Source organism: Leptodactylus fuscus, chromosome 2 (genome assembly GCF_031893055.1).
Source record: "Leptodactylus fuscus isolate aLepFus1 chromosome 2, aLepFus1.hap2, whole genome shotgun sequence".
Taxonomy (NCBI): Eukaryota; Metazoa; Chordata; class Amphibia; order Anura; family Leptodactylidae; genus Leptodactylus; species Leptodactylus fuscus.
In genome coordinates, this window is record NC_134266.1 from 100,586,402 (window position 1) to 100,730,580 (window position 144,179).

Here is a 144,179-nt window from a genome sequence, read left to right on the forward strand (position 1 = left end):
GCCAATCATGAGGACAAATCAGGAAAGTGAATGTCCAGGCCAGTAATCAGTTCAGGAGACAAGCAGTTTCTGGTGTGAAGCCAAGGGTCAGTTCCTAGCGATCATGTCAGGATCAGGAAACAAGCAGTATTTCAGTATCAAGCCAAGGGTCAGTTCCTAGAGGTCAGCATGAAGCTATGTAGAATAAAAAATTAGGAAATAAAGTAAGATAAGGTACAACCAATTGTAGGCACCCGGTTGAGGAGGAAGGGAGTGTTCCCCAGACTGCAAACTGGATAAGCCCCTGAAAACTCTGACACACTGCCGACCTGCAGAAGCTTCACAGGTCGGCAGGATAACATTAAAGCAGTTGTAACTGAACTGTGATTCCTGACATTGCTTTTTTTTCCCAAGTTCACCACATTCCATTTTTTTTTTTCCGCTTCCCATGACATTGTACAGAATAGTAAATGGTGCCATTAGGAATCACAATTTGTCCCAGAAAAAATCAGCCATTACTTAACTCTGTGGTTGGAAAAATAAAAAATATATGGCTTTTGGAAGGAAGGAAGTAAAAGATGAAAACAAAAGAATTAAAAATTTCTTAACCAGTTAATCTACCCAATCAATATTTTTTGAGAACGTGAATCTTTGATCGATTTTCATGAAAACTATATTTCCATTAGATGCCTCATTCATTAGAGTTAGGGGGATATCGTCACTCCATAGGGAGAGACCACCATTTAGGTGTGTGGAGTCTTATTAAGCCATTAGCGCTCCACTGTGCAAGGGAACATGGGAAGAATATGCAAATCTGTCTTCTATGATGTAATTAGGAAGTCAGTGCCTCAGTCATGCAGTCCAATAGAGGGCGCTCCCTGAGGATGTGCAAGTCTGTCTTCCATGATGTAATTAGGAAGACAGAGCCTCAGTCATGCAGCCCAATAGAGGGCGCTCCCTTTAACATCATGCCGACCTTCCCAGAGGCCTTTGCTTGCAATGATGTGGGATTTTACCAGGTACAGTCTTTCAGCCAAGGACAGCTGTTTTGATGTTATTGCATCTCTTCAGCCCGGCGTAGAGAAGACTGACCTGGCAGAGGTGAGAGGCTTCTAGACAGGGTTAGGGGGATATCGTCACTCCATAGGGAGAGACCACCATTTAGGTGTGTGGAGCCATTAGCGTTCCACTGTACAAGGGAACATGGGAAGAATATGCAAATCTTTCTTCTATGATGTAATTAGGAAGTCAGTGCCTCAGTCATGCAGTCCAATAGAGGGCGCTCCCTGAGGATGTGCAAGTCTGTCTTCCCTGATGTAATTAGGAAGACAGAGCCTCAGTCATGCAGCCCAATAGAGGGCGCTCCCTTTAACATCATGCCCAACCTTCCCAGAGGCTTTTGTTTGCATGAAGACAGATTTGCATATTCGTCCCATGTTCCCTTGCACAGTGGAGCGCTAATGGCTTAATAAGACTCCACACACCTAAATGGTGGTCTCTCCCTATGGAGTGATGATAGTGTCTCTGAAAAGCTTGCAACACAGACATCATTGGCTCCTTTTCCAATAACAAAAAAACCCTGAAACTCTGGACCCCCACAGATCAGCTGTTTGAAGGGAACCACAGGACTTGTGTAATGCAATGACCCCTTCTCTGTTTATATTGTATCTTCTTTGTATAGAGGCCATTTAATATAACTACAACCTCGTCCCATACACTTCTGTATCACAAAGCTTTAAATAACTTCACACGGTTACTATAAAACGTGTGTGATTAAAATAAAGAAGGGGTCACTTTGTCTGCACATGCGCCATGGTCTCCTTCAAACAGCTGATCAGTAGAAGTCCAAGTGTCATAACCCCACTGATTTCTTATGCCTGTCTTTGATCTGCCAGCATGCTGCAGATCAAAGACAGCAAGCAAAACAAGGTACCTATAGTCCAAAACCATTCTGATTAGTAGAGTCTAAGAAAGCCCACCCCCTCCCCTGGAGGTTTTCAACCCATCACACCAAAGGCAACTTTGGACATTGCAGATCGGGACCCAAGTTAAACTCCAAAACTGGTGTCAGAGAAGACCAGATCAGCAAACTTACAGCAGAATATAACATACACAAGGGACAAATTGACAAAACAATAGCCAAAGAATAACAGGGTTCAAGCCATGGTTGTGTCAAGGAACTCACATATAAAGCCAAATCAGCAAGAAATCAGATAACCAGGAAAGTAAGCCAAAATAAGTGATCAGGAATTAAACAGAAAATCAAATAAATTCAGAAACCAGCCTATTACAATATGATCAAAGACATCTGAGAAGTCTCAATGCTAGGTCAAAACACCCCACCATAGGTCAGAATTAGACAAATTATTTCTCATTGAGGAAATGTGTGTGAAGCAGCAATCCGATTGGCTCTGTGTCTTAAAGTTCTGACTGTCTGCAGACTCAGCCAGACTTGGAGGCATAGCAACTTTAAAGCTATATGTTAGGGAATTGCTAGATGACAATTCCCCAGTAGCTGCTGGAGAACCCTGGAGGAAGGGGCACAAGAGACAGTGAGCCCTAAGCTGAAGCCCCGCACTGTCCCTTCCTCTTGCCAGGCCCTATCCTATGTAATAGGCGGCAACTTGGAGACGATCCCTTCCTATATATGTGACACACAAAACGCAGACATGACAAACAACAACAAAGGGAGGTCAGCTAGCCAGGGTTCGGTAACAGTCGAGCAATGCAGTGCCAAATTGAAGTCCAAAAGAATAGTCAATAGGAAAAGCCAAGATCAGGATAAAGAATACAAGTAACAAAACAGCAAGAGAAAAGCCAGCAAGCACGAGGCAATAACAGGCACCAGTGTGAATGTGAGCCAAGACTAAATAGGGGAGGATGAACCTGCCCTGGACCTGACAGGAAGACAGGCTGTCAATCACAGGGCAAGACCAAATTTAACTACTTCATGGACAAAGGCAGACAAGGACAGAAGATGGATGTGGTGCAAATTCAATTAAAGAACTAGAGTTCCGTGTTCACACAGTGCAACCAAAAACTCAAAGCAAGGAACTAAACTGCACACGCCTCCTGCACCGCCGCATGTAAGCAGAGGGTGGCGCAGTGACCTGAACAGGCAGAGATGTTACACTATGGCTGTGAGCGTTACTGCACTGAAAGTATAATGAATACAAGTAGGAGTAGAGATACTGAGATTGCCAACTTTGCTTCTAACACTGGGCTTATGTGCAGCCTAAATTATATATTTGCTTCTTTCACCGAGCCTACAGAAGAAGCTGTAATGTATTCTACAGTTCATGCATGACTAACAGAGCCTCACTAGAATGACATCTGCAAACATATACATTTTGAACATCAGCAGGAGCTACAATTGTGACATTTCTGCAAGGAAACAATACAAAGTTTCCATTTATATAATGCCATCTGTATTGATGGTAAAGCCCCTTTATTAGGATTCTGGATAGGTATGCTAAGCTCGGAATAGACTAGAAATTCTAGATGGCCAAAGAGGTCTATTTAGACCATTTGCTTATGTGTGTCAGTAACCTTTCATGACTTACAAGAATGGCAGATGCCAAACAAGCATGTGTGGTAATGTTGGTCAGCTGTGCGGGATGCCATAAGCAATTCTTTCAAGAAAGTTATTATGTCAAGACAAATGTGCCACCCATCAAAAATTGTCTCAACTTTTCATTTTAAGGTGTCATTGTTTTACAGACTAACTGGCAACAAATAGTTTTTTAGGATAAATATATGGCCAGCTAAAACAGCAGAGAATCTAGGTTGTAAAACAGCTAACTTGTTACATCAGATGTATAGTGTCGTGTTAATATGTCACTTCCCAAAATGCAAAGAATGCAAGGCATTGACTCAACAAGGAATTGCCGCCTGTAGCCCTGGACTACAATATAAGCTGGAAAAGTACAACATAAGTAACGTATGTGCAGCTGAACATATGTGTAAGAATAATGAATATGGTATATTAAAATCCAACATTACCAAACCTTTCCCAACATTATATGTTCGGAGGAATGCTAAACAGGCATTAAAAAGTTTGATTTTTTTTACTTTAAATTTTTTACTTTAAATAAATATTATGAATAAATATTATTATTCATATTATGAGGTTCCCTCATCAATATTATGAACATATTGATGAGGGAACCTCTTTTCCTATACACATATGTAATGTGTCTTAGTTGCACAGTTCTTGAAGCGAATATCTTGTGTCTTCACTTCTTGTATTATATATGCATATAATACTATTTTTTATTTAAATAATGATAAATAGACTCAATTACACTGTGTAGTTATAAGGACTATGATGAAATAAAACCACTTGTTTTTATAATTGAACTTATTTTTTTCTACACAGCCAAACTTTTTCATCTATGAAGGGGTTAAACAGTCTAGGACCCATGCTGATCTCCTTTGTTGGTTGCAGGTTCAGACAGGATTATTTTGTCTTTTGAAAAAGATCCAAGTGCCCTTTTTCATACACCCCCTCCTAAAACCACAACTCAGCCTAACTGGATAATACAAGGGCCTTGGGTCGTTAAGTTCTATTGTAAGGGGTCTTCTGACAGCTGCAACAATAAACCAGATTGGTAGCTCTCAAAATTCCTGCCCCTTTCCACACTCCCCAGCACATACTCTAATAAGCCCCTGTTCAGTGTGTGCTTTAACCAGATCTGCTGATCAATTTTTCACAGAGGTAAGGCATTTTGCTTCCATGGGGCGTAATACAAAACATCAAAGATAAAAAATGACTTGTCATGGTATAGCATTAGACGTCAAGTATGTCTACTTCTGTATTATATTACTGTGTATTATCCTGTACCTGTATTACTATGCTGCTGTAACATACTAAAATTTCCCCACTGTGGGACTATTAAAGGATTATCTTATCTTATCTTATTAGATGTAAGATAAAACAAAGGTTATGTGACCTTACTACTATGTTTTAATCACATCTAGTATTGTAAATTACTGAATCTTATAACCTATATGCCAGATATATATTGTTTTATTAAGCAGTCAAAACAGACATAAAATATAACGTAACATAATATAGTATAGTATAAATCAACTGTAAATACCCATTCTAATTTAAACCGAAACAATACAAGCTTGAGTTTCAAGCCGTCTCAATTACATTTTATAAAAAAAGGTACATAACTGTGTCTCATGTTAAATAATTAGTTCGCTATGCTTTTATACTAAATCAATATCTACTTTAATGTAAGCACACGTATAGTAGAATTAGACCGCCCCGGGGAAATTCTCTGCAGTGTTGTATCTGATGAAAATGTATTTAGAACCACTTGTTACTTTATTATAGGCATAGCTGACTCTGACAATCATAATAGACTTTGCTTTACCTTTTTAATTGGGACATTATTATTATTATTACTATTATTCTGCACATAAATTTGTCTTCAAAACTGAAGTATCAGATTGTGGTGAATGTCCTTACAGCAAGTATAAGGTGGCTATATTCTCTTTCGTTGTTAAATAAGATGTCTCTGAGAACTGTGATTTGTAGCATCTTTTCTTCTCATTGGCATTTGCCATCTAATTCCTGTGTTAGTAATACGTAATATTTTTATTAGCAAAATTCCAATTAAACGTGTCAACTGTTTTAATGAAGATTCACATACGGAACCAGCCACAACACGTGAAAAAACTACACATGAATAATTCATAATTATAAATTTTATTAAAGAATCAACAGCACTAAATAAATACATGCCCCCAAATCAGACCTCTAAATAAATATATATCCCAGGAAAAGAATAAACCATAGGGCCGAAACCAAACCTGGGAAGACCCCACACCAAATCTAAATCACCTAAGAACAGATCCCTTATTAGACTTAAAAAAAAATTGCAACTGTCTAGAATAAAAGCAAGACAAATACATATCCCAGAACAGACCCATAATAACAAAGACCCATATCACCCGCCCACCACAACCACCAAACTAATACAAACCCCAGATCAGATCCCAAAATAAAAACAGACCACAGACTAAATTCAGAACTACCAGGTATAAGATACAGACTCCATGCTATATATGAACAAAGACTGAGATTTCAACCAGCATATAGAACAAGAGCGGTTCAGCTCAGTTTGCTACAGTGTTCTCCATATGGGAAAAATATTTTTAGAACAATGTAGACCAGATTTTTTGTCCAGGCAGGTGTTTACTATTTTTTTACTTTTATATTTCTTCTAGGGAAATGGAGGTGATTCAAATGTTTTATTTATTTTCTTTCTTACTGTAATTATAGGGGTATTCAACCCAGGGGTCTGATCACTTATACAATGCATTGTAAAATTGTGGCACTTGTATATACTGTAGCAGCCTGTAATACAAGTCTATGCCTAGACAAGCCTGGGAGCTTTTAATAGGCTCCTAGCTGTCATGGCAACAGCTAACCCTGGATCTCAATCTATAGGCCGGCGATACACCCCAAAATGGTTCCACTTTATTGGCATTTTAGGAGATTTGCAACAGTGTCATGATGTCCAAAAACAAAACAGTCTAAATCTGTCCTCCAAAAATCACATGACGCTCCTTCTCTTGTGGAGCACAGTTCGGATTGGTTTTTGGACACCATGAAACTTTTGAAAATTGTGCCTGGGATACCCGATTACCAGTTTTTGTAGTGTGTGCCTCTGCTGACACAAGTGGGGTTCAACACAGGCACTGAAATGGTGTATTTCTGGAAAATTTTCCACTTTCACTTTTCATTGTCAGTTGCGCATTAATTTCAGAAAATTAAATTAATTCAACACTCAAGGCTTAAAAATACTCTCTACAACACTTGATAAATCCCTTGAAGCGGTGTAGTTTCCAAAGTGGGGTCACATGTCTGCAGATTCCATTTTACAGGCAATTCAAGAGCTCTGCAAAATTGGCATGTTGTCCAAAAAAACAAACTGTGCTCCCAAAACCAAAATAGCGCTCCTTCCCCTCTGTGCCTTTGGCTATGCCCAAACAGAAGATTATATCTACATATCACATTAAGCATGTTATCCTGGGTAAAACAGTCTCATACATGTGGCATACACTGTTGTTTGAGCACACAGCAGGGCACAGATGTGAAAGAGCACGATATGACTTTTGGAATGCAGATTTAGATGTTTGGTATCTGGACGCCATGTTATGTTTGCAGAGCCTCTAAGGTACCAGTAAAGTGGATTCACCTAGGGAGTGACCCCATTTTGAAAACTGTATCCCTCAAATAATTGATCGTGTGTAATTAGTATCCCAAATGTGAATGCACAACGGATGGTGCAAATTGAATATGTAAGCTGTGTGGAGTACATTGAGTATGCCCAATTCACTACTATATTCCCAGTAGCCCCCATGATTCGCGGGCTCCCTCTGGGGGTCACTTCTGGTGTTTTTTCCCTCATAATCTATAAATCTGGGGTGCTCCCTGATATATGTTCATACAGCTTATACATTCCCTTCTTGCCATTCTAATGATTTGGCGATTTGGATTTTTTTTGTCTTCACACTGTACAAGCTACACTCACCGGCCACTTTATTAGGTACACCTGTCCAACTGCTCGTTAACACTTAATTTCTAATCAGCCAATCACATGGCGGCAACTCAGTGCATTTAGGCATGTAGACATGGTCAAGACAATCTTCTGCAGTTCAAACCGAGCATCAGTATGGGGAAGAAAGGTGATTTGAGTGCCTTTGAACGTGGCATGGTTGTTGGTGCCAGAAGGGCTGGTCTGAGTATTTCAGAAACTGCTGATCTACTGGGATTTTCACGCACAACCATCTCTAGGGTTTACAGAGAATGGTCCGAAAAAGAAAAAACATCCAGTGAGCGGCAGTTCTGTGGGCGGAAATGCGTTGTTGATGCCAGAGGTCAGAGGAGAATGGCCAGACTGGTTCGAGCTGATAGAAAGGCAACAGTGACTCAAATAGCCACCAGTTACAACCAAGGTAGCCAGAAGAGCATCTCTGAACGCACAGTACGTCGAACTTTGAGGCAGATGGGCTACAGCAGCAGAAGACCACACCGGGTGCCACTCCTTTCAGCTAAGAACAGGAAACTGAGGCTACAATTTGCACAAGCTCATCGAAATTGGACAATTGAAGATTGGAAAAACGTTGCCTGGTCTGATGAGTCTCGATTTCTGCTGCGACATTCGGATGGTAGGGTCAGAATTTGGCGTCAACAACATGAAAGCATGGATCCATCCTGCCTTGTATCAACGGTTCAGGCTGGTGGTGGTGTCATGGTGTGGGGAATATTTTCTTGGCACTCTTTGGGCCCCTTGGTACCAATTGAGCATCGTTGCAACGCCAAAGCCTACCTGAGTATTGTTGCTGACCATGTCCATCCCTTTATGACCACAATGTACCCAACATCTGATGGCTACTTTCAGCAGGATAATGCGCCATGTCCAGGGGTGAACCTGCCCCTCTCGCCGCCCGAAGCGAACGACAAAAAGCGCCCCCCCCCCGGGAGAAGGGGGCGTGGCGGAGCGGAGGGGCGGGGATTAGCGAAGGGGGCGGGGCTTAGCGCCGTTCGCCGGCAGAGAGTAGGCCCGGAGACTGCCTGCTCTCTGCCTGAGCGTGAGGGGAGGCTGCCGGAGCAGCGCTGCTTCAGCGGCCTCCCCAATCCACCGCTCCGTGCTAAGCCAGTCCAGGACAGCTTGTCCTGGACTGGCTTAGGTAAGAAAAAATGCCGCCCTCCCTGGGGCCCTGCCATAGCGCCGCCTGAAGCGCTCGCTTCAGGTCGCCTCATGGGAGGTGCGGCGCTGGCCATGTCATAAAGCTGGAATCATCTCAGACTGGTTTCTTGAACATGACAATGAGTTCACTGTACTCCAATGGCCTCCACAGTCACCAGATCTCAATCCAATAGAGCATCTTTGGGATGTGGTGGAACGGGAGATTCGCATCATGGATGTGCAGCCAACAAATCTGCGGCAACTGTGTGATGCCATCATGTCAATATGGACCAAAATCTCTGAGGAATGCTTCCAGCACCTTGTTGAATCTATGCCACGAAGAATTGAGGCAGTTCTGAAGGCAAAAGGGGGTCCAACCCGTTACTAGCATGGTGTACCTAATAAAGTGGCCGGTGAGTGTATATGTTTTTTATTTTTCCAGTGATGTAGCCATATGAGGGCTTGTTGTTATGCAGAAGATATATTTTGTAATTACCTCATTTTTAGGTGCCTATAACTTATTGAATAAATGTTATTAACTCCTTTTTTTGGGGGATAAAAACAAAACAAAACATCAATTCAGGCATTTACCGTTTGCATCTTTTTTTCATGCAACACACAGCATAAGTAACAGGTTACTCTTATTCTGTGGGTTGGTACAATTACAGAGATACCTCATTTATATATTTTTTTTAATGTGTTACTAATTCTGCAGAACAAATACCCAATTTAGAGACATAAATCAATTATTTTTGCGCTGCCATCTTCTGAGAGGCAAAACATTTTTATTTTTCTGTTGACTGAGTTGGTTATAGGCTTTCTTCTATAGGATGATCTGTGCTTTTTATAGTTATTGTTTTGGTTAGAAAAATTATTACTTCTGTCATTTTTTTTTTCTAACGTTCACGGCGTAAGTTAAATAATGTTTCAGTATTATTTTACAGGTTTTTACAAATGTAGTAATACCAAATATGTATTGTTTTTATACATTTTATATAGTAAAGGGGCATTTTTGGGACTTTATTCATTAAATTTTTTTAGCACACTTTACTTTTTTTAGGTCCCTCTAGGGAACCTGAACCAGTGTTGCTCTGATCGCTGATTCAATAGTATACACTGCTATACATGTATGTTGCAGTGTATACAGGAAGTCAGCCTTTAAAAATACATGGACTGACCATCTATCAGAGCAGCAGGATCAACCAGGTATGTGGTGTCCTGGCACCCTGGAGTACTGATAAGTCCTTGGGCTGCTAAAAATACATAATGGCACCTCCGAACTCGCTGTGAGGTGGCTGGGCTGGTGGGGGACATTACCGCAGTGGAACCCTGCAGTCATGCAGTTTGCCTCAGATGCTGCAGTCATGTTTGAGTGAATTAAGGGGTTAAAACCCCACATCAGAGCTCAGTTTCAACCGGGGGTAATGGAGCAGGTTTGTTACGTCTCAGTTATAGCTAACACTTGCTCCATATGCCACCCGCTCATTATCAGCACAGGGAGCCATAGTAAGTCCTTGGTTGTTAAAGGGGCTCTATCAGCAAAATTATGCTGTATGAGCCCCACATATGCATGAATAGCCTTTAAAAAGGCTATTCAGGCACCGCAAATGTTATTTTAAACCTCCCCCCTGTTTTAAAATAAAACCATAAAAACATATTTGTAAATCATACCTTATCGTGCACGGTGGGCGGTCCTCCACGGTCTGATGTCATCTTGCTGTCACGCCTTCCTTTTCTTTCTTCTTCCAGTGACGCCCTCCTGTCCTCGCTCTTCCCCACCCTCATGTTCTTTTCTTCCGGAATGAAGACGTTCATGAGCGTACTGCGCATGTGCAGTATGCTGGAGTAGTTCTAAGGGGTATTTAGAACTACAACAAAAATGGTGCCAACGTGTGCGCAGTAGCGCTCCAGAGGGAGCAATACTACGCAGGCGCGGGATTTGAGCACAACCTGCCAGAGGAACAGAAGATGAAGGCAGGGAAGAGCCAGGACAGGAGGACGTCGCTGGAAGAAGAAAGAAGAGGAAGGCATGACAGCAAGATTACGTTGGACCTTGGAGGACCGCCCACCGTGCACGATAAGGTATGGTTTACAAATATGTTTTTATGGTTTTATTTTAAAACGGGGGGAGGTTTAAAATAACATTAGCGGTGCCTGAATAGCCTTTTTAAAGGCTATTCATGCATATGTGGGGCTGTTACAGCATCCTTTTGCTGATAGCGCCCCTTTAAGAAACTGACAGTCACAACGTACTATTACATCCTGTGTCACTAAAGGGGTTGACATACAGATCAAGCTAAATCTAACAGTGTTTTAATAGTGAAGATCTTTTATGTAGAAGTGCTTTGATTTCATACATGAATCTTTTATGCTAGGGCTACACAACGATTGTGGGCACAACAATCGTCACTTGACCAAAGATCACTGTGTCGCTCATTGACTTTTTCACTGATGTTAGTGAATGGAGTTGCATTGCGACCTGGAGAAAGATGCAACCATGACTGAAGTTGTAAATCGTTCTGTTGCTAGAAGTTGCTGTGCCCTCAGCAAGCATGGAATAAAAAAATAGCAGATGAGGGATCTTTAATTCTTTGGCAAACCAAAAAATTGCAAAGGAAATCTGAAGACAAAACTGATAATACGGTTTCCTGTGGAGTCAGTTTTGTGTCTGCTGCTGGCATTAGTTGTATCCCTAGACATTTTCCCCAACATATAATTTTTGGTCTCATGAGTAGAACAACAAACCTTTTTTTATTAGTTAATAGACAAATGCTAGAAGTTATACATGAAAGGCTCTTCAGTATACATAAAGTGTTTTTTTTTACCAGCTTCCTAATCCCTATTATTATTCAAACATCTACATACTTAACCCATTAACTGCCAAAATTGTTTTGAATAATATGGGAACTGCACTATTAAAATGTCCTCATGTGCGCAAGGCAATACATGCACGTGATCAGTTTAGGTTTCCTATCACAGGCGACATCCTGCTGGAGCACGTAAATGTCCTGTTTCTATTCCTCAATGACAGATGACGTTCATAGGCGGGTTAAAGTACCCAATCCCCAATTGAGGATCATGGCAGTTAATGAGTTAAAGAAGTATCCCTATTAATTACATTTAGCTCCTATCCACAGGATATGGAATTCGTGTCAGATACTGGATTTCCCATAGCTCCCAACCATCCCAGATCTGGCAGCACAGTACTGATTTTACACTGCTGTCCCACCGTCCCAGAAGGCTTACAGCTTGTCCTGCTATGCCCCTGACGTGTTTTGTTCGTTAACAAACTTTGCCCCAATCCAACAGCTCTTATCCTAGGGTAAAGGCTAAATATTATACTTGGTACGGACCTTCTGACGTCAGATGGTCACATTGTATTCTCTAGGCACATGATTGGGTAGATGTGTCTTTGCTTGTAAGAAGATCCTTCCACATGAAGAAAAGTTGCACCCCTTGCAGTGGAGGAATGTGAAAAGTTGTGGGGTGCAGGGAGTACTATGTGTGTGGGGGGAGATGTGGGGTACAGGGTGTACTGTATGGGAGAAAGCGATGTAGGTTGCATGGGTGTACTTTATTGGGAGAGATGTGGGGTGCATGGGTATACTATGTGGGGTGCAGGGTGTACTGTGTGGGGGGAGAGATGTGGGGTGCAGGGTATACAGCGTAGGGAGAGAGATGTGGGATGCAGGTTGTAGTGTATGGGGGAGAGATGTGGGGTGCAGGGTTAACAGTGGGGGGGGAGTGATGTGTGGTGCAGAGTGTAGCGTAAGAAGGAGTTATGGGGTGTAAGGTGTGACAGGAGTTTTTTCAGGTTCTTGAAAAATATAAACAGTGCACCTAAAAAATAACATGGAGCTGCTCTCACCTGATGTCCAAAGGAATAGCTTATACCAGGACAGATTAGGCTAACTTCACAAGGGCATATTGGTATTCATCTGTAATATGGATCTAAAATCTGAATTTATAATAAAACAGGATGCTTCAGTATTTCATCAGGGTTTCATAACGTATATTATATAGCGTTCAATGTCATAATACATTGTAAAGAGCTTTTATCGAATTTATGCATTTTATGACTGAAAATCCTGTGTTGAAGAGGATGCTACAGACCTATAACAGAAAGTGTAGGTCTACACAGGACTGAAACACTACAGAATGTTGGTGCACAAACTCTGCCGCATTGTACAAGAGCTGAAGTGGAGAAGATACTAAGAAATCTCATCCACACATTGTAGAAAATATCTGCATAGAATGACCTGTGGTAGATACATTATAGATTGTAAGCCCTTGAGGGCATGATCCTCTATCCCACTGTGCCAGTTGGTCACTGTTAGTATTTTATTTGTTTTGTATATTTTGTGTACCATATGTAAAGCAAAATTGATTTAATGGTGCTCTATAAATAAACCCGGACCATAAGACACGCCTAGGAGAAAAATAGAAAAAAAAACAAAAACGTGGGAATTTGCTGATGACACTGTTATAGCAGAGATCTGCTGTTGGAGGGCCACTTTTTGTGCAACAATCTTGTATGTGGACAGCAGTTTTCTACTGCCTCTAATTGAGGTCACATACCCTAGACGCCACTGCTGGGGCCTGTTATTGGGCTTCAGCGGTCATGTGGATTACTCCTTTTACTCTCATGCACATAATTTATACAGCATATTGGTTTACTTCTTTCTCCCACACAGTCTTTTGACACCAGTGACTAAAGCCAAACTAGGCAGCGCCATTCTCTCTGATCACTCCCCAGTAACTTGCTCTGTCAAACTCTTATATCCCCATTCACGACTCCTGGAGACTTAACAAATCACTCTTGCTTGATGCTCAGTGCATGTTTGACCTCCAACAATCCATCACCAATTTTGATTGAGACCACTCTCACAACACCAATACCTCTCCTGTTCAATGGGGGGGGGGGGGCCTTGAAATATGTCCTGAATGGAATCCTAATAAAAAATGAGTTAAGAGGGAGGAAGATGCAAAACTCAAAACTCTTTTACAATCTTTAGCGACTCTGGAGGCCAAACATAAACAATCTCTCCACTCTTGTCGCCTTGACTGCCACTCACCACTTGAGCATAATCAACAGCGACTTCGCCAATTGGGACAACGTTCCTTTTACGAATGGAGTAACAAGGCAGGCCGTTTCCTAGTGCATGCTGTTTGAGAGCGTCACTTGGCCTCCCATGTCCTGCCCATCAACCAACCCTCTGGCAAAATCTCTCATCCTACTCCTAACATTGTCTCGGCCTTCTGTGACTGTTATGATTTCCTTTATAACCTACCCATGCCCCACACCTCAAACCAAAAACCTGACCCACTGCTCCCCCTATCACAATGTATGACCAATACAGCTCTTCCTTCCCTTCCTCTAGACAAGCTATCCCACCTAGACTTCACCCTACAGGAACTGAAACAGTGAATTTCTAGCCTAGCAAAAGCCCATTGGATGGTTACATGGCTTAATCCTACAAATCCCTTAAGTCTGAACTTTCCCCTTTTATGCTGAATTCCTTCAATGAGGTGTCACCTGATATACTATTTCCCTTATGTTTCCTTCATGCTCACATTACCGTTACATTTAAGGAGGATAAAGACCCTCGCTTATGCCATAATTATAGGCCAATCTCACTAATGAAAACAAATGCAAAACGATTTGTTAAACTAATAACTAGAGATGAGCGAGTGCTATTCGAAACTCCAGGAATGAATGGACATAGCAAAGTCTGCATCCTGGCTGCTTCCATTCATTCCTATGGGTGCGTGCTATTCGAAACGACCGTTTCGAATAGTATTCACTCATCTCTACTAATAACCAATAATTAGGACCCCCCATGACTGACTTAGTACACCCTGACCATGTTGGCTTCATCCCACAGAATGAGGCTAGGGACACACCATGAAGGCTTTCTCTGCTATTCATCATGCCCAGCACTCAAAGAAGCCAATGATGCTACTCTCTCTGGATGTCGAGAAGGCCTTCGATAGGGTGTTTCCTTAAAGCACCCCTAGCTCAAATAGGCATCGACCTAGTCATACTATCTCATATTCACTTTTTTTTAAAAATGTAGATTGTGAGCCCCATATAGGGCTCACAATCTACATTTTTCCCTATCAGTATGTCTTTGGAGTATGGGAGGAAATCCACACAAACATGGGGAGAACATACAAACTCCTTGCAGATGTTGTCCTTTGGCAGGATTCAAACCCAGAACTCCAGCGCTGCAAGGCTGCAGTGCTAACCAGAGAGCCACCATGTTGCCCCTCCGTATTCACGTCCTGTACTGCTCTCCTCAGGCCCAAATATAGATGAATGGTACACTGTCTCCACCCTTGTTTATCCAGAATAGCGCCCACCAATGATGCTCTCCATCTGCATTCCTTTACACTCTTGTAATGGAGCATCTCTTGGTTGCCATTAGGCACAATTCAAACCACAGTGTCTATGCGTCAGCTTTCACCTCAGAATTCCAGCATTTGCCTATGACATCCTGCTCTTCATAACCCAGCCTCTAACAACGCTCCCTTCCCTCCTCTGTGAAATTACTACATACAACTTTTCTTAGTAATTATAAAACTAACCTTTCCAAAATTATTTAGCTTCGGTCACTGCAAGCATCTTAGATTGACACCACTCAACCCATTCTAAACTCTGGGTTGCCTGGAAAAGTCCCTGGCTCTTCTTCTCCTACCTCCCTCCTGTAGCTCCATAGATGTCACTGGTCAGTCAAGGATTCACATGAGCTTACCTAGGATACTCACCAAGTTCTCAAGATGTGTACACTGCATTGCTATGTCAACTACCTGTTCACAAACGATGGCCCATTGACCCCTTTCATGAGCAACCCAGATTTCCCGTCAGCACTTCACTCCCCTTTACTCACTCACCCTCCTAATTGGCCAACCCTAGATTTTGCCAAGTAACTTTCTCAACCTCCTTGATCTCCTAAACTGATTTGATTCCGAATGAGCTGCTTCACTGTATTCGGCAGTTAGTATCCTGCTGAATGCAGCAACAATGGCAATTGTTCCTGTGCTGCAGTTAGGATGAATAACACATCCCTGTATGATGCATTCCCTTAATCTGGTGGGTCACCGCTTTATCCACCTTTATAGAGGCTTAATAGAGGGGCTCTTCATGGCCAGAAAAGTCTCTGTGCATTTCAATCATTCTAAGGTTGCAAAAAAACACCCTGCTCGATTTGCAGGAACAAAACAGTCTGCTTTTGTCTCCACCTTATCTGTGACATATCAACTCGGTGCCACTGACGCTAGGTTCACACCTGCATTCAGGGTCTCCGTTCTATGGTTTCCGTCTTCTGCATGCCAGAAGACGGAAACCATAGACCGGGTCCGGCCGTGAGCGGCGGTGAGCGTTTTAGGCTCTCCGCCGCGAAACCGTTTTTTTTAATCCGGGCACAGAGTACTGCATGTCTGACTCTGTGTCCGGATTATAAAACTCGGTTTCGCGGCGGAGAGCATAAAACGCTCACCGCCGCTCACGGCCGGACAGCTTTCTCACCCATTCAAATGAATGGGTGAGAAAGCCTCCTGCAGGTTTCCGTCTCCTGCCTCTGTTTTGTGCAGGAAACGGAAACCTGAAGTACGGAGTGCCGGCGCAGATGTGAACGAGCCCTATGGGGTTTTCCAGGCAAAAAAAAAAAAAACGTTTTTCAACAAAGGTCAGTTATTTCTATTAATAGGTTCCAAATACCTCATATGTTTCCATAATGAGCTTTCTAGTTGTAGGGCTATAGAGTTAGATCCTCCACCCTGAGTGCAGGGGAGCATTTGTGTCAGAAAGAAGTAGAAATAAATTGTGATGGTGAATCACTAATAGGGTTAAAAGCTAGAAACCTTTATTATCAACAAAAGTTAAAAAGGGGGTATAGTTCCCATGTTAACAACCAAACAAATCGTACAAAAATTGCACCTTAAGTTTGGTATATATACATTTGTGTCAGCAGTGGTCCTGTAACTGAACCAGGGTCACTGTTTCACTCATGTTAAATATAAAAAGCCTCTCTTCAACTGGCGTGTCCACCAGGGTGCAAAGACAAATCACCCCTGGAAACGTCAGGAGAGAGGCTTGTCTCACCATTCTGACTGAATAAACGGCGGACCTGCATCCCCAAACCTTGCCTTGATGTCCGTGGAGAGGCGTGTGTACCCAGTCCAATTAAAGTGGAGGGGCTAGATTGCTAGTAGAGTTCTGTTCCGTTCTTAGGTATGGAGTTAACACCTAGAAAATAAAATGATGAGCTTTACAGTAGGTAGATGGTTATAGTCAAGCACCTTCATTCTGGCGATTCTATATAAGACAGAGAAGTAAGATGTGTATATGTAATGTGACGAAGTCATCCACAGGCTCCAACTGCAAATCCAACCACAATACTAGTAGTATATGGGGTAAATACATTGATATTGTAAACAGTGTTCGGGAAAATACTTTCGGAAAGTATTTTAAATCCAAAATACTTATGACTGAAGTATTTTAAATACAAATACTAAATACTTTCATCCCAAATAGAGATGAGCGAGTACTGTTCTGATCAGCCGATCCGAACAGCACGCTCGCATAGAAATGAATGGACGTAGCCGGCACGCGGGCGGTGAAGCGGCCGGCCGCTGTCAAAGCGGAAGTACCAGGTGCATCCATTCAATTCTATGGAGTGTGCTGTTCGGATCGTTCAAAAATACTAAAATACTTGAAAATGTAAACAAAAAATTTAAAAAATGGAACAATTGAACACAGGCTAAAAGAAGCGAATTTACTGTATTTCATGACAATCATGCAGTAATATATTCCTGATCGGATACTTTTAAAAAATAAACAAGTAAATAACATGTTAAAAACGTAGAAATTGTTTATGGTAGCAGTAGCAGCCTGTTGCCATACAGGCCCAAAGCTTGTGCTAGCAGTAACAGGCTATTACTACTACCACAGGCTTTGGGCCTATATGGTAATATCCCAGACCACGTGACGTCTGGGATATTATCATATAGGCCTGAAGCCGGCTAGGATTAACATGAACACAAACAGAATGTCATGCATTTTCCCCCCTCGGCTTATACTCGAGTCAATAAGTTTTCCTTGTTTTTTTGCGAAGATTGCCGAACGTACTGCGCATGCGCGAAATTGCGGTGCCCGCACTATGGCTGGGACCGCAATTTCGCGGTCCCATGCGAAGTACGTTCGGCAATCTTCGCCGAACAGAGAGCATACTGCGCAGGCGTCCGACAGACGTTGAAGAAGCAAGGGGAGGATACAGAAGACCAGAGAGGCGGCGCTGCGGTCGGTTTTCGAGCTGCAATGGGGACGCCCCCATCGCTGCGAGAGAACTAATTAGCATACCGGTACAAACCGGTATTTTGAACGAACGGCGCGGCGGAGAGCACTTCCACAGGTAAGAGACAAATAGCCTTTTTAAAGGCTATTCCGACGTGGTAACTAGAAAAAAAAGTGTTTTAGTGGTAGAATCCCTTTAAATACTCCCGAACACTGATTGTAAACTACACCAATTATGCCACCCATATTCAATGCATATATCCCATCACACATACTCTTGCAGTCCACTAAAAGGGATAGGCAGCCCTAGTGGATAATTGTGGTCTCATAGACATGGTGCTCAGATATATGCATAGAATAATCAGTCACAAACTGTTAGAGCAAAGTTAACATAGAGAGCATAAAGAGAGACAACGATGGATGCTAACTAAAACATCCAAAATACAGATGGATACATAGTCTGGAGTTCAAACATCCACCTTGTCTTCCTCTGCAAGACTTTTCTATCACAGTCGCCGTCTCAAAGAGGGAAAGAGACATGGTCGATTCCCATGAACTTAACTATAGTTCAATCTCCTCCATGTATTTCATTCACATGTTTGGCTACTGGTGTCTCCTTTTTATGTAGGATATCGCCATGATGATCACCTATTTGACTACGGAGCTCCCGTCATGTTTTACTTACATATTCTTTGCCACATGCACATGTCATCTTATACGAGGGGGGACCGAAAAGTTTCCAGAATGAGGCTGCTGCGCGCGCAGTTTTCGTAGTACACGGTTCTGCAATTAGTTATTTGTTCAACCACGCCTTCTCAGTCATTATGCCAAGCGGTATTGATTCCGGAAGGTTTTGTCTACCCGCAGTGAATTTTCTTGCAAGAGCTGTTTTGTCCAGCCGTCGTTTTTCTTCATGGAGAAGTTTTATGAGCAGCGCGCGGCTGTGAAGTTTTGCTTTCTGCTCGGGAAAAAAGCATCGGAAACCATTCAAATGTTGAAGACTGGGGGCCACACGGTGGCTCAGTGGTTAGCACTGCAGCCTTGCAGTGCTGGAGTCCTGGTGTTCAAATCCCACCAAGGGCCAAAAACCATCTGCAAGGAGTTTGTATGTTCTCCCCGTGTTTGCATGGATTTCCATCCCATATTCCAAAAAAGACATACTGATGGGGAAAAATGTACATTGTGAGCTCTATATGGGGCTCACAATCTACATTTAAAAAAAAAAATGGTGAAATGTCAATTGATGATCAACTGCGTTCTGGACATCCATCAACTTCCTGAACGGACGAAAATGTCCAAAAAATCAACGAGCTCGTGCGTGAAGAATGACGACGAACCATTGGGGAACTCGAAGAGTTGTCTGGAGTGAGTTGGAGCTTGATTCAGCGCATTTTACTGGAGGATTTGGGCATGTCACGGGTCGCTGCAAAGTTTGTGCCGCGGCTCTTGACTGATCAACAGAAAGAGTGTCGCATCGAAACATGCCGTGCCATGAAAGAACATGCCGAAACCGACCCAGAATTTTTTTCTAAAATTATTACTGGAGATGAGTCTTGGTGACCCGGAAACCAAACAACAATCAAGCCACTGGAAGACGCCATCCTTGCCCCGTGCCAAAAAGGCTTGTCAAGTGAAGTCCAATGTGAAGACAATGATCATTTGTTTTTTCGATGCAAAAGGGATTGTGCACTCGGAATTCGTTTCAACAGGTCAGACCGTCAACCAGGTTTTCTACTTGGGGGTTCTCAAGAGGTTGCACAACAGTGTGCGGCGAAAAAGGCCCAAAATGTTTCAGTCTGGTGATTGGTTTTTCCACCACGACAATGCCCCATCTCATATCGCCATCTCGGTGACCACTTTCATGGCAAGAAACGGCATGGCTGTCTTGCCCCACCCACTCTATTCACCCGATATGGCTCCCAGTGACTTTTTTTATTCCCACGAATGAAGAGGAACCTCAAGGGGAAGCATTTCGCTGACGTGGAGAAGATGAAGAGGAAAACGACGGAAGCGCTTGCACACATCAAAGTAGATGAGTTTAAAAAATGTTTTGAACAATGGCAGATGAGATTTGACAAGTGTATTGCTGCTACAGGAGAGTACTTTGAAGGAGATTGAAAGAATTTTGTACAAAGAAATAAATACAGGCTTCAAAAACATACTTTTCTGGAAACTTTTGGGTACCCCCTCGTAGTTAACACCTGTTGTTCTATAATTGATTAGATGTTTGATATTATAGGTTTTACCTTTTACGTGAGATAGGAACAGGCCACACAGCTGCTACATCCAGTAATTTTTCTATCCAACCGTGTGATAGCTTTCTGTTCGACATAGTAGCTGTGGACAATTTATTCTCAGATGTATCTCCCTCTTTCATAGGTGATAGAGGGCTGAGGACCCACTATTTTTGCCACATCGGGGTCCATTAGAAGAATGTTCCAATGTTCTGTCGAACCCATGCGGCTCCATTGTTTAATGTTGTAACACGTCTTGTGACCTTTGTATTGTCCTCTGTGGAATTATCCACTGTCAGTAATTCACTCCGATTCCTACCAAAGGCATTCTGATATGCCTCTCTTAGGACTGAGTCAGGGTACCATCGTTCATGGAATCTCTGTCTTAATTCCCCAGATCTCCTGACAAAATCAACCATCTCGGAGCAGTTTCTCCTTAACCTCAGATATTGTCCCCTGGGTATTCCTGTCCTGAGTGGGTGGCTACTCTCCCACCTCAGGTGGGAATTGCTAGCAGTAGTTTTTCTGTATATGTCTGTCATCACCTCACCATTCTCATTTCTGCTGATACAGACATCCAGAAATGGAAGGGGCTTTCTGTCACATTCAAACGTAAACCCAAGACTGATACTCTTCATATTGAGCCATACAAAACTCCTGAAAGCATTCTCAGTACCCCTCCAGATAACGAGGATTTCATCTATGTATCTAGCCCACATTTCAATTTTTTCCACATTCTCTGGGCCTCTCTCACCAAAGATCATGGTGGCCTCCCACCAGCCCAGGAGCAAATTAGCATAGGTGGGCGCGTATGCATTAGTACAAAGTTGAGTAAATTAATAGTAAAATAAGACCCTCTCATCTGGAGGTAGTGCCACTCTCAGTCTAGACTTCTGCTGAATGAACAAGTTAAGGGCTTCAAGTCAATGCTAGCCAATAGACAGTTCTCATCCATAATGATGCCTTCCAATCATTTAAGCAGGTCCGTGGTGTCCCTAGTGTATGAAGGCAATGCCACCACAAATGGTCTAAGAACTTGGTCAATGTATCTCCCCACTCTCAACTCACATTGCCAATGCCGCAAACAATGAGCCTGCCTTTGAGGTGGAAAGCCCTTTGTGAATTTTTGGAAGACCATAGTACTTAGCCATTATAGGATGTTTAGGGAGTAAATACTCAAACTCAACCATATCAGCCAATGCCCCCTCTTTGGCTTCCATGAGTAGTTGTCTCAATCCCACCATATATTCCCTGGTGGGATTACTTGATATTACTTCATAGACAACCCCTTTAAACAAGATGGAGTGTCTGTGTGAACAGCAAAAGACGGTGAACAATATTGCATGCAGCACACCACAGGGACAATGTGTTACATCTGGATACATCATTGGAGGCTCATGAGGGTAGTGTGTCAGCTTCTCTAGCCTTTTGAATAAGCCACCAAATTTGTCAACAGAGATAATAGTGGCATCAGCGATGTGATCCTTCTATTGTATATCTTACAGGAAACTCACTGAATTCAAGAAGGGACGAAAGAAGGAAGGTTCCACTTGTTAGTTAACGTCTTTGGCCTGCGTTGATGAAGGAAAGGGATCTAGGTTAGGATCTTTATGGTGGAGGAACTAGGTTTCTTAGCCTGGAAGAGGAGAAGGAATAAGACTCTTCCATGCATGCAGAGTGGGGCCCTTGATATGTCACACCCCTATTTGTGACTCTTATTTCTTCCAAGATGATGATGACCATGCTGGCCAAGAACATCAACCATGGCAGGTCCCAGGATCCGCTTATAAACTAGCAAGCATGGCAGGCTATATGCTCCTCTGCTTACACAGTGACAAGCATACAGTGTCTCGCAAAAGTATTCATGTTCTTTGAACTTTTTTTGTTAAATGTAGATTGTGAGCCCCATATAGGGATCACAATGTACATTTTTCCCTATCAGTATGTCTTTTTTTTTTGGAATATGGGCTGGAAATCCATGCAAACACGGGGAGAACATACAAACTCCTTGCAGATGGTTTTTTTGCCCTTGGTGGGATTTGAACACCAGGACTCCAGCGCTGCAGGGCTGCAGTGCTAACCACTGAGCCACCGTGTGGCCCCCCTGTTCCTTGAACTTTTTGACATTTTATCACCATACAACTACAAACTTCAATTTATTTTATTGAGATTTTAAATTTTATCGGTGATCTGCAGGGGACCCAGTCGTATAACTCCTTTAACTCTAGTAGAGGGGCTGCAGTTGTCAGTTGATCTTCCTGACTACAGTGGGATCATTTGGATCCACACTTTATACCTGGGCAATGCTGGATACTTTTACTAGGCTTTAAAAAAAATTATTGACAAGAAAATCCTGAAGCATGCAGCTTATTACCTGTAAATAGTTTTCACATACAACGCAATGTATTGAGGTCTTTCTACTCATAATATTGTGAATGAGCATTTCGCTTTTGTGAGTTTTCTATTTAATGTACTTAATTTTTTTGTAATAATTTTTGTACACTAGCCAGAAATTGCTGAGGAAAACAATCCCTGTCCAAATAGTAAAAAAGTGGGGGGTTTTGAATTATTTTCCGAATATTTATAGTCTATTATTTTTCTCTATATCAATAGTCTTATTTTTCTTTTTTTTATTTATCTTTTTTTATTTATTTAATAGTCTTAATTTTGACCATCTTAAAAGTTTTATTTCTTTACTTATTCCAGTACTACAGGCTTTCTACCACAATGTACCTGTTAGTGGCTATTTCTCTTTCGTTGGTGGCCCTAAGCATGGCTCCTCCACCACCTGAAACTAGAAGACATAGCTCTGAAAGGTTCCAACCTATTGAGAGCATCTCCTATGAAAACTTTGACCTGGATAATTATGACCCCAGTCTGGATAACTATGGAGAGTCTATTGACCTAAACAACTATGAAGACATATACTATTCTGAGCCTGAGCCTGAGGTAAGCAAAACTTCCACATAAATACAATTCATGAATATTAGTTTTACTATGGATATCTTATATTTCATTCAACAGTCAACTAAAAGCATAGTACTAGGAAAAACAAGTAGAGGTGTATGTACTGTATAGATGATGAATTGTGATAGATAAATGTATAGTGCAAGAAAGATAGATGTTCAGCAGATAACTAAAGGCTGACAACTAAAGATGGATCATTAGATGAAGAAATGGGAGGAGGGATAAAATCTTTGCTTGAGAAGTCTCAGATCTTGCATCTTGCAGCAGGTTTGTCAGAATACTTATTTCTCAGAGGTTGATGAGAGAAGGAGTGTGGAGGAAGGGTGGTGGGGAAGGGGGGGGTTGAAACGATCTCTCAGGGCTGAGCTTTCATCAGAGCTTGTTTGTGAGCATCTGCCATGACAGACGGATCAGGGCAAGAAGCTACAAGCCAGAGAGAGCAGAAACCTGTCACAGGCAAATGAATCCAGGGAATACGGAAATGCACATGAAAGAAACAGAAAAAAACAATGGACAGGGAAGAAAGGGAAAACAAAGTGTTAGATGAGTATGCTACAGTAGAGGTGTATGCAACAGCGATGTACGAAAGGACAAAGTGTGTTAATTGCCTCATTTTTTATATATATTTACCTGTGGTAAAGGGTTGTCTACAAAGAAACTTGATTCAAAGCATCCATACTTTCTGCTGCATGCGGCCTCCCCAGAATGGAACTCTAAATAGATATATGGTAATCTGTCTATATTGTTTGTGGAAAACACGGCACAGGGGGAAAAAAAGGCCCCTTACGTGTTTCAGCTGTCATGCAAGAGATTACTAAAGCCCAATTTGTCCATTTCAGTAGATGAAAGGTCATAAATCTGATATGCAGATGCTGTGAAGAGTAGTTAATTGACAACAGATCGGCCATGATGGAAATTTCTAGCTAGGTGCTAGCCAAAAATACTGATGTTTGATATAATTCGCTGTTTTGGCCAGTCATCATTAATTGTGCTTTTTTGTTTGTTTGTTTACCATACAAACCACCCCCCAATGAGACAGTTTTAATCTCAATGGTGAGATTGGTAGTATGAACAATTCCATCTTTAATCATGACGCAGGGAATAGGAATATAGTTCCCCTCCATTTACCATAATGGGAGACCATCCTACAAATATATAATGTCGCACACCCAACTCAAAGGCCATGACCACATGATGGATTTAAAATTGTCCTATCTGGTCGATTTATTTAGCATCATAAATATATATCACAGTAAACAGACGAATAACATTCCTCCATAAAATGGGCGGTATATTAATATACTATTAAATAAATAAGTGTAAACCTAAACAATTATAAAAAGTGCAATAAAATTATTTCCACATAGGCAAGAGGTACCCCACAATTATCAAGGAGCAAAACCCCACCTCAGACCGGGGAACTTCCCAGGACTTATCACTCAACCTCCAGATCCTCATACCTCAGATGAGATCCTACAAACCACCACTAAGCCTCTCACCCATACCAACCCCAGCCAACAACCACAAATTAATAAACAACAGTAAAAATGGGTGGGTGGACGGGCTGCTGCTTCTTCTAACTAAGACTATAACTTTTAGTGACCCCTGTCACTTCTGACCCTTCACCTAATTTTCCCACACAAACTCCTCTTCTCTTTCATCCCTTTGTTCCCTAATCCTATCCCCTATCATACAGGCCCCATCCCTTAGTGTCTGGGGCCTTTTCTTGGCAGCTGTTTGAAATTAATTTGTATGGCCATCTTAAGGCCAAGTGATTTGATGTACAGTCATTATTATATTTTGCTATTAATTGCAATGCTGTGATGTACTATATTAAGATTACTTTTGTGTTGTACCTCAGGACCCAAGGAATTAATGGGAATGGAGGAAAAGCATATCCCATCTCCCACTCCTGAGACAATGCACTTATCCCCGCTGTTTGTTCTTGAAAATTTAGAGAGAAAAATGTTTTGGTTTGTGCATTTTAGAGTGCCCCATCTCTTTGTGAGATCTTAAAAGATCTCTCAGTTTAGAACTAGAGATGAGCGAGTAGTGTTCGATCGAATACTACGGTATTCGAAATACTCGTACTCGATCGAACACTACTAGCTGTTCGAAGTTTAAGGTTCGATGCAGAACGAGCGTTGATTGGCAGAATGCTATACATTCTGCCAATCAACGCTGGTTCTTCTCTTACCTTTAGAAGTCTTCTCCGTGCAGCGTCCCCGCGGCGTCTTCCGGCTGGAATTCACTTTGCCTAGGCATCCAGTCTAGGCAGAGCCGACTGCGCATGCGCGGGCATGCCCTTGCATGCGCAGTCGGCTCTGCCTAGGCCCCGATGCCCAGGCAGAGTGAATTCCAGCCGGAAGACGCCGTGGGGGCGCTGTGCCGGGCGAAGACTTCAAGGGGAATCCAGCCCGACCGTCACTCGTGGACTTGGTAAGTATAATTTCATCGAATTTTGTGTACCCCTGAAACGAGCATTTCCCCCCCTAGACTATAATGGGGTTCGAAATCCGTTCGAACAGCCGAACAGTGTGCGGCTGTTCGAATCGGATTTCGAACCTCGGACATTTTAGTGTTCGCTCATCTCTATTTAGAACCCAATTCCCTGGGTCCACTCTACAGTGGCTCAAGAAATCTGCTTGGAAATTCTATTCTCCTCTTAGATGAATTGCTGAGAGGGAACACACATTCTTCTCTGACCAACAAAAAATCTTCATTGACAGATGTTGGAGGTGAGGATACCTTGTACCCCCTTGATGTTGCAGGAATGTTATATCATTATAGTGCTGTCTGATAATATTCTCAGATTACAGTCTTTTAGTCAGTTGACCAAAACCTGTAGGGTTTCTCAGAACGCCCTTAATTCGTGGTTATTCGTTGATCCTCTTCTAATGTAAAGAGGCCATTTCCCTTGGACAAAGTCTCCCTAAACTACCGCACCCCATGTCCACTGACTTGAGTCTGTGGAAATAAGGGTCCCAGCTGACTCTTTAAGTTTGAAGATTTTGTCCACCACTGGAGAGGTACTCTAGCTTCTGACAAGATTATAATTTTCTTGTCTAGTGAAGAATGCCTTTTTATCCCAAGAGGAGAGGACTAGCTGCTGCAAATATTTAAAATGAAACTGACTCCATGGCATTAATTTTATTAGCGCCAGTATTTTTATGGCATCTCTTAAGGAGCAATTTTGTCTTCTTGAGAGCAATTGTAATTTATGGAATGACGTTTAAATGACGTCTAAAGGGAAAAAATCTTGGAGGACTCTTAGCAATATTATCCAATTCTGGGGCATTAGATTGAATTTGTCACTGTTTAGAATGCAAACCAGGTCTTGTAGCAGAGTTTGGACACATTCTAGGTGGTTTATTAATGTTATCTGATAGTCTGCTATCGGAAGGTTTTCCTCTTCAAAATATGACATAATTTCAAAAACTAGTATCGTGAAGACTCTCGGGGCAGAAGACAGCGAAACTGAAAGTGAAGTAAGGCTATTTCTGTCTGAACCAAAAATCTCAAATATCTGTGATATTTTGGATGGACCAGATGTGATAATGTGCATCCTTTAGGTCAAATGAGGACAGAAAAAAACACTAGTACGGGAGTGGAAGGGGGGACTTTTAACTGCCCTGTGTTCCTGTACCTACAGAGGTCAAGAGGCAAGAACCTCTTGTAACAGCAAAGGGACCATGCTTGAGTACATTAGTGAAGCCAGCAATTGACGGCTTTACTACTGTCAATAGGTGGACTGTGGAGGAAGTACTTCAGGTGCTCCCCTGCAGAACACTGGGTACTGCCATATCCATCTTCACTCAACGCACTGCAGGAATTTTAAGGTAGCCAACTGGAAAAATTCTGCAGGTAGCATTTTTTCATTAGCCTGAGGCTCAAATCCGGCACTATATGGTGCCAGGACTGATGCCTCTTGTGGCACAACCATTCCAATAGACAACTATGGAATCCATTCTGGCATTAGTTTCACAAACTGATAGTAACACTGTGCATATATGAATACATCCTTAGACTAACTGGCCTATAATTTAATGGGTCCCTTTTTAACTCCTTACTACTGTATATATGGGTACCACATTTGCTCTTTATTGGTCTTGTGAGAAACAGCCTGTTTCTATAGATTATTTAGACAGACCCCTATATCTAATATTTATCATATAGTTTTATTCAGAACTCAGGGTGAACACCACCAGGACCCAATAAATTGTCTATTTGAGTGCATTATGGGTTAAGTAGGTGACCTTTCATGGAGAATTGACAATATGTGTAACTACAAAAAATAAGAAAGAATTTAATAGATTAGACATTTCCATATCCTCCTTTACCATTACGCCCAAATTAGTTTTGAGAGGGTGCACAGCCAGTTTTACATTTTTTCTTATTTATGTAACTGAAAAATATTGTGGAATTCTTTATATTTTCCCTTTATTACTTTTTTTTTTTTTCAAACCCAGCCGCCCAAAAGTCAAAACTTTTTTTTATCTTTCTGTTCTCGGAGTGAATGAGGGTTTGCTTTTCCAGGACAAATTGTACTTCTCATTGGTCCAATTTAATAATATTTATCATGTACATGGAAACTGGAAAAATTCAAAAACATGGAATTAAACAAAAACTGCAAATGCGCAACATTCTTAAGTACTTTGTTTTTACATCTTATTCTGTGCAACCAAAATAACATGTTAGGGGCAGTTCACACTTGCGTCTGGTGTCCAGTTTGTGCATTCTGTTGGGTTTCCATCTTCAGCCCTGGTGAAACTGGACAGAGGACGGAAACCCGGCAGTCAGTTTTAAAACCTATTCACTTGAATGGGTTTGTAAAGGTGCAGCCTGCAGTCTGATTCCCACTCCGGAGACGCTGCAGAGGACTCTGACTTAGACACTATCCCAAGTACTGACAGAACAGACTCAATCTCAAGCAACATCACCAAGTCCTTCCTTCGTAAAGCCTTAGCTCAAGCCATAGCACCTATGCTTTCAGAGCTATCGGACCTGCACTCTGACATACAAGGCATGGGGAAGCGCGTAGATTTTCTCGAGTCAGCATGTTCAGCCCTCTCTCTCCACTAAACCTCCATGAACACATCACTTTGCATCACACGCATCTTAATAGGACCTATGAGCTGTTCGAGGACTTGGAAAACCGAACAGGAGGAGAAATCTGCGTCTGAAAGGTCTGCCCGAGTCCTATGTCCCAGAGGGCCTGATAAGAGGTTCTGTCAACCTTGTTTGTTACGCTCCTTGGTCCGGATAGAGCGGCCTCCATACAGATAGAGAGGGTGCACAGAGCAATGCGACCTAAACCTCCTGCCACCAATCCACTGAGAGATATTATCTGTTGCCTGTTGTCGTCGGTGGACACACTAGTGGTCCTTAGTGCTGCCAGAGAGAAAAGTCTACTTTATAATGACCTGTTAGAGGTCCAAATGTACCAGGACCTTGTCCCATCAGCCTTTACAAAGTGCAGAACCCTCTGTCTGTTGCTAGAGATCTTTCAGGAAAAGGGCTTGCAATATACGTGGCTTTTTCCATTCGGGCTGGCTCTCTCTAAACAGGGCCACAGGATCGTGATACATTCCTCAGAGGAGCTATCTGCTACATGGTCTCAGCTGGAGATACCTCTGATAAACATCCCTTCGTGGCTCTCCCTTCCAGTGGGCATACATTCATAGCCATCACTGCCTTACCTAGACTAGAGTGGTCTGACTCAGTGGCTTAAGAGAGTCTCCTTGAGAGCAAGAAAATCTGCAATTAGACAGAGCTTACGAGATTCCAGTTGACCAGTGGGTTTTGGAGTTACTGCTGCGGTGCAAAGATCCCCTCTTGCCATGCCTTTCAACATTCCACCGTGTTGCATATGTGAGCTGGAGGATCGTCGCTGGACAGTACACCAGGACTAATTCATGAGACCCGCAGCCCTGCTCAAGTGCCTCACAAACTCTCTACATAGAAGCTCTGTCTCCCTCCTACTCCTAATTATGAGTGAATAAAGGTACCCCTATTTCGGGACCCCCCAATTCCCCACTTAAGCTATATACAAATGTGGCATTCCTTCAGGAAATACATTTTAAATCTGGGAAAATCCTTCGTCTTCCCATCAATGCTTTCCCCCTCTGTTTCTATTCCACAAATCTAATAAAGTACTCCAAGGGCATTTCTATTTTCATCACTCAGTACCCTTCCAGTGCTCTTAAAGATATGAAGACTCTGAGGGAAGAATTTTGTTACTCAAAGGGCTCCATTGCCTCCTGCAAATACACCTTTGCTAATTTCTACGCACCCAACCAAAGTCACGTTGATTGGCTCATCAAAGCTTTGCGATCATTGGAGCTTTTTGCGGAAGGTCCAGTTATACTTGCTGGAGATTTCAACCTCACCCTAAACCCCTCCCTTGATTCCTCCTCTGGCACTTACACTACTCTTCAATAAGCACTTGGCAGACTTCTCCAAGCTCTTCATGATCTACATCTAGTTGATCTATGGTGTATGCATAATCCATCAGTGAATGACTACTCATTTTTTTTCTAATCCACGACAATCCTATCAGAGACTGAATTACATCTTCGCCTCAAGGAATCTGGTGTAGTTCTCTTTGGATTCTCGCATTGCATCTATTTCTGTATCTGACCACCCTCCGGTGTGGGCCACTTTGACACTCTCTCAGCTCCCCCAGAAGGGATTGGAACTGGAGATTGAATGAAGCTTTACTAGGTTGCACTGAGCTTGTCCAGACTGTCAGGCAACATTTTGAATCATATTCGCCATCAACGGCAATTCTGACACTTGTCCTACCATCACCCGAGAGGCAAATAAAACAGTAATCAGAGGGCTCTTTACATCTCTCACCTCAAAAGTCAAAAAATAGTCTCAAGCGAAATTAGATGCACTTCTTTCTGACATAGCAGCCATCGAACACATTTGAGAGGTGAGCAGGCAACTCTCCGTGCACAGTGAGATCCAAAATCTGCATGAGCGACTGAGGGATCTGATTAATGCATGAACAGCTAAGCAATTTCTCCACTACCAACAGAGCCTATATGGACATAATAATAATAATAATAAATTTTATTTATATAGCGCCAACATATTCCGCAGCGCTGTACAATTTGTAGGGTTCAAATACAGACAGATACATAACAAAGAACGTCATTTCACACAATGGGACTGAGGGCCCTGCTCGCAAGAGCTTACAATCTATGAGGTAGAGGGGGTGACACAAGAGGTAGCAGGGGCGGCATTGCTTATACAGTATTCAGACAATTTTGTAATAGAGGTTACTGTCATTACACAAACAAAACTTTATGAGCCATCACTAGTGGTGTCCTGTAACATCTGGATGGAGCTTGGACGAATAAAGTTGGCCTGAAAAGACATCATATCATGTGAGGTAATGTGGGAGTGGAGACAGAGGAGGGTTAAATTTTGGGGATTCTAATTATAGTACGGAAGGGTTTACATTAGAAATTGTAATAGGCCTGTCTGAAAAGATGTGTCTTTAGTTTGCGTTTGAAACTGTAGAAATTGGGAGTTAATCTGATTGTCTGGGGTAGAGCATTCCAAAGAAGTGGTGCAACTCGGGAGAAATCTTGTATACGAGCATGGGAAGTTCTGATAATAGAGGATGTAAGTGTTAGGTCATTGAGTGAGTGGAGAGCATGGGGACAAGGGAGGAAAACTGATGACTTCCATGATCCAGAAACGGAAAGCTATAGGTTTCATCACTACTATTAAGGATCAGCATTATGGTACTCACAAATCCACTCAGAGTATTACCTCAGCCTCTCTCATTTTACTCCAGATTATATAATCTGAACAACTGCTGGCAAAGTTGCCAAAATGGAACAGTTCCTTGCCTCTCTCTGCCCTCCCTATCTGACGAGGACACCTTGGCACTCACGAACCCAATCTCTCTGAAGGAAGTGAAGAAGGTGCTAAATAGCTTTCCTAAAGGTAAAAGCCCAGGACCAAATGGTTTCCCTTTACAATACTATAAAGTGTTTGAAGCAGAGCTCCTCCCCCATCTCTCCCTTTCATGTAATACCCTAATGTCTGGAAAGTCTCTCCCCTCCCACCCCACCCCACCCCATCAAGTCCAAGAAGCTCACATCACTCTACTCCCTAAAGAAGGAAAGGACCCTCTATCCTGTGGTAGTTACAGGCCTATATCGCTTTTTAATCTTGATCTTAAATCGTGGGTAAAAATTTTGGCCACTAGAATTAGACACCTCCTTCCCTCATTGTTTTACCTAAATCATGGGTAAAAAATATGCAAATCTAGTCTCCTGGATGGAATTAGAAGAACAGAGTGCACTCTGTACACCACCCTATAGAGGGCAGCATCCTTAACATCATGAACGACTCAGTTATAAAGTCTTTTAATCATAATGTGGATTTAATTGCTAAATCAGTATTTCTGTCCCAAAAGGAACAGATTCCCAACTATGGACAGCGCTGTTTCGGCCTACTGGGCCATCCTCAGCATAGTGTAGGGATACTGATTTAGCATGGTGAGAGACTATAGACCAGGGTATGGGGGCACTCGTCCACATTAGGGAGAGTGTTCGCCTACATAGGCAGTACGGAGACTTACAAGTCATTCCTGCTCCGCTAGGGATTATGGGTAAAAAATATGCAAATCTAGTCTCCTGGATGGAATTAGGAGAACAGAGTGCACTCTGTACACCACCCTATAGAGGGCAGCATCCTTAACATCATGAACGACTCAGTTATAAAGTCTTTTAATCATAATGTGGATTTAATTGCTAAATCAGCATTTCTGTCCCAAAAGAAACAGATTCCCAACTATGGACAGCGCTGTTTCGGCCTATTGGGCCATCCTCAGCATAGTGTAGGGATACTGATTTAGCATGGTGAGAGACTATAGACCAGGGTATGGGGGCACTCGTCCACATTAGGGAGAGTGTTCGCCTACATAGGCAGTACGGAGACTTACAAGTCATTCCTGCTCCGCTAGGGATTATGACCCATAATCCCTAGGGTCATAATCCCTAGCGGAGCAGGAATGACTTGTAAATCTCCGTACTGCCTATGTAGGCGAACACTCTCCCTAATGTGGACGAGTGCTCCTTATGACACTTCTCCTAAAGATTAATGATACCCTTTCACTGAGCTTCAATATTAAGAGCTGGACCAGACAGGGTCCCAGATATTTCAGGCTTACAAATAGGTTCACACACTCTGCATTAGTCAATTTAGATAAATCAGAAGTGTTAAACATCACAATCCCTCCCTTATTGGCTTCAAAAATTTCCTCTTCTACACCTTTCTCAAAGTCAATTAAATATCTTGGTATTCATCTGACGGTGGATCCCTCCCACCTATATGCAGAAGATTTCCAACCCTGTTCCTGATTTGACAGAAGGAACCTGTTATAGATGTATGCACTACCCAAGATCCTATATCGACTGCATACGCTGCCTATATGCCTTCCGCCGCTCTTCTTCAAATCGATCAAAAATCTCTTCTCTTTTGTCTGGCGAGGCAAGCAACCGTGATTTCCCATTAAGCTCCTAATAAAGAAAAAGTTGGCAGGGCCATAGGCCTTCCAGATTATTCTGACTACTACAAGGTGTTCAAGTGAAACAATGGATAGAACTCACCTCTCCAGGGTCATCATAACTACTGTCTATTATCTCCTACGACACTTTCGGATCTACCTCTTAAATGAAGCTGTGGATGTATGGCTCACCGGGCCACTGTTCTAAGTCAATTGACCAACTCCTGTTGAGCGCCTGTGAAACCTGGAGTGATTCGAAAGACAGTTTGGTACCCTCTCTTTCTCCTCTACTCTCAATTTGCGTTCTCCCTGACTGTCTGATATGTGGCACTGCTTAGTTTCTCACAGGTTGCTAGATGATCTTGACAGGAGAATAGTAGTGAACCTTGTCTCTGATAAACCCCTATCTTTTCTTCAAAACCACCATCTGTCTAAGTATGTCCAGGACTGGACTGCACTTAACAAGACACGCACTGAACTTACACTTTTTGAGTGCATTCTTCTGGCACGTAACAAACTTCTTTCTACGACTTTCTGTTCTAGCTCATTTCGTTAGTCCAATCTGGATTTACAAATCTGCCTTTCTCTCATCCTGGGAGATGGAACTAAACTTCACTCTCTAAGACGAACAACTCAAGCAAGTAATCGGTAACTCTCACAGATTCTCTCCTTGCGAACACCTTCAGGAGACACACAAGTTGCTGGCCAGATGGTACCACACTCCTCTCTGGCTCCACAGAATGAATTTAATGGATACTGACATGTGTTGGAGATGTAAGGCTCAGCACAGATCTCTGTCACATATATGGTGGTTCTGCCTGGGTATTAGTCAATTTTGGAAGGATGTCCAATCTTTAATTAGACTGCTCTCTTCTCCATCATTTGAGATTACTGTGGCCATGGTCCCTACCATCCACTCACTATCATCCATGTAGGTCTAATCTAATCTCACTCCTATTATCTGCTGCCAACTCCCTAATTCCTGCAGATGATTGAGCACTTATCCTCCTTCAAAAGCTGAATGGATTGAAAAAGAAAACCAAATATCTTGTTTTGAGGAGTTATCCAGCTGGAAAGCAAGGATGTACGCTCCATTTCTCCAGACTTAGTCACCGTGGAGAAATTTGAAACCCTTATCGTACTCCTCTTCTTTCCTTGTCCTTCCGCTTCCTTTCTTTTCCCCTTCTCCGACACCCAAATCTTCGTCCCTTCCTTCCTTGTCCCTACAAATTCCCCCTCTCCCTCCCTTCCTTCCTTCCTATCATCCCGTTCCTTCCTCCTCCCCCCCCCCACTCTCTCTCTCCCTTTTTCTTGTCTTCTTCTTTTTCATTTTTCCTCTTTTTCTTCCTTTCTTCCTCTTTTTCTTCCTCTTCGTCCTCTTCTTTATCTTCATCCTCTTCTTTATTTTCATCTACTTCTTCCTCTTTTTTACTCTCTCTCTTTCTCCCTCTCCTCTTTTCTCTTGCCCATTATCTCTGCCTCTTTTCCCCCATTTTACCCTTTTTCTTTTCTTTCTTTCTACATTTTTTGTGCCATTTACTCATCAGTACCAACAGTACTGCTAGAGCAGCTTCATTCTCAATTTTCAATTTTCACTTTCATTTGACCCCATCTCACTTTTCAAACTGTTCACATTTTTCCATTTCAACCTTCAAACTGCTTACATTTTTGTGGGCATAGCACAGGTTATTGTACCTGTATATTATAAAATTGTTTAATATGGATGTAAAAGTTTTATATGACACTTCCTTTTCAGTATTTGTATTTTTATTACTATGTGAACACTGTTAATAAAAATATTATTAAGAAAAAAAAATGTTTAAACCCCCTGCTTTAAACTTAATGCCCAATTCATCAAAAATAATTTTTGTACTTTCCATCTACCTCTCAGTTCCCCCAGTAAACACACAGAAGGCAACAAATTGCTCAGATCTTTGTGACAGATTGAGTCTGCCACTACCGGCATATCTGGCCTTTCCTATGCTCCAATTCCGTTTTTACTAAAGCAGAGATTCCCCTGACTGCTAGTGAAAGCAGTCTGCTGCAACTGTTAGAAATTATTCCTGAGCTCACATCCCTCCTCATCCATCAACTTGGCTGGGGTGTTCCAGGCAGGGAAGAATCTAGCCTCTGTGCTGCCTAAGGCGAACTATAGAAAGGTTCCCTACTAGAGATGAGCGAGTACTGTTCGGATCAGCCGATCCGAACAGCACCCACCATAGAAATGAATGGATGCACCTGGTACTTCCGCTTTGACGGCAGCCGGCTGCTTAACCCCCCGCGTGCCGGCTACGTCCATTCATTTCTATGCGAGCGTGCTGTTCGGATCGGCTGATCCGTACAGTACTCGCTCATCTCTATTCCCTACCAGAAAAAATATATCCAATCTGGCTATCTTTGATTGGAAATCAAAAAATTATTTGGCCCCCACATAGTATAACATTTTTTTGGCCCCCACACAATAAACATCTCCCTTTTTTTTTTTACCTTCACACATTATACAATTCCCTCTTTTTTTAACCCAATACATGGTATATGACCCTCTTTTTGTAGCCCAACAATATATTACCCTGATTTTTATGGCCCCTCATACTATATGACCTCTTTGTTATGACCCCCCTCAGAATATGACCCCTTTCTTATATCCCCCTCCACAGTATATATTCCCTTTCTTATGTCTCCCCCACCAGTATATGACCTCCTTTTTTAACCCCTTACAGAGTTTAGGGCCCACTTTTTCATTACCCCCCACCCATATAGAGTATATCACCTCCCTAATACATGATAGGCCACTACCTATTGTATTATTGCAATAGATAGCAGCCGATTTTTACTCATTTGTCCATGCTCCTGTCCAGGCCAGATCTGCTGCCACCTCCGAAGCATAACGTCCTGGTGCAGTGCCACCTAGAAGCAACAGTGGAGAGTGGCGTGGACAGGTGAGTAGAAATTATCGGCAGCTACATTTTTTAATAACAAAATAAGTAGCTGCCAATTACAAGCATGCTGCCCCTTGTTTATTCCATGAGGTGCTGTCAGGTCGCCTCATGAAAGATACCCCCTGGTTCCGCATCAGGTCTAGCCTCTCTATCACTTTATCGTCTACCTCTTGTCTTAATAATTACCCAGCTCTCTTGCTATCCTCCTGAGCCTCCATGCTTCCCTCCCTCCCCCCATCTCCATCCCCATCCCCATCTGCTTCAGTTAACAGCAAACTTCTCTTCATGATGTTTGTATGCAGTGTTGAGAGCTGTTCATATCCGACCACTTAAAAAAAGAAAAAAAATGTATAGGCCCAAAATGATTCCAAATGGTTACACAGTGGATACCCGAATCTGTCTTTTTAGGGCCACTTCACACGGCGTAAGCGCTCGACTCATTCTGAATGCTTCTAAACACTTCCTATTCACTTCAATGGGAGTGCGCTTAAAGCCGGGTTTACAAGTGCTCCCATTGAAGTGAATGGGAAGTGTTTAGAAGCGCGTGTATGGCTCGGAATGAGCCGAGCGCTTACGCCGTGTGAAAGGGCCCTCAGAAGGATTAGTCATAAGGGTGTCCATCAAAAAACTGACCATTTGTGTTTGTTTTGACAAATCTGTTTTCAGATTCATAGGGTTGGTACACATCTGCTTTTGTATTCCGTCCGGGGACAGTCCACATGGGAACCCCCCCGAACTGAATACAAACGCAATTGCAAGAGCTGTGTAGTAAAAGCACACGGACCCCATAGACTATAATGGGGTCCGTGTGCTTGCCGCGCGCTGCCCGCACAAATCAAGCGGACACAAAAGTAGATGGTGAACTACTTTCCTGTCCACACAATCCCTGCAGAGATCTGGCAGTAAGCATAAGGACCCCATTATAGTCTATGGGGTCCTTGTGCTTTTACTGCACCAGCGCTTGCACTTACGTTTGGTATTCCGTTTGGGGGGGTCCTCATGCAGACTGTCCCCGGACGGAACACAAAAGCAGATGTGAATGAGGGCTTACACCATGCACAATAATACCCCAACCCCCCATCTTTTCCAGGAAAGCATCCTATGCACAAGATATGCACTGAGTTGCACTGACACCAGTGGTGTTCATTATGCTTAATTAAATATCTACAGCAACACAATGTCAATGGACCAAAAAATGAGTTACCTTCTAAAGTCCCTTAATCCTTTAGTGATCAGCCTGCTTTAGTCCTTGATGATCAAACTGTTTTTTGCATTTTTCTGTCGTCTCATAACAGGCCCTGAAGCTTTTTATGCTATAAATTTTGCACCATTCATTGTGAGGCTGATGACCTAATAAATGTATTCACTATGTTGATATGATTACATTAACACATTTGTATTAGAGATGAGCGAACACTAAAATGTTCGAGGTTCGAAATTCGATTCGAACAGCCGCTCAATGTTCGTGTGTTCGAACGGGTTTCGAACCCCATTATAGTCTATGGGGAACAGATACTCGTTAAGGGGGAAACCCAAATCCGTGTCTGGAGGGTCACCAAGTCCACTATGACAACCCAGGAAATGATGTCAACACCTCTGGAATGACACTGGGACAGCAGGGGAAGCATGTCTGGGGGCATCTAACACACCAAAGACCCTCTATTACCCCAACATCACAGCCTAACAACTACACACTTTACACACTCAATACCACCTCTCTGACAGTAGGAAAACACCTTGAAACATGTGTATTTGGCACTTGCAGTGAGGAGAGCTTGTCACCAGCAGTGAATTTGGCCCTTGTAGTAAGTTGAGGCTGGCACCAACATTTGTTTTGAAAATCAGGGTGGATTGAGCCTCTAACCAGCAGAGTTTGGGCAAATTCATGGTGGAGGGAGCCTCTAAAAACCCCAGTTTGGACCAATTCATGGTGGAGGGAGCCTCTAAAAACCCCAGTTTGGACCAATTCATGGTGGAGGGAGCCTCTAAAAACCCCAGTTTGGACCAATTCATGATGGAGGGAGCCTCTAAACAGCCCAGTTTGGGCAAATTCATGGTGGAGGGAGCCTCTAAAAACCCCCAGTTTGGACCAATTCATGGTGGAGGGAGCCTCTAAAAACCCCAGTTTGGACCAATTCATGGTGGAGGGAGCCTCTAAAAACCCCAGTTTGGACCAATTCATGGTGGAGGGAGCCTCTAAACAGCCCAGTTTGGGCAAATTCATGGTGGAGGGAGCCTCTAACCAGCCCAGTTTGGACCAATTCATGGTGGAGGGAGCCTCTAAAAACCCCAGTTTGGACCAATTCATGGTGGAGGGAGCCTCTAAACAGCCCAGTTTGGACCAATTCATGGTGGAGGGAGCCTCTAAAAACCCCAGTTTGGACCAATTCATGGTGGAGGGAGCCTCTAAACAGCCCAGTTTGGGCAAATTCATGGAGGAGGGAGCCTCTAAAAACCCCCAGTTTGGACCAATTCATGGTGGAGGGAGCCTCTAAAAACCCCAGTTTGGACCAATTCATGGTGGAGGGAGCCTCTAAACAGCCCAGTTTGGGCAAATTCATGGTGGAGGGAGCCTCTAAACTGCCCAGTTTGGGCAAATTCATGGTGGAGGGAGCCTCTAAAAACCCCAGTTTGGACCACTTCATGGTGGAGGGAGCCTCTAAAAACCCCAGTTTGGACCAATTCATGGTGGAGGGAGCCTCTAAAAACCCCAGTTTGGACCAATTCATGATGGAGGGAGCCTCTAAACAGCCCAGTTTGGGCAAATTCATGGTGGAGGGAGCCTCTAAAAACCCCCAGTTTGGACCAATTCATGGTGAAGGGAGCCTCTAAAAACCCCAGTTTGGACCAATTCATGGTGGAGGGAGCCTCTAAAAACCCCAGTTTGGACCAATTCATGGTGGAGGGAGCCTCTAAACAGCTCAGTTTGGGCAAATTCATGGTGGAGGGAGCCTCTAAACAGCCCAGTTTGGGCAAATTCATGGTGGAGGGAGCCTCTAAAAACGCCAGTTTGGACAAATTCATGGTGGAGGGAGCCTCTAAACAGCCCAGTTTGGGCAAATTCATGGTGGAGGGAGCCTCTAAAAAACCCCAGTTTGGACCAATTCATGGTGGAGGGAGCCTCTAAAAACCCCAGTTTGGACCAATTCATGGTGGAGGGAGCCTCTAAACAGCCCAGTTTGGGCAAATTCATGGTGGAGGGAGCCTCTAAACAGCCCAGTTTGGGCAAATTCATGGTGGAGGGAGCCTCTAACCAGCCCAGTTTGGACCAATTCATGGTGGAGGGAGCCTCTAAAAACCCCAGTTTGGACCAATTCATGGTGGAGGGAGCCTCTAAAAATCCCAGTTTGGACCAATTCATGATGGAGGGAGCCTCTAAACAGCCCAGTTTGGGCAAATTCATGGTGGAGGGAGCCTCTAAAAACCCCCAGTTTGGACCAATTCATGGTGGAGGGAGCCTCTAAAAACCCCAGTTTGGACCAATTCATGGTGGAGGGAGCCTCTAAACAGCTCAGTTTGGGCAAATTCATGGTGGAGGGAGCCTCTAATCAGCCCAGTTTGGGCAAATTCATGGTGGAGGGAGCCTCTAACCAGCCCAGTTTGGACCAATTCATGGTGGAGGGAGCCTCTAAAAACCCCAGTTTGGACCAATTCATGGTGGAGGGAGCCTCTAAACAGCCCAGTTTGGACCAATTCATGGTGGAGGGAGCCTCTAAAAACCCCAGTTTGGACCAATTCATGGTGGAGGGAGCCGCTAAACAGCCCAGTTTGGACCAATTCATGGTGGAGGGAGCCTCTAACCAGCAGAGTTGGTGGAAATCAGGGTGGAGGGAGCCTCTAACCAGCAGAGTTGTGGGAAAGCAGGGTGGAGGGAGCCTCTAACCAGCAGAGTTGTGGGAAAGCAGGGTGGAGGGAGCCTCTAACCAGCAGAGTTGTGGGAAATCAGGGTGGAGGGAGCCTCTAACCAGCAGAGTTGGTGGAAATCAGGGTGGAGGGAGCCTCTAACCAGCAGAGTTGGGGGAAATCAGGGTGGAGGGAGCCTAGTATTAGCAGAATTGTGCAACGCTTATGGTGGATGAGTATGAGGATGCGGAGGAATTGGAGAGGTTGAGTACAGACATGGAGTTTCATGTTGGGGTGCTTTACACAAGTGGGCACAAAAATGAAGGCTCTATCCAGTGGTGGTTCATTTTTATCAAAGTGAGCCGGTCGGCACTCTCAGCTGACAGACGGGTGCGCTTGTCAGTGATGATGCCACCGGCTGCACTGAACACCCTCTCAGATAGGATGCTGGCGGCAGGACAGGACAGCACCTCCAAGGCATATAGGGCAAGTTCAAGCCACAGGTCCAACTTCGACACCCAATACGTGTAGGGCGCAGAGGGGTCGGAGAGGACAGGGCTGTGGTCGGAAAGGTATTCCCGCAACATGCGCCTATACTTCTCACGCCTGGTGACACTAGGACCCTCCGTGGCGGCACTTTGGCGAGGGGGTGCCATCAAGGTGTCCCAGACCTTAGACAGTGTGCCCCTCGTTTGTGTGGACCGGTGAGAACTTGGTTGCCTACTGGAGGAACTGCCCTCCCTGCCGCCAATGTCACATGCTGGAAACATCTCCATCATATTCTGCACCAATTGCCTGTGGCAAGCATTGATGCGATTGGCCCTCCCCTCTACCGGAATAAAAGACGAGATGTTGTTTTTATACCGGGGGTCAAGGATAGCAAAGATCCAGTACTGGTTGTCCTCCATGATTTTGACAATACGCTTGTCGGTTGTAAAGCACCCCAACATGAACTCAGCCATGTCTGCCAAAGTGTTAGTTGGCATGACTCCTCTGGCCCCAACGGAAAGTTCAATCTCCATTTCCTCCTCATCCTCCATGTCTACCCATCCGCGCTGCAACAATGGGACGATTCGAAGTTGCCCGGAAGCCTCCTGTATCACCATCACATCATCGGACAACTCTTCTTCCTCCTCCTCCTCCTCCATTAAACGCAGTGAAGCGGACAGATGTGTGGACCTACTCTCCAGCTGTGACGGATCGGATGCTATCCCTAACTCCTCTGTGTGATCTGAGTTATCCCTGATGTCAATCAGGGATTCTCTCAGAACACACAAGAGCGGGATTGTAAGGCTCACCATCGCATCCTCAGAGCTCACCCTCCTTGTGGACTCCTCAAAGACCCGTAGGATGTCACAAAGGTCTCTCATCCATGGCCACTCATGGATGTGAAACTGAGGCAGCTGACTTTGTGGCACCCTAGGGTTTTGTAGCTGGTATTCCATCAAAGGTCTCTGCTGCTCAACCACTCTATTCAACATCTGAAATGTTGAGTTCCAGCGTGTGGGGACGTCGCACAAAAGCCGGTGTTGTGGCACATGCAGGCGTTGCTGGAGAGATTTTAAGCTAGCAGCGGCTACTGTCGACTTGCGAAAGTGGGCGCACATGCGCCGCACTTTCACCAGTAGCTCTGGAACATTGGGGTAGCTCTTTAGGAAACGTTGCACCACTAGGTTGAAGACGTGGGCCAGGCCTGGAACATGTTGGAGTCCGGCAAGCTCCAGAGCTGCTACCAGGTTCCGGCCATTATCACAAACGACCATGCCTGGGCCCAGGTGCAGCGGCTCAAACCATATTGCCGTCTCATCGAGGAGGGCATCCCTCACCTCGGAGGCAGTGTGCTGTCTGTCCCCCAAGCTGATCAGCTTCAGCACAGCCTGCTGACGTCTACCAACGCCAGTGCTGCAACGTTTCCAACTCGTAGCTGGGGTCAATCTAACAGCGGAGGAGGAGGCGGTGGCGGAGGAGGACGCGGTGGCGGAGGAGGAGGCGGTAGAGGAGGAGGAGGAGGGGGGTGTTCTTCTCGTGTCCCTGCCAGGAATGTTAGGCGGGGAGACGAGGTACACCGGGCCAGTTTGGGAAGCAGTCCCAGCCTCAACTACATTCACCCAGTGTGCCGTCAGTGAAATGTAGCGTCCCTGTCCGCATGCACTTGTCCACGCGTCGGTGGACCTTTGTGCAAAGCGCGGAACTAAGGGCCCGCCTGATGTTGAGTGACACGTGCTGGTGCAAGGCAGAGACGGCACACCGGGAGAAGTAGTGACGGCTAGGGACGGCATAGCGAGGTGCCGCAGTTGCCATCAGGTCCAGGAAGGCGGGAGTTTCAACAAGCCGGAACGCCAACATCTCCTGGGCCAGCAGTTTAGCGATGTTGGCGTTCAAGGCTTGCGCGTGTGGGTGGTTAGCAGTGTATTTCTGCCGCCGCTCCAATGTCTGAGAGATGGTGGGTTGTTGTAAAGAAGCGCCTGATGGTGCCTTTGATGGTGCAGGAGAAGGAGATAAGACAGGAACAGGGGAGGATGAGGGAGAAGTCAACAAAGTGGCGGAGGCAGAGTCCTCTGGAGTGCATCGCCAGCACAGTCAGCAGTGGCAGTGGCAGAGCCAGAGGCAGTGGCGTGAACGGCAGGCGGCCTTTGTCCTGCCGTTGCTGCCTGCCACTGATTCCAGTGCTTGGATTCCAAATGACGGCGCATTGAAGTGGTGGACAGGTTGCTCTTCTCAGAGCCCCTAATCAATTTCGAGAGGCAAATTGTGCAGACAACACTATATCTGTCCTCGGCGCATTCCTTGAAAAAACTCCACACCTTCGAGAAACGTGCCCTCGAGGTGGGAGTTTTTCGGGGCTGGGTACGAACTGGAACATCTTGGGAGATTCCGGGTGTGGCCTGGCTTCGCCTAAGCTGCTGACCTCTGCCTCTGCCTCTAGCTACCCTTTTTGGTGCTGCACCTGCCTCAACATCCACACTACTTTCCCCGCTTGACATCCCCCCTGTCCAGGTCGGGTCAGTGTCCTCATCATCCACCACTTCCTCTTCCAACTCCTGTCTCATCTCCTCCTCCCGCACAATGCGCCGGTCAACTGGATGCCCTGACGGCAACTGCGTCACATCATCGTCGATGAGGGTGGGTTGCTGGTCATCCACCACCAAATCGAACGGAGATGGAGGAGACTCTAGTGTTTGAGCATCTGGACACAGATGCTCCTCTGTTAGGTTCGTGGAATCGTGACGTGGAGAGGCAGGTTAAGGGACAATGAAAGGAGCGGAGAACAGCTCTGGGGAGCAGGGACAGTTGGGGTTATTGTTCTGTGAAGCTTGGGAATTTTGGGAGGAAGGAGGACAAGACTGTTGGGTAATAGGAGGAGAGGAGGCAGAGTCTGACTGGCTGCTGGACAATGTGCTGTAAGCGTTCTCTGCCATTGCAAGACCTGTTCCTGGTTCTCGGGCCTACTAAGGTTTGTACCCTGCAGTTTAGTTAATGTGGAAAGCAACCCCTTTCCGGGAGCCTTGCGCATTTTGAATTCCCAGTTAGAAATTGGCACTATATACCAGTAGCAAAAATTGTGGGTGCACGTAACCCCAATATATTCTTTGAATTCCCAGTCAGACAATGGCACTATATACCAGTAGCAAGAAATGAGGGTATTTATAACCCCAATATATTCTTTGAATTACCAGTCAGAAACTGGCACTATATGGCAGTAGCAAGAAATGAGGGTATTTATAACCCCAATATATTCTTTGAATTCCCAGTCAGACAATGGCACTATATACCAGTAGCAAGAAATGAGGATATTTGTAACCCCAATATATTCTTTGAATTCCCAGTCAGACAATGGCACTATATACCAGTAGCAAGAAATGAGGGTATTTGTAACCCCAATATATTCTTTGAATTTCCAGTCAGACAATGGCACTATATACCAGTAGCAAGAAATGAGGGTATTTGTAACCCCAATATATTCTTTGAATTCCCAGTCAGACAATGGCACTATATACCAGTAGCAAAAATTGTGGGTGCACGTAACCCCAATATATTCTTTGAATTACCAGTCAGAAACTGGCACTATATGGCAGTAGCAAGAAATGAGGGTATTTGTAACCCCAATATATTCTTTGAATTCCCAGTCAGACAATGGCACTATATACCAGTAGCAAGAAATGAGGGTATTTGTAACCCCAATATATTCTTTGAATTCCCAGTCAGACAATGGCACTATATACCAGTAGCAAAAATTGTGGGTGCACGTAACCCCAATATATTCTTTGAATTACCAGTCAGAAACTGGCACTATATGGCAGTAGCAAGAAATGAGGGTATTTGTAACCCCAATATATTCTTTGAATTCCCAGTCAGACAATGGCACTATATACCAGTAGCAAGAAATGAGGGTATTTATAACCCCAATATATTCTTTGAATTACCAGTCAGAAACTGGCACTATATGGCAGTAGCAAGAAATGAGGGTATTTATAACCCCAATATATTCTTTGAATTCCCAGTCAGACAATGGCACTATATACCAGTAGCAAGAAATGAGGGTATTTGTAACCCCAATATATTCTTTGAATTCCCAGTCAGACAATGGCACTATATACCAGTAGCAAGAAATGAGGGTATTTGTAACCCCAATATATTCTTTGAATTCCCAGTCAGACAATGGCACTATATACCAGTAGCAAAAATTGTGGGTGCACGTAACCCCAATATATTCTTTGAATTACCAGTCAGAAACTGGCACTATATGGCAGTAGCAAGAAATGAGGGTATTTGTAACCCCAATATATTCTTTGAATTCCCAGTCAGACAATGGCACTATATACCAGTAGCAAGAAATGAGGGTATTTGTAACCCCAATATATTCTTTGAATTCCCAGTCAGACAATGGCACTATATACCAGTAGCAAGAAATGAGGGTATTTGTAACCCCAATATTTTCTTTGAATTCCCAGTCAGACAATGGCACTATATACCAGTAGCAAAAATTGTGGGTGCACGTAACCCCAATATATTCTTTGAATTACCAGTCAGAAACTGGCACTATATGGCAGTAGCAAGAAATGAGGGTATTTGTAACCCCAATATATTCTTTGAATTCCCAGTCAGACAATGGCACTATATACCAGTAGCAAGAAATGAGGGTATTTATAACCCCAATATATTCTTTGAATTCCCAGTCAGACAATGGCACTATATACCAGTAGCAAGAAATGAGGGTATTTATAACCCCAATATATTCTTTGAATTACCAGTCAGAAACTGGCACTATATGGCAGTAGCAAGAAATGAGGGTATTTGCAACCCCAATATATTCTTTGAATTCCCAGTCAGACAATGGCACTATATACCAGTAGCAAGAAATGAGGGTATTTGTAACCCCAATATATTCTTTGAATTCCCAGTCAGACAATGGCACTATATACCAGTAGCAAAAAATTGTGGGTGCACGTAACCCCAATATATTCTTTGAATTACCAGTCAGAAACTGGCACTATATGGCAGTAGCAAGAAATGAGGGTATTTGTAACCCCAATATATTCTTTGAATTCCCAGTCAGACAATGGCACTATATACCAGTAGCAAGAAATGAGGGTATTTGTAACCCCAATATATTCTTTGAATTCCCAGTCAGACAATGGCACTATATACCAGTAGCAAGAAATGAGGGTATTTGTAACCCCAATATATTCTTTGAATTCCCAGTCAGACAATGGCACTATATACCAGTAGCAAGAAATGAGGGTATTTATAACCCCAATATATTCTTTGAATTCCCAGTGAGACAATGGCACTATATACCAGTAGCAAAAATTGTGGGTGCACGTAACCCCAATATATTCTTTGAATTACCAGTCAGAAACTGGCACTATATGGCAGTAGCAAGAAATGAGGGTATTTGTAACCCCAATATATTCTTTGAATTCCCAGTCAGACAATGGCACTATATACCAGTAGCAAGAAATGAGGGTATTTATAACCCCAATATATTCTTTGAATTACCAGTCAGAAACTGGCACTATATGGCAGTAGCAAGAAATGAGGGTATTTGTATCCCCAATATATTCTTTGAATTCCCAGTCAGACAATGGCACTATATACCAGTAGCAAGAAATGAGGGTATTTATAACCCCAATATATTCTTTGAATTCCCAGTCAGACAATGGCACTATATACCAGTAGCAAAAATTGTGGGTGCACGTAACCCCAATATATTCTTTGAATTCCCAGTCAGACAATGGCACTATATGGCAGTAGCAAAATTAGTGGGTGTATATAGCCCCAATTCTATTGCTAGGGGACTTGCAGTGTATTTCTGGGGTGAAGGTGGGGGGGCACACCGTTGGAACGGGTATCGGGGGTATATATCGGGTATACGGGAATACACTGTCAGTGTATTCCATTCAGGATCCTGGGAAAGCTGGGTTGCGGCGATTGAGCCCGTCAGTGCCACGTTACACTGACAAGCTTCTCCCTGGAATTGAAGTTATATGTAAGCCCAATATATTCTTTGAATTCCCAGTGAGACAATGGCACTATATGGCAGTAGCAAAAATAGTGGGTGTATATAGCCCCAATTCTATTGCTAGGGGACTTGCAGGGTATTTCTGGGGTGAAGGTGGGGGGGGGCACACCGTTGGAACGGGTATCGGGGGTATATATCGGGTATACGGGAATACACTGACAGTGTATTCCATTCAGGATCCTGGGAAAGCTGGGTTGCGGCGATTGAGCCCGTCAGTGCCACGTTACACTGACAAGCTTCTCCCTGGAATTTAGCTCTTATAAGAACTGTTGGTTGTCTTCTCCTTCCTATCCTAGCCTGTCCCTGCCTACCCAGAATCTAAGCCCTAGCTAACTGGACGGAAACCTCCGTCCCCGGTGAATTGCAAGCTCAGAATGACGCGAAGCTGGGCGTCGCTGTTCTTTTAAATTAGAGGTCACATGTTTTCGGCAGCCAATGGGTTTTGCCTACTTTTTTCAATGTCACCGGTGTCGTAGTTCCTGTCCCACCTACCCTGCGCTGTTATTGGAGCAAAAAAGGCGCCAGGGAAGGTGGGAGGGGAATCGAGTAATGGCGCACTTTACCACGCGGTGTTCGATTCGATTCGAACATGCCGAACAGCCTAATATCCGATCGAACATGAGTTCGATAGAACACTGTTCGCTCATCTGTAATTTGTATAGTTTTTGTAAGAATAGAGGTCAAAATCCTCTCTGTAATTTTTTTTTCTTTTTTTTCATCATCACTTCTCAAACCTCATAACTTAAATATTTTTTTTGTTAATGGAATTAAGCTTATTCTTTGCTGGAAGATCTTATGTTTTATTGATAGCATTATAGGGAACATATTGCTTTGATCGCTCTTTTTCTGTGGCTGACAAGATAAAAGGAAACTGTAATTCTGGTGGCATCATTTAGGCTAAGGCCCCATGTAGCAGGCTGCAGTGCTTTTCACAGGAAGACTTTCTGTTTCAATTACACCTATAAAATAGCAAACGTTTCCATAGGTATAATTCACATTCTGTGATTTCCAAAACCGCAACAGTTTTGGAAATCACAACGTGTCTGCTGTGTGCATTTTCCCACAATGTGTAGATGGGATTTGCGAGAATTCCTTCTACTTTACAGGGACTATAAAACGCTGTTGTTAGGGAAGTGCAGACAACAGTTCCCCAGTGAGTAGATGACACTTCCCCAGTGGCTGCTGGAAACCCTGGGGCAGGGCACAGGAGACAGTGAGCCCTAAGCTGAAGCCCCCCACTGTCTCTTTCTCTTGCCAGGCCCTATCCTATGTAATAGGCGGCAACTAGAAGATGATCCCTTCCTATATATATGTGACACACAAAATGCAGACAAGACAAAAAACCACAAAGGGAGGTCAGCTAGACAGGGTTCGGTAACAGTAGAGCGACGAAGTGCCAAATTGAAGTCCAAAAGAAAAGTCAATAGGGAAAGCCAGAGGTCAAGGATTAAGAATACAAGTAACAGAACAGCAAGAGAAAACGCCAGCAAGCACGAGGCAATAGCAAGCAACAATGTGGATGCAAACCAAGAATAAATAGGGAGGAAGAACCCGACCTGAACCTGATAGGAAGGCAGGCTGTCAATCACAGGGCAAAACAAAAATTAACTCTTAGGGCCCCTTCACACGGAGTATACGCTCGCTGATTCTGGCGTTAAAACAGATCCCATTGCTTTCTATGGGAGCCGGCATATGTACGCTCCCCATAGAAATGAATGGGCTGCTTTTTTCCCTGTTGCTTTCAATGTATGTGTGTTTTTTACTATTTTGTGTTTTCATTTTTTTCTTTTATCACTTTTTTGTCCCTCTAGGGTACTTCAACTTGTGATCTTCTGTTCACTTTAATAAGGCTTTGCAGTACCTGTAGTGCAAAGCATTAAAATACCTGTCATTTTATGACAGACATTAGGCCATGCCTAAATCCCTAGTTCATATGACACCAAAAGCAAGTTTGTACCTGTGATTTCCAAGATATAATTGTTTGAAGAGACCCTTACCTACCCTCATTTTCTCTACATGTTACATAGCCCACTTTAACTTGCTGCCCAATGTATTGTATATGAGCTCGTGATGGGTGGCCATTTCCTATTAACCTAATAATTCAATCCTTAGTCATATTGCACATTATAAGAGTCTAGTAATATAGAAAGCAAATATAATATATAAACTTCAATAATATGGCATTTTGAAAAAAAAATATTTTACAAAGTCACATCAAACCTGTTAAATGTGTGTTTTTGTAGTTTTCTCTGATAAGAAACTGGGAAATGTAAGACACTTGAGAGATAACTAGAGGGGGATATGGATATATGTATATATATATATAAGTATATGGGATATACTAGTATGGAGAGAGACAGAGATGAAACATTCTGAGACGAAAGAAGAAAACAGAGGGGGTGGGTGTCCTAATCCAAGAGGGAAATAATAGAAGGTGCAATGCATCGAAAGATGAAGCGTTATGAGAAGAGGGGGAGAGGCATATATAGCAGAATATTCTCAGTGAAAGTTTAATTCAGAACAGCTATAGAAAATATGTTAACTGCAATATATGTAACTGATGACATTTCACCTTGCTTGCCCTTATACCTCTATAGGTCACATAAAAGCAAAATCATATCACATTAATGCTCAAATACAGTTCAATACAAACACAAATTATTGCAAAAAAATCCTGCAAAGTAAGAAGTAAGTGTCTTCAAAAATAGAAGTGTTAATAGTTTAGATGTATCATTTAAGAAAATGAACTGAATGAACAAAGACGAATTATATATCAATATTTGGTGGAGTCCTGGTAGTGATGATATTTCAAAAGCTCTCATCTCAACATGTAGATCATTGATGGCGAACCTTTTAGAAATCGAGTGCCCAAATTGCAACACTAAACCCATTAAATTATGGCAAAGTGCTAACACGGCAATTTAACCTTAAAGGGATTCTACCATTAAAAACCTTTTTTTTCTCGTTCACACGACGGAATAGCCTTAAGTAAGGCTATTCTTCTCCTACCTTTAGATGTCTTCTCCGCCCCGCCGTTCAGTTAAAATCCTGTTTTTCGCCGGTATGTAAATAAGTACTCTCATAGCACTGGGGGCGCGCCCCAGCGCTCAAACAGCACTGAGGGCGTCCCCAATGCTGTGAGAGAACTGTCTAGTGCCGCCTCCATCTTCTTCAGGAACAGGGTCTTCACTATTCTTCTTCCTGGGGTTGGCTTCTAGGCCTAGGGCAAAGCCAGCTGCGCATGCCCACTGGCCACAAGAGAATGGCCGCTTACATAGTATTGTAAGCAGCCATTTTCTTGTGGCCTGTGGGCATGCGCAGGCGGCATTGCCCTAGGCTCGAGGCCTAGAAGTTTGAAGCCAACCCCCAGAAGAAGATACGTGAAGACCCTGTTCCTGAAGAAGATGGAAGCAGCACTGGAGAGTTTCCGCCGTGTCAACAAGAAAAAAAAAAGTTTTTAAGGGTAGAATTCCTTTAATATTGTGTGGATCCACAATTGCAGACAGTTCCAGACACGCAGAATAAGGGTCGTGTGAAGTGGGCTTTACAGAGCTTTCATTGATGCAAACAACTTTGTACTGAAAGTTAGAAGTTTGCATTTGGTATACTTTTGAACAATTAATGTTCATTATTTCCATCATGCAGATCTATTTTATAGTGAAATGTTATTACAGCCTGTGCAAAAAAATAGAAAAAAATCAGGGCACTCACCAGCCAGTAGTAAAATTCACCAAACTTTAATAATCTTCCATAAAAATAGGTACTTGAACAGCATTTACAGACGGGGGTAGGGTAGATGGAATGTAGAAGAAATGAAGCGACGACCGTTTCGTGCTAAATGCACTTCATCAGGCTTCAGGGGACTATTTGGACTATTTGTTTAACAGTGAGCACCACCTGAATGCCAGATCATCTAGTTTGAGATCCAGTGATTTGGTGTATGTTCACACCCACAGAACGGTGCCGCTGCTTTTGAACTTTTTTGCATTTTATTACAGCCTGTACTAATATCATAAGTAGAGATGAGCGAACAGTGTTCTATCGAACACATGTTCGATCGGATATCAGGGTGTTCGCCATGTTCGAATCGAATCGAACACCACGTGGTAAAGTGCGCCAAAATTCGATTCCCCTCCCACCTTCCCCGGCGCCTTTTTTGCACCAATAACAGCGCAGGGGAGGTGGGACAGGAACTACGACACCGGGGGCATTGAAAAAAATTGGAAAAAGTCATTGGCTGCCGAAATCAGGTGACCTCCATTTTAGACGAATAGTGGATTTCAAATCCGGGTCATATGAGAATGTGAACTTTGTGACTATGAGACAGGGATAGCTGTACAGGCAGGGATAGCTAGGGATAACCTTTATTTAGGGGGGAATGTTATTAAAAATAACTTTTTGGGGCTCTATCGGGTGTGTAATTGTGATTTTTGTGAGATAAACTTTTTCCCATAGGGATGCATTGGCCAGCGCTGATTGGCCGAATTCCGTACTCTGGCCAATCAGTGCTGGCCAATGCATTCTATTAGCTTGATGAAGCAGAGTGTGCACAAGGGTTCAAGCGCACCCTCGGCTCTGATGTAGCAGAGTCGAGGCTGCACAAGGGTTCAAGCGCACCCTCGGCTCTGATGTAGGAGAGCCGAGGGTGCACTTGAACCCTTGTGCACCCTCAGCTCTGCTACATCAGAGCCGAGGGTGCGCTTGAACCCTTGTGCACACTCTGCTTCATCAAGCTAATAGAATGCATTGGCCAGCGCTGATTGGCCAATGTATTCTATTAGCCTGATGAAGTAGAGCTGAATGTGTGTGCTAAGCACACACATTCAGCTCTACTTCATCGGGCTAATAGAATGCATTGGCCAGCGCTGATTGGCCAGAGTACGGAACTCGACCAATCAGCGCTGGCTCTGCTGGAGGAGGCGGAGTCTAAGATCGCTCCACACCAGTCTCCATTCAGGTCCGACCTTAGACTCCGCCTCCTCCGGCAGAGCCAGCGCTGATTGGCCGAAGGCTGGCCAATGCATTCCTATGCGAATGCAGAGACTTAGCAGTGCTGAGTCAGTTTTGCTCAACTACACATCTGATGCACACTCGGCACTGCTACATCAGATGTAGCAATCTGATGTAGCAGAGCCGAGGGTGCACTAGAACCCCTGTGCAAACTCAGTTCACGCTAATAGAATGCATTGGCCAGCGCTGATTGGCCAATGCATTCTATTAGCCCGATGAAGTAGAGCTGAATGTGTGTGCTAAGCACACACATTCAGCACTGCTTCATCACGCCAATACAATGCATTAGCCAGTGCTGATTGGCCAGAGTACGGAATTCGGCCAATCAGCGCTGGCTCTGCTGGAGGAGGCGGAGTCTAAGGTCGGACCTGAATGGAGACTGGTGTGGAGCGATCTTAGACTCCGCCTCCTCCAGCAGAGCCAGCGCTGATTGGTCGAGTTCCGTACTCTGGCCAATCAGCGCTGGCCAATGCATTCTATTAGCCCGATGAAGTAGAGCTGAATGTGTGTGCTTAGCACACACATTCAGCTCTACTTCATCAGGCTAATAGAATACATTGGCCAATCAGCGCTGGCCAATGCATTCTATTAGCTTGATGAAGCAGAGTGTGCACAAGGGTTCAAGCGCACCCTCGGCTCTGATGTAGCAGAGCTGAGGGTGCACAAGGGTTCAAGTGCACCCTCGGCTCTCCTACATCAGAGCCGAGGGTGCGCTTGAACCCTTGTGCAGCCTCAGCTCTGCTACATCAGAGCCGAGGGTGCGCTTGAACCCTTGTGCACACTCTGCTTCATCAAGCTAATAGAATGCATTGGCCAGCACGGATTGGCCAGAGTACGGAATTCGGCCAATCAGCGCTGGCCAATGCATTCTATTAGCCCGATGAAGTAGAGCTGAATGTGTGTGCTAAGCACACACATTCAGCACTGCTTCATCACGCCAATACAATGCATTAGCCAGTGCTGATTGGCCAGAGTACGGAATTCGGCCAATCAGCACTGGCTCTGCTGGAGGAGGCGGAGTCTAAGATCGCTCCACACCAGTCTCCATTCAGGTCCGACCTTAGACTCCGCCTCCTCCAGCAGAGCCAGCGCTGATTGGCCGAATTCCGTACTCTGGCCAATCAGCACTGGCTAATGCATTGTATTGGCGTGATGAAGCAGTGCTGAATGTGTGTGCTTAGCACACACATTCAGCTCTACTTCATCGGGCTAATAGAATGCATTGGCCAGCGCTGATTGGCCGAATTCCGTACTCTGGCCAATCAGCACTGGCTAATGCATTGTATTGGCGTGATGAAGCAGTGCTGAATGTGTGTGCTTAGCACACACATTCAGCTCTACTTCATCGGGCTAATAGAATGCATTGGCCAATCAGCGCTGGCCAATGCATTCTATTAGCGTGAACTGAGTTTGCACAGGGGTTCTAGTGCACCCTCGGCTCTGCTACATCAGATTGCTACATCTGATGTAGCAGTGCCGAGTGTGCATCAGATGTGTAGTTGAGCAAAACTGACTCAGCACTGCTAAGTCTGCATTCGCATAGGAATGCATTGGCCAGCCTTCGGCCAATCAGCGCTGGCTCTGCCGGAGGAGGCGGAGTCTAAGGTCGGACCTGAATGGAGACTGGTGTGGAGCTATCTTAGACTCCGCCTCCTCCAGCAGAGCCAGCGCTGATTGGCCGAATTCCGTACTCTGGCCAATCAGCACTGGCTAATGCATTGTATTGGCGTGATGAAGCAGTGCTGAATGTGTGTGCTTAGCACACACATTCAGCTCTACTTCATCGGGCTAATAGAATGCATTGGCCAGCGCTGATTGGCCAGAGTACGGAATTCGGCCAATCAGCGCTGGCTCTGCTGGAGGAGGCGGAGTCTAAGATCGCTCCACACCAGTCTCCATTCAGGTCTGACCTTAGACTCCGCCTCCTCCAGCAGAGCCAGCGCTGATTGGCCGAATTCCGTACTCTGGCCAATCAGCACTGGCTAATGCATTGTATTGGCGTGATGAAGCAGTGCTGAATGTGTGTGCTTAGCACACACATTCAGCTCTACTTCATCGGGCTAATAGAATGCATTGGCCAGCGCTGATTGGCCGAATTCCGTACTCTGGCCAATCAGCACTGGCTAATGCATTGTATTGGCGTGATGAAGCAGTGCTGAATGTGTGTGCTTAGCACACACATTCAGCTCTACTTCATCGGGCTAATAGAATGCATTGGCCAATCAGCGCTGGCCAATGCATTCTATTAGCGTGAACTGAGTTTGCACAGGGGTTCTAGTGCACCCTCGGCTCTGCTACATCAGATTGCTACATCTGATGTAGCAGTGCCGAGTGTGCATCAGATGTGTAGTTGAGCAAAACTGACTCAACACTGCTAAGTCTGCATTCGCATAGGAATGTATTGGCCAGCCTTCGGCCAATCAGCGCTGGCTCTGCCGGAGGAGGCGGAGTCTAAGGTCGGACCTGAATGGAGACTGGTGTGGAGCTATCTTAGACTCCGCCTCCTCCAGCAGAGCCAGCGCTGATTGGTCGAGTTCCGTACTCTGGCCAATCAGCACTGGCCAATGCATTTCTATGGGGAAAAGTTAGCTTGCGAAAATCGCAAACTGACAGGGATTTCCATGAAATAAAGTGACTTTTATGCCCCCAGACATGCTTCCCCTGCTGTCCCAGTGTCATTCCAGGGTGTTGGTATCATTTCCTGGGGTGTCATAGTGGACTTGGTGACCCTCCAGACACGAATTTGGGTTTCCCCCTTAACGAGTTTATGTTCCCCATAGACTATAATGGGGTTCGAAACCCATTCGAACACTCGAACAGTGAGCGGCTGTTCGAATCGAATTTCGAACCTCGAACATTTTAGTGTTCGCTCATCTCTAATCATAAGTCTTGTATAAAACAGATACTGTGTGATATAAATAGTGATGGGCTCTCACACAGTACAATCTGCTCCACAGTGGCCCCCACACATTCCAACATACTCCACAGTGGCTGCCACACAGTAAAACATACATCACAGTGCCCCAAACATAGAACAATATACTCCACATTAGGCTACACACAGTATAATATACACCACAGTGGCCTCCACACAATATAATGTGATCCTCTACTTTCCTGCACTCCCACAAAGAACAGCAGGATGACCTCCTTCTTCCACTGCAAAGCAGGCACTGACGAATTATTTCATCACACCTGCGTCGGGATAGAGGTCATGATCTTCTGTCAGTTTAAGCCACAGTCCCACAGAGCACAGCCTACACTGACAGTTTTCAGGTGTACGTGTCCCAGATACCCGGTTAGCAAGTGATCGAGGAGCTTGACTGGGACGAAGGCGCACATACCGGCAGAGAGGGCTCTGAGTGCCCACTCTGGCACACTTGCTCACTTGTTCACCACCATGGATCTAGATTGTCAGAGATTACATGAGGATTTGAGCAAGCCATATATTGACAGAAGACTTGTGATTAGTTCTCAAAGATGTTTGGAACAACCTCAATGCCATGCCATGTTACTTCAAAAACTGTGTGCAAGTACGCAGAGAAAAATTGATGCTATTTTGAAGGCAGAGTGGCCACACCAATTTTTGATTTAGATTTCTCTTTTGTTCAGTTAGAATTTTGATATAACAGACATAATAGAATAAAATAAACTATGACTTGAAAGCACTTTGCAACTTTAATCAACACCTGTCTAAATCTTTTGCACAGTACTGTATTTACCATGTAGGCATAAACTATCAAGACACTGATAGTACATAAAGATATATATATATATATATATATATATATATATATATATATATATATATATATGTATATATATATATATATATATATATATATATATATTACAGAAATATACACCAAATCCACCAGTCTCTATGGGATCATGACCATTTAATGTGAATATTGGACTATACCCATTTGCAGAAGTTGGAGTAAATAAGGATCAACTGCCCAATCCTCAGGAGGGCCACCAGAGATCATGAACTGCTTGACTGAGAAGCCATGTTATACTTAGAGATGAGCGAACAGTGTTCTATCGAACTCATGTTCGATCGGATATTAGGCTGTTCGGCATGTTCGAATTGAATCGAACACCGCGTGGTAAAGTGCGCCATTACTCGATTCCCCTCCCACCTTCCCTGGCGCCTTTTTTGCTCCAATAACAGCGCAGGGTAGGTGAGACAGGAACTACGACACCGGTGACGTTGAAAAAAGTAGGCAAAACCCATTGGCTGCCGAAAAAATGTGACCTCTAATTTAAAAGAACAGCGACGCCCAGGTTCGCGTCATTCTGAGCTTGCAATTCACCGGGGACGGAGGTTTCCGTCCAGTTAGCTAGGGCTTAGATTCTGGGTAGGCAGGGACAGGCTAGGATAGGAAGGAGAAGACAACCAACAGTTCTTATAAGAGCTAAATTCCAGGGAGAAGCTTGTCAGTGTAACGTGGCACTGACGGGCTCAATCGCCGCAACCCAGCTTTCCCAGGATCCTGAATGGAATACACTGACAGTGTATTCCCGTATACCCGATATATACCCCCGATACCCGTTCCAACGGTGTGCCCCCCCACCTTCACCCCAGAAATACACTGCAAGTCCCCTAGCAATAGAATTGGGGCTATATACGCCCACTATTTTTGCTACTGCCATATAGTGCCATTGTCTGACTGGGAATTCAAAGAATATATTGGGGTTACGTGCACCCACAATTTTTGCTACTGGTATATAGTGCCATTGTCTGACTGGGAATTCAAAGAATATATTGGGGTTATAAATACCCTCATTTCTTGCTACTGGTATATAGTGCCATTGTCTGACTGGGAATTCAAAGAATATATTGGGGTTATAAATACCCTCATTTCTTGCTACTGGTATATAGTGCCATTGTCTGACTGGGAATTCAAAGAATATATTGGGGTTATAAATACCCTCATTTCTTGCTACTGGTATATAGTGCCATTGTCTGACTGGGAATTCAAAGAATATATTGGGGTTACAAATACCCTCATTTCTTGCTACTGCCATATAGTGCCAGTTTCTGACTGGTAATTCAAAGAATATATTGGGGTTACGTGCACCCACAATTTTTGCTACTGGTATATAGTGCCATTGTCTGACTGGGAATTCAAAGAATATATTGGGGTTACAAATACCCTCATTTCTTGCTACTGGTATATAGTGCCATTGTCTGACTGGGAATTCAAAGAATATATTGGGGTTACAAATACCCTCATTTCTTGCTACTGGTATATAGTGCCATTGTCTGACTGGGAATTCAAAGAATATATTGGGGTTATAAATACCCTCATTTCTTGCTACTGGTATATAGTGCCATTGTCTGACTGGGAATTCAAAGAATATATTGGGGTTACAAATACCCTCATTTCTTGCTACTGCCATATAGTGCCAGTTTCTGACTGGTAATTCAAAAAATATATTGGGGTTACAAATACCCTCATTTCTTGCTACTGGTATATAGTGCCATTGTCTGACTGGGAATTCAAAGAATATATTGGGGTTACAAATACCCTCATTTCTTGCTACTGCCATATAGTGCCAGTTTCTGACTGGTAATTCAAAGAATATATTGGGGTTACAAATACCCTCATTTCTTGCTACTGCCATATAGTGCCAGTTTCTGACTGGTAATTCAAAGAATATATTGGGGTTACGTGCACCCACAATTTTTGCTACTGGTATATAGTGCCATTGTCTGACTGGGAATTCAAAGAATATATTGGGGTTACAAATACCCTCATTTCTTGCTACTGGTATATAGTGCCATTGTCTGACTGGGAATTCAAAGAATATATTGGGGTTACAAATACCCTCATTTCTTGCTACTGGTATATAATGCCATTGTCTGACTGGGAATTCAAAGAATATATTGGGGTTACAAATACCCTCATTTCTTGCTACTGCCATATAGTGCCAGTTTCTGACTGGTAATTCAAAGAATATATTGGGGTTACGTGCACCCACAATTTTTGCTACTGGTATATAGTGCCATTGTCTGACTGGGAATTCAAAGAATATATTGGGGTTACAAATACCCTCATTTCTTGCTACTGGTATATAGTGCCATTGTCTGACTGGGAATTCAAAGAATATATTGGGGTTACAAATACCCTCATTTCTTGCTACTGGTATATAGTGCCATTGTCTGACTGGGAATTCAAAGAATATATTGGGGTTATAAATACCCTCTTTTCTTGCTACTGCCATATAGTGCCAGTTTCTGACTGGTAATACAAAGAATATATTGGGGTTATAAATACCCTCATTTCTTGCTACTGGTATATAGTGCCATTGTCTGACTGGGAATTCAAAGAATATATTGGGGTTACAAATACCCTCATTTCTTGCTACTGCCATATAGTGCCAGTTTCTGACTGGTAATTCAAAGAATATATTGGGGTTACGTGCACCCACAATTTTTGCTACTGGTATATAGTGCCATTGTCTGACTGGGAATTCAAAGAATATATTGGGGTTACAAATACCCTCATTTCTTGCTACTGGTATATAGTGCCATTGTCTGACTGGGAATTCAAAGAATATATTGGGGTTACAAATACCCTCATTTCTTGCTACTGCCATATAGTGCCAGTTTCTGACTGGTAATTCAAAGAATATATTGGGGTTACGTGCACCCACAATTTTTGCTACTGGTATATAGTGCCATTGTCTGACTGGGAATTCAAAGAATATATTGGGGTTACAAATACCCTCATTTCTTGCTACTGGTATATAGTGCCATTGTCTGACTGGGAATTCAAAGAATATATTGGGGTTACAAATACCCTCATTTCTTGCTACTGCCATATAGTGCCAGTTTCTGACTGGTAATTCAAAGAATATATTGGGGTTATAAATACCCTCATTTCTTGCTACTGGTATATAGTGCCATTGTCTGACTGGGAATTCAAAGAATATATTGGGGTTATAAATACCCTCATTTCTTGCTACTGGTATATAGTGCCATTGTCTGACTGGGAATTCAAAGAATATATTGGGGTTACAAATACCCTCATTTCTTGCTACTGCCATATAGTGCCAGTTTCTGACTGGTAATTCAAAGAATATATTGGGGTTATAAATACCCTCATTTCTTGCTACTGGTATATAGTGCCATTGTCTGACTGGGAATTCAAAGAATATATTGGGGTTACAAATACCCTCATTTCTTGCTACTGCCATATAGTGCCAGTTTCTGACTGGTAATTCAAAGAATATATTGGGGTTACGTGCACCCACAATTTTTGCTACTGGTATATAGTGCCATTGTCTGACTGGGAATTCAAAGAATATATTGAGGTTACAAATACCCTCATTTCTTGCTACTGGTATATAGTGCCATAGTCTGACTGGGAATTCAAAGAATATATTGGGGTTACAAATACCCTCATTTCTTGCTACTGGTATATAGTGCCATTGTCTGACTGGGAATTCAAAGAATATATTGGGGTTACAAATACCCTCATTTCTTGCTACTGCCATATAGTGCCAGTTTCTGACTGGTAATTCAAAGAATATATTGGGGTTATAAATGCCCTCATTTCTTGCTACTGGTATATAGTGCCATTGTCTGACTGGGAATTCAAAGAATATATTGGGGTTATAAATACCCTCATTTCTTGCTACTGGTATATAGTGCCATTGTCTGACTGGGAATTCAAAGAATATATTGGGGTTACAAATACCCTCATTTCTTGCTACTGCCATATAGTGCCAGTTTCTGACTGGTAATTCAAAGAATATATTGGGGTTACGTGCACCCACAATTTTTGCTACCGGTATATAGTGCCATTGTCTGACTGGGAATTCAAAGAATATATTGGGGTTACAAATACCCTCATTTCTTGCTACTGGTATATAGTGCCATTGTCTGACTGGGAATTCAAAGAATATATTGGGGTTACAAATACCCTCATTTCTTGCTACTGGTATATAGTGCCATTGTCTGACTGGGAATTCAAAGAATATATTGGGGTTACAAATACCCTCATTTCTTGCTACTGCCATATAGTGCCAGTTTCTGACTGGTAATTCAAAGAATATATTGGGGTTACGTGCACCCACAATTTTTGCTACTGGTATATAGTGCCATTGTCTGACTGGGAATTCAAAGAATATATTGGGGTTACAAATACCCTCATTTCTTGCTACTGGTATATAGTGCCATTGTCTGACTGGGAATTCAAAGAATATATTGGGGTTACAAATACCCTCATTTCTTGCTACTGGTATATAGTGCCATTGTCTGACTGGGAATTCAAAGAGTATATTGGGGTTATAAATACCCTCATTTCTTGCTACTGCCATATAGTGCCAGTTTCTGACTGGTAATTCAAAGAATATATTGGGGTTACGTGCACCCACAATTTTTGCTACTGGTATATAGTGCCATTGTCTGACTGGGAATTCAAAGAATATATTGGGGTTACAAATACCCTCATTTCTTGCTACTGGTATATAGTGCCATTGTCTGACTGGGAATTCAAAGAATATATTGGGGTTACAAATACCCTCATTTCTTGCTACTGCCATATAGTGCCAGTTTCTGACTGGTAATTCAAAGAATATATTGGGGTTATAAATACCCTCATTTCTTGCTACTGGTATATAGTGCCATTGTCTGACTGGGAATTCAAAGAATTTATTGGGGTTACAAATACCCTCATTTCTTGCTACTGGTATATAGTGCCATTGTCTGACTGGGAATTCAAAGAATATATTGGGGTTACAAATACCCTCATTTCTTGCTACTGCCATATAGTGCCAGTTTCTGACTGGTAATTCAAAGAATATATTGGGGTTACGTGCACCCACAATTTTTGCTACTGGTATATAGTGCCATTGTCTGACTGGGAATTCAAAGAATATATTGGGGTTACAAATACCCTCATTTCTTGCTACTGGTATATAGTGCCATTGTCTGACTGGGAATTCAAAGAATATATTGGGGTTACAAATACCCTCATTTCTTGCTACTGCCATATAGTGCCAGTTTCTGACTGGTAATTCAAAGAATATATTGGGGTTATAAATACCCTCATTTCTTGCTACTGGTATATAGTGCCATTGTCTGACTGGGAATTCAAAGAATATATTGGGGTTATAAATACCCTCATTTCTTGCTACTGGTATATAGTGCCATTGTCTGACTGGGAATTCAAAGAATATATTGGGGTTACAAATACCCTCATTTCTTGCTACTGCCATATAGTGCCAGTTTCTGACTGGTAATTCAAAGAATATATTGGGGTTATAAATACCCTCATTTCTTGCTACTGGTATATAGTGCCATTGTCTGACTGGGAATTCAAAGAATATATTGGGGTTACAAATACCCTCATTTCTTGCAACTGCCATATAGTGCCAGTTTCTGACTGGTAATTCAAAGAATATATTGGGGTTACGTGCACCCACAATTTTTGCTACTGGTATATAGTGCCATTGTCTGACTGGGAATTCAAAGAATATATTGGAGTTACAAATACCCTCATTTCTTGCTACTGGTGTATATAGCCATTGTCTGACTGGGAATTCAAAGAATATATTGGGGTTACAAATACCCTCATTTCTTGCTACTGGTATATAGTGCCATTGTCTGACTGGGAATTCAAAGAATATATTGGGGTTATAAATACCCTCATTTCTTGCTACTGCCATATAGTGCCAGTTTCTGACTGGTAATTCAAAGAATATATTGGGGTTACGTGCACCCACAATTTTTGCTACTGGTATATAGTGCCATTGTCTGACTGGGAATTCAAAGAATATATTGGGGTTACAAATACCCTCATTTCTTGCTACTGGTATATAGTGCCATTGTCTGACTGGGAATTCAAAGAATATATTGGGGTTACAAATACCCTCATTTCTTGCTACTGGTATATAGTGCCATTGTCTGACTGGGAATTCAAAGAATATATTGGGGTTATAAATACCCTCATTTCTTGCTACTGCCATATAGTGCCAGTTTCTGACTGGTAATTCAAAGAATATATTGGGGTTATAAATACCCTCATTTCTTGCTACTGGTATATAGTGCCATTGTCTGACTGGGAATTCAAAGAATATATTGGGGTTACGTGCACCCACAATTTTTGCTACTGGTATATAGTGCCAATTTCTAACTGGGAATTCAAAATGCGCAAGGCTCCCGGAAAGGGACGTGGACGAGGCCGTGGGCGAGGTCAGGGGAATGGTTCTGGGGAGCAAGGTAGCAGTGAAGCCACAGGGCGTCCCGTGCCTACTCCTGTGGGGCAGCAAGCATTGCGCCACTCCACAGTGCCAGGGTTGCTTGCCACATTAACTAAACTGCAGGGTACAAACCTTAGTAGGCCCGAGAACCAGGAACAGGTCTTGCAATGGCTGTCAGAGAACGCTTACAGCACATTGTCCAGCAGCCAGTCAGACTCTGCCTCCTCTCCTCCTATTACCCAACAGTCTTGTCCTCCTTCCTCCCAAAATTCCCAAGCTTCACAGAACAATAACCCCAACTGTCCCTGCTCCCCAGAGCTGTTCTCCGCTCCTTTCATTGTCCCTCAACCTGCCTCTCCACGTCACGATTCCACGAACCTAACAGAGGAGCATCTGTGTCCAGATGCTCAAACACTAGAGTCTCCTCCATCTCCGTTCGATTTGGTGGTGGATGACCAGCAGCCCACCCTCATCGACGATGATGTGACGCAGTTGCCGTCAGGGCATCCAGTTGACCGGCGCATTGTGCGGGAGGAGGAGATGAGACAGGAGTTGGAAGAGGAAGTGGTGGATGATGAGGACACTGACCCGACCTGGACAGGGGGGATGTCAAGCGGGGAAAGTAGTGTGGATGTTGAGGCAGGTGCAGCACCAAAAAGGGTAGCTAGAGGCAGAGGCAGAGGTCAGCAGCTTAGGCGAAGCCAGGCCACACCCGGAATCTCCCAAGATGTTCCAGTTCGTACCCAGCCCTGAAAAACTCCCACCTCGAGGGCACGTTTCTCGAAGGTGTAGAGTTTTTTCAAGGAATGCGCCGAGGACAGATATAGTGTTGTCTGCACAATTTGCCTCTCGAAATTGATTAGGGGCTCTGAGAAGAGCAACCTGTCCATCACTTCAATGCGCCGTCATTTGGAATCCAAGCACTGGAATCAGTGGCAGGCAGCAATGGCAGGACAAAGGCCGCCTGCCGTTCACGCCACTGCCACTGCCTCTGCCACTGCCTCTGCCTCTGCCACTGCCACTGCTGACTGTGCTGGTGATGCACTCCAGAGGACGAGCCAGGACACCACTTCATCTGCCTCCGCCACTTTGTTGACTTCTCCCTCATCCTCCCCTGTTCCTGTCTTATCTCCTTCTCCTGCACCATCAAAGGCACCATCAGGCGCTTCTTTACAACAACCCACCATCTCTCAGACATTGGAGCGGCGGCAGAAATACACTGCTAACCACCCACACGCGCAAGCCTTGAACGCCAACATCGCTAAACTGCTGGCCCAGGAGATGTTGGCGTTCCGGCTTGTTGAAACTCCCGCCTTCCTGGACCTGATGGCAACTGCGGCACCTCGCTATGCCGTCCCTAGCCGTCACTACTTCTCCCGGTGTGCCGTCCCCACCTTGCACCAGCACGTGTCACTCAACATCAGGCGGGCCCTTAGTTCCGCGCTTTGCACAAAGGTCCACTTGACCACCGACGCGTGGACAAGTGCATGCGGACAGGGACGCTACATTTCACTGACGGCACACTGGGTGAATGTAGTTGAGGCTGGGACTGCTTCCCAAACTGGCCCGGTGTACCTCGTCTCCCCGCCTAACATTCCTGGCAGGGACACGAGAAGAACACCCCCCTCCTCCTCCTCCTCTACCGCCTCCTCCTCCGCCACCCGCGTCCTCCTCCGCCACCGCCTCCTCCTCCGCTGTTAGATTGACCCTAGCTATGAGTTGGAAACGTTGCAGCACTGGCGTTGGTAGACGTCAGCAGGCTGTGCTGAAGCTGATCAGCTTGGGGGACAGACAGCACACTGCCTCCGAGGTGAGGGATGCCCTCCTCGATGAGACGGCAATATGGTTTGAGCCGCTGCACCTGGGCCCAGGCATGGTCGTTTGTGATAATGGCCGGAACCTGGTAGCAGCTCTGGAGCTTGCCGGACTCCAACATGTTCCATGCCTGGCCCACGTCTTCAACCTAGTGGTGCAACGTTTCCTAAAGAGCTACCCCAATGTTCCAGAGCTACTGGTGAAAGTGCGGCGCATGTGCGCCCACTTTCGCAAGTCGACAGTAGCCGCTGCTAGCTTAAAATCTCTCCAGCAACGCCTGCATGTGCCACAACACCGGCTTTTGTGCGACGTCCCCACACGCTGGAACTCAACGTTTCAGATGTTGAATAGAGTGGTTGAGCAGCAGAGACCTTTGATGGAATACCAGCTACAAAACCCTAGGGTGCCACAAAGTCAGCTGCCTCAGTTTCACATCCATGAGTGGCCATGGATGAGAGACCTTTGTGACATCCTACGGGTCTTTGAGGAGTCCACAAGGAGGGTGAGCTCTGAGGATGCGATGGTGAGCCTTACAATCCCGCTCTTGTGTGTTCTGAGAGAATCCCTGATTGACATCAGGGATAACTCAGATCACACAGAGGAGTTAGGGATAGCATCCGATCCGTCACAGCTGGAGAGTAGGTCCACACATCTGTCCGCTTCACTGCGTTTAATGGAGGAGGAGGAGGAGGAGGAGGAGGAAGAAGAGTTGTCCGATGATGTGATGGTGATACAGGAGGCTTCCGGGCAACTTCGAATCGTCCCATTGTTGCAGCGCGGATGGGTAGACATGGAGGATGAGGAGGAAATGGAGATTGAACTTTCCGGTGGGGCCAGAGGAGTCATGCCAACTAACACTTTGGCAGACATGGCTGAGTTCATGTTGGGGTGCTTTACAACCGACAAGCGTATTGTCAAAATCATGGAGGACAACCAGTACTGGATCTTTGCTATCCTTGACCCCCGGTATAAAAACAACATCTCATCTTTTATTCCGGTAGAGGGGAGGGCCAATCGCATCAATGCTTGCCACAGGCAATTGGTGCAGAATATGATGGAGATGTTTCCAGCATGTGACGTTGGCGGCAGGGAGGACAGTTCCTCCAGTAGGCAACCAAGTTCTCACCGGTCCACACAAACGAGGGGCACACTGTCTAAGGTCTGGGACACCTTGATGGCACCCCCTCGCCAAAGTGCCGCCACGGAGGGTCCTAGTGTCACCAGGCGTGAGAAGTATAGGCGCATGTTGCGGGAATACCTTTCCAACCACAGCCCTGTCCTCTCCGACCCCTCTGCGCCCTACACGTATTGGGTGTCGAAGTTGGACCTGTGGCTTGAACTTGCCCTATATGCCTTGGAGGTGCTGTCCTGTCCTGCCGCCAGCGTCCTATCTGAGAGGGTGTTCAGTGCAGCCGGTGGCATCATCACTGACAAGCGCACCCGTCTGTCAGCTGAGAGTGCCGACCGGCTCACTTTGATAAAAATGAACCACCACTGGATAGAGCCTTCATTTTTGTGCCCACCTGTGTAAAGCACCCCAACATGAAACTCCATGTCTGTACTCAACCTCTCCAATTCCTCCGCATCCTCATACTCATCCACCATAAGCGTTGCACAATTCTGCTAATACTAGGCTCCCTCCACCCTGATTTCCCCCAACTCTGCTGGTTAGAGGCTCCCTCCACCCTGATTTCCACCAACTCTGCTGGTTAGAGGCTCCCTCCACCCTGCTTTCCCACAACTCTGCTGGTTAGAGGCTCCCTCCACCCTGCTTTCCCCACAACTCTGCTGGTTAGAGGCTCCCTCCACCCTGCTTTCCCACAACTCTGCTGGTTAGAGGCTCCCTCCACCCTGATTTCCACCAACTCTGCTGGTTAGAGGCTCCCTCCACCATGAATTGGTCCAAACTGGGCTGTTTAGCGGCTCCCTCCACCATGAATTGGTCCAAACTGGGCTGTTTAGAGGCTCCCTCCACCATGAATTGGTCCAAACTGGGCTGTTTAGAGGCTCCCTCCACCATGAATTGGTCCAAACTGGGGTTTTTAGAGGCTCCCTCCACCATGAATTGGTCCAAACTGGGCTGGTTAGAGGCTCCCTCCACCATGAATTTGCCCAAACTGGGCTGTTTAGAGGCTCCCTCCACCATGAATTTGCCCAAACTGAGCTGTTTAGAGGCTCCCTCCACCATGAATTGGTCCAAACTGGGGGTTTTTAGAGGCTCCCTCCACCATGAATTGGTCCAAACTGGGGGTTTTTAGAGGCTCCCTCCACCATGAATTTGCCCAAACTGGGCTGTTTAGAGGCTCCCTCCATCATGAATTGGTCCAAACTGGGGTTTTTAGAGGCTCCCTCCACCATGAATTGGTCCAAACTGGGGGTTTTTAGAGGCTCCCTCCACCATGAATTTGCCCAAACTGGGCTGTTTAGAGGCTCCCTCCATCATGAATTGGTCCAAACTGGGGTTTTTAGAGGCTCCCTCCACCATGAATTGGTCCAAACTGGGCTGGTTAGAGGCTCCCTCCACCATGAATTTGCCCAAACTGGGCTGTTTAGAGGCTCCCTCCACCATGAATTTGCCCAAACTGAGCTGTTTAGAGGCTCCCTCCACCATGAATTGGTCCAAACTGGGGGTTTTTAGAGGCTCCCTCCACCATGAATTGGTCCAAACTGGGGGTTTTTAGAGGCTCCCTCCACCATGAATTTGCCCAAACTGGGCTGTTTAGAGGCTCCCTCCATCATGAATTGGTCCAAACTGGGGTTTTTAGAGGCTCCCTCCACCATGAATTGGTCCAAACTGGGGGTTTTTAGAGGCTCCCTCCACCATGAATTTGCCCAAACTGGGCTGTTTAGAGGCTCCCTCCATCATGAATTGGTCCAAACTGGGGTTTTTAGAGGCTCCCTCCACCATGAATTTGCCCAAACTGGGCTGTTTAGAGGCTCCCTCCACCATGAATTTGCCCAAACTGAGCTGTTTAGAGGCTCCCTCCACCATGAATTGGTCCAAACTTGGTTTTTAGAGGCTCCCTCCACCATGAATTGGTCCAAACTGGGGGTTTTTAGAGGCTCCCTCCACCATGAATTTGCCCAAACTGGGCTGTTTAGAGGCTCCCTCCATCATGAATTGGTCCAAACTGGGGTTTTTAGAGGCTCCCTCCACCATGAATTGGTCCAAACTGGGGTTTTTAGAGGCTCCCTCCACCATGAATTGGTCCAAACTGGGGTTTTTAGAGGCTCCCTCCACCATGAATTTGCCCAAACTGGGCTGTTTAGAGGCTCCCTCCATCATGAATTGGTCCAAACTGGGGTTTTTAGAGGCTCCCTCCACCATGAATTGGTCCAAACTGGGGTTTTTAGAGGCTCCCTCCACCATGAATTGGTCCAAACTGGGGTTTTTAGAGGCTCCCTCCACCATGAATTTGCCCAAACTGGGCTGTTTAGAGGCTCCCTCCACCATGAATTTGCACAAACTGGGGTTTTTAGAGGCTCCCTCCACCATGAATTTGCCCAAACTGGGCTGTTTAGAGGCTCCCTCCACCATGAATTTGCCCAAACTGAGCTGTTTAGAGGCTCCCTCCACCATGAATTGGTCCAAACTGGGGTTTTCAGAGGCTCCCTCCACCATGAATTGGTCCAAACTGGGGGTTTTTAGAGGCTCCCTCCACCATGAATTTGCCCAAACTGGGCTGTTTAGAGGCTCCCTCCATCATGAATTGGTCCAAACTGGGGTTTTTAGAGGCTCCCTCCACCATGAATTGGTCCAAACTGGGGTTTTTAGAGGCTCCCTCCACCATGAATTGGTCCAAACTGGGGTTTTTAGAGGCTCCCTCCGCCATGAATTTGCCCAAACTGGGCTGTTTAGAGGCTCCCTCCATCATGAATTGGTCCAAACTGGGTTTTTAGAGGCTCCCTCCACCATGAATTGGTCCAAACTGGGGGTTTTAGAGGCTCCCTCCACCATGAATTGGTCCAAACTGGGGTTTTTAGAGGCTCCCTCCACCATGAATTTGCCCAAACTGGGCTGTTTAGAGGCTCCCTCCACCATGAATTTGCACAAACTGGGGTTTTTAGAGGCTCCCTCCACCATGAATTTGCCCAAACTGGGCTGTTTAGAGGCTCCCTCCACCATGAATTTGCCCAAACTGAGCTGTTTAGAGGCTCCCTCCACCATGAATTGGTCCAAACTGGGGTTTTTAGAGGCTCCCTCCACCATGAATTGGTCCAAACTGGGGGTTTTTAGAGGCTCCCTCCACCATGAATTTGCCCAAACTGGGCTGTTTAGAGGCTCCCTCCATCATGAATTGGTCCAAACTGGGGTTTTTAGAGGCTCCCTCCACCATGAATTGGTCCAAACTGGGGTTTTTAGAGGCTCCCTCCACCATGAATTGGTCCAAACTGGGGTTTTTAGAGGCTCCCTCCACCATGAATTTGCCCAAACTGGGCTGTTTAGAGGCTCCCTCCACCATGAATTGGTCCAAACTAGGGGTTTTTAGAGGCTCCCTCCACCATGAATTGGTCCAAACTGGGGTTTTTAGAGGCTCCCTCCACCATGAATTGGTCCAAACTGGGGGTTTTTAGAGGCTCCCTCCACCATGAATTTGCCCAAACTGGGCTGTTTAGAGGCTCCCTCCACCATGAATTGGTCCAAACTGGGGTTTTTAGAGGCTCCCTCGACCATGAATTGGTCCAAACTGGGCTGTTTAGAGGCTCCCTCCACCATGAATTGGTCCAAACTGGGGTTTTTAGAGGCTCCCTCCACCATGAATTGGTCCAAACTGGGGTTTTTAGAGGCTCCCTCCACCATGAATTTGCCCAAACTGGGCTGTTTAGAGGCTCCCTCCACCATGAATTTGCCCAAACTGAGCTGTTTAGAGGCTCCCTCCACCATGAATTGGTCCAAACTGGGGTTTTTAGAGGCTCCCTCCACCATGAATTGGTCCAAACTGGGGTTTTTAGAGGCTCCCTCCACCATGAATTTGCCCAAACTGGGCTGTTTAGAGGCTCCCTCCATCATGAATTGGTCCAAACTGGGGGTTTTTAGAGGCTCCCTCCACCATAAATTTGCCCAAACTGGGCTGTTTAGAGGCTCCCTCCATCATGAATTGGTCCAAACTGGGGTTTTTAGAGGCTCCCTCCACCATGAATTTGCCCAAACTGGGCTGTTTAGAGGCTCCCTCCACCATGAATTTGCCCAAACTGAGCTGTTTAGAGGCTCCCTCCACCATGAATTGGTCCAAACTTGGGTTTTTAGAGGCTCCCTCCACCATGAATTGGTCCAAACTGGGGTTTTTTAGAGGCTCCCTCCACCATGAATTTGCCCAAACTGGGCTGTTTAGAGGCTCCCTCCATCATGAATTGGTCCAAACTGGGGTTTTTAGAGGCTCCCTCCACCATGAATTGGTCCAAACTGGGGTTTTTAGAGGCTCCCTCCACCATGAATTGGTCCAAACTGGGGTTTTTAGAGGCTCCCTCCACCATGAATTGGTCCAAACTGGGGTTTTTAGAGGCTCCCTCCACCATGAATTTGCCCAAACTGGGCTGTTTAGAGGCTCCCTCCACCATGAATTTGCACAAACTGGGGTTTTTAGAGGCTCCCTCCACCATGAATTTGCCCAAACTGGGCTGTTTAGAGGCTCCCTCCACCATGAATTTGCCCAAACTGAGCTGTTTAGAGGCTCCCTCCACCATGAATTGGTCCAAACTTGGGTTTTTAGAGGCTCCCTCCACCATGAATTGGTCCAAACTGGGGGTTTTTAGAGGCTCCCTCCACCATGAATTTGCCCAAACTGGGCTGTTTAGAGGCTCCCTCCATCATGAATTGGTCCAAACTGGGGTTTTTAGAGGCTCCCTCCACCATGAATTGGTCCAAACTGGGGTTTTTAGAGGCTCCCTCCACCATGAATTGGTCCAAACTGGGGTTTTTAGAGGCTCCCTCCACCATGAATTGGTCCAAACTGGGGTTTTTAGAGGCTCCCTCCACCATGAATTTGCCCAAACTGGGCTGTTTAGAGGCTCCCTCCACCATGAATTTGCACAAACTGGGGTTTTTAGAGGCTCCCTCCACCATGAATTTGCCCAAACTGGGCTGTTTAGAGGCTCCCTCCACCATGAATTTGCCCAAACTGAGCTGTTTAGAGGCTCCCTCCACCATGAATTGGTCCAAACTTGCGGTTTTTAGAGGCTCCCTCCACCATGAATTGGTCCAAACTGGGGGTTTTTAGAGGCTCCCTCCACCATGAATTTGCCCAAACTGGGCTGTTTAGAGGCTCCCTCCATCATGAATTGGTCCAAACTGGGGTTTTTAGAGGCTCCCTCCACCATGAATTGGTCCAAACTGGGGTTTTTAGAGGCTCCCTCCACCATGAATTGGTCCAAACTGGGGTTTTTAGAGGCTCCCTCCACCATGAATTTGCCCAAACTGGGCTGTTTAGAGGCTCCCTCCATCATGAATTGGTCCAAACTGGGGTTTTTAGAGGCTCCCTCCACCATGAATTGGTCCAAACTGGGGTTTTTAGAGGCTCCCTCCACCATGAATTGGTCCAAACTGGGGTTTTTAGAGGCTCCCTCCACCATGAATTTGCCCAAACTGGGCTGTTTAGAGGCTCCCTCCACCATGAATTTGCACAAACTGGGGTTTTTAGAGGCTCCCTCCACCATGAATTTGCCCAAACTGGGCTGTTTAGAGGCTCCCTCCACCATGAATTTGCCCAAACTGAGCTGTTTAGAGGCTCCCTCCACCATGAATTGGTCCAAACTGGGGTTTTTAGAGGCTCCCTCCACCATGAATTGGTCCAAACTGGGGGTTTTTAGAGGCTCCCTCCACCATGAATTTGCCCAAACTGGGCTGTTTAGAGGCTCCCTCCATCATGAATTGGTCCAAACTGGGGTTTTTAGAGGCTCCCTCCACCATGAATTGGTCCAAACTGGGGTTTTTAGAGGCTCCCTCCACCATGAATTGGTCCAAACTGGGGTTTTTAGAGGCTCCCTCCACCATGAATTTGCCCAAACTGGGCTGTTTAGAGGCTCCCTCCACCATGAATTGGTCCAAACTGGGGGGTTTTAGAGGCTCCCTCCACCATGAATTGGTCCAAACTGGGGTTTTTAGAGGCTCCCTCCACCATGAATTGGTCCAAACTGGGGGTTTTTAGAGGCTCCCTCCACCATGAATTTGCCCAAACTGGGCTGTTTGGAGGCTCCCTCCACCATGAATTGGTCCAAACTGGGGTTTTTAGAGGCTCCCTCCACCATGAATTGGTCCAAACTGGGGGTTTTTAGAGGCTCCCTCCACCATGAATTTGCCCAAACTGGGCTGTTTAGAGGCTCCCTCCATCATGAATTGGTCCAAACTGGGGTTTTTAGAGGCTCCCTCCACCATGAATTGGTCCAAACTGGGGTTTTTAGAGGCTCCCTCCACCATGAATTGGTCCAAACTGGGGTTTTTAGAGGCTCCCTCCACCATGAATTTGCCGAAACTGGGCTGTTTAGAGGCTCCCTCCATCATGAATTGGTCCAAACTGGGGTTTTTAGAGGCTCCCTCCACCATGAATTGGTCCAAACTGGGGTTTTTAGAGTCTCCCTCCACCATGAATTGGTCCAAACTGGGGTTTTTAGAGGCTCCCTCCACCATGAATTTGCCCAAACTGGGCTGTTTAGAGGCTCCCTCCACCAAGAATTTGCCCAAACTGGGCTGTTTAGAGGCTCCCTCCACGATGAATTGGTCCAAACTGGGGTTTTTAGAGGCTCCCTCCACCATGAATTGGTCCAAACTGGGGGTTTTTAGAGGCTCCCTCCACCATGAATTTGCCCAAACTGGGCTGTTTAGAGGCTCCCTCCACCATGAATTGGTCCAAACTGGGGTTTTTAGAGGCTCCCTCCACCATGAATTTGCCCAAACTGGGCTGTTTAGAGGCTCCCTCCATCATGAATTGGTCCAAACTGGGGTTTTTAGAGGCTCCCTCCACCATGAATTGGTCCAAACTGGGGTTTTTAGAGGCTCCCTCCACCATGAATTGGTCCAAACTGGGGTTTTTAGAGGCTCCCTCCACCATGAATTTGCCCAAACTGGGCTGTTTAGAGGCTCCCTCCACCATGAATTTGCCCAAACTGGGCTGTTTAGAGGCTCCCTCCACCATGAATTGGTCCAAACTGGGGTTTTTAGAGGCTCCCTCCACCATGAATTGGTCCAAACTGGGGTTTTTAGAGGCTCCCTCCACCATGAATTTGCCCAAACTGGGCTGTTTAGAGGCTCCCTCCACCATGAATTTGCCCACACTGGGCTGTTTAGAGACTCCCTCCACCATGAATTGGTCCAAACTGGGGTTTTTAGAGGCTCCCTCCACCATGAATTGTCCAAACTGGGGGTTTTTAGAGGCTCCCTCCACCATGAATTTGCCCAAACTGGGCTGTTTAGAGGCTCCCTCCACCATGAATTGGTCCAAACTGGGGTTTTTAGAGGCTCCCTCGACCATGAATTGGTCCAAACTGGGCTGTTTAGAGGCTCCCTCCACCATGAATTGGTCCAAACTGGGGTTTTTAGAGGCTCCCTCCACCATGAATTGGTCCAAACTGGGGTTTTTAGAGGCTCCCTCCACCATGAATTTGCCCAAACTGGGCTGTTTAGAGGCTCCCTCCACCATGAATTTACCCAAACTGGGCTGTTTAGAGGCTCCCTCCACCATGAATTGGTCCAAACTGGGGTTTTTAGAGGCTCCCTCCACCATGATTTGGTCCAAACTGGGGGTTTTTAGAGGCTCCCTCCACCATGAATTTGCCCAAACTGGGCTGTTTAGATGCTCCCTCCATCATGAATTGGTCCAAACTGGGGTTTTTAGAGGCTCCCTCCACCATGAATTGGTCCAAACTGGGGTTTTTAGAGGCTCCCTCCACCATGAATTGGTCCAAACTGGGGTTTTTAGAGGCTCCCTCCACCATGAATTTGCCCAAACTGGGCTGTTTAGAGGCTCCCTCCACCATGAATTTGCCCAAACTGGGCTGTTTAGAGGCTCCCTCCACCATGAATTGGTCCAAACTGGGGTTTTTAGAGGCTCCCTCCACCATGAATTGGTCCAAACTGGGGGTTTTTAGAGGCTCCCTCCAGCATGAATTTGCCCAAACTGGGCTGTTTAGAGGCTCCCTCCATCATGAATTGGTCCAAACTGGGGTTTTTAGAGGCTCCCTCCACCATGAATTGGTCCAAACTGGGGTTTTTAGAGGCTCCCTCCACCATGAATTGGTCCAAACTGGGGTTTTTAGAGGCTCCCTCCACCATGAATTGGTCCAAACTGGGGTTTTTAGAGGCTCCCTCCACCATGAATTTGCCCAAACTCTGCTGGTTAGAGGCTCAATCCACCCTGATTTTCAAAACAAATGTTGGTGCCAACCTCAACTTACTACAAGGGCCAAATTCACTGCTGGTGACAAGCTCTCCTCACTGCAAGTGCCAAATACACATGTTTCAAGGTGTTTTCCTACTGTCAGAGAGGTGGTATTGAGTGTGTAAAGTGTGTAGTTGTTAGGCTGTGATGTTGGGGTAATAGAGGGTCTTTGGTGTGTTAGATGCCCCCAGACATGCTTCCCCTGCTGTCCCAGTGTCATTCCAGAGGTGTTGGCATCATTTCCTGGGTTGTCATAGTGGACTTGGTGACCCTCCAGACACGGATTTGGGTTTCCCCCTTAACGAGTATCTGTTCCCCATAGACTATATGATATATGAGCGGCTGTTCGAATCGAATTTCGAACCTCGAACATTTTAGTGTTCGCTCATCTCTAGTTATAGTTATTACACTGGCCACTTCTTTCTTGTAGGATTATATTTAAAACTGTATTACTAGTCTGGCTCTCTCTTCGCTGCTGCCCTGTCGTACATTTCTGGTCCCATCTCCTACTAACCTAGTGACTTTCCTATCTATTTCTATTTTTATTACATCTATCTTTTTACTTTCTAGAGATGCACCCAAGTTGTGGAATTCACTGCCCTAGAACATTAGGCTTGCCCTAGCATACCTTGAAAACTCTTCATCAAAAGCTATGGTCCATAACTTTATTTCAGCTACATTATATAGTCTGTGGCCCACATATAATCTATTATGACCCCACTAGCTACCTCCTATTTCATAGAAATTGTAAGCTGTAACAGACAGGAACTGCTCTACTTCTCTTTTTACATTTTCTTTATACTTTAAAAATACAAAGTGATGGGGAATATAAATACCAAAAACATTAGACACATGGGTTATTATTATTATTATTATTATTAATATTATTATTATTATTATTATCATTAAAACTCTAAATGATAGCCCTAAATGATAATGCCGGATGCTATTTTGTTTGTCACATTGTGTCATAATTTAGTTACTCTTTACCCTGTTCCTGAACAGATTGAAGTAGATACTATCGCTCCTAAGCATAATAAGCCAAAACTACCAACAACTGAAGGTCTCAAAACTACCACGCTTGCTTCAATCCCAACAATCCCAACAAAGCCAGCTGAACCCGACATCTTTGGATCTTTGACAGAACAAGGTCAGTACAGTAAAATCCTCAAAAAGCATGTACTTTAAACTTACTTTTGTAGGATCCCAGTAGTCTTTCATTGTGTAGAATTATGCTGATAGTACAGTATGTACACTCAAGTATAAAAAACATGTCTTGCATATGTTACTACATTTTTCCAACTGTATCTCTTTATCTCTAGTCATCCCCAGGACAAATAAGCAGTGAATATCGCATGAGATTGTCCCCAATACTACACATATCCTCCTAATAGTAGATATCAATACCTGCACTGATATGAAACTGTAGAGACTGTACGTTAATGGTTCCTATCAGTTAGAACCAGCTTCGAATTGCTCATGGAAAACAAATGTTTTCAAGTGTAACTAAACTTTTGGACAAGTTTTGATTTCTGGCAGTATTTATATAATTAATACCTTTTGTAATATACTTTATTAACACAATTTGGCTCCTTTCTATGACATCCTGTGTTTTTTTTATCTTTCCCTTGCTTCTGTATTGAGAGCTGTTCCTGCCTTTCACTGAATGTTACTGTGTACATGCGTACGGGCTGTGTAACATGTAGAGAAAATAAGGGGGGGGTCACTTCAAACAGTTATATCTCGGACATTATAAAACATACAAACTTGCTTTTAGTATCATATGAAAGAGGAGATTATTTTTTTCCCACCAATGACACTAGAGCTATCTAAATTATTTTCAGAGATGTCACTGTTTGAAAACACAGTCGGGATTAGGATTAGGATTTATATGCAGCTGTATAATATATGATATAAAAATACCAATCCAAACTGTGTTTTCAATCAGTGATACCTCTGGAAATATTTTCGCATTGCAACCTTAATGTCTTAGAGTTTCCTCTTTCTTATGATACAAAAAGAAAGTTTGTATGCTTTATAATGTCCAAAAGATAACGGTTTGAAGTGATGCTCCCCTACCTCATTTTCTCTTCCTCTTACACAGCCCCATACACAGTAACATTCAGTGAGAAGCAGACACAGCTCTCAATAAATAAAAAAAGAGAAAGAAAAATTGCAGGAAACAAAATTTGTTAATAAAATATATTACAAAATGACCCAGATACTGCCAGAAAATCAAAGTTGTCCGAAAGTTTAGTTACGCTTTAAGACAGAAGTGCCTTAAATAAAAGCATCTATAAGATGCAACCTCCCTGAACTAAAAATTGGGGATACTATAGGTCTCTCCCACACACCTTTGCAAAAGGACTATTTCAGAAGGTGAGCTCTGTCAATCTGTTCTTCAGATAGTGATGCTAAAGGTAAATAAAGACAATAAGATCCCCTGGACAAATTGAAGGAAAAAGCATAATGGTGATTGCTCAATGTTGAGAAAGTTAAAATGGAAGCGTTATGAAGAGTGCAAAGCATGTTTTCTTGTGATTGTCACGTACAAAGTATATTATAACCGTACAGTTGCTTCGCACAGGTCATTGGCATAACCTATTAATTAAGACCTGAAAAGTAGAATTCTATGGATTTATGAGTTTTTCTTCGTAAATTGCTAAATGTAAAATGCATAACTCCATTTAAAGTGTAACTTAACTTTTGGACTTCTGATTTTCTGGCAGTATCTGTGTCATTAATATATGTTGTATTTTATTTTATTAACAAATTGTGTCTCCTTCTTGTGAAATACTGCATCTTGTTATCCTTCCCCTTGATTCTGTATAAACAGTTGTTTCTGCCGCTCACTGTTAATGGAGTATGAGCTTGAAGTACAGGTGTGTGTATAATGTAGAGAAAATTAGGGTAGGGGATAGTCACTTCAAACAGTTATATCTTGGATGTAGGGTTGAGCGATCAGGATCAGAAAAGATCAGATCCCGATCGGCGATCGAGTAAATTTCACGATAGCGATCGGGTTCCGATTCCGTCTAAAAAATAATATAATAATAATACATTTTATTTATATAGCGCCAACATATTCCGCAGCACTGTACAATTTATAGGGTTCAGATACAGACATACATAACAAAGAACGTCATTTCACACAATGGGACTGAGGGCCCTGCTCAAAAGAGCTTACAATCTATGAGGTAGAGGGGGTGACACAAGAGGTAGCAGGGGCGGCATTGCTTATACAGTGTTCAGACAATTTTTTGCATTAGGAATTGTGATAGGCTAGTCTGAAAAGATGCATCTTTAGTTTGCGTTTGAAACTGTAGAAGTTGGGAGTTAATCTTATTGTCCGGGGTAGAGCATTCCAGAGAAGTGGTGCAGCTCGGGAGAAGTCTTGTATACGAGCGTGGGAGGTTCTGATAATAGAGGATGTAAGTGTTAGATCATTGAGTGAGCGGAAAGGGCGTATTCTGGAGATGTTTTTGAGGTGGAGGTGACATGAACGTGCGAGTGATTCAATGTGAGGGGTGAAGGAAAGGTCTGCGTCAAATATGATCCCGAGGCAGCGGGCATGCTGCCTAGGAGTTATAGTAAGGCCTGAGACTGCAATGGATATATCAGGGACAGATCTGTTAGATGGTGGAAACAGTAGTAGTTCAGTCTTAGAGAGATTTAGTTTCAGATAGAGCGAGGACATGATATTAGAGACAGCAGAGAGACAGTCACTGGTGTTCTGTATGAGTGCAGGGGTGATGTCACGGGAAGATGTGTATAATTGGGTGTCATCAGCATAAAGATGGTACCTGAAGCCAAATCTGGCGATGATTTGTCCAATGGAGGCTGTGTAGGGAGAAAAGAGCAGGGGGCCGAGGACCGAGCCCTGAGGAACCCCAACAGCAAGGGAAAGAGGGGAGGAAACAGAGCCCGCAAATGATACACTGAAAGTGCGGTCTGAGAGATAAGAGGAGAACCAGGAGAGCGCAGTGTCATTGAGGCCGACTGAGCGGAGCATAGTGAGGAGAAGTTGATGGTCAACAGTGTCAAAAGCTGCAGAGAGGTCCAGAAGAATAAGAAGAGAGAAGTCACCATTGGATTTAGCCTTTAGTAGATCATTAGAGACTTTTGTGAGAGCTGTTTCAGTAGAGTGCAGAGCGCGGAAACCAGATTGTAAGGGGTGAAGCAGAGAGTTAGCAGAGAGATAACGAATTAACCGAGAATAAACCAGGCGTTCCAAAAGTTTAGAGATGAAGGGCAGGTTAGAGACGGGTCGATAGTTAGCAGCACAGGATGGGTCCAGGGAGGGTTTTTTCAGTAGCGGGGTTATAACAGCATGCTTGAAGGAGGATGGGAAGATTCCAGAAGAGAGAGAGAGGTTAAATATTTTAGTAAGGTAAGTAGTGACAGATCGGGAACGGAATTACGATCCCGGTCGCTCAACCGTAGTTACCTGCACAGAACCGCTGCCGCTCCCTGGAGCTCCAAGCCGTTGTTCTCTGTCCTCTCCTCTCTCATTCAGAGCGCTGTGCACGTCCCGCCTCCCTAGGCTAGCGTTACTGATGCTGGGAGTAGGTGGGGCTTGTTGTGGCTTAGTAGAGTGTGGGCAAACGTGGGAGGGGAAACGTGAGTGCAATTTTTGGACTCCACGCTGTGTAGTGAATAGGATCATTTTTAAAATCTGATTTTCGATCATTAAAAAATCCCATTGACTTGCATTAGGATCGGAATTAGGATCGGGTTCCGTTGGAAAATGATTGGAAATCGGATTTTAAAAACGATCCTGAAATCTCAAAATTGGCTCAACCCTACTTGGATGTCATAAAACTTATAAGCTTGTTTTTTGTGTCATATCCTAAAATCAGAACCTAAATCTAAATCTAAAGTTGTCTGAATATTTAGTTACCCTTTAAGAAATACGTAATATATAAAAGTAAAACATTCATTTCATATTTAGAATATCATGTTGGAATTTAATCAGACATTGATCATATCTTTATCTTTTGTGTTTCAATATAGGTCTTCCAACTTGTCTAGTTTGCGTATGCCTTGGTACATCTGTTTATTGTGATGATGTGGATCTGACAACTCTTCCTCCATTACCAAAGGAAACTACCTACTTGTATGCCCGATTTAACAAGATTACACATGTTCAATTGAAAAACTTTGCAGGACTTGGTATGTAATTGTTTGTACATATGTGTCTATGTGTTTGTTCTTATTGATTTGTGTCAAATAGTAACAATAAATGTATTTAAAATAGAGGTAATGCAGTGGCGTAACTACCAGCGTAGCAGGGGTAACGGCTGCCACACGGCCCGGGACATTAGGGGCCCGCTGACAGCCACTACCCCTGCGCGTTTTTTTTTCCTTAACAGGTCGTAAGCGGCTGGAGATACTTCAGCCAGTAACGGGCCCCAGGGCCGGTGTTAGGGGGGGGGAAACTGGGCAATTTCTCAGGGTCCCCATACTTTTCCTACCATAAGGAGAAGATCAGCAGCAGAGAAATCATCTGCAGATGCAGGGGCTGCCGATCGCTTCTTGTTAGTTTCCTGCACACAGCAGCTTCCTGTGAAAAGACCCCAGAGTATAATAATTGTTCATGGGTGTTCATTATGGGACATAATATTGTGTGCAGGGGCCTCTATGGGGCATAATACTGTGTGCAGGGACCACTATGAGGCATAATACTGTGTGCAGGGGCCACTATGGGGCATAATAGAGCGAGCAGGAATGCAGCAGGGGGGGTTGGTCGGTCAAGGTCTTTAGTGTGGGTCAAGAAGGGAGGGCCATGGCAAACGTTCGCCACGGGGCCCCACTATTCCTAGTGTCAACTCTGCTATACCTGAGATCGGACCACAATGGAGACTGTTGTGGACCGATCTTAGACTCCGCCTCCTCCGGCAGAACCAGCGTTGATTGGCCGAATGCTGTACATTGTACGTTGTCGTAGCTCTGCTGCATCTCAGGTGTAGCAGAGCTCAGCGCACGGCCAGTTCTGCTGCATCTCAGGTGTAGCAAAGCTGTGTCAACTCTGCTATACCTGAGATCGGACCACAATGGAGCTGTTAGGAGTATTTAGGTTCTTTACTTTCTATTTTTCTTACCTGGGGAGTTTTTGGCTGCGCGGTGTCTGGGGTGGCATCCTGGCGCTGCGGGGTTGTCCTGTCGTGAGTATTGGTGCACACCTTCTGACTTGCACGTGCGCACTGATGGTAGGCAGCTTTATCTCCTGGTTGATTAGTCTGTCCTCCCATTTGCACCTGGGAGGAGTGGTCTCTACTCTGTATTTAAACCCATGCCTCCCATGGTTCTGTGCTGAGTGTCGCTTTTACAGAGCTAGGCCTTAGCAGGAGGAGTAGGTGGTGTTCTGGGATAGAGGAAGTTCCGTGGTTGGTTTTTGGGAGGTTTGGGTGAACGAGTTGGTTTGTGTGTTTTCCCTTCTGTGTTCACCAATCCTCCCTCTGTGTATAATTGACTGTGTGAGTGAATTGCCTTATCCTTTGATTTCTACTCAGTTTCCCTGTGTTTGTTTCCTAGTGTATGGTTCCTTCCCATATTGGTTTGGGGGAATCCTTTCCCACATGTTTCCTGTGTGCTGCTTGTGGTGTTAGTCAGCGCACACCCTTGTCAGTCCCTGTCAGTAGCAGCTTCACTTGTTCGTTAGGGGTGACCCCCTTTAGTCTCCAGTCCCTAGAGGTCTTATAGGGCATTCCTTCTCCCACTTCCCTCTAGGCCTACGGAATCAGTGAGAGAGGAGCTGTCGGGGTCAGGCTTAGCCTGAGTACAGCCGGCCCACACCCGTGAGGCAGGGACCGGGATAGCTAGTGGGAGTAGTGCAGGGCGAGATTCCCTACTGCTATCCCTTAGCCCCGTTGCAGCTACCTGGACTGACATAACAGGAGCCTGCTGTGGATCTTAGACTCCGCCTCCTCTGGCAGAACCAGCGTTGAATGCTGTACATTGTACGTTGTCGTAGTTCCTGTCCCACCTCCCCTGCACAGTTATTGATGCAAAAAAAGCGCCAGGGAAGGTGGGAGGGGATACGAATTTTTAGTGCGTTTGCCACGTGGTATTGGATTGGAATCGAATGTCTCGAGCATCCTGATATTCGATCGAATACCAATTTGATCGAACGCTGTTCGCTCATTTCTAATAATGACCTGCCAGACAAAGTTGCCATGTTCTTTTTAATGCAAAGTGAAAGCTATAAAAACAAGATGCAAAAAAATATTAGTAGAATTGCAGGATTTTTCAAAAGAGATCCCCAAATATGTAAATAAAAGCTAATCAAAAGATTATATATACCCCAAAATGTGGCTGAATAAAAGCCTTTACATAGTGATGTCAATAGAAAAATAAAGTTATGAGTCTTGGAAGGAAGAGATGAAAAATATGAAAAAAAGTTGCTGAGCATTAACGCCCAGACTACCCCACATCATTAAAAGGATTAAATATTGTTGGTGCTTAGATAGCAGAATGAAAATGTTATGTATAATATTTTCCTGTAAACTTGTAAAAAAAAAATTATTAATGCCATTATTACTACTTTCTTTGTAGACAAACTGAAGTACGTCGATCTCTCAAGTAATTTTATAACCAAGATTGATGATGATACTTTTCACCTGCTGCCATCCCTTCAGGAACTCATCCTATCTGAGAACCAACTGAGGCGTTTGCCTGAGTTGCCCTCAAGTCTTGTTAGACTGAATGTCCAATATAATCAGCTTCAAAGTTCTGGAATTCGGACTGAGTCCTTTAAGGTGACCTACTCAACAATAAGTCTATAGCTACCTCAAAATTGTATTTCTTCCTTGCTTGAATATATTTTGTATATAGTGAAATGTAGTAATCAAATTGTGTATCTTTAATGTTTTTTTAGGACCTTTCACGTCTTCAGTTTCTATACCTTTCAAACAACAAACTGGATTATGTACCTGTACCCCTTCCTGTCAACCTTCGCTCATTTCATCTCCAGGTATTTAGAAATACAAGATGGTAGTATTTGTTGATTATATTTAGGTTTAAAAAGCCTTAACTAGATGAGTATTGATCTGTACTGAATTATTCCTTTTGTAGGCGTATTCCCCAGACCCAATGAAAGACTCCATTTAATAGCCCCCCAAAAAATAAAGATCTACTGCTAAGTTAATACATTGTGAATTTGTGTTAAATTCAGACATCAAAATTCTACAGAAATTGTTAGCAACTTGTTTGTCTCCCATTATCTGAACTGTAGTAAAACCAGACCAAACAGAATTTATTCCTGAAATACTGATTACTTATTACAGAAGTAAAGTATTCCTAACATTCATCCCTTTTTTTTACTTAGACTAATATTCCTTGCAGCGGGCCACAGCAACGCATGATGTTTTTTGTCGCAGCGCTTTTGACAGAGCTTTCTGTTTCCGTTATGCCTGTAGGGAAACTGCCGGCGTCTCTGTAGGTATAATTGACATCAGTGGTGAACCTAGCCTCTCTGCTGCCTGAGGCGGACGATCGAAAGACACGGGGGGGGGGGGGGGGGGGTGATGTTCATCTTATGATCGTCAGCCAAAGACAGCAGGGGGGGGGGACATTACAATAAATACAATGCAGTAATACTCAGGAGACGTCTCCCCACATTTCCAGTCTCTTCCCTTTGGACCGCCATGACCACTTCTTTCAGCTGTGACTTGACTCTGTAAAGTTTGAAACACAGACATCTTTGACTCCTCAATTCTCCACGCTCCCAACCCCTATATATACACATATATATATATATATATATATATATATATATATATATATATATATATATATATACACTCACCGGCCACTTTATTAGGTACACCTGTCCAGCTGCTCGTTAACACTTAATTTCTAATCAGCCAATCACATGGCGGCAAATCAGTGCATTTAGGCATGTAGACATGGTCAAGACAATCTCCTGCAGTTCAAACCGAGCATCAGTATGGGGAAGAAAGGTGATTTGAGTGCCTTTGAACGTGGCATGGTTGTTGGTGCCAGAAGGGCTGGTCTGAGTATTTCAGAAACTGCTGATCTACTGGGATTTTCACGCACAACCATCTCTAGGGTTTACAGAGAATGGTCTGAAAAAGAAAAAACATCCAGTGAGCGGCAGTTCTGTGGGCGGAAATGCGTTGTTGATGCCAGAGGTCAGAGGAGAATGGCCAGACTGGTTCGAGCTGATAGAAAGGCAACAGTGACTCAAATAGCCACCTGTTACAACCAAGGTAGCCAGAAGAGCATCTCTGAACGTACAGTACGTCGAACTTTGAGGCAGATGGGCTACAGCAGCAGAAGACCACACCAGGTGCCACTCTTTTCAGCTAAGAACAGGAAACTGAGGCTACAATTTGCACAAGCTCATCGAAATTGGACAATTGAAGATTGGAAAAACGTTGCCTGGCCTGATGAGTCTCGATTTCTGCTGCGACATTCGGATGGTAGGGTCAGAATTTGGCGTCAACAACATGAAAGCATGGATCCATCCTGCCTTGTATCAACGGTTCAGGCTGGTGGTGGTGGTGTCATGGTGTGGGGAATATTTTCTTGGCACTCTTTGGGCCCCTTGGTACCAATTGAGCATCGTTGCAACGCCAAAGCCTACCTGAGTATTGTTGCTGACCATGTCCATCCCTTTATGACCACAATGTACCCAACATCTGATGGCTACTTTCAGCAGGATAATGCGCCATGTCATAAAGCTGGAATCATCTCAGACTGGTTTCTTGAACATGACAATGAGTTCACTGTACTCCAATGGCCTCCACAGTCACCAGATCTCAATTCAATAGAGCATCTTTGGGATGTGGTGGAACGGGAGATTCGCATCATGGATGTGCAGCCGACAAATCTGTGGCAACTGTGTGATGCCATCATGTCAATATGGACCAAAATCTCTGAGAAATGCTTCCAGCACCTTGTTGAATCTATGCCACGAAGAATTGAGGCAGTTCTGAAGGCAAAAGGGGGTCCAACCCGTTACTAACATGGTGTACCTAATAAAGTGGCCGGTGAGTGTATATATATATATATATATATATATATATATATATATACACACACACATATATATAGATATATATATATATATATATATATATCCCACAGCGGCCCCTGCAGCCTATATTATGCCCCTCAGTGGCACAATAGAGGTTACAGGGGGACTGCTGTGGGGCATAATAGAGGTTACGGGGCCACAGTGGACCCTCCAAGCTCTATTATGCCCCACAGTTGCACATCCATGAACTATTATTATACTCAGGGGTCTTTTCAGAACCCCGAGTATAATAATCGGAGCCCCAGGGGAGATGAGGGAACATAATAAACACTGTTACTCACCTCTCCGGGACCCGATGTTAAAGAGGATCTTTCATGGGTTTGGGCAAAGGCAGTTCTATATACTGCTGGAAAGCTTTCCCGATCTGTGCCCCGGGTGAAGAGCTATTGGTGCCGGTACCGTAACTCTTCACAGTCAGAAGGGCGTTCCTGACAGTCTGTCAGGAACGTCCTTCTTCCCAGCAGCGCCTATAGTGCTGTGCTGTGTGAGCCCCCTCCCTCTGCTCACAGTACTCATCCATAGAAGAGCACTATCAGGAGGAGAGGGAGCGTTCCTCACCGCTCACACAGTACAGCGATATAGGCGCTGCTGGGAAGAAGGACACTCCTGACAGACTGTCAGGGACGCCCTTCTGACTGTGAAGAGCTACGGTACCGGCACCAATAGCTCTTCACCCGGGGCACAGATCGGGAAAGCCGACAGTGCGCTGAATTCAGCGCACTGTCAGCTTTCCAGCGGTATATAAAACTGCCTGTGCTCAAACCCAGTAACAGGCTATTACTACTAGCACAGGCTTCGGGCCTATATGGTACTGCTAGGGCAGGCTTTGGGCCTATATGGTAATATTCCAGACCACGTGACGTCTGGGCATTACCATATAGGCCCGAAGCCTGCTAGGAGTAACATCGGATCCCGGAGAGGTAAGTAACATTGTTTATTATGTTCCCTCACCTCCCCTGGGGCTCCGATTATTATACTCCGAGGTCTGAAAAGACCCCCGGGTATAATAATGGCGGTAGTGGGATCGCGGCCTGCCCGGGCCTACTCACTGCCGGCCTCCGCGGCCTATAGTACAAGGGGAAGCGGGGGCGGCAGTGAGCAGGTCTGGGGAGGTAGGTAAATAGGCCGCTACTTGCTGGAGATATTCCAGCAGGTAGCGGCCTATTATAAAACAAAAAAAGAAGTTTTTATACTTACCGATCTTGTTGTTGCTCCCGCACGTGATGACGCTGCCCACACTGATACCTAGACGTCTGAGTACGTATCAGCGTGCGTAGGCGGCCTAGTGACGCAGATACGTAGACGTCTGAACCAGCGCAGAGAGAAGCAGCTCTCTTGCGCTGGTTCAAAGAAAAAAAAAAAAAAAAGTTAAAAAAAAAAGTCGCCTGTGCGCCACCCCCCTCCCGTGTGCCGCCCGAGGCAGCCGCCTCACGTCGCCTCATTAGAGGTGCGGCGCTGATTGACATACTGCGACTTCCAAAACTACCATACAGTGCTCCACAGTGGCTCCACACAGTATTATATGCCCCCCCCAGTGGCCCCTGCCCAGTATAATATGCCCACAGTGGCTCCCACCCAGTATCATATGCTCCACAGTGGCCCCCACAATATAATATGCTCCACAGTAGCCGCACACAGTATAATATGCTCCACAGTGGCCCACACACAGTATAATATGCTCCACAATGGCCCCCAAACAGTATAATATTCTACCCATGGTGACCCCACCCCACCCAGTATAATATACCCACAGTGGCCCCCACACAGTATAACAGGCTCCACAGTGGCCCACACACAGTATTGCATGCTGTATAATATGTTCCCAATAGATCCCCTAGAGCCAATGCTTTTATTATACTCTGAGGTCTACTCAAGCCTCAGAATATAATAAGTAGAGGCCCAGGGGTAGTGATTAAAAATAACAAACACTTATACTCACCTTACTTCACCTCTCCTGGGCACCCTCACTCTGTGTGGTTCTCTTCAGCATCTACTTCGGTCCACTTCTACCTGCGGCTGAGGTAATTGCACCCAAGACGTCACTATTGGGGCATGTAATTGGGCCTTGTATGGTCACGTGTGGAGTGATGACGACATCGGCTGGAAGAGCTCTAGAGAAAATGCTGGGAATCGTCAGCTGCCAAGGAGAGGTGAGTATAAGTATTTATTTTTAGTCATTTCCCCTGGGCTGGCATCAATTGGACAGAGGCTTGGCAACATGTGACTCATTGCTTCAGTGATACAGACAAAGGAGAGTTAACCCTTTTATTGCCAATAATTTAATTCTAGGTCTGTTTTCCAAAAAAAGCAGTTTGATCTGTCTACAGAGCGTTTATACATAGTTTTTACTGACAGTAAAAAATCTTTTCTCAAGGGACTTTTGAGCAAGAGTTTAAATTTCCTTTAATTAAATGCATACAAACTACTGTTCTAAAAGCAAAACACTGATCTGGCATGAGGTCTAAAAAAATCTCTGTTAGGCTAAGGTCCCACCAAAAGTGCCGTAGAAAAGACCAAGGGGAAATGCATCATTTTTTTCCGCAAAGCCTTTCACAGAAAATCAGCAGTTTTCCTCTGTGGACTTCTGATTCTATTACACCTATATGGAAAATGCCAGTGTTTCCATAGATATAATTGACATGTTATGATTTTCAAAACTGTAAGCTTTTTTGAAATCGCAGCATTTCCACTGTGGATATTTTTCTGCAATGTATGGATGGGATTAGCCAGCATCCCATCCACTTTGCAGGTACTGTAAAAGTGGCATTTTTGGCAGCAGTGTTTCTGTCGTGACCAAAACGCCACATTTTTGCAACGTAGGGCGTAACTAGTAGAGATGATCGAATACCATTCGATTAAGTAGGTATTCATCGAATATTACTGTATTCGACATATTCGATTCCCACGCGGTAAATACAGTAAAAATTCGTATGCCCTCCCACCTTCCCTGGCATTTTTTTGCACCAATAACTGTGGAGGGAAGGTGGGACTGGAAGCAGGAAAACGTAGGCATTGAAAAAAAATAGGAAAAAGTCATTGGCTGGCAAAATCAGGTGACCTCAGATTTATAAGAATAGTGTCAGCCATATTCGTGTCAGATGCGGTTTGGTGAGACAGGGAGAGACATCGTAGTGAGGGTCAGATAGCGATTAGCTTCTGCTAGGCAGGATAAATTAAAATCAACAGCTCTTTTCAGAGCTAAACTGCAGGAAGAGTGTATATACACCAATAGTATATACACTCATCTGCTGAAATTTCACAAAAGACCTTTTTAGGGCTCAAATTCCCTACCACTGGTATACAATATATACCTGTACTATTGTACTTTGCATCCGGTATATACGGTAGTAGATAAATGCTATATATATCTAACCTCCGTGTATACTTTAAAAAAAACCACTTGTATACATCAGTTTGTGGACTCACTCATTCTACCTATCCCATTGGGTGAGAAGCAAGCTGTATACTTTCATCCGGTATATGCGGTAGTGGATATATGCTCAATATATCTACCCTCCAAGTGTATACTTTAAACAAAAACACTTGTATACATCTGAAAATGCGTCATGCTAGCACAAAGGGACGGGGACGAGGACGGGGGCGTGGATATCCAGCTAGGGATCCAGGCCGCGGTCAAGCTACTGCAGATCCAATTGCTACTGGAGAGGGGCAGCCAGCAGTGTGCAGCAGGGTGCAGAGTACAATGCTGATGAGGCCAAGCACCAGGAACCGGTGTTACAATGGCTAGCGGATATTGCTTCCAGCGGCATTTTCACCAGCCAGTCATCCACTACGTCCAGGCGTGTTCCTATCCATGAGTCTGTCTCTCTTGGTGATTTAGTAGTTGTGGACCCACAACCAGCATGTCCCTTCCTCAGTGATAATGACGAGACACAGTTCCATGTTTCTGTTCCAGCTCACAAGTTCCTCGTCCTCCTCCTTCACCATCACCACCATCACCGTTGAAAATCGACATTTAAAACCACCCCATTAAGGCTCACCCCAAGGGCCTGAAAACAAATTTTTTATGGCTCACCCCAAGGGCCAAAAACTAAAACACTGCTGGTGCAAGGCTCAACTCACCCCAAGGATCAAAAACTAAAACACTGCGGGTTAAAGGCTCAACTCACCCCAAGGGCCGAAAAACTAAAACACTGCTGGTGCAAGGCTCAACTCACCCAAAGGGCCAAAAATTAAAACTCTGCTGGTACAAGGCTCAACTCACCTCAAGGACCAAAAACTAAAACACTGCTGGTGCAAGGCTCAATTCACCCAAAGGGCAAAAAACTAAAACACTTCTGGTGCAAGACTCAATTCACCCAAAGGGCCAAAAACTAAAATACTGCTGGTAAAAGGCTCAATTCACCCAAAGGGCCAAAACTAAAACTCTTCTGCTACAAGGCTCAATTCACCCAAAGGGCCAAAAACTAAAACTCTGCTGCTGCAAGGCTCAACTCACCTCAAGGGCCAAAAACACTGCTGGTGCAAGGCTCAAGGGCCAAAAATTAAAACTCTGGTGGTACAAGGCTCAACTCACTCCAAGGATTAAAAACTAAAACACTGCTGGTGCAAGGCTCAATTCACCCAAAGGGCCAAAAACTAAAACGCTGCTGCTACAAGGCTCATCTCACCTCAAGGGCCAAAACCACTGCTGGCTAAACGCTCAATTCACCAAAAGGACCAAAAATTAAAACTGCTGGTACAAGGCTCAACTCCCCCCAAGGGCCAAAAACTAAAACGCTGCTGGTAAAAGGCTCAATTCACCTAAAGGGACAAAAACTAAAACTCTTCTGCTACAAGGCTCAATTAACCCAAAGGCCCAAAAACTAAAACTCTGCTGCTACAAGGCTCAACTCACCTCAAGGGCCAAAACTCTGCTGTTTAAAGGCTCAATTCACCCAAAGGACCAAAAACTAAAACTCTGCTGTTACAAGGCTCAATTCACCCAAAGGGCCAAAAAACTAAATCTCTGCTGGTACAAGGCTCAATTCACCCAAAGGGACAAAAACTATGCTGGTTAAAGGCTCAACTCACCTCAAGGGCCAAAACTCTGCTGTTTAAAGGCTCAATTCACCCAAAGGGCCAAAAACTAAAACTCTGCTGTTACAAGGCTCAATTCACCCAAAGGGCCAAAAAACTAAAACTCTGCTGGTACAAGGCTCAATTCACCCAAAGGGACAAAAACTCTGCTGGTTAAAGGCTCAACTCACCTCAAGGGCCAAAAACTCTGCTGGTAAAAGGCTCAATTCACCCAAATGGCCAAAAACTAAAACTCTGCTACTACAAGGCTAAATTCACCCAAAAGGCCTAATACTCTGCTGGTACAAGATTCAACTCACCCTAAGGGCCTAAAACTCTGCTAGTACAAGGCTCAACTCACCTCAAAGGCCTAAAATTCTGCTACTACAAGGTTCAATTCACTTCAAGGGCTTAATACTCTGCTGGTACAAGGCTAAACTGACTTCAAGGGCCCAATACTCTGCTGGTTTAAGGCTCAATTCACCCCAAAGGCTTGAAGCTAAGTTTGGGAGGGCTCACCCCAAGGGCTTGAAAAGTAAATTTATGTATGGCTCAGCTGAAGGGCCTCTAACTTAATTTGGAAGGGCTCACGTGAAGGGCCAGAAAAGTAATTTTTGGACGTCTCACCACATCACACACACATAAACAATGACAGTTAAGGGTGGGGGTTGTTGGATTTACCATTGCCTATGCCATCTGTGGTTGCCATGGGCATGTTTCTTCAGCTTTAAATTTGTCTTTCTGTCCATACTAATCTAGGGGAAAGAAGGTTTCCAAGTATTTTTCCACTTTCCATATTGAGTTTGGAGTGTCTAGTTGATAGGTTGTGATAGTGGGGTAATACTGGGACTTAGGAGTGTTAGATGCCCCCAGGCATGCTTCCCCTGCTGTCTCAGTTGCATTCCAGAGGTGTTGGCATAATTTCCTGGGGTGTCATTGTGGACTTGGTGACTCTCCTTATTCGAATTGTGGTTTCCCCTGATAGTATATTCCCCATATACTATAATGGAATTCGATATTCTGTCGAATATTGAGGGTCTACTCATTTCGAATATCAAATATTTCACTACTTGCTCATCTCTAGTAACTAGTAATGGCGGGGCTCCAAGGCGAACAATTGACATGCACCACAGTGGCCCCTGCACACAGTATTATGCCCCATAGTTGCCCCTGTACACAGTATTATGCCACATAGTGGCCCTTTTACACACTAGTATGCCCCATAATGGCCCTTGCACACAGTTTTATGCCCCATAGTTACCCCTGCACAAAGTATTATGCACCATAGTGGCCCCTGCACACAATATTAGGCCCCATAGTGGCCCCTGTACACAGTATTATGCCCCATAGTGGCCCCTGCACAAAGTATTATGCCCCATAGTGTCCCATACACAAAGTATTATGCCCCATGGTGGCCCTTGCACACAGTATTATTCACCATAGTGGCTCTTGCCCACAGTATTATGCCCCATTGTGGACCACCCATGCACAATTTTTATGCTCTGGGGTCTTTTCAGACCCCAGAGTATAATAATTGGAGACCCAGTGGAGGATACAAACATAAAAAAACAATGTTACTTATCTTTCCTGGGCTCTGGTGCACTGCCCACTGATGTTGGCCATCTTCAATGATGGAAGAGACATCACTTGAGCTGGGCTTGTGCCATCACCAAGTAGGCCCGAAGCCTGTCGGAGCCCAGGAGAGGTAAGTAACAGGGTTTTTTATGATCCCTCACTTCTCCTAGCCCTCTAATAATTATACTCAGGGGTCTGAAAAGACCCCCATGTATAATGATATCAGTGGTTGTGGGGTTCACAGGCTTTACTTACCGATCCCAGCTCTGCTCACAGCCGCCTCCGCAAAAGGGAAAGCGCCAGTGGCCGTGAGCAGGAGCCAGGATCGTTAAATAAATAGGGTTTGTTTTCTGCTGCAGTTACTCCAGCAGATAACGGCCTATTAAAAAAAAAATTAAATCTGCAGCAGTAGCACGTGCCGCTGTGCCCCCTAATTTCCTGAGCCCAGTGGTAGCCGCTACCGCTGCTATCCCAACAGTTATGACCCTAGGTCAAACAATAAACAGTTTGATTTGGCCTACTAATCTGAAAAAAATTTCCATTTGTTAAAGTGTTTTTTTAATGTTAGCCAATATACATTCAAACTGCTCCCCATTTATTGCTTTTAGTGCTTTCTATGGGTTTTTTTTTAATACTTTTCAAGAAACAAAAACAGTAGTACAATTATTGCCAAAGTACTAAGGGGGAGTTGGGTTTTCAAACTGATCATATGCAAGCTGTCCCCAAGCTGTTTATCTGCAATTCCGGTGTAATCACGGCGGGTGGACAGCAGTGCAAGTGTGAATGCCCCCTAAGCAATGTACAGGAAAATGACTGGAAAAAAAACAGGGCAGGGGACAGGTAAAAGGAAGGGAAGGAGAAAACACTTGTGCAATTATTACTACTAATAATCATCCATAAAGGAATTTGTGTCCAGTAAACAACAATCTGCACTCAGTCTTCCAGCTGGTCTGCAGCTTTAACTCCCACCTGGGCAAGACACTGGTGGTACAATCACTGCTGTGCCACTTAGTGGAATCCACTGCGTTTCGCCAACTGATGGCAGTGCATAGTCTTAAAGGGGTTGTCCCATGAAAAGCATACTATCTGTACTGCTTTGTGGATTTAAGAATTTTCCTAAATACATTGCTTTATCAAAACTGCTTTGTTTGGCCGCTATCTTAATTTATTCACTTCATTGTTGACACTTCGTTTCTATGGCCACTGGGCTTATCTGCTCATTTGCCAAGTTATGTAGCTGCCTGCTCTCAGGGGGGGAGGGAGGGGCTGACAAGAAATGGATCCTCAGATAGGGGAGAGGGAGGTGAGAGCTTCGGGATTACTGTGCTGTCTATCTTCAACTTTTCCACTTATCAGTCAGTTTAATTGAATTTGGCTGATAAGGGCTGAGATAAGGAGTCCATTACTTCTGTATGTAATGCAAGCTGACTCAAATCCAGCTCTGCTACATCAGTTTCCACATCAGCTTCATACTGTAGTAATGCATAGTAGATAGCAGAGCAAGTGAAACCCCGCCCACCAATGTGCCGAGAAATCCAGGATGTGAACAGAGGCCAGAGCCTGCAGGCTGCAGAACAAGAGTTATGGGAATACCCCTTTAATGGTGAATACTTAGCCACTATTATTTCTGTAGGAAAGCTGTCCCTGCTTGATATCGCCATATGGGCCTCTCCTTATAAATGTCTATGTTGGAAAAGATGCACACCACCTTTAACACGTGTTATGGGTAGGAACAATGCATATCTTTCATGGCTCACTTGATCTATGGTTTGAGCATCAGCGGCCACAATGTAGAAATGCAGCAAAGCCTGGTGCGTTCTAGTACTCACATCACCTTATGGGTGCAGGGCAGGCACAGTTTCAAAAGAATAGGGGCGCCTTCACCTCCTGCAGTTTCTCCAGGCTGGATCATTTCCAACCCTCAACTTTATCAGGGCAAGCTTTACATTCTTGCAGCCTTACATGCTTACATTCCCCCTCCTATATTTGAGTGAACTGTGGCACATGCTGGAGCATCAGATAGAGCAGCAGTATATGGTGAATAATTACTGCATGCAACAAAGTACATTTCAAAGCATGAACCTGTATAGATGGTTGTTTCAGGAAAATGTATACGTACCTCAATTGCAGTACCAATAACATATCTACAATGGATAAAATGACAATAAAAGTTGCAACGTTATCTGTAGTCAGATTTCTATTTATATCACATGGGTATTCACCCACTGTTGAGCCACAAACAGGTCAAAAACCAAAATCAAAAACAAAAACGGATTACACATTCGTATTTACACATCCGCCTTTCTCTGCTATTATGCTAGAAATAGATCCAGATTCAGAACCCTCCATACAGTATACTAATACCAAGAATGAAAAAAGGGACTAACATTTGGCATGAAAACTTTGCTCCATCAAAAATTGTCCTTTAGATTTAGGGACTGTTACTATGAATAGTTTAAAACGATATGAAAACAAAAAAGTATGTGTAACCGACGGCTGATTAGCTCCTACAATTCAAAGATAACGCGAGGATACTGATGTTTGATCCAGATAATTATAGTTGAAGCGACAATGCCGACCTTTATACAAATGCTCTGCTCACTACAATGCGCAGAGAGCGCTGACTTCAATACGAGTGTACTGTTCATTTACTGTGCAGAGAGCGCAGGGATGTAATTAGAAGAATGTGTTAAACCATTCTTATTTGATTTGGTCCGAACTTGTTTTTGTAACATCAGCCACTTTATAAACACATTCATTTCAATTAAATCATTCAGATATCCATTTTGATTTGAAAATCTGCTTTGATCAAAACAAAAAGAAACATACAAAAAAACAAACCATCTCATCTGTTTTCACATCCATCTTTTTTACTTGTAAGAAGAAATTCCGCGGTGTTGATATTAAGGAGAGTGGCGTAACGATCATGGTCACAGGGGCGACTGGGCCCAAAGGGGTATGGCTGGGACCCTGGAACACCATTACAGTGGTTCGGGAAAAGCCTTGTTCTCTGACCACTATACATATTGTTAATGGAAAGGGACCCAACCCCCCCACCCCCTACCCTTTCTATTAAATGCCAGCCTAGGAGAGGTGTATAAAAATAAAAAAAAATACTTATACTCACCTGTTCTGGGCTGAACATCCACTTCGGGGCTCTTCCTGCTGGTAACTGAGGTCACGCAAGCAGTCACATGGGGTATGCTAGTGTAATGATATAATCAAGCCCCACATTCCACAGGGACATTTGATTAGGTACACAACATAATCCATATCAAATGTACAGTATAATGGCCTCTTATATTGTAACGTTTTCCTGATCTTGGATGGGTGAAAGAGCTGGCTTTCTGAACTTTCCTGCACTGGGCACATCTAAGGCAGGAAAAAATCCCTGGATTTTGAATGGGGGGTTCAGAGAAGACCTCTGGATGGCCTTTTTGGAGGATATGCCAGTGTTTTTGAATGGAAAGGTTAACCAACCGTACAGATTGAAGAGCTCTGCAGTTGGGGACTCCCTGTCCGTTCTAGTTTTCTCTCCACTTGTGAACCTTGGTACCTACACACTCACAGATACCTAATTCCATCCCTCTTGTTTATATTTGACTTCCATAGGCCTATCTGCCCCCTTGGTATACCATATGCACTTGCATTGTTTACTCCGTATGGACTTCTCTGGTTTTCCTTGAGTCTAACAAACATCCCCCACCCCTTCTCTCCACCCTATCTTCTTTTGTCTTGTTATCTGTTATTGACATGTTTATGTACTCAGATGATGTGGTACTTGGTTTCACTGCATTGCCTGGATTTATCTCTGCAATACCATTTTGTCTCTTCTGTTCGTTCTTTTATGGGGAAAAAAAAGCAGCAAAATCTACAACAAAAAATAAGCTGTGTTTCCATTCCACAATGAGAAACCTTAATGGTGTTCTACCATTAAAAACGTTTTTTCTGTGGATAAGATGTCGGAATAGCCTTTAGATAGGCTATTCGTCTCTTACCTTTAGATGTGATCTCCGCCATGCCATTCCTTAGAAATACCGGTTTTTACCGGTATGTAAATTAGTTCTCTCGCAGCGATGAGGGCCGGTCCCAGTGCTGAAAATGCGATGAGGGCGTCCCCACTGCTGATCGAGAACAGGATCCTGCGACGCCTGCGCATGCGCGCAATTGCAGCCTTGGAACTATGGCAGCCGGCCGGCATGCGCCGTCGGCTCTACTTGTGTCTCACTGGCAGAGCCAACTGCGCAGGCGTTGGAGGTGACGCCGCCGAAGAAAGACGAGGAAAGAAGTGGAGGATCGCGACAGAGATCACATCTAAAGATAAGAGACAAATAGCCTTTCTAAAGGCTATTCCGACGTCTTATCCACAGAAAAAAGGTTTTAATGGTAGAATCCATTTAAGTGTACCAGGATCATGCAGGGCATACTGTATAATGAGAAGTACTGACCTGTACTCTGTGATTTTTGCAGTGAAAGTCACTGCAGAAGGGAAAACAGGATAAGAGCAGAAAATTTTGCTATAAAGACAGTGCCTATTTTATTGTCATGTTGCTTTTAGGTCACTGGTTCTTTAATTGTGTCGCTGCCACATTCTTTAAGATTCTTTAAGCAATCAGATGGGCAACTATCAGATTCCCTGCTGATTGGACACTGGCATATCACATTGTAATACTAAAAATATGGGATGCATGCAGAAGTAATAAGCTCTACTGCTGGGAATCTCCTGTCTAAAAAGAGGTTGTCCAAATTGACCAACCCTTTAAACTTCTTAACTGCAACATATTGGATGAAATGCTTTTAGAAATATAGAAAATGTGTAGTGTTAGGGTCCATTCACACGGAGTAAACACGTTCTCATTTTGGCAAAATACACGTGTAAAGAATACACGTGTAGAAATAAGACTCCCATAGACTTCAATGACATTTTACACGTGTATTTTGCCGTGTTTTTATACACGTGTAAAAAAATGTCTTTGAAGTCAATGGGATTCTTATTTTTACACGTGTATTTTTTACACATGTATTTTGCCAAAATGAGCGCGAGTTTACTCCGTGTGAATGGACCCTTATATATATGTATTTTTTTTTCCCACAGAATAACAACATCCAAACATTGCATAAAGATACTTTCTGTGATAGCCGGAACCCCACTTTCATCAGGCGTGCTTTGGAGGATATTCGACTGGATGCTAATCCAATAAATCTCAGCAAATTTGCAAATGATTATTTCTGTCTAATCAGACTTCCCACTGGGCAGTACTTCTGACCAGGGCAAGTTGTCAACTAAATTTGGTTTGTTCCAAAAATTGTTACTGTTTTCTGTTTTACATACCTACTGTTACCTGTTTTACCTTCTGATTTTACTAAGAATAGAATAAACCATAACATTTTACTTAACATTTACAGCAGGCTATTGTCACGTAAATTTAAAGGGTAACTGAGCGTCCATCAGAAGTTGAAATATCTACAGGGTTTTGCAAGGCAATCTGTTCTATAAGTCTGCATGCATTGTTTATTATCAGTTGTTCTGGTGCTAATAGTCTGATTATGGCTGCAACACATTTACGTTTCTGTCAGGGAGCATGTACAAAAAGGAGCAGCTCAAGAGGACATAATATATTAATAGTGCTATTAAATTAATAGTGGGAGATTTAGGGACACTGGACTGCAAATACAGGTTATGAAACAGCTAAAAATATCCCTTACATAGGAAAAAGAAAATTACAGCATGTCAATAATACTTACCACTGGCAATTTCTGTATAGGTATAATAGGAGAAGAAAGTACACATAGTTTTTCCCTAATTCCACCCCATTATGATTATTTTTTCAGCTTCCCAGTATACTGTACATAATATTAACCCTTTCACTGCTAAGGGTCTCTGGAAATTTTGCACCTCCAGTAGTCAGAACAATTTTCACAGTTTTGAGATGGACAAATCAAGCCTAAATTGCAACATTAAAAAAATCATCCAACCCCCCCATACCTATATATTTTCTTAAAGTAGACACCTGCAGCATTGTCAGAATGCCACCTCATGCGATTTTGATTTAAAGTGAATGTTTTATGAAAAAATGCAAATAAATGTATATTAGTTGTTAAAAGTGTAAACCAAACAATAAATTATATGCATCAAACCTACTAAAAACAAGAGTTCAACATGTGCAGAGTTCATTCATATCACTATGGCCTAAATCTGCATGCACATGTACAGAAAATCACTAGAACTGGAAGGAACAAAAATCTGCTTTGAAGCTGGAAATGTTAAAAAAGTATCATCCTATAAAATGTAGGGATTACACACCGTGAAAAGCATGTCAATCCCTAAAACCTATATTTTTTGAAAGTAGACAACCTGAAATAATTTTTTGAAAAAATGCACTAAAACACATATTTTCACCTAAAACTCAGGTTCTATCTCACAGTCATATACAAAATACATTTAAAATAATAGCTTATGGTGTATACAATGTGTATATATACTATATGTACCGCAAACATCAACTACAACAAGAGCTCAGACTCCCAAAAATACTAATACAGAAGACAAGCAAGATTTTGCTGTTATTCACTAACTAGCTGGTACCCGCGACTTCGTCTGCGGTGATTGTAGAAGTGGGTATATACAGGCGTGGGTAAGGTTTTCGTAGTGTGTATAAGGTATGGGATATGAAATGTAAGTTTGTATCTTGTTTTTGCTGTAATTCAGAGAATACGTGAGACTTTTGTGTTGAAGTTAATTTGTATTTGAGCTGCTATACGGTGTTGTGAGAAACTTTACATAGTGACTTTGGGACAGAGGTATTTGAAGTTAACCCTTTCCCGCCGATGGCATTTTTTGATTTTCGTTTTTGATTCCCCTCCTTCTAAACCCCATAACTTTTTTATTTCTCTGCTCCCAGAGTCATATGAGGTCTTAATTTTTGCGGGAAAAATTTTTCTTCATGATGCCACCATTATTTATTCTATATAATGTACTGGGAAGCAGGGAAAAAATTCAAAATGGGGTGGATTTAAAAAAAAATGCATTTCTGCGACTTTATTACGGGCCTTGGTTTTATGGCGTTCACTGTGCAACCAAAATGACATGTCCCCTGTATTCTGTGTTTCGTTACGATTCCGGGGATACCAAATTTATATGGTTTTAGTTACATTTTGACCCCTTAAAAACAAATCCAAAACTGTTTAAAATTTTTTTTTTGAAAAGTCGCCATATTCCGACAGCCATAACTTTTTTATACGTGCATGTACGGGGATGTATATGGCGTCTTTTTTTGCGGGACTGGGTGTACTTTGTAGTTCTACCATTTTCGGGAAATGTTATTGCTTTGATCACTTTTTATTCAAATTTTTATCAGAATCAAAACAGTGAAAAAACGGCGGTTTGGCACTTTTGACCATTTTTCCCGCTACGGCGTTTACCGAACAGGAAAAATATTTGTATAGCTTTGTAGAGCGGGCGATTTTGGACGCGGGGATACCTAACATGTATGTGTTTCACAGTTTTTAACTACTTTTATATGTGTTCTAGGGAAAGGGAGGTGATTTGAATTTTTAATCCTTTTTTTTTTGTTTTAAATATTTTTTTTAACTTTTTTTAAACTTTTTTTTTTGCATTCATTAGACCGCCTAGGGGTATTGACATGGGTGGGCGGTGTGGCGGATTGTCAGAGCGGTGGGGGTTGGCAAACATGGCTGCTCCGGAGCGTTAAAGAGAGCCTCCTGGAGTATCGTTAAGGGGAGGGGCAAAGTGGTAAAGTATATGTATATGTGATTGTGTGGGGTTAGGAGCTAGGCTGCAGAGGGCAATATGAATTTTGTGGCTTGCTATGGTCCAAAGTGTGTGAGATTGCAGAGATGGTGATGTGAGTTTGGGGTTTGTGGGGGTCCTGGGAAAAACGTATGTGCGCTATTGTGACGAAAAGCAGCCTATTGCACAATGGGGTGTATTAACTATGTTTGTGGAAAATTTCAGCCAAATCGGTCGAGCGGGTTTTGCGTGATTGACTAGCAAACATCCGAACACACAAACCCACAAACATCCAAACTCACAAACTTTCACATTTATAATATTAATAGGATATGAAGAGCTCAACGGAAAAATGGCCTAAGTCCACATTTTGTCATATTTCAAATTATTACCTAGAAAGCTTCTTTGTACCTCGTTCTATGCATTGGGTTTACAAGGTACCTAGGATTAATGACCTAAGTCCATATATTTCAATGCAGAAGAATTTACATTCAATGGAATAATGGCCTAAGTCCAATACAAACTTACTTACTTCACTCTCATTGGTCATTTTTTCATTGAAATCGTGACTTCCGGTCTGTTGTTTATATTAGTGTAAAAATTATGTCTTATTGTTTAAAAGGCTCTAAATCGACTTTTGCACATATTTAGCGCCGAAAAGGGAGGCAGGTAATTATTATTCTTCATCGTTTAATAATAGTAGTAATTAATTAATAATATTAAATAAATAATATTTATACATGAAGCTGCAATTTTTTAATAAATAATACAATTTATGATTAGGATTAACGGTATTCATTAGCTGATTACATTGGATAGATATATTCCACAATAATGCCCGTTTGCTTTAGGCTAAAACTTTAAATTTCGTTTTTCTCACAATATTGATTTTTAGACTTAGGCCATTTTTCCGTTGAGCTCTTCATATGTTAAAAAGTGATACTGTGCCTAGCAAACTGTGACTGTGACACCAAAATCTAACTTTTTTTGAGATTGCACAGCATACCGTATATAAAACACAATTTAATAATTCATATATACAACTACCTTCATGCAACTTTGCAGGAAACAGAGATTACAAGCAAAAACTGCAGAAAAATTCAAATTTGCCACTAAAGTGTGGCTCAAGCAATCCCTTTCTACAAACAAAATGTACTTTCCAAAAAACTGCAATATGTGAGGAGTACACATATACACATGTATATATTTACAGGTGCGGGTGTTAAAGAAACACCAAAATCACAGAAATGTGACATCTCATTTTGTGCATTCAAATTAAATGACTTTACATAAAAATATTATTTTCTATCCCCCTAAAAAATTTTTTAGCAAGTTATATGTTCATCGCTAGTGATAATCATTATTACTATTATTTTAGAACGTAACAGATATCACTAGAGGCGTATTTTACTGTAGAAAGCTCAGGTATGGACAAGACAGGGATTGGGTGAAATGTAAACTTTGCGACCTGGACAATGGTTAAAACCTGGGTCACAGCGCCAATAAACTTCCTGGTTGTGTTCAGAGGGTATTACATAAGAATACCCCACTAGTAAGGCTTAGAGGGAACTACATTATACCTGTATGTGACAATCAGAGATCAAAAGTATAGTATGCACTCTGATTGGCATGAGAGGGATTAACAAGGATTGAAAGCTCCTGCTAAACCCTCCTGGGGTCACATACAGGTTATGCACAGAAAAGAGAAAGCTTTATCTTCTCTGTGCTGTCTGCAGGGCTTCTCATCCCCCCTCCTCTTCCTACTACAGTTCGTAAGATGCTTCCTTAGACAAGAGGGGAGGGGACAATTTAGAGCCCTATATCTCAGGAATGGATGCAGCTGTCAGGATTTGAGATCTGCAATTGGATCTCAATGCCAAATAGCGTTTTCAACAGTGAATCGCTCCATAACTATAAGTGCTATCATAAAGACCTAGCCATCATTTTAAAGATACGATTCTCATCTTTAAAGCCAGAAGTGAATTGGCTCAGAACCAGGAGTGAATTCAGCAGAATGGAGACATATAAGTACTTCCTATATATTTCCCTTTCTTTTGTAGCCACTCTTGGCTTTGGATCAAAAAAAACACAGCAAAACCTGCAACAAAAAAGCTGTGTCTCCGCAACGTGGGGCCTCAGCCTGATGGGGTTTAAAAAGTAAGGAAGATGCCTCTGCCAGAGATCTGTATTTCCTGGACAACCCCTTTAAGATCCATTGCTGTCTTTGAATAACTAAAACAGACATTAGAGGTAGCAGAGTCCCCTCTGTTTGTGTCTTTAATGTATCTTGCTTACTTATATACATTTGAAACCAGAAATTTACATAAACTATATAAAAAGACACATATGTCTTTCCTGTTTTAGGTCAATTAGGATTACCAAAATTATTTATATTTGCCAAATGCCAAAATAATGAGAAAGAGAAAAAATTTTAAGACATTTTTCTTACTTTCTGCAAAGTCAAAAGTTAACATACATTTCATTAGTATTTGGTATCATTGCCTTAAACTGTATGACTTGGGTCAAATTTTGGATATCCTTCCACAAGCTTCTCACAATAGTTGGTAGGAATTTGGGCCTATTCATTCTGACAGAAGTAGTGTAGCTGAGCCATATTTATTACTGGGACCTTTGCAATATTCACTACTGAGGAAGTAAGTGGTGACTACCTACGTTTAGGTGTGAACAATGTTAAAAGTTCTCATGGCCCAGGGCAATGTGGGTGGTGGAGTTGGAGGGTGGTTCATCGCCCTTCCCCCCCCCCCAGCAACACCCTCCCACATCGCTACGTTCAGTGTAATTGAGGGACTGCTGACTCATCGTAGCACCACCCATCAGATGATGCAGAAAGAAGGCGGCAATAGCCATGCCTTCAGCCACTCAGACTGCTCGCTGGAACTGACAGCACAGCTCGATGTGGCGCATGATCAGAAACCGCAGAGAAGGTAAGTGTACTTTGGTTTGCTTGTATGCTTGTTGATTTCCATCATTTTTAACTCAGGTTAGGAACACCATTCTGTAACATAAATTAACTAGAGTTCTAACATATGACTGCATTGTAGTTTCCACCTGTATTTTGGGGGCCTATTTTTTCACTTCTATTAATACCTCATAAAAATATAGAAATGGGCGTATTTTTTAGTATATTTGGGTTCTTATTAAAAGTTAAGTTTTATCCACACTGCTGATTTGTTATTGTATAGTACCAGAAGCAGCGCAACATAACACACCAAAGCTTGTTGCTTTTCCTCCCAACATTATATGTTGTGTATCCAGCATTTAAAATCCAATTAAACTGTCCAACAACTTTTCATTTTCTGGCACCATTTGTATTAATAAAGCGGTTATCCAGTTTCTTCTATTGATGATTTATCTTTAGGATCGGCTATCAATATTAGCTCACTGTAATGTTGACATTCTGAGAGCTGCGATGCCACCTTACCGTGCAAACTATAACAGGGAGGGTCACATCAAACAATTATATCTTGAGCATTATAAAACGTAGAAAACTTGCTTATAGGTGGTGTCTCTGGAAATAGTACAGGTAGAATTATAGACTTCTTTGATCTAAATTTAATCTTCCTTCTAGTACATATATACAAATTAGCAATCTTGCTTACTCTATCGTTCCTGGTCCTCAGGTCCCCATACCCATGAACTTCAAGCAGCTTTGCAAATCTTATTGTTCCCCAGCCGGTCTTATATCAGAGATTTACATGGACCTGTGTGATACAGCCCCAGGTGGGATTCATAAGCATCCACCTATGCAAAAATCTGGTGTCCTTTTCAGAGGTGTCATTTCTTATGATATGGTGGTGGGCAGCAAAAACTAACCTACTCCATCTATATTGATCCTGTACACTGATGTTACCTTATTGGTGACAGATCCAGAATCTGATAGATCATGTTGTAGGGCTCTGCCTTATAAATCTACTCAATTTGTCATAAGAATATCTTAGAAAAAGTTCTCTTTCTTCCTTACTTTATTCTACTGCTGTATGTATCTACTGGCTATGTATGTATACTTTGTACAAATTTATATGTTCAAAATTTTAATAAAAATTACAAGTTTAAAAAATAGCTACAACCTTAGTGTCCTATGAAAGATGAGAAGCTCCTCTTTCATATGACAACAGAAGCAGGTGCTATGTACTATAATGTCTGAGTAAATGCTCTCCCTTTATTTCCCCAGCTTTATACATAGAAGCTGTACACCGTACAGAGTAAGAAGGAGGGAATAGCTTTCAATAGAGAAGCAAGGGGTAGAACAAAGAAATGGAGGATTTCACAGAAAAAAAACTGAAAATTTGTTAATAAATAGTAATTACAAAATGTCTCAATGACACACATGCTGCCAGAAAATCAAATGTTGGTTGAAAGTTTAGCTACACTTTAAAACATTTTTCATTATGCAAGTGTGCTGCTACTGAATATAGAAACCATGAGCCACTACCATAACCTGATGAGAGAAAGTGTCAGGTACAGCAGAAGATGGCTACATCAGTTGATAGAGTTAGGGGAATACAAAACACACCGAGACCAAGACACAGCATCCTTGCCTCAGCCAACGGTTTGACTCTGCTGTTTGCTGTAAAGATTAGTTTGGCTGAGTAGAAGGCTGTGACATTTGGTACTTTATAGACACAAGCAGGGGTGTAACTAGCAAAGATTGGGCCCCATAACAAACTTGCCCCTCCTACACGATATAATGCCCTATTTACACTCACTGTAATATCTCAAGGTGGCCTCCAGACAATATAACATCCCATTGCAGCCGCTCCACACAGTATAATGTGCCATAGTGGCCCCCTGAATACAGTATAATGTCACATAGTAGCCCATCCACACAGTATAATGTCTCATAATGGCCCCTTGACACAGTATGAGGTCCCAAAATGACTCCTTCATCCAGTATAATGTCACATAGTGGCCCCTCCACACAGCAAAATGTCCCATAGTACCCCTTACACACAGTATAATGTCTCATAGCAGCCCCTGTGCACAGTATAATGTCACGTAGTGGCCCGTCTACAGAGTATAATGTCCCATAGTGCCCCTTACACACAGTATAATGTCTCATAGCAGCCCCTGCACACAGTATAATGTCACGTAGTGGCCCATCTACAGAGTTTAATGTCAGATAGCGGCCCCTCCACACAGCAAAATGTCCCATAGTACCCCTTACACATAGTATAATGTCTAATAGCAGCCCCTGCACACAGTATAATGTCACGTAGTGGCCCATCTACAGAGTATAATGTCCCATAGTGCCCCTTACACACAGTATAATGTCTAATAGCAGCCCCTGCACACAGTATAATGTCACGTAGTGGCCCATCTACTGAGTATAATGTCCCATAGTGCCCCTTACACACAGTATAATGTTTCATAGCAGGCCCTGCGCACAGTATAATGTCACGTAGTGGCCCGTCTACAGAGTATAATGTCCCATAGTGCCCCTCGACACAGTATAATGTTTCACAGTGGCCCCTCCACACAGGGTTACTCTGATGGAGGTTTTCTCAGTTGGAGACAAAAATATATAATATATAAGCATATATATATATATAAGCATTTACTCCATTTAGAAGAAATGTGATTACTCACCTTTCAGGAATTACAAAATAATCATAGCATCTCACTGTCCCACTTCCTCCAGTTTTACCAACTTGAAAGCTTTTGTTTATACCGACTTAGGGAGACCCATAGAGAGGCAATTAATAAATCTACGGATGGTTTGTTCGGCTCAACCCAAAACATCACATTCTTTCTTTATTATATGCAACTATAAAATCTATCCATGATCACCCTCACTTTGAGAGGGTATTTAGAAGCTGGGCCAGGTTTTTCCAAAGCAATGACCTTTCTGATAGATTGCGAGAGTGGTGGGTAAAGGTCAAGAGAGCCATACCTATTGAGTATTGGAGGGAATCTCATTTTCGCCTGCTGCACTGGGTGATCTATGCTTTTTATCTCCCAGCTTGATCTGGCCTGCCACACTAGTTGGTGCAATTCAGTAAATGTGCCCTTGCGGCAGCAGGTCTGTGGCATTGCCTTGGGGAATCTCACAAGTGCACAATTTTGGGGTGGAAATGATCTAATGGATCAAGGGCATGTGAAAGGTAACCATCTGAAATGACCTGCTATTAGTGGTTTTTCATTCCTATCCTGTAAGCCTGTTGGTCCCCCTTGTGGTGAATGGAACATTACTGGTGGCTTTACACTGCTGTCTAGCGAATTATCTGCTGCCCAGAACACCAACTAGGATGGAGGTAAATGGTCAGATGTGACATCCTACTGGATGTTTGTGGGTTTAGATGTTTGGATGTTTGTTCCTCAATCACAGCAAAACGGCCGCATGGATTTGGCTGGAATTTTACACACACATACGTTGGGTCCCAGTTTGAAACATAGGCTACATAGTAGCCCCCTGCACACCCGCACTTTGCCACCGCTAATGAAAATTTGCCGGTCGGGCTACACTCACGAACCTGAGATGATGTCATCCCAGATCTTTGAGCCGTTCCCCGATTGACTGGGCAGCTGTGTGGGTGGAGCTATCAGCCGGACTGCGAGCCGAACACAATGGCGTCTCAGCACACGTTCGGCTGTGCAATGCACAGGCCGGCTTCACTAATAGCCGGCCGACACATGTGCAGGACTGGATCGCACATGCCGGCTTAGCTTGCGGCCACTCAAGCACACGCTCGGCCAAGGACTGCACATGCCGGCATAGGTAGCAGCTGCAACAGAACTGGATCGCCTACAGTGTTGGCCAAAAGTATTGGCACCCCTGCAACTCTATCAGATAATACTCAGTTTCTTCCAGAAAATGATTGCAAGCACAAACTCTTTGTTATAAATATCTTCATTAATTTTGCTTGCAATGAAAAAACACAAAAGAGAATGAAAAAAAAGTCAAATCATTGATCATTTTACACAAAACTCCAAAAATGGGCCGGACAAAAGTATTGGCACCCTCAGCCTGATACTTGGTAGCACAACCTTTAGACAAAATAACTGCGAACAACCGCTTCCGGTCACCATCAATAGGTTTCTTACAATGCTCTGCTGGAATTTTAGACCATTCTTCTTTGGCAAACTGCTCCAGGTCCCTGAGATGTGAAGGGTGCCTTCTCCAAACTGCCATTTTGAGATCTCTCCACAGGTGTTCTATGGGATTCAGGTCTGGACTCATTGCTGGCCACTTTAGAAGTCTTCAGTGCTCAAACCATTTTCTAGTGCTTTTTGAAGTGTGTTTTGGGTCATTGTCCTGCTGGAAGACCCATGACCTCTGAGGGAGACCCAGCTTTCTCACACTGGGCCCTACATTATGCTGCAAAATTTGTTGGTAGTCTTCAGACTTCATAATGCCATGCACACAGTCAAGCATCCCAGTGCCAGGCAGCAAAGCAACCCCAAAACATCAGGGAACCTCCGCCATATTTGACTGTAGGGACCGTGTTCTTTTCTTTGAGGGCCTTTTTTTTTTTTTCCTGTAAACTCTATGTTGATGCCTTTTCCCAAAGAGCTCTACTTTTGTCTCATCTGACCAGAGAACATTCTTCCAAAACGTTTTTGGCTTTCTCAGGTAAGTTTTGGCAAACTCCAGCCTGGCTTTTTTATGTCTCTAGGTAAGAAGCAGGGTCTTCCTGGGTATCCTACCATACAGTCCCTTTTCATTCAGACGCCGACGGATAGTACGGGTTGATACTGTTGTACCCTCGGACTGCAGGGCAGCTTGAACTTGTTTGGATGTTAGTCGAGGTTCTTTATCCACCATCCGCACAATCTTGCATTGAAATCTCTTGTCAGTTTTTCTTTTCCATCCACATCTAGGGAGGTTAGCCACAGTGCCATGGGCTTTAAACTTCTTGATGACACTGCACACGGTAGACACAGGAACATTCAGGTCTTTGGAGATGGACTTGTAGCCTTGAGATTGCTCATGTTTCCTCACAATTTTGCTTCTCAAGTCCTCAGACAGTTCTTTGATCTTCTTTCTTTTCTCCATGCTCAATGTGGTACACTCAAGGACACAGGACAGAGGTTGAGTCAACTTTAATCCATTTCAACTGGCTGCAAGTGTAATTTAGTTATTGCCACCACCTGTTAGGTGCCTCAGGTAAGTAACAGGTGCTGTTAATTACACAAATTAGAGAAGCACCACATGATTTTTCAAACAGTGCCAATACTTTTGTCCACCCCTTTTTTATGTTTGGTGTTGAATTTGGCTTTTTGACAATTCTTTTTGTGGTTTTCCATTGAAGACAAATTAAATGAAGATAATAATACCAAAGAATTTGTGATTGCAATCATTTTCTGGAAGAAAATGAGGATTATCTGATAAAATTGCAGGGATGCCAATACTTTTGGCCAACACTGTATGCTTCTTTGGTGAGTTCACCAGGACCGGGTGCTGCTCAGCCTGGGCCGTGTCTGGTGGTGCTGTGCAGCATAGGCTGTGATGTAGCAGTGCCGAAACGCGATGTAGGGGTAGGTTTGTTCGGGGGTTTGGTGGTGTGGGGGGGTTTGGGGGGTTGTTAGGGGGGATGAGGGAGCTGGGGGTGTTTGGGGGGGTTGTTTGGGGGGCCGCCAAGGAAGGGGTAACCAGTGGGGGCCAGTGCCGCGGGGAGGTGGCCGGCTGCAGTTGCACCACAAGGGAAGGAGGGGCATGGGTGCGGACAGGCATGCGGGGGAAAAAGGGGCTTGGGCGCAGGAGCGCATGCCGGGGGAAAGGGGCCTTATGCGCATGGGGGGGGGTAGACCCCAGGCAGGGGGGCGGGGGAAAGTAGTAAACAGGGTGGGTACCCAATGGCATAAGGATTGTGGCGGATCATAGCCACCATGAGTTCGCTACATATACGCGGCCCGGCGCCACGGCGAACCCACAGATGAAGGGCACATGCTAGTTTCCTATATATGAACAGGACAGCCACTGAACACTCAAGGGATAGGTAAACCAAAACTTTCTTGAAAAATGGAAAATGTATGTATGCTTCACTTTTACACCTAACAAGATCAAATCTCTGCTACTCTTTAGATATACATCTTTGTATTTACTTGAATCCTTACAGGGCACATTAAGAAGACTGTGTATTGATTAGTTGTTCTGAGACTCACCTATTAATAATACTGCCTTATAGCCATTCAGGGCAGTAGGGGATTTGGGGAGGGAGGTGTTTCTGTTATGTCTTGTTTCGTTATATTCTATTGTCTGGCTTATTTTGCTTTTCCTTTTATTTTTCTCCTTTTATTGCTGCTGTAAACTTGCACTTTGCTCCCGTGAAACCAATAAAAAAATGTTTATTTTAAAAAAAATTGCACTCAGTCTTTTCCAATGCAGGTTTGCAACCTCAGAAGTTCATATAGCACTTTTTTTTTTTACTGAAGAACAACATGAAGTTCATAATTGCATATATTTACTCAGCATTTCACCTTTATATTAACAACGAGTATACCAGAGGTCTTCAATTTAATAACAGTCAGTATACATAATAACTAATACATAATAACTAATGATGGGAGGATTTCATAATTCTGAATTCTGAATATCTGCAAAATTCCTCTGGTAAGTTTTGTTTTGGTCCAAACTGAAAGTTCCAGAGGTGTAGCTATGGGTTCAGCACAGGGGGGGAAAAACTCACCTGAGTGGGCCCCATACTCAGGTATAAAGATATCACTATACAGTGACCATATAGGGGTGGATACCAGTTCTACATAAGTCTTTTCCCATCTCTTCTTATCTAAATTGGACAGCCATAGCTACTTCTTCCACTTTTTTCTGTAAAGTTTGCAACAAAGCACCTTTGGTTCTGCACTTTTCCAAACACCTGACCCACAACGTCTTCACCTACACAAAGTCCCCATTCTGCTGCTACCCCAATTTTAGTATATACTCTCCTGAAAATTAATAATGCCCTGAGCATCTTTAAATTAATTAAAGAGGTTGTACAGTTTTTATTTATTGATGGTCTATCCTCAGGAATTTAATAAAAGATCGGTGGGGATCCAGCACCTGGAACTGGCAAAAGTAAGTTATATGAAGGGGTTATGTGCTTGTGCAACGCTATGACAACTTCTCTGTTTACATCAATACCATCTATATTTTTAGCAGCCATACAAAGAAATTACAATCTTGCCCCATAGAAATTAATGTGACAAGGCTGGACTTACATTGCACCGCCACTATGATACAAATGGTATGTCTTACCATTCAGTTCAATGTTTCAATGGGTCAGACTCCACACCCAAACTTCTCATGTTAAATATTACACAGAGAAGCCTGAAGTCCAGAAAAAGGCTGAAAATTTATTTATCCAGTGTTACAATGTATTTCTTTTACAACCCATTGTTTGCTCTGTTTGAAAGGGTGAAAGGATCATTGGTGAAAGGTGAAAGGATAAAAGGGTCACAACCTTCTCATGAGCACCCCAGACCCTTCAAACAGCTGACCATTTATTGAAGAAGCTTTTTTTTTTTATTATTGAAGAAGTATCCATTTAGTCTTGGCTCCAGGAAATTCTGAATATACGTACCATGGAAACTCTACTTGCAGAACTGCAATGTGATGACAGTGTACATCAGTGTATATGGCTCTTGCGCAGCCATTTTTACTATTCTGCTGATCTCCAATCTACTTTTCCTTCCATGTTCCCATGAGTTCCTCTTCTCTCTTCCCTTCTATTTTTCACCACTGACTTACCTCTTCTTCATACAGGTTGCTAGGTTAGTTTTATCATGACATTTGGATTGTATCTTCATTTGTTTTTTATTCTTATTTTGAAATAGTTATGTGACTTTGCTACAACAGAGCTCTTGTTCTCCTCCTCCTCCCCCCATGTTCCCCTCCTGTTTCCACATGCCGTTTCTTGTTTTCCCTCCTCTCCATCTCCCCGTATCTTTCCTTTCTTTTTTTTCTTGTTACCATTGTTTTACTTTTCCTTTGAATGTACCTGCATAAAAAAATGTTTTCTTCAATAAATTTCTAGATGTTGAGAAGTATCCATTTATATCAACAATACCCAAGTACCACTTTAAATGAATACTAGAGATGAGCGAGTACTATTTGAAACTCTTGTTTCGAATAGCACGCACCCATAGGAATGAATGGACGCAGCCGGCAGGGCGTTAAGCTGGCAAAGTCGGCGTGCCGGCCGCTTCCATTCATTCTTATGGGTGCGTGCTATTCGAAACGGCCGTTTCGAATAGTACTTGCTCATCTCTAATGAATACTGTCCAGTTCTTCAAAGGTTAATACCCCCAAAGCCACTTACAGTGCTTACCAGTGGCCCCTGCACATTGCATAATGCTTCCTAGTGGCCCTGTACAGACTATAATCACTCCCAGTGTCCCTGAACAGAGTAGGGGTGCCTCCTAGTGGTCCATTCACATAGTAATATGGTCCCAAATACATACCTCCCAACTTTTAGAAAGAGGGACAAAATGTGGGTGGGCTGTGGCAAATTTAGCCCAATCCACTTCTAAATTGACTCCGCCCATTCCCATCCATTTCTCGTTGCATACACCTTGCGCCTCACATCCCCCCCTACAGTATACCTGTGCACTGCAAATCTCCCCACACACAGTACACCCATGCACCCCACACCACATCTCCCCCCACACGCCACATCTCCCCCCACACAGTACTACACCCATGCATCCCACATCTCCCCCTCCACACAGTACACCCTGCACCCCACATCTCTCCCCTTACACAGTACACCCTACAACCCACATCTCTCCCCCCACATAGTACACCCTGCACCCCACTTCTCTCTCCCCACAGTACACCCATGCACCTTACATCTCCTCCCAAAGTAAACCCTGCACCCACATCTCCCCCCACACAGTACACCTTATACTTCACATCTCCCTCCCATACTACACTCTGCAGCACACAGCTCTCCCCCCCCCCCAAACTGTTCACCCTGCACCCCACATCTCCAGCCTTTTAACTGGGATTAGAGCGGGTGCTGATCGGGAAAATGTTTGTTAACAAGCAAAACACTTCAGGGGCATTGTGGGACATGTGGTAAGCCATCCAGGACTGCAGGACAGCAGTCTAAAATCGAGACTGTCCCGTAGGATCAGGGACGGTTGGGAGCTATGCCAATAGTCCCCAGTGGCCTCTTCATACAGTATTAAGGTCCCCAGTAGTTCCCAGAGGCTCTTGCACACAGTTGTATTGTCCCAAATGGCCTCTTCACTAACACTCAGCTGGGCCGAGCTGTGTGCTAGTTCAGCAGTGGGGAGGTTGCAGGCAGACAACTTCTGCTACTGAGGGTGTAACTCCTCCCTGGTGGCCATTTTAGAGACCCTGGCTGGTTCTGCATATAAAGCAACCCCTGATCTGGTCAGCACAGCGATAATCATCATGTGCTTCCTGGTTTCTCCCATAGATCGCACTCCTGGGACTCTAGATACTCTATAGCTCCTGGGGCTGATTCGGATTCAGATGTTATGGTACTAGTTGGGGCCCCTCCTCAGAGCATTGTCTTTCTTGTAGCCTTTCAGTTTCTAAATGTAGTCATTGCAGCTCCAATTCCTCAAAGTGAGGTCTGTCAACATCACACTCCCCATCGTCACTCGATTTGTATCGTCGTCAGCACAGGAGATCTTGTGAGGATTGGTAAGCAGCCAGGGCCCATCAGGGCATTTCACCTGTTCCTACAACATCAGAACCTGGACCTGCTCCGCTGACCCCACCCCTGTGGTTTTGGCTCAACAGTGAGAGGGGAGTTTGTAAATTTGTGGTCCCTGATATCCTCAGATTAAATAACAGTTGATAAAGGGTGTATTTTTGGAATAGGTGAGGATAGGAAACCCAGGGTGGTGAAGATTTTTGCTAATTGCTTACAGGCTTTCACTACTTTGTCTTGCATCCTCTGTCAGCATAAGCCTGAAAATTTGTCTGAACTGTTTATATATCTTGAGATGATCTTTTCAGCTCACAAATTGTATTCTGTTATTTTAGTTAATAATTTGGCAAAAAGAGAGCAAAAAGAGGAGCGCACTCACCACTCGGCAGTTTTCTTCTTAAAAAACACAGTCCTATATTGAAGCGAATTTAAAAACATCTCCTGGGAGGGAGCGATAGCATCATAGGCAAAGAGGCAACAGCTGTTTCGCGCTTGCACACAACGGCTGTTGCCTCTTTGCCTATGATGCTCTCGCTCCCTCCCAGGAGATGTTTTTAAATGCACTTTAATAAAGGACTGTGATTTTTAAGAATAAAACTGCCGAGAGGTGAGTGCCTTCCTCTTTTTGCTCTCTTTTTGCTATATCTATGCATACTATGGGATGTTGAGCACCATTACACTAGCGGCCAGAACAGTTGTCAAGATCCATATTATGGTTGGTCGTCCTATAAACTATAAGCAACATTGAACCCTTAGTTTGAGAATGAGCAGTGCCACCTACGTCTACTTTTGCATTTTCCATTTCAGTTAATAATTTACATTCGGTTTTGAAGGATATGGTTACAGCTTAAGAAAAAGTTGATAAGGAAGTCACTTTGGGCCACATGAAGGGCCCTTTAGTAGAGCCTCCATTCCCTAACTTTAGTTTTTCACATCTTGGTTTGGTTCCAAAGAAGGAGGTGGATAAATTTAGGCCCATTCACCATCACTCATTCCTCCTGATTCAGTTAAAGACGACATTCGCAAAGAGGCAACAGTGGGGTCCTACATTTCTATAGATAGTACCATTGCCTTAGTGGTTCTTGACAGACACAGAGACCCCCTAGCAAAATTGGACATCGAGGCAGCTTTCAGTCTTTTGCTGGTACATCCTGCTTGCTGACCTGCAGCTGGCCTTCACTTCGCCGTATCTTCCCTTCCCTTCGCTTGCCGTATCGTCCCTTTAGGTACAGTTGTCAGATTCAAGGACTGCTTAATTATGTTATTTGTTTGCTCATGGAGTGTTATATTTCCTGCCATAACTTTTTTTAGTAACTTTTTAGTTTTTAGTATTTTCTTGGTGTGGGTTCTGGCAGAAGGTAGTCTCCTCATTGGAAATACATTATCTGAATAATTTTTTGTCTGTTAGTCCTCCTGGTTCACCCCATTATTTAAATTTACTTAACATTGTTTTTTCGCAGATTATTTTGGAGTCCCGTTAGCCAGTGACAAGATGGAGAGTATGATTCTCCAAATTCTGGACAGCAAGTTATCCTGTTTAAAACGTGCTATTAATGTATGTTTGATGGTTAAGAAAGTTCCATTGTCTCAGATGCAATCACTGTTGGGGCAGCTGACCTTCGCTTGCTGTATCTTCCCTTTAGGTACAGTTTTCTCCAGACATTAGGCTATGTCAACATCTGGAGTAAAGATGCCTCATCATTATATCCATATCACTAAAGTTTTGCCAGATGGACTTGAAAGTTTAGAAATCCTTTTTGCTGGACTACACCAGCTGTAAGGAAATTGCTTGAGAAGCAATTCCCCAGTAGCTGATGGGGGGAGGGGCATGACAAGACAGTGAGCCCCCTCCCCTCCCTGCCTACTTGACTGAACTGTCCTAGGTGACAGACGACAACTAAATATTTGTGATGACACAGAACACAGGTAAGGCAAAAAACAACAAAGGGAGGCCACTGTGGACCCTGCAACCTCTATTATGCCCCACAGCAGCCCCTGAAAACTCTATTATGCCCCACAGTTGCCCCTAAAACCTCTATTATGCCCCATAGTGGCCCACCCTGGAGCTATTATTATACTCTGGGGTCTTTTCAGACCCCAGAGTATGATAATAGTGGTAGTGTGTTCACGGGCTGGGCTCGGGCCTGCTCACGGCCACCACTCGCATCCTATAGCAGAAGGGGAAGTGGGGTGCAGCCATGAGCAGGTCTGGGGAGGTAGGTCAGTATGCCGTTACCTACTGGGGATACTCCAGCAGGTATCGGCCTATTAAAAAGAAACAAAAAAAAGTATTTATTTGCCTACCTTGCTGCTGCTGCTCCTGCTGCTGCCGCCTCCTCTTCGCCCGGCAAAAGACGTTTGCATCTCAGCGCGTGATGACGCCTCCTGCGTTGAGATGCAGAGGTCTGAACCAGCCCAGGATAGATCCACTCAAAAAAAAAAGTCAAATTCCTGCGGCCGACTTACCTCACCTCATTAGAGGTGCAGCCCTAGTGTTGAATGACACTCTTTATTGTTTTCAGTTCGAATGATTCAGAGACGTGCACCCAAAGGCGGAGTCAGTGAACTTTCCATGCCCTCACTTTGCTTTGTTGACCCTGCTGCTCAGAGAATCAATCACAGCATCGACCTGATCAGGACTAGACTAAACTTAGTTTAGCCTTACACCAGCAGTGTTTTTGGCCCTTGGGGTTAGTTGAGCCTTGCACCAGCAGTGTTTTTGGCCCTTGGAGTGAGTTGAACCTCTAACCAGCAGAGTTTGGGGAAATCAGGGTGAATTCAGCCTCTAACCAGCAGAGTTTGGGGAAATGAGGGTGGATTCAGCCTCTAACCAGCAGAGTTTGGGGAAATGAGGGTGGATTCAGCCTCTAACCAGAAGAGTTTGGGGAAATCAGGGTGGATTCATCCTCTAACTAGCAGAGTTTGGGGAAATCAGGGTTGATTCAGCCTCTAACCAGCAGAGTTTGGGGAAATCAGGGTGGATTCAGCCTCTAACCAGCAGAGTTTGGGGAAATCAGGGTGGATTCAGCCTCTAACCAGCAGAGTTTGGGGAAATCAGGGTGGATTCAGCCTCTAACCAGCAGAGTTTGGGGAAATGAGGGTGGATTCAGCCTCTAACCAGTAGAGTTTGGGGAAATCATGGTGGATTCAGCCTCTAATCAGCATAGTTTGGGGAAATCAGGGTGGATTCAGCCTAGAAGGATCAGAATTTTGCTACGCAGATGATGGAGGAATATGAGGAGGAATTGTAGAGGTTGAGCGCAGACATGACAATTCATGTTGGGGTGCTTGACACTGGTGGGCACGAAAATGATGGGCCTATCCAGTGGTTGTTCATTTTGATGAAAGTCAGCCGGTCAGCACTCTCAGCTGACAGCCGGCTGCGCTTATCCGTGATGATACCACCGGCTGCGCTGAAAACCCTTTCAGATAGCATGCTGGCGGCAGGACAGGACAGCACCTCCAAGGCGTATAGGGCAAGTTCAAGCCACAGGTCCAACTTCGACACCCAGTATCGGAGAGGACAGGGCTGTGGTCAGACAGGTATTCCCGCAACATGCGCCTATACTTTTCCCGCCTAGTGACACTAGACCCCTCAGTGGCGGGAGTTTGGCGACGGGTGCCATTGACATGTCCCAGAGCTTAGACAGTGTACCCCTTGTGGGTGTGGACCGGATGGCACTTGTTCACCTCATGGAGGAACTGTCCTCTCTGCCGCCAACAACACTTGATGGAAACATCTCCATCATGTTCTGCACCAATTGCGTGTGGCAGTCATTAATGTGATCGGCCCTCCCCTCTACCGGAATAAAAGACGAGATGTTATTTTTATACCGGGAGTCAAGGACAGCAAAGATCCAGTATTGGTTGCTCTCCATTATTTTGACTACTCACTTGTCACTTTGAAAAGCACCACAACGTGAAGTCAGCCATGTGTGCCAGAGTGTTACTTGGCATGACTTCGCTGCCCCCATCGGAAAGGTCACTCTCCATTTCACCCTCCTCCTCCCTTTCGCCCCATCCGCGCTGCAAGAATGGGACGCATTGAACTTCCCTGGTAACCTCCTTTGTCACAATCATATCATCTGCCACAACTTCATCCTCCTCCTCCGTCATTAAATGCTGTGAAGTGGACAGGTATGTTTCCACATACTACTCTCCTGCTGTGACAGTTCTGCTGCTACCCCTGACTCCTCAGTGTGATCTGCGTTATCCCTGATGGCAATGAGGGATTCTCGCATCACACACAAGAGCGGGATTGTTACGCTCACTAGTGCGTCATCACAGCTGACCCTCTTGGTGTACTACTCAAACACCCGTAGGATTTCACATAGGTCTCCCATCCATGGCCATTCATGGTTGAGAAACTGAGGGAGCTGACTTTGTGGCACCCTAGGGTTTTGGAGATGGTACTCCATCAAAGGTTTCTGCTGCTCAACCACTCTGCTCAACATATGATATGTTGAGTTCCAGTTTGTGGGGACGTCGCACAACAGCCGGTGTTTGGGCAGATGTAGGCATTGCTGGAGTTTTTTTAGGCTAGCAGCAGCTACAATAGACTTGCGAAAGTAGGCGCACAAGCGCTGCACTTTCACCAGTAGCTCGTGCACATTTGGGTATGTCTTTAAAAAATGTTGCACCACTAGGTTAAAGACGTGGACCAGGCATGGAACATGTTGGAGGCTGGCAAGCTCCAGAGCTGCTACCAGGTCCCTGCTGTTATCAGACACGACATTACCTGGGCCCAGGTGCAGCGGCTCAAACCATATTGCTGTCTCATCGAGGAGGGCATCCCTCACCTCGGAGGCAGTGTGCTGTCTGTCCCCCAAGCTGATGAGCTTCAGCATGGCCTGCTGACGTCTACCCACGCCAGTGCTGCAACGTTTCCAGCTCATAGCATACTCGTGGAGTCAATTTAACGGCAGCAGAGGAGGAGGGTGTTGTTTCAGAGCCCCTGCCAGGCATGATAGGCGGGGAGACGAGGTACACTGGCCCAGTTTGTGACCCAGTCCCAGCCTCAACTACATTCACCCAGTGTGCCGTCAGTGAAATGTAGCATCCCTGTCCGCATGCACTTGTCCACGCATTGGTGGTCAAGTGGACCTTTGTGCAAAGCACGGAACTTACGGCCCGCCTGATGTTGAGTGACACGTGCTGGTGCAAGGCAGGGACGGCACACCGGGAGAAGTAGTGATGGATAGGGACAGCATAGCAAGGTGCCGCACTTGCCATCAGGTCCCGGAAGGCCGGAGTTTCCACAAGCCGGAACGCCAACATCTCCTGGGCCTGGAATTTAGAGATGTGTACATTCAAGGCTTACGCATGTGGGTGGTTAGCGCTGTATTTTTGCCTGCGCTCAAATGTCTGAGAGATGGTGGGTTACTGGGAGGAGGCGCATGATGGTGCAGGAGAAGGAGCTGAGACAAGAACGGGGGAGGATGAGGGAGAAGTCCCCAAAGTGACGGAGCCAGATGTTGCGGTGTCCTGGCTGGTGCTCTGGACTGCAGCGCCAGCACTGGCAACAGCGGGAGAGGCAGTGGCAGCAACACTGGACGACGATTGTCCTGTGTTTGCGCTCTCCCACTGAGCCCAGTGCTTGGATTCCAAATGACGCCGCATGGAAGTGGTCGAAACGTCGCTTTTTTCAGAGCACCTACTCAGTTTCGAGTGGCAAATTGTGCAAAGCGCACTATATTTGTCCTCCGCGCTTTCCTAGAAAAATCTTCACACCATTGAGGAACGTGCCTTCGATGGGGGAATTTTTCTGGGCTGGCTATGATAGGGAACATCTTGGGCCATTCTGGGTGTGGCCTGGCTTCGGCGAAGCAGCTGACCTCTGCCTCTGGACATGCCTCTGCCTCTAGCTACCCTTTTTGGTGCTGCACCTCCCTCAACATCGACACTGCTTTCCCCGCTTGACATCCCCCCTGTCCAGGTCGGGCCAGAGTCCTCGTCGTCCACCACCTCCTCTGCCAATTCCTCTCTCGCCTCCTCCTCCTGCACACCGCACATGGCAACAGGCTGCCCTAATGGCAACTGTGTCTCGTCATCATCACTGAGGGTGGGTTGCAGGTCAACCACCACAAAATCAACAGGAGATGGAGGAGACTACAGTGCTTGGGCATCTGGACACAGAAAGTCGTCTGGTAGCTCCGTGGAATCAGGAAATGGAGGGACAGGGAGAGAAACAGTTAAAGGACCAGAGAACAGCTCCTGGGAGCAGGGAAAGTTGGGATTACTCTGCTGGGAAGACTGGGCATTTTGGGAGGAAGGCTGACCAAAATGTTGTGTAGGAGGAGAAGTTGAGGTAGAGGCTGACTGGCTGGTGGATAATGTCGTGAAAGCATTATCCGCCAGCCATTGTAACACATGTTCCTGGTGCTCGGGCCTACTTAGGTTTGTGCCCTGCACCCTACTTAATGTGGCCAGCAAGCCGGGGACTGTGGAGAAGTGCAATGCTTGCTGCCCCTGAGGAGTAGGCAAAGAATGCACTGTGGCTTCACCGTGGCCTCGTCCACGTCCCATACCGGTAGCCTCGCGCATTTTTAGATGGCTTTGATGGTTTGGTGGGTATACACCGTGACAACCTGGATGAAGTGTCTATAGCCTGAGAATTAGAATGTATATCCCACTGATTTTTTGTGGGTACACACCGTGACAACCTAGAGGAAGCGTATATAGCCTGAGAATTAGAATGTATATCCCACTGATTATTTGTGGGTACACACCATGACAACCTGGATGAAGCGTATATAGCCTGAGAATTAGAATGTATATCCCACTGATTTTTTGTGGGTACACACCGTGACAACCTGGATTAAGTGTATATAGTGTATATGGCCAGTGTATGCCAATTTCAGTGTATACCCCTTAGTTTCAGGGGGTGGGGGACACACTGTTGAACTCTGGATTAAGTGTATATAGGGAATATGGGCATACAATTTCAGTGTATCCCACTTAGCTTAATCCCCACCGCGGAAAGCTGGGTTGCACAGATAAAGCCTGGCTTAATTGCTGTTAATCCCACTTTGGCATTTGTGGGTAGACACTGTGCCAAGCTTGTTTGAGCTTCTCCCTTTAGTGTAGCTCTTAAAAGAGCTGTTGTGGTTCTTCTTCTTTGCTATTCCTGCCTAGCAGAATCTAAAACCTAACTAGCCCTCACCAGATGTTTCTCTCTAACTAAGTGCAAGCCACAAATGAATCAGAGATGATGCCGCCTGTTCGTTTGAATCAGAGGTCACATGTCCTCGGCAGCCAATGGCTTTTTCCTAGTTTTTTCATGGCCTCTATTGTCATAGTTCCTGTCCCACCTCCCCTGTGCTGTTATTGGTGCAGAAAAAGCGCCAGGGAAGGTGGGAGGGGAATCAAACTTTAAATGCATTTGCAACACCGTTTTCGTATCGAATCGAACATTGCAAACAGCGTGATGTCCAATCGAACATGTACTCGATCGAACGCTGTTCGCTCATCTCTAATCAGGACACATTAGTTGTCCTTTGAGTCCCCGGGCTTTGAACCTGGAGTCTTGTCCAGAGTTGACCTATGCATACCTGTCCATTTTAAAATCTTCCGATATTTTGCCAGACTCATTTAAGTTGAGGGTGTGTACTTCCAAGAATGAAGTCTATGGGCAGGAAAAATTGCTGTCCATTTTTAGGTTAGATGGCCTATTATGACCAGTAGAGGCAATAAAGCAATATGCTCCCTTCGCCGAGAAGAAGTCCACCTCCCACCCTCTCTATTGAATGGTATTTGCACTTTATTGTTTCTTTATTTGGTACTTGTGTATTTTTTTTGTTTCATTATCAGGTGTCACAGTAGTATATGACAGGACCTTGTTCCCTTTCAAAGGCATGGAGGAGTACAGATGTGTCACCTGGCAGTACTAATACATGCCCACCACGGATGCTATGGCCAACATCGACACATTATGTAATGTTTAGTGTGAACGAGGTTGTACATGTGGTTAGTAACTTGTTAATAAAGCTGTGGCTGACCCCCAAATCACCCAACAGCATTTAATTGTGTTTATTTAAAGGGGTTGTCCCATCTCAAGCATCCTATCTATACTGGTAGCTTATGTAAATTGAAGACTTTTTCTAAATATTTTGCTTTAGAAATTCTGCTTTGTTTGCCTCATATGTGACCTTATTCTTCCCATTGTTTACACAACATTGCTATAACCACGGACCTATAGGACACGTCCATCTTCAGCTAATTGCAGTTTGCTGATAAAGTCTATTATCTCTGTGCATTCTGTACAAGTATCTGCATATTATCTGATCTGCATAAGTATTGTGTGCCCCATTCAGCAGGAAGGGGGAGAGAAATACAGTAATTAAGAAGAACAGACTACAGACAGACTGCCGAGACACTGAGATGGGAAAACCCCTTTAACGTATACCTATGGCAAGGGGGAGGGGACTATATTTAATTGTCTTATGGTGGGTTTTACCATTTCTCTGTCAGAAAACTGGTGTAGATGGGAATAGTTGTGATGCATCTTTGACAATAGGTCCTTATTTGTGCCCAAGATGCACAATCTTCTTCTTTCTTTGCCCCATTTACCACTTTTGATGGGTGAACGAGGCAGGCTGGAGCAGGGAGGTCTTGGCCCAACATATTTATTATAATTCAATTGGCAAAAGTTATTAAGGAAATCCATGCCAGTGTAGATTTCCAGTCTAATAATTAGAGGTCGGCTCAAATTATTATGAGGTAGGACACTCTTGATAATTCAGGTGTAGTCAGCATCAGTAGGGAACTATACTAAGGGAGAGTTCACACAGAGTAACGTGCCGCGGCAAAATCACGTCCGCAAAATAGCGCCGCGTATACGATCCCGGCTCCCATTGAAATCAATGGGAGCGTATACGGCGCTCAAAATCTCATCACGCGGCACGTTACTCCGTGTGAACTCTCCCTAAGACTGGCATACTAGTATTTGACTTTCCATCGTTCAGGTCTGCATGGGGACCTGAAAGAGGGAGAATCAGTCCACTTAAAAAAGCAATTAACAGAGGACACCCGCGGACCCCATAAACTAAATTGAGGTCCTTCGGTTTTCCACTGGTTTTATACTGAAATAGAGAAACGTCCTCCAGCAGAGACTCCAACACAGATGTGAACCTAGCCTTAATAAATCCCTTCAATGGTTCATTAGCAGGATAATACTGAATAACATATGATTGTTCTATATATACGCATATCTATATGTATAAGAAATATTGTTTGGTGGAAAGATAAAAAGCAAAATCAATGAGCACGCAAGTGGAATTTTTTAATTTATACAGCCCTGTCACATAAATATATGCAGTAAACATAACTCTTTTGAACTACTGTATACTGTTCACATTTAATACTGTTTGTAGACTTTCTCATTTTATTTGTCACAGTAAAGCAACAGCTTGTACTATATGAATTCTAATAATTTTATTATAAATATAATGGTCACATTAAGGAATTAAAGCACAGGTTACATAATAAAGACAATTTAGAGAGAGATAGATATTTCAACATGTCTTCTTTAGTAATCAGATCTTATTTACATTTGCATTGATGACAACATTCCTAATACAAGGGAATCCAAATAACACAAAGGTCATAACTGTGCACAAAGCTCACAAAAGCATACATGCAACATAGCACACACTACCCCTCCCCCGGTGGAGTGAAGGTGACTTTCATGCAGGATCTCACATATTGATCAGTCTGAGCCGAAGGGCACAGAGATTGTTGCAGATGTTTTACTCACAAACCTTATCAAACTAATGAAAAAGATGAGTCTCAATATAATACTTAATCTAAGTATAATAATTACACCTATAGCATCAAATAAAGATTAGCACTACATATACTCATCATAGATATTCAGAGCAGTCAGCACTAAAAATACGCCAAATGAAACACATGCACATTCTGAGTCACCTGCTGTCAGTATACATATCTGTACCTAAAATGATTGCTTACTTTCTTATTTTATCCTAACATGCAATACAAATCTCTACATTGAATGGACAAATGTCACCTAATGGAATTGGAAAGCCATCTCCTATACTGTGGCCTCTCATGTTTTGATGCAGTGACAGCTGTAATGATCAGCAATGCGCACAGGTCCCCTCCTTGTGATGCAGAATGAGCACTGACATGTGTTGTATACTGGGGGTGGCAGTCTGGGATCTCCCTGTGCTCTGCAGTCACCTCCTGCTCACATTAGGATTCTGTGCACACTGTCTGACCAGGCACACTAAATCAATCTGCAGAGCAGAAAAGAAGAAGAGAAACCCCAGAGAACTGAAATAGATAGTTAGCGCAGAGCATTACTTTCTGAGATTAAGCAATGTAGATTCCTTTTGTACAAAGAGCAATCGCACATTGCAACACTAACCCACTCATTGCTGGGCTGACTCATGCTGAACCGTCAAACTCCTTTAAGTTATTATCGAGAAATGGAATTGTCTTCTATCCTGAAATATAATACAGTTTTTATTTTAGGGGTGGTAAATAAGAAGGTAAATCTCAGTGGTACATACAAGGAAAGCATTCCCTTCAAAGAACTAAAGTAGTACATTACTTTATACATTTCTTTTTTGTTATCCAAACATAAGTTGAATAGCTTATTTTTTTTAAATAGAATAGAATACTTTATTGATCCCATTGGAAAACTGGTTATTCCATGGTTTAGAGTAGAACACATTAGCTATAACAGTGAGCAGAAGAACAATATACCGCCACCTTCTAGGTAGACACAGGCGAGATTTGTCACAAACTGGGTTGGACCCAAATATTCCAAATTATTCAGATTTTAACAAAACCGAACAAATGCTGTTTCATCTTGTGCAAAGTAAAATGGCCACCGCCACATGTATTGAGCAGGAAATTACAGTTCGTTCTAGAATCATTCGACATCTGCTGGCAGCCTGTTAGCCAATAGACAGTGGTAGGTGGACACTGTACAATGCTGAAATCATATACATTATGTAAGGTGCTGCGGGCCAGAACAAGAGTGATTACAGCAATGGTGGAAATAGGAAAGGGTATGCAAGTCATCTCACTGCATCATACAGAATACTCCATTCTGAAAAAGTTACAATTGAAAGCAATAGTTAGGAATAGAGGAATTTAGTCAGATTTAAGCAATTATAGTCAAATGATAGAAATCATAGATAGCCATGAGGGAGAATATCTGAATATAGAGTGTTTAAACCTACCTTTTAGTGAAAGTCGCTCCTGCTAGCGAAAACCATTTTTATTAAAGGGATATTCCCATAAATATAATCATATCTATATTTTTAGATAATTAAAAGTTAAACCTTTTTGAAAATATAAGTAGTTAAAAATTTAGCAGAGTTTTAAAGATTTTCTCTATCTATGATGTGGTGACAGTTTGTTGTCTTGATCGGTTGCCAATAGATACGACCACAAATGCAAAAACTTTCTATGCTCTGGTAATTGTCAGGAAGCCAGCCATGATTTTCTTATTATAGCTGAGTTATCAGGCAAGAACACTACATGTATCTGAAGGTATCCCGACCACAATAAGGAAATCATGGATGATTTTCTGGCTTTAGAAAGGTCCTGCATTCATAGTCATATTAACTGATCAAGACAACAACTTGCAACCACAAGCTATTTAGAGAAAATCTTTAAAACTGCAAATTGTTTAATTACTTAGATTTACAAAAGTGTTTAACTTTTAATTATCTACAAATTTAAACATTTTATGTACGTGGGAAGACCCCATTAGGGGTAAGCGGGGTAAGCATCCACAAGAAAATGGCTGCTTACACCAGGCGGGCATGCGCAGTCAGTTCTGCCCGAAGCCCGACAGCAGAACCGACTTGCACATGCGTAGAAGTTTCAAGCCAAGGCCGGAAGAAGACGCGTGAAGAGGCCTTTCCAGAAGAAGATGGAGGCGTCGCTGGAGAGTTCTCTCGCAGCATTGGAGACACCCCCAGTGCTGTTTGAGCGCTGGGGACCGCCCCCAGTGCTGCGAGAGCTCATTTGCATACCGAAGAAAATCGGGGGAAGACATCTAAAGATAAGAGAAGAATAGCCTTTCTTAAGGCTATTCCTACGTGTTAGTCACAAAAAATTGCATTTTAATGATAGGATCCATTTAAAGCCAATTGATCACTTCTCAACTAGGCTCTCAGCCTTAAGTTTATCTAAGAAATAAAAACAAGCCTATAGCACTTACAAGTCATCAAAACCGGCTATTTTTTTTTACAAAACTATTGCTTTTTGCAATAAAACCACCAGGTGTGTCTAAAACCATGGGCAAGCACAATCCCACCCCCCAACTACCCCAAAAAAGGGTAATTTGTGGAGAACAGTGTATGGTTAAACTCAGAGTCTGTATCTACTGATTACCACCTGTTTTTACAAGTCAATTTCACATTAACATAGCTTTAGTTGTGTTTGCCTTATGCTTGGTTCATATCTGCGTTTGGTAATCCAAAATCATGGGGACCCCCCCCCCCCGACGGACTACCGAATGCATTTGCAAGAGGTGTGCAGTGAAAGCACACGGATCCCATAGACTATAATGGGGTCCGTGTGCTTGCCGCAAGATCTCCACACGAGTCATGCGGACAGGAAAGTAGATTGTGAAGTACATTCCTGTCCACATGTTCCCTGCAAAGATCTCGCAGCAAGCACACGGACCCCATTATAGTCTATGGGGATCCGTGTGCTTTCACTGCACACCGCTTACAAATACGTTCGGTAGTCCGTATGGGGAGGTCCCCATGCGGACTCCCCCGAACGGATTACCGACACAGATGTGAACAAGGCGTTAGGGAGCTAGAAATTGGATAGATATGTTCCTAGGACCTCTGACAGTATTATACACGTTTTAATCTGGAACTCGAGACACATGAACCTGAAACAGAAAAAACTTTGAGAGGTTCACCCATCTCTACTTCTAGGATGACCCCTAACTATTCACAAAGTTTGGAAGAGTGACAACGCTGAGGGAATAAATGACTTTCTGAAACTTCCTTCCAGCGTAACTATAGGAACCTTTCACTGAAGGAACTCTGCTGGCTGAGGAAGAATTGGTTAAGAGGGTATACTTAAAAAAAAGAAATAAGCAGAAAGAGCTCTGAATAGTACATAGTGTAATTCCATTGAAACATAATGTGTAAATGACATGTAACTTTTAAAAGTTGGCCTCTCACATTAGAAAGTTGTGTACATGGCCACGACAAACTTATTAATATGGAAAGATCAATACTTGACACTGGGTGTAAAACAGCAGGAGGAACCACATCGCCTTGGGAAAGGATACAGAATAGTTACAATTTATTGGAACTTCCAAAGATGGAAGTGAGGCTGAAGGAACCGCACCTACCCAGGATACTTCCAAAACAAACTTTTCATTCAAATATGGATTTGAGTTTGATTCAATAAATTGCAACTGTTTGGGTTAAGAGGGTGTGAGGGATTTCCTATAATGGCTTTGAATTTCTTTAAAGTCCTCTGCTGCAGATAGATCTTCCAGCTGTCCAGCTGACGGTCCACCAAAGAACTAGCCCTTTTAATCAATTCATCAATCTTTTTAACACCCATAGTCCTATTTTCTCCCCAAGCAATGACCCCATACAATAGGGTCCCAGCATTATGTAAATATGTATTCTTTTTATACATTTTTATTATATATATTTCATAATTTATAGGAAAGGCACATTTTAGGGCTTTATTAATTTATAATTTTTTTTTTCATACACTACTTTTTGAATCTGGTATTGTCCTACTAGGTGACCCAAACCAGCAATGCTCTGAGCGAGCTACGGCTAACACCTGCTCCTGATGCTGCCCTCTCAGATAGTGAGGGGGAGGGTGGCAGCGAACCCCCAGGAAAGTTTATTACTAAATGATATGGCCAGCCAAGTTCCGATCATGTCTTCGTGACCTGCAGCAGTTATTAGCATAAAAAGATTAGAGTAGGGATTAATATCAGCAAGGTAAAATGTAATCTGAAACACAGTCAAAGCCAATATTACAGGTTTGTTATAAAAATAAAAAAAATGAACAGGCTTAAGAAATAGAGAATGGCTTAATTTGGTTGTGCCATCTATACAACAGGGGCTGATTATAATAAGGGCAAAATGGGTTGTAGCCTAGGGCCAAGGCAGCAAGGGTATGTAATTTGCCCCCATTATAATTCAGCTTCATAATCATCTGTGGCTTAACCCCTTCCCACCTGTGACATTTTTCCATTTACGTTTTTCAGTTCCCACCTTCCAAACCTCTTAACTTTGTTATTTTTCCGTTCACATTGCCAAATGTGCAACTTTACTAGGAATAACAAGTTTTTCTGTTATTACTTTAACTAGCAGGACTCAACTATTTATCCCAGTTTTTTCAATTTTTTAGCTCTACATGTCATTACCACCAATGGTTGTTGGTTGGTCACTGGGTAAAAGCAGCAGCTTGTTTACATAACGGACATCATCTTCAACTTCCTAATAGCAGAAGAACCTGCCATTATTTGTGTGTGTGTGTGGGGGGGGGTCACTAGTTTGTCTACTAGAATGCATGCATGGAACATAGAACACTTATTGTTCGGCCAAAGAGCAATAAGACAAATACTTAAATAGATAAAACACAGGGATAGGTGCAAGAGGTAACCAACAAGCAAGGTTTGCTAAGTAGGGCAGTATGCCAGTGAACATAGAGTAAACACATTGAGAGATGTAATCAAAATAGGCCAAGAGGTACAGGATTAACTGAAGTAAGAGATAAGATAAGATAATCCTTTAATAGTCCCACAGTGGGGAAATTTCAGTATGTTACAGCAGCATAGTAATACAGATACAGGATAATACACTAATATAATACAGACATAGACATACATATGCTGAGAAGAGAAGATATACTAGGAGTCCATAGCAGCTAAGCAACGGAAGAGAAAGAAGGAAGACTTCATGGTCATCGTCATAATCATTAGTTCTCTGTGCGGAATGATCTTCGCTTCGTTTGATGTAGATTATACAGCCTGGTCGCGGTTGGAAGGAAGGATCTGCAATAGCGCTCCTTCTCACACTTGGGGTGAAGCAGACGGTCACTTACAGTGCTGCCAAGTCCCATCAAGGTCCCATACATGGGGTGGGATTTGTTCTCCCGCATGGAGGTCACCACAGACAGCATCCTTCTGTCACCCACCACCTGTACTGGACCCAAGGGGCTCCCCAGGACAGAGCTGGCCCTCCTGATCAGCCTGTCAAGTCTATTTCTGTCCCCCAGCAGGCCACACCGAAAAAGATGGCTGAAGCAACCACAGAGTTGAAGAAGGCCCTAAGAAGTGTCCCCTGGACTCCGAAGGCCCTCAGCCTCCTGAGCAGGTAGAGTCTGCTGTGGCCCTTTCTGTGCAGCGCCTCCAGATGATCAGCCCAGTCTAGTTTATTTTTGAGGAGCACGCCCAGATACTTATAGGTCCTGACTATCTCAATACATGTTCCTTGGATCTCCACCAGGGTCGGAGCACCCCTCCGTTTACTAAAGTCCACCACCATCTCCTTGGTCTTCCCAGCATTAATCCTGAGCTGGTTCCGCTGGCACCATTCAACAAAATCCCGGTTTAAGTCTCTGTATTCCCTATCATCGCCATCAGTGATAAGGCCTACTATAGCAGAGTCATCGGAGTACTTCTGTAAATAACAGCTGGATGAGTTGTGCCTAAAGTCAGCAGTGTACAGTGTGAAGAGAAATGGGGCAAGAACTGTACCTTGTGGTGCCCCCGTACTACAGATCACAGTGTCAGACACACAGTCCTGGGCTCTAACATACTGAGGGCTGTTTGTCAGGTAGTCTAGGATCCAGTTGGACAGGTGATGGTCCACACCATCAAGGTTCAGCTTTTCCCTCAGTAACCCTGGCTGAATGGTGTTGAACGCACTGGAGAAGTCAAAGAACATTCTCACAGTGTTCCCAGGTTTCTCTAGGTGAGAGAGAGTTCTGTGAAGAAGGTGGATGATGGCGTCATCTACCCCAATGCCCGGCCAATAGGCAAACTGGAGGGAGTCCAGAGCGGGGCTCAATAGGGGGCGTAGGTGTGTCAGGACCAGTCTCTCTAGGACATTCATCAGGTGGGTTGTCAGTGCTACGGGTCAGTAGTCATTGTAGCCCATCAGGTTGGGTTTCTTTGGGACTGGTACCACGCAAGATGTTTTCCACAGTCGAGGTACCACTCCCAGCTTTAGACTCATATTGTACATGTGCGTAATAATACCACCTAGCTGGTCACTGCACATTTTAAGAACTCTTGCGCTTATACCATCCGGTCCTCCAGCCTTGTCTGCTTTAATCTTTTTGATTTCCCTGCACAACTGAGACTCCTGCAGGATCAGATAGTCAGATTGCAGTTGACTGCAGGTCAATGGGGGTTGGGTCTTGGTGTGTGAGGAGAGGGGGGTTGACTGACATGCTGGTGAAGAGAGTGTTGGCTTGGAGTCAAATCTATTGAAGAATAGATTAAGCTCGTTAAGCTACTTCCTGTCCCTTACTATCTGAGGTCCAGCCTTTTGTTTGTGCCCAAATATAGCCTTAAGACTATCCCACACCTCCGAGATTCTACCCTCCCCCATCTGTAGTTCCATCTTCCGCCTGTAGTTGGCTTTCCCTTCTCTGATCAATTGTCTTAGCTGTTTCTGCACCGCCCCCAGGCTATTTTTGTCCCCACACCTAAAAATTCTCTTTTTTTCCATGAGAAGAGTTTTAATTTCAGAGTTGATCCATGGTTTGTTATTGGAGAAACACCTCACCTTTCTAGTTGGTACCGTGCTGTCCACGCAGAAATTAATGTAGTCTATGCAGTGTGTGAGTCCCTCAATGTCCTCTGTCAATGAGTCTTGAAACATTTCCCATAATGTTATATTAAAACAGTCCCTTAGAGACTCGACACTTCCCTCTGACCAAATTTTCAATGTACGGGTAACCGCCGGTTCTCTGCGCACCAGTGGAATGTAAGTGGGTCGCAGATGTACCAGGTTGTGATCCGATCTGCCTAGGGGCGGTAGGGCAGATGAGTTATATGCATCCCTTACATTTGCAAAGAGCAAATCCAGTGTTTTGTTTTCTCTTGTATGGCAGGTTACGTACTGAGTAAGGCCTGATAGAGTGGATGCTGGAGAGACATCGTTGAAATCTCCCGACACTAGGAGCAGGGCACGAAGAAGTTTGAAGCCCTCCACGGAGGCAAGTGTGTCCGGAGTGATTTCAGTAAGCCAAGTCTCTGTAAACAGTATCATACTGCACTCATGAAAGTCCTGTTGATGCCTGGTCAGTGCTGTCAGTTCATCCATCTTATTCACAATTGATCTCACATTCTCCATAATGATGGCCGGAATCACGTGCTTTTTGCGTTTTTTTCTCCTTCGCGTTTCAGTATACCGGCTCTTTTTCCGCGTTTTCTAAGTTTTTTAAGTTTTCTTATTAGTTCGTGGGGAATGGTGAGAGCATGCTTGCCCTGTAGCATGCTTCCTGTAGGCATAAGCTGTAACAGTGTCTCCTTTGTGTACTCCAGTCTTCCTTGTATGTGTGGAGGCATACTTCAGACAAAAGGCTCAAAAAGGATTTCTTTGAAAGTGTTTCTGCATCAATTCCAGCCCATGGTAAGTTTTCATACTAATGTTCCTTATAGTGGTAGAAAAGGAGTGTAAGAAAGGACAGGAGAGAGAAAGATCAGTTTAGTTTATAGCAGCCGTAACACAGGCAGCCACAAATGGCGGCGCCAGGAAGTAAACGAGTAAAGTAGGCAAAACCTAGAGGTCTCTGAAGGGAGATATCGGCCATCTGTAATTTGTTGACCAAAGAGAGATGAATAAAGTAGATACAGTTAATAGTAGCACCGCTATTATTAACTAATTCCAGACCCAGTCTGAAATTAGTTAATAATAGTGGTGCTTATCCACCCTTGGTACAGGTCTAAACAGTTACTTAGCCAGCTGCCCCCTAACCTCTTGGTTGGTTTGGCGTTAGGCCAGTGACCTCCCAGTGGTGTGGGATAAGCAGGTGAGCTTGTTAACAAGGTTCTGCTGCAGGCCTCTTTGGGTTGTGAAAACCGCATCCTTATTAGGGAGTGAGCTGTTGGCAGAGACAAGCATAGTCACCAGCAGCTCCCCCCTTTAGTTCTCATCTTAAGAAGAAAAACAATTTTGGTGGAGCTTGTTTTTAGTAGCTTTTTCAAGGTTTTAAAGGCAAAAATAAAAGTTAATTTTTATGTTCCTATGGGTGGCTGGGTCTATCCCCCTTCAGCGAATTAATCCCTATATTTCCTACCTCATCTCTGTCTATCACCCAACCTGCACTCTCCCTTCACTCAATGACCTAAGACTAACATCCTTTATTATTAGTACCTCCCACTCTCGTATACAAGAATTCTCCTGAGTTGCACCACTTCTCTGGAATGCTTTATCCCGGACAATCAGATTAACTCTCAATTACTACAGCTTCAAGTGCAAAGACACATCTTTTCAGACAGGCCCCTCACAATTTCTAATGTAAACCCATTTACATTAAAACGAACCATCCTCTGATCACGTTCCCGCATTATCTCACAGGATATGATGCTGTTTTAGACTAATTTTATATGTTGAGACACCATCTGCACGTTAAAGGACATGGCTCATACAGCTTTATTTATGTGTAATCCAAGATCAGAGCTCTGTCATGTGACTCAGTTGATGTCTATGGGAGGAATATCGCATGTGACATTGACAAAGTCAAGTAAGCATTGTTGAGTTTGCCTCTGTAGTTCTACACTGGGTGACTGTCGCTGTCCAAATTAGGAATCTACTGAGTGCATGCGACGAGGAAATAACATAAGACACAGAGCATTGATATGAGCTCCTCTCTCTGTGGGTGGCATACATGTCCTTTATTGAGGAAGCCATGGTTTATATACAAGATACAAATAAGCTTTATTAGCATTACCAAAGAATAAAACATTTGGTGTTGCCAAAGCAGAAAGGAGGTTGTGGGTGGTGGAGGGGGGATGGGTACGGAGTTTGTGGGTTTGAGTGTCTTTAGGGTCTCCTCGTTCTTGTTTGGGGCATTTGGGTGTCGGTGGGTATGGGGTAGCCAGGTGATGGGGGGGCTTAGGGAGGTTTAATAGTCCATGGGGGATGGGTAGTTTTATAGTCCATGCTTCTCATCTTCCTCTTGTTTGGTGACAGCTGGACACGTATTGGGCAGCAATCTCCACAGTGGCCTCCTCTTCTCCAAGTATGATGTAGAGTTTCCTCTTCTCGTCTGCAGATGTGAAGTCTGGGATTTGGGCAGAGAGTCTTTGGTAGTAGACGGCCCTCACAGCTGAGTATTTGGTGCAGTGTAGCAGGAAGTGGATCTCGTCTTCTAGGGCCCCCTGGTCGCAGTGCTGGCACAGTCTGTTCTTCCGTGGCTTGTACGTCTGCCTGTGTCGGCCTGTTTCAATCTCCAGGTTGTGGGCACTCAGTCTGTACCAGCTCAGGGCTTGTCTGTGTTTGGGATGGGGTATTCTCTCCAGGTAGGTGGCCATGGTGTAGTCCCCTTGCAGGGATTGGTACACGGTGAGTTTCTTGGAGTTATTTATTTCGTTTCTCCATTCCTCTATGTACCGCTCTCTGTTTGCCTCTGTGGTCGCCTTTATTTCGGCCTTGCTTATCATCTGTTGGTGTTTTTTATTTGGTGGTTGGCTGTTGTTTGGTTGGGGGGTGTTAGGTTTGCTCAGGTCTCTGTGGCTTAGCCATGCTTGGTGGTGGTAGGAGTCGGGGTTGCTCCCCTGGATGTGCGCCTGGAAAGCTTAGCACCCTCTTCTGTATGGTGAGCCATAGGGGGAGTCTGCCTAGCTCTGCCCTGCAGGCCATGTTGGAGGTGTTGTGGTGGACATGGAGCAGGTAATTGCAAAACTCCAGGTGGAAGGTCTCTGTTGGGCTAGAGTCCCATTTTGGCTGGTCTGGGTAGGTGGCTGGGCCCCAGACCTCACTGCCATAGAGAAGGATCGGAGCGATGACTGTGTCAAATATCTTCAGCCAGACCCTCACTGGTGGTTTGAGGTGGTAGTTTTCTTCTGATGGCGTAGAAGGTTCTGCAGGCTTTTGCTTTCAGGGTTTCTTTTGCTGCTTTGAAGCTTCCTGATTGGCTGAGCTGTTGACAGAAATAAGGTGTGTGAGGGGCTGGGGGTCATTTGATTTACTGCCTCTGTTAGGATCTTATCTGTTCATGTTTTATGAAAGTCCAGCTGGTTTTTCCACCATGGTTTGGAAATGTCCTCTTGAAGTGTCTATTTACCATTATTGTCTTCCCAGGACAACAATGAATTACAAGATGCGAGCATGGACATATGATTTTAGCTTCAACCTTGGACAGAAAGGCACATCATAGCTGTATCCAGATATTTGCTGATTTTCTATTTTTGGGCCACCTTCACCAAGATCCCGGGTGCAGGCGTCATCTTGTCATGTAATATCATATTCAGTTTCAAACATAAATAATAATACTGCATTTAGTTTTAAGGATAACAATGTTTTTGTGATTCATATATTTGCAGCATGTTATGTGTCTTATGCAACATCATGGAAATTATTTGGTTTTCTTGTGACGCGATAAATGTCGCCATGTAGCTTTAGCCTTCTACACATATCTATCGATGTATTGTGTTTAAGACAGGGTCATATATTATTTTGTTCTCAGTGAGTCTTAAAAAGTTTACTGGCACTGGGACACTCTCTCTAAACACTTTGTGTGGTACTGGCCCTGTGCCCTCTTTATCCCCTCTCCTTTACACTAAGGGGGAGGTGCTGTAATGGAGTGGCTGCTTCTGTAGGAGTGAGCAGGGTTGGCACCTGACGTCGGGTCATGTAGGTAGCCAAGCCTACAGCATAGTAGTAGCCAAAAGGAATAACTCGGAAGGCGGACTCAGGGGGCATAACTCTGGAACAGTGAGCAGAATGTGCCTTGCCATAGTGGGAGGTAACAGAGCACTTATCCAGGACAGTTGAGCGCTACAGTATGCCTATTCTCCTTCTCCATGATGTCAGAGTCGTCACGTGACTTAACCTAGTGCTGGAGGTGCTGACTCTAAGTAGGGTTATTTTTGGAGTAGGACTTATATTTCAAGCCTGCTCCAAAAACCCTGCAAAATCATGCTAGCGCTTATTTTTAGGATAGGCCTTATTTTTGGATAAACAGGGTACAGTGCACAGAGATAAAGTTGAAGATGGGACATAGTGCCCACCGTCCAAAATCTGGGACTGTCTCATTGAATTTGGAATGGTTGGGAGATATGAATGAATTGATTGAACAGAACATTATCACACAGCAGAATCCCAAAACAGATACAGAAATACTACTTGTGCAACTTGTTCAGCTGTATGGGATCCCAGAGTCACCTAAAAACAGATAGTAGCGTCCTACTATCTATACGATTGAATGTAAGGACCTGCACTAATGAATTTCATGATTCAATTGATTGTTAGACAGATTACAAGATGTTTAAAGCAAGGGTTCTATTTACTATCCCCCTTTCTGTCATGTTTTAACAACCAGGATAGTCAGCCTACAGCTGCTATGGAGACCACTGCAGTAAGAGATAACTATGGGTTATAGGAGACATGGGTGGGAAAATAAATGCAAATGACTAGGAGACCAAGCACATGAGAAAAACACACAAAGGACCAGTGCAGAGACCTAAAAAAAAAAAAAAATTAAAAAAAAGCACAAGTCGTTTTTCAGAGGTGTAACTAGTAGAGATGAGCGAACAGTGTTCTATCGAACTCATGTTCGATCGGATATTAGGCTGTTCGGCATGTTCGAATCGAATCGAACACCGCGTGGTAAAGTGCGCCATTACTCGATTCCCCTCCCACCTTCCCTGGCGCCTTTTTTGCTCCAATAACAGCGCAGGGTAGGTGGGACAGGAACTACGACACCGGTGACGTTGAAAAAAGTAGGCAAAACCCATTGGCTGCCGAAAACATGTGACCTCTAATTTAAAAGAACAGCGCCGCTCAGCTTCGCGTCATTCTGAGCTTGCAATTCACCGGGGACGGAGGTTTCCGTCCAGCTAGCTAGGGCTTAGATTCTGGGTAGGCAGGGACAGGCTAGGATAGGAAGGAGAAGACAACCAACAGCTCTTGTAAGAGCTAAATTCCAGGGAGAAGCTTGTCAGTGTAACGTGGCACTGACGGGCTCAATCGCCGCAACCCAGCTTTCCCAGGATCCTGAATGGAATACACTGTCAGTGTATTCCCGTATACCCGATATATACCCCGATACCCGTTCCAACGGTGTGCCCCCCCACCTTCACCCCAGAAATACCCTGCAAGTCCCCTAGCAATAGAATTGGGGCTATATACACCCACAATTTTTACTACTGGTATACAGTGCCATTGTCTGACTGGGAATTCAAAGAATATATTGGGAATACAAATACCCTCATTTCTTGCTACTGCCATATAGTGCCAGTTTCTGACTGGTAATTCAAAGAATATATTGGGGTTACGTGCACCCACAATTTTTACTACTGGTATACAGTGCCATTGTCTGACTGGGAATTCAAAGAATATATTGGGAATACAAATACCCTCATTTCTTGCTACTGCCATATAGTGCCAGTGTCTGACTGGGAATTCAAAGAATATATTGGGGTTACGTGCACCCACAATTTTTACTACTGGTATACAGTGCCATTGTCTGACTGGGAATTCAAAGAGTATATTGGGAATACAAATACCCTCATTTCTTGCTACTGCCATATAGTGCCAGTTTCTGACTGGGAATTCAAAGAATATATTGGGGTTACGTGCACCCCCAATTTTTACTACTGGTATACAGTGCCATTGTCTGACTGGGAATTCAAAGAATATATTGGGAATACAAATACCCTCATTTCTTGCTACTGCCATATAGTGCCAGTTTCTGACTGGGAATTCAAAGAATATATTGGGGTTACGTGCACCCACAATTTTTACTACTGGTATACAGTGCCATTGTCTGACTGGGAATTCAAAGAATATATTGGGAATACAAATACCCTCATTTCTTGCTACTGCCATATAGTGCCAGTTTCTGACTGGTAATTCAAAGAATATATTGGGGTTACGTGCACCCACAATTTTTACTACTGGTATACAGTGCCATTGTCTGACTGGGAATTCAAAGAGTATATTGGGAATACAAATACCCTCATTTCTTGCTACTGCCATATAGTGCCAGTTTCTGACTGGTAATTCAAAGAATATATTGGGGTTACGTGCACCCACAATTTTTACTACTGGTATACAGTGCCATTGTCTGACTGGGAATTCAAAGAGTATATTGGGAATACAAATACCCTCATTTCTTGCTACTGCCATATAGTGCCAGTTTCTGACTGGGAATTCAAAGAATATATTGGGGTTACGTGCACCCACAATTTTTACTACTGGTATACAGTGCCATTGTCTGACTGGGAATTCAAAGAATATATTGGGAATACAAATACCCTCATTTCTTGCTACTGCCATATAGTGCCAGTGTCTGACTGGTAATTCAAAGAATATATTGGGGTTACGTGCACCCACAATTTTTACTACTGGTATACAGTGCCATTGTCTGACTGGGAATTCAAAGAGTATATTGGGAATACAAATACCCTCATTTCTTGCTACTGCCATATAGTGCCAGTTTCTGACTGGTAATTCAAAGAATATATTGGGGTTACGTGCACCCACAATTTTTACTACTGGTATACAGTGCCATTGTCTGACTGGGAATTCAAAGAGTATATTGGGAATACAAATACCCTCATTTCTTGCTACTGCCATATAGTGCCAGTTTCTGACTGGGAATTCAAAGAATATATTGGGGTTACGTGCACCCACAATTTTTACTACTGGTATACAGTGCCATTGTCTGACTGGGAATTCAAAGAATATATTGGGGTTATAAATACCCTCATTTCTTGCTACTGCCATATAGTGCCAGTTTCTGACTGGTAATTCAAAGAATATATTGGGGTTACGTGCACCCACAATTTTTACTACTGGTATACAGTGCCATTGTCTGACTGGGAATTCAAAGAGTATATTGGGAATACAAATACCCTCATTTCTTGCTACTGCCATATAGTGCCAGTTTCTGACTGGGAATTCAAAGAATATATTGGGGTTACGTGCACCCACAATTTTTACTACTGGTATACAGTGCCATTGTCTGACTGGGAATTCAAAGAGTATATTGGGAATACAAATACCCTCATTTCTTGCTACTGCCATATAGTGCCAGTTTCTGACTGGGAATTCAAAGAATATATTGGGGTTACGTGCACCCACAATTTTTACTACTGGTATACAGTGCCATTGTCTGACTGGGAATTCAAAGAATATATTGGGGTTATAAATACCCTCATTTCTTGCTACTGCCATATAGTGCCAGTTTCTGACTGGTAATTCAAAGAATATATTGGGGTTACGTGCACCCACAATTTTTACTACTGGTATACAGTGCCATTGTCTGACTGGGAATTCAAAGAGTATATTGGGAATACAAATACCCTCATTTCTTGCTACTGCCATATAGTGCCAGTTTCTGACTGGGAATTCAAAGAATATATTGGGGTTACGTGCACCCACAATTTTTACTACTGGTATACAGTGCCATTGTCTGACTGGGAATTCAAAGAATATATTGGGGTTATAAATACCCTCATTTCTTGCTACTGCCATATAGTGCCAGTTTCTGACTGGTAATTCAAAGAATATATTGGGGTTACGTGCACCCACAATTTTTACTACTGGTATACAGTGCCATTGTCTGACTGGGAATTCAAAGAGTATATTGGGAATACAAATACCCTCATTTCTTGCTACTGCCATATAGTGCCAGTTTCTGACTGGTAATTCAAAGAATATATTGGGGTTACGTGCACCCACAATTTTTACTACTGGTATACAGTGCCATTGTCTGACTGGGAATTCAAAGAGTATATTGGGAATACAAATACCCTCATTTCTTGCTACTGCCATATAGTGCCAGTTTCTGACTGGGAATTCAAAGAATATATTGGGGTTACGTGCACCCACAATTTTTACTACTGGTATACAGTGCCATTGTCTGACTGGGAATTCAAAGAATATATTGGGAATACAAATACCCTCATTTCTTGCTACTGCCATATAGTGCCAGTGTCTGACTGGTAATTCAAAGAATATATTGGGGTTACGTGCACCCACAATTTTTACTACTGGTATACAGTGCCATTGTCTGACTGGGAATTCAAAGAGTATATTGGGAATACAAATACCCTCATTTCTTGCTACTGCCATATAGTGCCAGTTTCTGACTGGTAATTCAAAGAATATATTGGGGTTACGTGCACCCACAATTTTTACTACTGGTATACAGTGCCATTGTCTGACTGGGAATTCAAAGAGTATATTGGGAATACAAATACCCTCATTTCTTGCTACTGCCATATAGTGCCAGTTTCTGACTGGGAATTCAAAGAATATATTGGGGTTACGTGCACCCACAATTTTTACTACTGGTATACAGTGCCATTGTCTGACTGGGAATTCAAAGAATATATTGGGGTTATAAATACCCTCATTTCTTGCTACTGCCATATAGTGCCAGTTTCTGACTGGTAATTCAAAGAATATATTGGGGTTACGTGCACCCACAATTTTTACTACTGGTATACAGTGCCATTGTCTGACTGGGAATTCAAAGAGTATATTGGGAATACAAATACCCTCATTTCTTGCTACTGCCATATAGTGCCAGTTTCTGACTGGGAATTCAAAGAATATATTGGGGTTACGTGCACCCACAATTTTTACTACTGGTATACAGTGCCATTGTCTGACTGGGAATTCAAAGAGTATATTGGGAATACAAATACCCTCATTTCTTGCTACTGCCATATAGTGCCAGTTTCTGACTGGGAATTCAAAGAATATATTGGGGTTACGTGCACCCACAATTTTTACTACTGGTATACAGTGCCATTGTCTGACTGGGAATTCAAAGAATATATTGGGGTTATAAATACCCTCATTTCTTGCTACTGCCATATAGTGCCAGTTTCTGACTGGTAATTCAAAGAATATATTGGGGTTACGTGCACCCACAATTTTTACTACTGGTATACAGTGCCATTGTCTGACTGGGAATTCAAAGAGTATATTGGGAATACAAATACCCTCATTTCTTGCTACTGCCATATAGTGCCAGTTTCTGACTGGGAATTCAAAGAATATATTGGGGTTACGTGCACCCACAATTTTTACTACTGGTATACAGTGCCATTGTCTGACTGGGAATTCAAAGAATATATTGGGGTTATAAATACCCTCATTTCTTGCTACTGCCATATAGTGCCAGTTTCTGACTGGTAATTCAAAGAATATATTGGGGTTACGTGCACCCACAATTTTTACTACTGGTATACAGTGCCATTGTCTGACTGGGAATTCAAAGAGTATATTGGGAATACAAATACCCTCATTTCTTGCTACTGCCATATAGTGCCAGTTTCTGACTGGGAATTCAAAGAATATATTGGGGTTACGTGCACCCACAATTTTTACTACTGGTATACAGTGCCATTGTCTGACTGGGAATTCAAAGAATATATTGGGAATACAAATACCCTCATTTCTTGCTACTGCCATATAGTGCCAGTGTCTGACTGGGAATTCAAAGAATATATTGGGGTTACGTGCACCCACAATTTTTACTACTGGTATACAGTGCCATTGTCTGACTGGGAATTCAAAGAATATATTGGGGTTATAAATACCCTCATTTCTTGCTACTGCCATATAGTGCCAGTTTCTGACTGGTAATTCAAAGAATATATTGGGGTTACGTGCACCCACAATTTTTACTACTGGTATACAGTGCCATTGTCTGACTGGGAATTCAAAGAATATATTGGGAATACAAATACCCTCATTTCTTGCTACTGCCATATAGTGCCAGTGTCTGACTGGGAATTCAAAGAATATATTGGGGTTACGTGCACCCACAATTTATACTACTGGTATACAGTGCCATTGTCTGACTGGGAATTCAAAGAATATATTGGGAATACAAATACCCTCATTTCTTGCTACTGCCATATAGTGCCAGTTTCTGACTGGTAATTCAAAGAATATATTGGGGTTACGTGCACCCACAATTTTTACTACTGGTATACAGTGCCATTGTCTGACTGGGAATTCAAAGAGTATATTGGGAATACAAATACCCTCATTTCTTGCTACTGCCATATAGTGCCAGTTTCTGACTGGGAATTCAAAGAATATATTGGGGTTACGTGCACCCACAATTTTTACTACTGGTATACAGTGCCATTGTCTGACTGGGAATTCAAAGAATATATTGGGGTTATAAATACCCTCATTTCTTGCTACTGCCATATAGTGCCAGTTTCTGACTGGTAATTCAAAGAATATATTGGGGTTACGTGCACCCACAATTTTTACTACTGGTATACAGTGCCATTGTCTGACTGGGAATTCAAAGAGTATATTGGGAATACAAATACCCTCATTTCTTGCTACTGCCATATAGTGCCAGTTTCTGACTGGGAATTCAAAGAATATATTGGGGTTACGTGCACCCCCAATTTTTACTACTGGTATACAGTGCCATTGTCTGACTGGGAATTCAAAGAATATATTGGGGTTATAAATACCCTCATTTCTTGCTACTGCCATATAGTGCCAGTTTCTGACTGGTAATTCAAAGAATATATTGGGGTTACGTGCACCCACAATTTTTACTACTGGTATACAGTGCCATTGTCTGACTGGGAATTCAAAGAGTATATTGGGAATACAAATACCCTCATTTCTTGCTACTGCCATATAGTGCCAGTTTCTGACTGGGAATTCAAAGAATATATTGGGGTTACGTGCACCCACAATTTTTACTACTGGTATACAGTGCCATTGTCTGACTGGGAATTCAAAGAATATATTGGGGTTATAAATACCCTCATTTCTTGCTACTGCCATATAGTGCCAGTTTCTGACTGGTAATTCAAAGAATATATTGGGGTTACGTGCACCCACAATTTTTACTACTGGTATACAGTGCCATTGTCTGACTGGGAATTCAAAGAGTATATTGGGAATACAAATACCCTCATTTCTTGCTACTGCCATATAGTGCCAGTTTCTGACTGGGAATTCAAAGAATATATTGGGGTTACGTGCACCCACAATTTTTACTACTGGTATACAGTGCCATTGTCTGACTGGGAATTCAAAGAATATATTGGGAATACAAATACCCTCATTTCTTGCTACTGCCATATAGTGCCAGTGTCTGACTGGTAATTCAAAGAATATATTGGGGTTACGTGCACCCACAATTTTTACTACTGGTATACAGTGCCATTGTCTGACTGGGAATTCAAAGAGTATATTGGGAATACAAATACCCTCATTTCTTGCTACTGCCATATAGTGCCAGTTTCTGACTGGGAATTCAAAGAATATATTGGGGTTACGTGCACCCACAATTTTTACTACTGGTATACAGTGCCAATTTCTAACTAGGAATTCAAAATGCGCAAGGCTCCCGGAAAGGGACGTGGACGAGGCCGTGGGCGAGGTCGGGGGAATGGTTCTGGGGAGCAAGGTAGCAGTGAAGCCACAGGGCGTCCCGTGCCTACTCCTGTGGGGCAGCAAGCATTGCGCCACTCCACAGTGCCAGGGTTGCTTGCCACATTAACTAAACTGCAGGGTACAAACCTTAGTAGGCCCGAGAACCAGGAACAGGTCTTGCAATGGCTGTCAGAGAACGCTTACAGCACATTGTCCAGCAGCCAGTCAGACTCTGCCTCCTCTCCTCCTATTACCCAACAGTCTTGTCTTCCTTCCTCCCAAAATTCCGAAGCTTTACAGAACAATAACCCAAACTGTCCCTGCTCCCCAGAGCTGTTCTCCGCTCCTTTCATTGTCCCTCAACCTGCCTCTCCACGTCACGATTCCACAAACCTAACAGAGGAGCATCTGTGTCCAGATGCTCAAACACTAGAGTCTCCTCCATCTCCGTTCGATTTGGTGGTGGATGACCAGCAACCCACCCTCATCGACGATGATGTGACGCAGTTGCCGTCAGGGCATCCAGTTGACCGGCGCATTGTGCGGGAGGAGGAGATGAGACAGGAGTTGGAAGAGGAAGTGGTGGATGATGAGGACACTGACCCGACCTGGACAGGGGGGATGTCAAGCGGGGAAAGTAGTGTGGATGTTGAGGCAGGTGCAGCACCAAAAAGGGTAGCTAGAGGCAGAGGCAGAGGTCAGCAGCTTAGGCGAAGCCAGGCCACACCCGGAATCTCCCAAGATGTTCCAGTTCGTACCCAGCCCCGAAAAACTCCCACCTCGAGGGCACGTTTCTCGAAGGTGTGGAGTTTTTTCAAGGAATGCGCCGAGGACAGATATAGTGTTGTCTGCACAATTTGCCTCTCGAAATTGATTAGGGGCTCTGAGAAGAGCAACCTGTCCACCACTTCAATGCGCCGTCATTTGGAATCCAAGCACTGGAATCAGTGGCAGGCAGCAACGGCAGGACAAAGGCCGCCTGCCGTTCACGCCACTGCCACTGCCTCTGCCTCTGCCTCTGCCACTGCCACTGCTGACTGTGCTGGCGATGCACTCCAGAGGACGAGCCAGGACACCACTTCATCTGCCTCCGCCACTTTGTTGACTTCTACCTCATCCTCCCCTGGTCCTGTCTTATCTCCTTCTCCTGCACCATCAAAGGCACCATCAGGCGTTTCTTTACAACAACCCACCATCTCTCAGACATTGGAGCGGCGGCAGAAATACACTGCTAACCACCCACACGCGCAAGCCTTGAACGCCAACATCGCTAAACTGCTGGCCCAGGAGATGTTGGCGTTCCGGCTTGTTGAAACTCCCGCCTTCCTGGACCTGATGGCAACTGCGGCACCTCGCTATGCCGTCCCTAGCCGTCACTACTTCTCCCGGTGTGCCGTCCCCGCCTTGCACCAGCACGTGTCACTCAACATCAGGCGGGCCCTTAGTTCCGCGCTTTGCACAAAGGTCCACTTGACCACCGACGCGTGGACAAGTGCATGCGGACAGGGACGCTACATTTCACTGACGGCACACTGGGTGAATGTAGTTGAGGCTGGGACTGCTTCCCAAACTGGCCCGGTGTACCTCGTCTCCCCGCCTAACATTCCTGGCAGGGAAACGAGAAGAACACCCCCCTCCTCCTCCTCCTCTACCGCCTCCTCCTCCGCCACCGCCTCCTCCTCCGCCACCGCCTCCTCCTCCGCTGTTAGATTGACCCCAGCTACGAGTTGGAAACGTTGCAGCACTGGCGTTGGTAGACGTCAGCAGGCTGTGCTGAAGCTGATCAGCTTGGGGGACAGACAGCACACTGCCTCCGAGGTGAGGGATGCCCTCCTCGATGAGACGGCAATATGGTTTGAGCCGCTGCACCTGGGCCCAGGCATGGTCGTTTGTGATAACGGCCGGAACCTGGTAGCAGCTCTGGAGCTTGCCGGACTCCAACATGTTCCATGCCTGGCCCACGTCTTCAACCTAGTGGTGCAACGTTTCCTAAAGAGCTACCCCAATGTTCCAGAGCTACTGGTGAAAGTGCGGCGCATGTGCGCCCACTTTCGCAAGTCGACAGTAGCCGCTGCTAGCTTAAAATCTCTCCAGCAACGCCTGCATGTGCCACAACACCGGCTTTTGTGCGACGTCCCCACACGCTGGAACTCAACGTTTCAGATGTTGAATAGAGTGGTTGAGCAGCAGAGACCTTTGATGGAATACCAGCTACAAAACCCTAGGGTGCCACAAAGTCAGCTGCCTCAGTTTCACATCCATGAGTGGCCATGGATGAGAGACCTTTGTGACATCCTACGGGTCTTTGAGGAGTCCACAAGGAGGGTGAGCTCTGAGGATGCGATGGTGAGCCTTACAATCCCGCTCTTGTGTGTTCTGAGAGAATCCCTGATTGACATCAGGGATAACTCAGATCACACAGAGGAGTTAGGGATAGCATCCGATCCGTCACAGCTGGAGAGTAGGTCCACACATCTGTCCGCTTCACTGCGTTTAATGGAGGAGGAGGAGGAGGAGGAGGAGGAAGAAGAGTTGTCCGATGATGTGATGGTGATACAGGAGGCTTCCGGGCAACTTCGAATCGTCCCATTGTTGCAGCGCGGATGGGTAGACATGGAGGATGAGGAGGAAATGGAGATTGAACTTTCCGGTGGGGCCAGAGGAGTCATGCCAACTAACACTGTGGCAGACATGGCTGAGTTCATGTTGGGGTGCTTTACAACCGACAAGCGTATTGTCAAAATCATGGAGGACAACCAGTACTGGATCTTTGCTATCCTTGACCCCCGGTATAAAAACAACATCTCGTCTTTTATTCCGGTAGAGGGGAGGGCCAATCGCATCAATGCTTGCCACAGGCAATTGGTGCAGAATATGATGGAGATGTTTCCAGCATGTGACGTTGGCGGCAGGGAGGGCAGTTCCTCCAGTAGGCAACCAAGTTCTCACCGGTCCACACAAACGAGGGGCACACTGTCTAAGGTCTGGGACACCTTGATGGCACACCCTCGCCAAAGTGCCGCCACGGAGGGTCCTAGTGTCACCAGGCGTGAGAAGTATAGGCGCATGTTGCGGGAATACCTTTCCGACCACAGCCCTGTCCTCTCCGACCCCTCTGCGCCCTACACGTATTGGGTGTCGAAGTTGGACCTGTGGCTTGAACTTGCCCTATATGCCTTGGAGGTGCTGTCCTGTCCTGCCGCCAGCGTCCTATCTGAGAGGGTGTTCAGTGCAGCCGGTGGCATCATCACTGACAAGCGCACCCGTCTGTCAGCTGAGAGTGCCGACCGGCTCACTTTGATAAAAATGAACCACCACTGGATAGAGCCTTCATTTTTGTGCCCACCTGTGTAAAGCACCCCAACATGAAACTCCATGTCTGTACTCAACCTCTCCAATTCCTCCGCATCCTCATACTCATCCACCATAAGCGTTGCACAATTCTGCTAATACTAGGCTCCCTCCAACATGATTTCCCCCAACTCTGCTGGTTAGAGGCTCCCTCCACCCTGATTTCCACCAACTCTGCTGGTTAGAGGCTCCCTCCACCCTGCTTTCCCACAACTCTGCTGGTTAGAGGCTCCTTCCACCATGAATTTGCCCAAACTGGGCTGTTTAGAGGCTCCCTCCACCATGAATTGGTCCAAACTGGGTTTTTTAGAGGCTCCCTCCACCATGAATTGGTCCAAACTGGGCTGGTTAGAGGCTCCCTCCACCATGAATTGGTCCAAACTGGGCTGGTTAGAGGCTCCCTCCACCATGAATTGGTCCAAACTGGGGTGGTTAGAGGCTCCCTCCACCATTAATTGGTCCAAACTGGGCAGGTTAGAGGCTCCCTCCACCATTAATTGGTCCAAACTGGGCTGGTTAGAGGCTCCCTCCACAATTAATTGGTCCAAACTGGGCTAATTAGAGGCTCCCTCCACCATGAATTGGTCCAAACTGGGTTTTTTAGAGGCTCCCTCCACCATGAATTTGCCCAAACTGGGCTGTTTAGAGGCTCCCTCCACCATGAATTGGTCCAAACTGGGCTGGTTAGAGGCTCCCTCCACCATGAATTGGTCCAAACTGGGCTGGTTAGAGGCTCCCTCCACCATGAATTTCCCAAAACTTGGCTGTTTAGAGGCTCCCTCCACCATTAATTGGTCCAAACTGGGCTGGTTAGAGGCTCCCTCCACCATGAATTTGCCCAAACTGGGCTGTTTAGAGGCTCCCTCCACCATGAATTTGCCCAAACTGGGCTGGTTAGAGGCTCCCTCCACCATGAATTTCCCAAAACTTGGCTGTTTAGAGGCTCCCTCCACCATTAATTGGTCCAAACTGGGCTGGTTAGAGGCTCCCTCCACCATGAATTTGCCCAAACTGGGCTGTTTAGAGGCTCCCTCCACCATGAATTTGCCCAAACTGGGCTGGTTAGAGGCTCCCTCCACCATGAATTGGTCCAAACTGGGCTGGTTAGAGGCTCCCTCCACCATGAATTTGCCCAAACTGGGCTGTTTAGAGGCTCCCTCCACCATGAATTTGCCCAAACTGGGCTGGTTAGAGGCTCCCTCCACCATGAATTGGTCCAAACGGGTTTTTAGAGGCTCCCTTCACCATGAATTGGTCCAAACTTGGCTGTTTAGAGGCTCCCTCCACCATGAATTGGTCCAAACTGGGGTGGTTAGAGGCTCCCTCCACCATGAATTTGCCCAAACTGGGCTGTTTAGAGGCTCCCTCCACCATGAATTGGTCCAAACTGGGTTTTTTAGAGGCTCCCTCCACCGTGAATTGGTCCAAACTGGGCTGGTTAGAGGCTCCCTCCACCATGAATTGGTCCAAACTGGGGTGGTTAGAGGCTCCCTCCACCATTAATTGGTCCAAACTGGGCTGGTTAGAGGCTCCCTCCACCATTAATTGGTCCAAACTGGGCTGGTTAGAGGCTCCCTCCACCATGAATTTGCCCAAACTGGGCTGGTTAGAGGCTCCCTCCACCATGAATTGGTCCAAACTGGGGTTTTTAGAGGCTCCCTCCACCATGAATTGGTCCAAACGGGTTTTTAGAGGCTCCCTTCACCATGAATTGGTCCAAACTTGGCTGTTTAGAGGCTCCCTCCACCATGAATTGGTCCAAACTGGGGTGGTTAGAGGCTCCCTCCACCATTAATTGGTCCAAACTGGGCTGGTTAGAGGCTCCCTCCACAATTAATTGGTCCAAACTGGGCTAATTAGAGGCTCCCTCCACCATGAATTGGTCCAAACTGGGTTTTTTAGAGGCTCCCTCCACCATGAATTTGCCCAAACTGGGCTGTTTAGAGGCTCCCTCCACCATGAATTGGTCCAAACTGGGCTGGTTAGAGGCTCCCTCCACCATGAATTGGTCCAAACTGGGGTTTTTAGAGGCTCCCTCCACCATGAATTGGTCCAAACGGGTTTTTAGAGGCTCCCTTCACCATGAATTGGTCCAAACTTGGCTGTTTAGAGGCTCCCTCCACCATGAATTGGTCCAAACTGGGGTGGTTAGAGGCTCCCTCCACCATGAATTTGCCCAAACTGGGCTGTTTAGAGGCTCCCTCCACCATGAATTGGTCCAAACTGGGTTTTTTAGAGGCTCCCTCCACCATGAATTGGTCCAAACTGGGCTGGTTAGAGGCTCCCTCCACCATGAATTGGTCCAAACTGGGGTGGTTAGAGGCTCCCTCCACCATTAATTGGTCCAAACTGGGCTGGTTAGAGGCTCCCTCCACCATTAATTGGTCCAAACTGGGCTGGTTAGAGGCTCCCTCCACCATGAATTGGCCCAAACTGGGCTGGTTAGAGGCTCCCTCCACCATGAATTGGTCCAAACTGGGGTTTTTAGAGGCTCCCTCCACCATGAATTGGTCCAAACTGGGGTTTTTAGAGTCTCCCTCCACCATGAATTGGTCCAAACTGGGGTTTTTAGAGGCTCCCTCCACCATGAATTTGCCCAAACTCTGCTGGTTAGAGGCTCAATCCACCCTGATTTTCAAAACAAATGTTGGTGCCAACCTCAACTTACTACAAGGGCCAAATTCACTGCTGGTGACAAGCTCTCCTCACTGCAAGTGCCAAATACACATGTTTCAAGGTGTTTTCCTACTGTCAGAGAGGTGGTATTGAGTGTGT

At 44.2% G+C, this 144,179-nt stretch overlaps 1 protein-coding gene across 1 annotated transcript; it reads left to right on the forward strand.

Moving 5' to 3' along the window:
- The first annotated feature begins 4,628 nt into the window (after nucleotides 1-4,628).
- Nucleotides 4,629-94,460, forward strand: OPTC (opticin). The gene is made up of 7 exons (XM_075264349.1): nucleotides 4,629-4,696; nucleotides 22,931-23,165; nucleotides 73,434-73,578; nucleotides 77,442-77,600; nucleotides 79,983-80,185; nucleotides 80,305-80,400; nucleotides 94,178-94,460. The coding sequence occupies exons 2-7, from the start codon at nucleotides 22,944-22,946 to the stop codon at nucleotides 94,346-94,348; spliced, it is 996 nt and encodes a 331-aa protein (XP_075120450.1). The 5' UTR covers nucleotides 4,629-4,696; nucleotides 22,931-22,943; the 3' UTR covers nucleotides 94,349-94,460.
- The last annotated feature ends 49,719 nt before the right edge of the window (nucleotides 94,461-144,179 follow it).

Bases quoted from the DNA above. Each gene is read 5' to 3' on its own strand.
- OPTC (XM_075264349.1), top strand. From the start codon at position 22,944: ATGTACCTGTTAGTGGCTATTTCTCTTTCGTTGGTGGCCCTAAGCATG. The intron at 23,166-73,433 runs GTAAGCAAAACT...GTTCCTGAACAG, and splicing joins ATTCTGAGCCTGAGCCTGAG to ATTGAAGTAGATACTATCGC. The intron at 73,579-77,441 runs GTCAGTACAGTA...GTTTCAATATAG, and splicing joins TGGATCTTTGACAGAACAAG to GTCTTCCAACTTGTCTAGTT.